This window comes from Oncorhynchus clarkii, unplaced genomic scaffold (assembly GCF_045791955.1).
Source record: "Oncorhynchus clarkii lewisi isolate Uvic-CL-2024 unplaced genomic scaffold, UVic_Ocla_1.0 unplaced_contig_9947_pilon_pilon, whole genome shotgun sequence".
NCBI lineage: Eukaryota > Metazoa > Chordata > Actinopteri > Salmoniformes > Salmonidae > Oncorhynchus > Oncorhynchus clarkii.
In genome coordinates, this window is record NW_027261050.1 from 1 (window position 1) to 103907 (window position 103907).

At 43.8% G+C, this 103907-nt stretch overlaps 3 protein-coding genes across 4 annotated transcripts; 1 reads left to right on the forward strand and 2 right to left on the reverse strand.

The window, feature by feature from the left end:
• Positions 1 to 51242: 51242 nt before the first annotated feature.
• LOC139403945 (large ribosomal subunit protein eL30) lies at positions 51243 to 57948 on the reverse strand. Its single transcript, XM_071147153.1, has 5 exons — positions 57869 to 57948; positions 57706 to 57754; positions 55325 to 55470; positions 51852 to 51982; positions 51243 to 51339 (listed from the first exon to the last, which is right to left on the reverse strand). The coding sequence occupies exons 2-5, from the start codon at positions 57724 to 57726 to the stop codon at positions 51287 to 51289; spliced, it is 351 nt and encodes a 116-aa protein (XP_071003254.1). The 5' UTR covers positions 57727 to 57754; positions 57869 to 57948; the 3' UTR covers positions 51243 to 51286.
• Positions 57949 to 58992: 1044 nt separating this feature from the next.
• On the forward strand, positions 58993 to 87875 carry LOC139403944 (uncharacterized). The gene is made up of 4 exons (XM_071147151.1): positions 58993 to 59258; positions 79677 to 79943; positions 87607 to 87643; positions 87744 to 87875. Exons 1-4 carry the CDS (start codon positions 59165 to 59167, stop codon positions 87748 to 87750), a joined length of 405 nt encoding a protein of 134 aa, XP_071003252.1. The 5' UTR covers positions 58993 to 59164; the 3' UTR covers positions 87751 to 87875.
• A 300-nt stretch (positions 87876 to 88175) lies between these two features.
• LOC139403943 (2-iminobutanoate/2-iminopropanoate deaminase-like) lies at positions 88176 to 102251 on the reverse strand. Of its 2 annotated transcripts, XR_011633801.1 has the most exons (7): positions 102100 to 102251; positions 97772 to 97877; positions 97457 to 97511; positions 97239 to 97307; positions 92927 to 92982; positions 89055 to 89810; positions 88176 to 89004 (listed from the first exon to the last, which is right to left on the reverse strand). XR_011633801.1 is itself a non-coding variant. In XM_071147150.1 (6 exons), exons 1-6 carry the CDS (start codon positions 102162 to 102164, stop codon positions 89754 to 89756), a joined length of 408 nt encoding a protein of 135 aa, XP_071003251.1. In that variant the 5' UTR covers positions 102165 to 102251; the 3' UTR covers positions 88418 to 89753. The 2 variants fall into 2 exon arrangements, 1 of the variants encoding a protein (XP_071003251.1); XM_071147150.1 differs by having other exon boundaries at positions 88418 to 89810.
• Between the last annotated feature and the right edge of the window lie 1656 nt (positions 102252 to 103907).

A 103907-nucleotide genomic window follows, 5' to 3' on the forward strand; every position in this document is an offset into this window, starting at 1 on the left:
TTTTGTGGGTAAAACTACCCTGATCTGACTGCACGTCACCGACTACCCTGATCTGACGGCACGTCACCGACTAACCTGACTGTACGTCACTGACTACCCTGATCTGACTCCACGTCACCGACTACCCTGATCTGACTCCACGTCACCGACTACCCTGACGGCACGTCACCGACTACCCTGATCTGACTACACGTCACCGACTAACCTGACTCCACGTCACCGACTACCCTGACTGTACGTCACCGACTACCCTGACGGCACGTCACCGACTACCCTGACGGCACGTCACCGACTACCCTGACGGCACGTCACCGACTACCCTGACTCCACGTCACCGACTACCCTGACTGTACGTCACCGACTACCCTGACTAGGTCACCGACTACCCTGACGGCACTTCACCGACTACCCTGATCACACTGTACGTAACCGACTACCCTGACGGCACGTCACCGACTATCCTGACTGTACGTCACCGACTACCCTGACTGTACGTTACCGACTACCCTGACTACACGTCACCGACTACCCTGACTGTACGTCACCGACTACCCTGACTGTACGTCACCGACTACCCTGATCTGACTACACGTCACCGACTACCCTGACGGCACGTCACCGACTACCCTGACGGTACGTCACCGACTACCCTGATCTGACTGCACGTCACCGACTACCCTGACTGCACGTCACCGACTACTCTGACTGCACGTCACCGACTACCCTGACTGCACGTCACCGACTACCCTGACGGCACGTCACCGACTACCCTGACGGCACGTCACCGACTACCCTGACTGCACGTCACCGACTACCCTGACTGCACGTCACCGACTACCCTGACGGCACGTCACCGACTACCCTGACGGCACGTCACCGACTACCCTGACTGCACGTCACCGACTACCCTGACTGCACGTCACCGACTACCCTGACTGCACGGTACCGACTACCCTGACTGCACGTCACCGACTACCCTGACTGTACGTCACCGACTACCCTGACGGCACGTCACCGACTACCCTGACGGCACGTCACCGACTACCCTGACGGCACTTCACCGACTACCCTGACGGCACTTCACCGACTACCCTGACTGCACGTCACCGACTACCCTGATCTGACTGCACGTCACTGACTAACCTGACTGCCGTCAGGGTAGTCGGTGACGTGCCGTCAGGGTAGTCGGTGACGTGGAGTCAGATCAGGGTAGTCGGTGACGTGCCGTTAGGGTAGTCGGTGACGTGGAGTCAGATCAGGGTAGTCGGTGACGTGCCGTCAGGGTAGTCGGTGACGTGCCGTCAGATCAGGGTAGTCGGTGATGTACAGTCAGGTTAGTCGGTGACGTGTAGTCAGATCAGGGTAGTCGGTGACGTGCCGTCAGGGTAGTCGGTGACGTGGAGTCAGATCAGGGTAGTCGGTGACGTGCCGTCAGGGTAGTCGGTGACGTGCCGTCAGATCAGGGTAGTCGGTGACGTGCAGTCAGATCGGGTAGTTTTACCCACAAAAGGGCATTATTACAGACAGAAATACTGCTAAGAACCCCCCCCCCCCCAGACAATACCGCAGGTGAAGAAGCCGGATGTGGAGGTCCTGGACTGGCTTAGTTACATGTGGTCTGCAGTTGTGAGGCCGGTTGGACGTACTGTAAAACAATCTAAAATGATGTTGGAGGCGGCTTAAGGTAGAGAAATTAACATTAAATTATCTGGCAAAAGCTCTGGTGGACATTCCTGTAGTCAGCATGCCAATTGCACACTCCCTCAAAACACAAGACATCTGTGGCATTGATCGGGTTGTTTAATCATCTTCTTGATATGTCACACCTGTCAAGTGGATGGATTATCTTGGCAAAGGAGAAATGCTCACTGTAAACACATTTGTGCTCAAAATCTGTGAGAATTACGTTTTTTGCGTGTTTCGAAAATTTCTACAATCTTTTATTTCAGCTCATGAAACATGGAACAAACACTTTACATGTTGCATGGCCCCATGTCACAAGGATCTTTATTTACACAATTCTTGGAAGCTGAAAATGGCCCTGTTCTTCCATATCCTGCATACTCACCAGACGTCACCCATTGAGCATGTTTGGGATGCTCTAGATCAATGTGTGTGACAGCATGTTCCAGTTCCTGCCAATATCCAACAACTTCACACAGCCATTGGAGAGGAGTGGGACAACATTCCACAGGCCACAATCAACAGCCTGTTGTCATTTTGTTTACTGTAAAATAGCATTGTATCTGGTCAAACACAATTTTTTCCAAAAGCTTACTAAGGTTGGTAACAGGCTCACTGCCCTACTAAAACACATTCAGGCTCACTGCCCTACTAAAACACATTCAGACTCACTACCCTGCTAAAACATATTCAGACTCACTACCCTACTAAAACACATTCTGACTCACTACCCTACTAAAACACATTCTGACTCACTACTCTACTAAAACACATTCTGACTCACTACCCTACTAAAACACATTCAGACTCACTACCCTGCTAAAACATATTCTGACTCACTACCCTGCTAAAACATATTCTGACTCACTACCCTACTAAAACACATTGACTGTCTGCAAGCTCAAACTCTGGACCATAGCGGCTAGTTGACACTAGTTGACACTCTGGTTCACTAGCAGTTAGCTACAGTGATTATTGATCATGTCTGGCCTAACCAGTCCTCCCTGGTTCACTAGCTGTTAGCTACAGTGATTATTGATCATGGCTGGCCTACCCAGTCCTCCCTGGTTCACTAGCTGTTAGCTACAATGATTATTGATCATGGCTGGCCTACCCAGTCCTCCCTGGTTCACTAGCAGTTAGCTACAGTGATTATTGATCATGGCTGGCCTACCCAGTCCTCCCTGGTTCACTAGCAGTTAGCTACAGTGATTATTGATCATGGTTGGCCTACCCAGTCCTCCCTGGTTCACTAGCAGTTAGCTACAGTGATTATTGATCATGGCTGGCCTACCCAGTCCTCCCTGGTTCACTAGCAGTTAGCTACAGTGATTATTGATCATGGCTGGCCTACCCAGTCCTCCCTGGTTCACTAGCAGTTAGCTACAGTGATTATTGATCATGGCTGGCCTACCCAGTCCTCCCTGGTTCACTAGCAGTTAGCTACAGTGATTATTGATCATGTCTGGCCTAACCAGTCCTCCCTGGTTCACTAGCTGTTAGCTACAGTGATTATTGATCATGGCTGGCCTACCCAGTCCTCCCTGGTTCACTAGCTGTTAGCTACAATGATTATTGATCATGGCTGGCCTACCCAGTCCTCCCTGGTTCACTAGCAGTTAGCTACAGTGATTATTGATCATGGCTGGCCTACCCAGTCCTCCCTGGTTCACTAGCAGTTAGCTACAGTGATTATTGATCATGGTTGGCCTACCCAGTCCTCCCTGGTTCACTAGCAGTTAGCTACAGTGATTATTGATCATGGCTGGCCTACCCAGTCCTCCCTGGTTCACTAGCAGTTAGCTACAGTGATTATTGATCATGGCTGGCCTACCCAGTCCTCCCTGGTTCACTAGCAGTTAGCTACAGTGATTATTGATCATGGCTGGCCTACCCAGTCCTCCCTGGTTCACTAGCAGTTAGCTACAGTGATTATTGATCATGGCTGGCCTACCCAGTCCTCCCTGGTTCACTAGCAGTTAGCTACAGTGATTATTGATCATGGCTGGCCTACCCAGTCCTCCCTGGTTCACTAGCTGTTAGCTACAGTGATTATTGATCATGGCTGGCCTACCCAGTCCTCCCTGGTTCACTAGCTGTTAGCTACAATGATTATTGATCATGGCTGGCCTACCCAGTCCTCCCTGGTTCACTAGCAGTTAGCTACAGTGATTATTGATCATGGCTGGCCTACCCAGTCCTCCCTGGTTCACTAGCAGTTAGCTACAGTGATTATTGATCATGGCTGGCCTACCCAGTCCTCCCTGGTTCACTAGCAGTTAGCTACAGTGATTATTGATCATGGCTGGCCTACCCAGTCCTCCCTGGTTCACTAGCTGTTAGCTACAGTGATTATTGATCATGGCTGGCCTACCCAGTCCACTCTGACCTATACTTAAGTCAATAAGTCCAGTCCACTCTACCGAGAGTTAACCATCCATACTATTCACTAGAAGTGCCCATCCGTTAGATGGGTTTGAGAATGTCAACTGAATTTCAAAGCCTTTGTGTTTTTCTGGATGTTCTCTGGTAACAGTCTATTGGTTTATTTCTTCCAGGGTTGTGGAGTGGTGTTAATGGGAGGATGAAGACTGAACTCAACACATTACCCTCTTCTGTACTGGGACTGAACACTACAGGGGATTAACACTGATCACTGAGGACATGAAAACTGATGTCAGGGACTGTAGAATGGATGCTCTCTCTCGCCCTCCATCTCTCCACTCCTCCAGAGCCCATCCTCCCCCCTCCCTCTCTCCTCTCCTCCAGAGCCCATCTCCCATCCTGCCCCCTCCCTCTCTCCACTCCTCCAGAGCCCATCTCCCATCCTCCCCCCTCCCTCTCTCCACTCCTCCAGAGCCCATCTCCCATCCTGCCCCCTCCCTCTCTCCACTCCTCCAGAGCCCATCTCCCATCCTGCCCCCTCCCTCTCTCCACTCCTCCAGAGCCCATCTCCCATCCTCCCCTTCCCTCTCTCCACTCCTCCAGGGCCCATCCTCCCCCTCCCTCTCTCCACTCCTCCAGAGCCCATCCTCCCCCTCCCTCTCTCCACTCCTCCAGAGCCCATCCTCCCACTCCCTCTCTCCACTCCTCCAGGGCCCATCCTCCCCTCCCTCTCTCCACTCCTCCAGGGCCCATCCTCCCCCTCCCTCTCTCCACTCCTCCAGGGCCCATCCTCCCCCTCCCTCTCTCCACTCCTCCAGGGCCCATCCTCCCCCTCCCTCTCTCCACTCCTCCAGGGCCCATCCTCCCCCTCCCTCTCTCCACTCCTCCAGGGCCCATCCTCCCCTCCCTCTCTCCACTCCTCCAGGGCCCATCCTCCCCCTCCCTCTCTCCACTCCTCCAGAGCCCATCTCCCATCCTCCCCCTCCCTCTCTCCACTCCTCCAGAGCCCATCCTCCCCCTCCCTCTCTCCACTCCTCCAGAGCCCATCCTCCCCCTCCCTCTCTCCACTCCTCCAGAGCCCATCCTCCCCCTCCCTCTCTCCACTCCTCCAGGGCCCATCCTCCCCCTCCCTCTCTCCACTCCTCCAGGGCCCATCCTCCCCCTCCCTCTCTCCACTCCTCCAGGGCCCATCCTCCCCCCTCCCTCTCTCCACTCCTCCAGGGCCCATCTCCCATCCTGCCCCTGAGCTGCAGTGGGAACGCCACTCTCCTCCTGTCGATGATGATGGTCTTGATTCAGTAAGAGCCAATCAATTCTTCTATTTCTTTAGGAAATTAGTTTCTTCATTTAGAGTTAATGTAGCCACTGTATGCTAGGTTTTCTGCCTTCACTGGGTGGATTAGATATGTAACATGGTACTTTGTCTCTGCTCTGTTTCCAGACGGTATTACAGCATCGGACCCCAGTTCAGAGTGGAACGCCCCAGCAGAGCTGTGGGGGAACTATGAGGGACCCCCGGTGTCAGACGACGACAAAGAGAAGGATGACTCTGCTGGGGGGGTTGCCAAAAAGAAGGTGGTACAGGCCAGGTAACAGACATGTGGTGGTACAGGCCAGGTAACAGACATGTGAGGAAGGTGGGGGTGGTACAGGCCAGGTAACAGGCCAGGTAACAGACATGTTGGGGTGGTACAGGCCAGGTAACAGACATGTGAGGAAGGTGGGGGTGGTACAGGCCAGGTAACAGACATGTGGTGGTACAGGCCAGGTAACCGACATGTGGTGGTACAGGCCAGGTAACAGACATGTGAGGAAGGTGGGGGTTGGTACAGGCCAGGTAACAGACATGTGGTGGTACAGGCCAGGTAACAGACATGTGAGGACGGTGGGGGTTGGTACAGGCCAGGTAACAGACATGTGGTGGTACAGGCCAGGTAACAGACATGTGGTGGTACATGCCAGGTAACAGACACGTGAGGAAGGTGGGGGTGGTACAGGCCAGGTAACAGGGAGGGTCTGAGTATATGGAGTGTCTAATATGGAGGGTCTGAGTATATGGAGGGTCTAATATGGAGGGTCTGAGTATATTGAGGGTCTGTGTATATGGAGGGTCTGAGTATATGGAGGGTCGAGTATATTGAAGGTCTAAGATGGAAGGTCTGAGTATATTGATGGTTTAATATTGAATGTCTGAGTACATGGAAGGTCTAGTATGGAGGGTCTAATATGGAGGGTCTGGAGGGTCTGAGTATATTGATGGTTTAATATGGAATGTCTGAGTATATGGAGAGTCTAATATGGAGGGTCTGAGTATATGTCAGGTCTGAGTGTTTGGAGGGTCTAATATGGAGAGTCTGAGTATATGCAGGGTCTAATTTGAAGGGTCTGAGGGTCTGGATATATGGAGGGCCTGAGTATATTGAGGGTCTAAGATGGAGGGTCTGAGTATATAGATGGTCTAATATGGAGGGTCTGAGTACATGGAGGATCTAATATGGAGGGTCTGAGTATATGGAGGGTCTGAGTATATAGAGGGTCTAATTTGGAGGGTCTGAATATATAGATGGTCTAATATGGAGGATCTAATATGGAGGGTCTGAGTATATGGAGGGTATAATATGGAGGGTCTGACTATGTGAAGGGTCTAATATGGAGGGTCTAATTTGGAGGGTCTGAGTATATGGAGGGTATAATATGGAGGGTCTGATTATATAGAGGGTCTAATTTTTATTTTTATTTTACCTTTATTTAACCAGGCAAGTCAGTTAAGAACAAATTCTTATTTTCAATGACGGCCTGGGAACAGTGGGTTAACTGCCTGTTCAGGGGCAGAACGACAGATTTGTACCTTGTCAGCTCGGGGGTTTGAACTCGCAACCTTCCGGTTACTAGTCCAACGCTCTAACCACTAGGCTACCCTGCCGCCCCAGGGAGGGTCTGAGTATGTGAAGGGTCTAATATGGAGGGTCTGAGTATATGGAGGGTCTGCGTATATCGAGGGTCTAGTATGAGTATGTTGAGGGCCTAATATGAATGGTCAGTATATTGATGGCCTAATATGGAATGTCTGAGTGTATGGAGAGTCTAATATGGAGGGTCTGAGTATATGGAGGGTCTAATATGGAGGTTCTGAGTATATGGAGGGTCTAATATGGAGGGTATGAGTTTTTTGAGGGTCTGAGTATATGGAGGGTCTAAGATGGAGGGTCTGAGTATATTGATGGTCTGATGTGGAATGTCTGAGTATATGGAGGGTCTGAGTATATGGAGGGTCTGAGTATATTGAGGGTCTAGTATGGAGGGTCTGAGTATATGTAGGGCCTGAGTATATTGAGGGTCTAATATGGAGGGTCTAATGTGGAGGGTCTGAATATATGTCAGGTCTGAGTATATGGTGGGACTGATATGGAGGGTCTAAAATGGAGGGTCTGAGTATATGGAGTTATGGAGTGTATAATATGAAGGATCTGAGTATATGGAGGGTCTAATATGGAGGGTCTTAGTATATTTAGGGTCTAATATGGACAGTCTTAGTATATTGATGGTCTGATATGGAATGTCTGAGTATATGGAGGGTCTAATATGGAGGGTCTGAGTATATGGAGGGTCTAATATGGAGGGTCTTAGTATATTTAGGGTCTAATATGGACAGTCTTAGTATGTTGATGGTCTAATATGGAGGGTCTGAGTATATGGAAGGTCTAATATGGAGGTTCTGAGTTTATGGAGGGTCTTAGTATATGGAGGGTCTGAGTATATGGAGGGTCTAGTATGGAGAGTCTAATATGGAGGGTCTGAGTATATTGAGGGTCTAATATGGAGGGCCTGAGTATATGGAGGGTCTAATATGGAGGGTCTGAGTATATGTCAGGTCTGAGTATATTGAGGGTCTAATATGGAGTGTCTGAGTATATGTCAGGTCTGAGTATATGGAGGGTCTAATATGGAGGGTCTGAGTATATTGAGGGTCTAATTTGGAGGGCCTGAGTACATGGAGGGTTTAATAGGGATGGTCTGAGTATATTGAGGGTCTGAGTATATGGAGGGTCTAAGATGGAGGGTCTGGGTATATGGAGGGTCTAATATGGAGGGTCTTAGTATATTTAGGGTCTAATATGGACAGTTTTAGTATATGGAGAGTCTAGTATGGAGGGTCTGAGTATATGGAGGGCCTGAGTATATTGAGGGTCTAATATGGAGGGTCTAATATGGATGGTCTAATGTGGAGGGTCTGAGTATATGTCAGGTCTGAGTATATGGTGGGACTAATATGGAGGGTCTAAAATGGAGGGTCTGAGTATATGGAGTTATAATATGGAGGGTATAATATGGAGGATCTGAGTATATGTCACGTCTGAGTATATGGTGGGTCTAATACGGAGGGTCTGAGTATATGGAGGGTCTAATATGGAGGGTCTTAGTATATTTAGGGTCTGAGTGTTTGGAGGGTCTAATATGGAGAGTCTGAGTATATGCAGGGTCTAATTTGAAGGGTCTGAGGGTCTGGATATATGGAGGGCCTGAGTATATTGAGGGTCTAAGATGGAGGGTCTGAGTATATAGATGGTCTAATATGGAGGGTCTGAGTACATGGAGGATCTAATATGGAGGGTCTGAGTATATGGAGGGTCTGAGTATATAGAGGGTCTAATTTGGAGGGTCTGAATATATAGATGGTCTAATATGGAGGATCTAATATGGAGGGTCTGAGTATATGGAGGGTATAATATGGAGGGTCTGACTATGTGAAGGGTCTAATATGGAGGGTCTAATTTGGAGGGTCTGAGTATATGGAGGGTATAATATGGAGGGTCTGATTATATAGAGGGTCTAATATGGAGGGTCTGAGTATGTGAAGGGTCTAATATGGAGGGTCTGAGTATATGGAGGGTCTGCGTATATCGAGGGTCTAGTATGAGTATGTTGAGGGCCTAATATGAATGGTCAGTATATTGATGGCCTAATATGGAATGTCTGAGTGTATGGAGAGTCTAATATGGAGGGTCTGAGTATATGGAGGGTCTAATATGGAGGTTCTGAGTATATGGAGGGTCTAATATGGAGGGTATGAGTTTTTTGAGGGTCTGAGTATATGGAGGGTCTAAGATGGAGGGTCTGAGTATATTGATGGTCTGATGTGGAATGTCTGAGTATATGGAGGGTCTGAGTATATGGAGGGTCTGAGTATATTGAGGGTCTAGTATGGAGGGTCTGAGTATATGTAGGGCCTGAGTATATTGAGGGTCTAATATGGAGGGTCTAATATGGATGGTCTAATGTGGAGGGTCTGAATATATGTCAGGTCTGAGTATATGGTGGGACTGATATGGAGGGTCTAAAATGGAGGGTCTGAGTATATGGAGTTATGGAGTGTATAATATGAAGGATCTGAGTATATGGAGGGTCTAATATGGAGGGTCTTAGTATATTTAGGGTCTAATATGGACAGTCTTAGTATATTGATGGTCTGATATGGAATGTCTGAGTATATGGAGGGTCTAATATGGAGGGTCTGAGTATATGGAGGGTCTAATATGGAGGGTCTTAGTATATTTAGGGTCTAATATGGACAGTCTTAGTATGTTGATGGTCTAATATGGAGGGTCTGAGTATATGGAAGGTCTAATATGGAGGTTCTGAGTTTATGGAGGGTCTTAGTATATGGAGGGTCTGAGTATATGGAGGGTCTAGTATGGAGAGTCTAATATGGAGGGTCTGAGTATATTGAGGGTCTAATATGGAGGGCCTGAGTATATGGAGGGTCTAATATGGAGGGTCTGAGTATATGTCAGGTCTGAGTATATTGAGGGTCTAATATGGAGTGTCTGAGTATATGTCAGGTCTGAGTATATGGAGGGTCTAATATGGAGGGTCTGAGTATATTGAGGGTCTAATTTGGAGGGCCTGAGTACATGGAGGGTTTAATAGGGATGGTCTGAGTATATTGAGGGTCTGAGTATATGGAGGGTCTAAGATGGAGGGTCTGGGTATATGGAGGGTCTAATATGGAGGGTCTTAGTATATTTAGGGTCTAATATGGACAGTTTTAGTATATGGAGAGTCTAGTATGGAGGGTCTGAGTATATGGAGGGCCTGAGTATATTGAGGGTCTAATATGGAGGGTCTAATATGGATGGTCTAATGTGGAGGGTCTGAGTATATGTCAGGTCTGAGTATATGGTGGGACTAATATGGAGGGTCTAAAATGGAGGGTCTGAGTATATGGAGTTATAATATGGAGGGTATAATATGGAGGATCTGAGTATATGTCACGTCTGAGTATATGGTGGGTCTAATACGGAGGGTCTGAGTATATGGAGGGTCTAATATGGAGGGTCTTAGTATATTTAGGGTCTAATATGGACAGTTTTAGTATATGGAGGGTCTAGTATGGAGGGCCTGAGTATATGGAGGGCCTGAGTATATTGAGGGTCTAATATGGAGGGTCTAATATGGATGGTCTAATGTGGAGGGTCTGAGTATATGTCAGGTCTGAGTATATGGTGGGACTGATATGGAGGGTCTAAAATGGAGGGTCTGAGTATATGGAGTTATAATATGGAGGGTATAATATGGAGGATCTGAGTATATTTCACGTCTGAATATATGGTGGGTCTAATACGGAGGGTCTGAGTATATGGAAGGTCTAATATGGAGGGTCTTAGTATATTTAGGGTCTAATGTGGACAATCTTAGTATATTGATTGTCTGATATGGAATGTCTGAGTAAATGTATATGGAGGGTCTAATATGGAGGGTCTGAATATATTGAGGATCTTATATGGAGTGTCTGAGTATATTGAGGGTCTAATATGGAGAACTTGGGTATATGGAGGGTCTAATATGGAGGGTCTCAGTTTATTGAGCGTCTGAGTATATGGAGGGTCTGAGTATATGGAGGGTCTAAGATGGAGGATCTGAGTATATTGAGTGTCAAGTATGGAGGGTCTGAGTATATGGAGGGTCTCATTTGGAGGGTCTGAGTATATTGTGGGTCTAATATGGAGGTTCTGAGTATATTGATGGTCTGATATGGAATGTCTGAGTATATGGAGGGTCTAATATGGAGGGTCTGAGTATATTGAGGGTCTAATATGGAGGGCCTGAGTACATGGAGGGTTTAATAGGGATGGTCTGAGTATATGGAGGGTCTGAGTATATGGAGGGTCTAAGATGGAGGGTCTGAGTATATTGAGTGTCTAGTATGGAGGGTCTGAGTATATGGATGGTCTAATATGGAGGGTCTAATATGGAGGATTTGAGTTTATGGAGGGTCTGAGTATATGGAGGGTCTAATTTGGAGGGTCTGAGTATATTGTGGGTCTAAAATGGAGGGTCTGAGTGTATGGAGGGGCTAATATGGAGGTTCTGAGTTTATGGAGGGTCTGAGTATATGGAGGGTCTAATATGGAGGTTCTGAGTATATGGAGGGTCTAATATGGACGGTATGAGTTTATTGAGGGTCTGAGGATATGGAGGGTCTAAGATGGAGGGTCTGAATATATGTCAGGGCTTAGTATATTTAGGGTCTAATATGGACAGTGTTAGTATATTGAGGGTCTAGTATGGAGGGTCTGAGTATATAGAGGGCCTGAGTATATTGAGGGTCTAATATGGAGGGTCTAATATGGATGGTCTAATGTGGAGGGTCTGAATATATGTCAGGTCTGAGTATATGGTGGGACTGATATGGAGGGTCTAAAATGGAGGGTCTGAGTATATAGGAGTTATAATATGGAGGATATAATATGGAGGATCTGAGTATATGTCAGGTCTGAGTATATGGTGGGTCTAATACGGAGGGTCTGGGTATATGGTGGGTCTAATATGGAGGGTCTTAGTATATTTAGGGTCTAGTATGGACAGTCTTAGTATATTGATGGTCTGATATGGAATGTCTGAGTATATGGAGGGTCTAATATGGAGGGTCTGAGTATATTGAGGTGTCTAATATGGAGGGTCTGAGTATATGTCAGGTCTGAGTATATGGTGGGTCTAATATGGAGGGTCTGAGTATTTGGAGGGTCTAATATGGAGGGTCGTAGCATATTTAGGGTCTAGTATGGACAGTCTTAGTATATTGATGGTCTGATATGGAATGTCTGAGTATATGGAGGGTCTAATATGGAGGGTCTAATGTGGAGGGTCTGAATATATTTCAGGTCTGAGTATATGGTGGGACTGATATGGAGGGTCTAAAATGGAGGGTCTGAGTATATGGAGTTATAATATGGAGGATCTGAGTATATGTCAGGTCTGAGTATATGGTGGGTCTAATACGGAGGGTCTGGGTATATGGAGGGTCTAATATGGAGGGTCTTAGTATATTTAGGGTCTTATATGAACAGTTTTAGTATATTGATGGTCTGATATGGAATGTCTGAGTATATGGAGGGTCTAATATGGAGGGTCTGAGTATATGGTGGGTCTAATATGGAGGGTTTGAGTATATGGAGGGTCTTAGCATATTTAGGGTCTAGTATGGACAGTCTTAGTATATTGATGGTCTGATATGGAATGTCTGAGTATATGGAGGGTCTAATATGGAGGATCTGAGTATATTGAGTGTCTAGTATGGAGGGTCTGAGTATATGGAGGGTCTAATATGGAGGGTCTGAGTTTATGGAGGGTCTGAGTATATGGAGGGTCTAATTTGGAGGGTCTGAGTATATGGAGGGTCTAAGATGGAGGATCTGAGTATATTGAGTGTCTAGTATGGAGGGTCTGAGTATATGGAGGGTGTAAGATGGAGGATCTGAGTATATTGAGTGTCTAGTATGGAGGGTCTGAGTATATGGAGGGTCTAATATGGAGGGTCTAATATGGAGGGTCTGAGTTTATGGAGGGTCTGAGTATATGGAGGGTCTAATTTGGAAGGTCTGAGTATATTGTGGGTCTAAAATGGAGGGTCTAATATGGAGGGTCTTAGTATATTTAGGGTCTTATATGAACAGTTTTAGTATATTGATGGTCTGATATGGAATGTCTGAGTATATGGAGGGTCTAATATGGAGGGCCTGAGTACATGGAGGGTTTAATAGGGATGGTCTGAGTATATTGAGGGTCTGAATATATTGAGGGTGAGTATATTGAGGGTCTAATATGGAGGGTCTAATATGGAGGGTCTAAGTATATATAGGGTCTGAGTACATGGAGGGTCTGAGTATATTGAGGGTCTGAGTATATTGAGGGTCTGAGTACATGGAGGGTCCAATATGGAGGGTCTAATATTGAGGGTCTAAGTATATATAGGGTCTGAGTACATGGAGGGTCTAATATGGAGGGGTCTGAGTATATAGAAGGTCTAATTTGGAGGGTCTTATATGGAGGGTCTGAGTATATGGAGGGTCTAATATGGAGGGTCTGAATATATTGAGGATCTAATATGGAGTGTCTGAGTATATTGAGGGTCTAATATGGAGAACCTGGGTATATGGAGGGTCTAATATGGAGGGTCTCAGTTTATTGAGCGTCTGAGTATATTGGGGGTCTGAGTATATGGAGGGTCTGAGTATATGGAGGGTCTAAGATGGAGGATCTGAGTATATTGAGTGTCTAGTATGGAGGGTCTGAGTATATGGAGGGTCTAATATGGAGGGTCTAATATGGAGGGTCTGAGTTTATGGAGGGTCTGAGTATATGGAGGGTCTAATTTGGAGGGTCTGAGTATATTGTGGGTCTAAAATGGAGGGTCATAGTATATGGAGGGTCTAATATGGAGGGTCTGAGTATATTGAGGGTCTGAGTATATGGAGGGTGTAAGATGGAGGATCTGAGTATATTGAGTGTCTAGTATGGAGGGTCTGAGTATATGGAGGGTCTAATATGGAGGGTCTAAAATGGAGGGTCTGAGTTTATGGAGGGTCTGAGTATATGGAGGGTCTAATTTGGAGGGTCTGAGTATATTGTGGGTCTAAAATGGAGGGTCTGAGTATATGGAGGGTCTAATATGGAGGGTCTGAGTATATTGAGGGTCTGAGTATATGGAGGGTGTAAGATGGAGGGTCTGAGTATATTGAGGATCTAGTATGGAGGGTCTGAGTATATGGAGTGTCTAATATGGAGGGTCTAATATGGAGGTTCTGGGTTTATGGAGGGTCTGAGTATATGGAGGGTCTGAGTATATGGAGGGTCTAAAATGGAGGGTCTTAGTATATTTAGGGTATTATATGAACAGTTTTAGTATATTGATGGTCTGATATGGAATGTCTGAGTATATGGAGGGTCTAATATGGAGGGTCTTAGTATATTTAGGGTCTTATATGAACAGTTTTAGTATATTGATGGTCTGATATGGAATGTCTGAGTATATGGAGGGTCTAATATGGAGGGTCTGAGTATATGGTGGGTCTAATATGGAGGGTTTGAGTATATGGAGGGTCTTAGTATATTTAGGGTCTAATATGGACAGTCTTAGTATATTGATGGTCTGATATGGAATGTCTGAGTATATGGAGGGTCTAATATGGAGGATCTGAGTATATTGAGTGTCTAGTATGGAGGGTCTGAGTATATGGAGGGTCTAATATGGAGGGTCTGAGTTTATGGAGGGTCTGAGTATATGGAGGGTCTAATTTGGAGGGTCTGAGTATATGGAGGGTCTAAGATGGAGGATCTGAGTATATTGAGTGTCTAGTATGGAGGGTCTGAGTATATGGAGGGTCTAATATGGAGGGTCTAATATGGAGGGTCTGAGTTTATGGAGGGTCTGAGTATATGGAGGGTCTAATTTGGAGGGTCTGAGTATATTGTGGGTCTAAAATGGAGGATCTGAGTATATGGAGGGTCTAATATGGAGGGTCTGAGTATATGGAGGGTGTAAGATGGAGGATCTGAGTATATTGAGTGTCTAGTATGGAGGGTCTGAGTATATGGAGGGTCTAATATGGAGGGTCTGAGTATATTGTGGGTCTAAAATGGAGGGTCTAATATGGAGGGTCTTAGTATATTTAGGGTCTTATATGAACAGTTTTAGTATATTGATGGTCTGATATGGAATGTCTGAGTATATGGAGGGTCTAATATGGAGGGCCTGAGTACATGGAGGGTTTAATAGGGATGGTCTGAGTATATTGAGGGTCTGAATATATTGAGGGTGAGTATATTGAGGGTCTAATATGGAGGGTCTAATATGGAGGGTCTAAGTATATATAGGGTCTGAGTACATGGAGGGTCTGAGTATATTGAGGGTCTGAGTATATTGAGGGTCTGAGTACATGGAGGGTCCAATATGGAGGGTCTAATATTGAGGGTCTAAGTATATATAGGGTCTGAGTACATGGAGGGTCTAATATGGAGGGGTCTGAGTATATAGAAGGTCTAATTTGGAGGGTCTAATATGGAGGGTCTGAGTATATGGAGGGTCTAATATGGAGGGTCTGAATATATTGAGGATCTAATATGGAGTGTCTGAGTATATTGAGGGTCTAATATGGAGAACCTGGGTATATGGAGGGTCTAATATGGAGGGTCTCAGTTTATTGAGCGTCTGAGTATATTGGGGGTCTGAGTATATGGAGGGTCTGAGTATATGGAGGGTCTAAGATGGAGGATCTGAGTATATTGAGTGTCTAGTATGGAGGGTCTGAGTATATGGAGGGTCTAATATGGAGGGTCTAATATGGAGGGTCTGAGTTTATGGAGGGTCTGAGTATATGGAGGGTCTAATATGGAGGGTCTGAGTATATTGAGGGTCTGAGTATATGGAGGGTGTAAGATGGAGGATCTGAGTATATTGAGTGTCTAGTATGGAGGGTCTAATATGGAGGGTCTAATATGGAGGGTCTGAGTATATGGAGGGTCTAATTTGGAGGGTCTGAGTATATTGTGGGTCTAAAATGGAGGGTCTGAGTATATGGAGGGTCTAATATGGAGGGTCTGAGTATATTGAGGGTCTGAGTATATGGAGGGTGTAAGATGGAGGGTCTGAGTATATTGAGGATCTAGTATGGAGGGTCTGAGTATATGGAGTGTCTAATATGGAGTGTCTAATATGGAGGTTCTGGGTTTATGGAGGGTCTGAGTATATGGAGGGTCTGAGTATATGGAGGGTCTAATATGGAGGGTCTTAGTATATTTAGGGTATTATATGAACAGTTTTAGTATATTGATGGTCTGATATGGAATGTCTGAGTATATAGAGGGTCTAATATGGAGGGTCTGAGTATATGGTGGGTCTAATATGGAGGGTTTGAGTATATGGAGGGTCTTAGTATATTTAGGGTATAATATGGACAGTCTTAGTATATTGATTGTCTGATATGGAATGTCTGAGTATATGGAGGGTCTAATATGGAGGATCTGAGTATATTGAGTGTCTAGTATGGAGGGTCTGAGTATATGGAGGGTCTAATATGGAGGGTCTGAGTTTATGGAGGGTCTGAGTTTATGGAGGGTCTGAGTATATAGAAGGTCTAATATGGAAGGTCTAACATGGAGGTTCTGAGTTTAGGGTTAGTTCTGAGTCTTAGTTTATGGAGGGTCTGATATATGGAGCGTCTAGTATGGAGGGTCAAATATGGAGGTTCTGGGTTTATGGAGGGTCTGAGTATATGGAGGGTCTGAGTGTATGGAGGGTCTGAGTATATGGATTGTCTAAGATGGAGGATCAGAGTATATTGAGTGTCTAATATGGAGGGTCTGAGTATATGGAGGGTCTAATATGGAGGGTCTGAGTTATGGAGGGTCTGAGTATATGGAGGGTCTAATTTGGAGGGTCTGAGTATATTGTGGGTCTAAAATGGAGGGTCTGAGTATATGGAGGGTCTAATATGGAGGGTCTATTATGGAGGTTCTGAGTTTATGGAGGGTCTGAGTATATGGAGGGTCTAAGATGGAGGGTCTTAGTATATTGAGGGTCTAATATGGAGGGCCTGAGTACATGGAGGGTTTAATAGGGATGATCTGAGTATATTGAGGGTCTCAGTATATGGAGGGTCTAAGATGGAGGGTCTGAGTATATGGAGGGCCTGAGTATATTGAGGGTCTAATTTGGAGAGTCTAATATGGATGGTCTAATGTGGAGGGTCTGAATATATGTCAGGTCTGAGTATATGGTGGGACTGATATGGAGGGTCTAAATGGAGGGTCTGAGTATATGGTGGGTCTAAAATGGAGGGTCTTAGTATATTTAGGGTCTTATATGAACAGTTTTAGTATATTGATGGTCTGATATGGAATGTCTGAGTCTATGGAGGGTCTAATATGGAGGGTCTGAGTATATGGTGGGTCTAATATGGAGGGTTTGAGTATATGGAGGGTCTTAGTATATTTAGGGTCTAATATGGACAGTCTTAGTATATTGATGGTCTGATATGGAATGTCTGAGTATATGGAGGGTCTAATATGGAAGGTCTAACATGGAGGTTCTGAGTTTAGGGTTAGTTCTGAGTCTTAGTATATGGAGGGTCTGATATATGTCACGTCTGAGTAAATGGAGGGTCTAATATGGAGGGCCTGAGTACATGGAGGGTTTAATAGGGATGGTCTGAGTATATTGAGGGTCTGAATATATTGAGGGTGAGTATATTGAGGGTCTAATATGGAGGGTCTAATATGGAGGGTCTAAGTATATATAGGGTCTGAGTACATGGAGGGTCTGAGTATATTGAGGGTCTGAGTATATTGAGGGTCTGAGTACATGGAGGGTCTAATATTGAGGGTCTAAGTATATATAGGGTCTGAGTACATGGAGGGTCTAATATGGAGGGTCTAATATGGAGGGGTCTGAGTATATAGAAGGTCTAATATGGAGGGTCTGAGTATATGGAGGGTCTAATATGGAGGGTCTGAATATATTGAGGATCTAATATGGAGTGTCTGAGTATATTGAGGGTCTAATATGGAGAACCTGGGTATATGGAGGGTCTAATATGGAGGGTCTCAGTTTATTGAGCGTCTGAGTATATTGGGGGTCTGAGTATATGGAGGGTCTGAGTATATGGAGGGTCTAAGATGGAGGATCTGAGTATATTGAGTGTCTAGTATGGAGGGTCTGAGTATATGGAGGGTCTAATATGGAGGGTCTAATATGGAGGGTCTGAGTTTATGGAGGGTCTGAGTATATGGAGGGTCTAATTTGGAGGGTCTGAGTATATTGTGGGTCTAAAATGGAGGGTCTGAGTATATGGAGGGTCTAATATGGAGGGTCTGAGTATATTGAGGGTCTGAGTATATGGAGGGTGTAAGATGGAGGGTCTGAGTATATTGAGGATCTAGTATGGAGGGTCTGAGTATATGGAGTGTCTAATATGGAGGGTCTAATATGGAGGTTCTGGGTTTATGGAGGGTCTGAGTATATGGAGGGTCTGAGTATATGGAGGGTCTAATATGGAGGGTCTTAGTATATTTAGGGTATTATATGAACAGTTTTAGTATATTGATGGTCTGATATGGAATGTCTGAGTATATGGAGGGTCTAATATGGAGGGTCTGAGTATATGGTGGGTCTAATATGGAGGGTTTGAGTATATGGAGGGTCTTAGTATATTTAGGGTATAATATGGACAGTCTTAGTATATTGATGGTCTGATATGGAATGTCTGAGTATATGGAGGGTCTAATATGGGGGGTCTGAGTATATAGAAGGTCTAATATGGAAGGTCTAACATGGAGGTTCTGAGTTTAGGGTTAGTTCTGAGTCTTAGTATATGGAGGGTCTGATATATGGAGCGTCTAGTATGGAGGGTCAAATATGGAGGGTCTGAGTATATTGATGGTCTAATATGGAATGTCTGAGTATATGGAGAGTCTAATATGGAGGGTCTGAGTATATGTCACGTCTGAGTAAATGGAGGGTCTAATATGGAGGGCCTGAGTGCATGGAGGGTTTAATAGGGATGGTCTGAGTATATTGAGGGTCTGAATATATTGAGGGTGAGTATATTGAGGGTCTAATATGGAGGGTCTAATATGGAGGGTCTAAGTATATATAGGGTCTGAGTACATGGAGGGTCTGAGTATATTGAGGGTCTGAGTATATTGAGGGTCTGAGTACATGGAGGGTCCAATATGGAGGGTCTAATATTGAGGGTCTAAGTATATATAGGGTCTGAGTACATGGAGGGTCTAATATGGAGGGTCTAATATGGAGGGGTCTGAGTAAATAGAAGGTCTAATTTGGAGGGTCTAATATGGAGGGTCTGAGTATATGGAGGGTCTAATATGGAGGGTCTGAATATATTGAGGATCTAATATGGAGTGTCTGAGTATATTGAGGGTCTAATATGGAGAACCTGGGTATATGGAGGGTCTAATATGGAGGGTCTCAGTTTATTGAGCGTCTGAGTATATTGGGGGTCTGAGTATATGGAGGGTCTGAGTATATGGAGGGTCTGAGTATATTGAGTGTCTAGTATGGAGGGTCTGAGTATATGGAGGGTCTAATATGGAGGGTCTAATATGGAGGGTCTGAGTTTATGGAGGGTCTGAGTATATGGAGGGTCTAATTTGGAGGGTCTGAGTATATTGTGGGTCTAAAATGGAGGGTCTGAGTATATGGAGGGTCTAATATGGAGGGTCTAATATGGAGATTCTGAGTTTATGGAGGGTCTGAGTATATGGAAGGTCTAATATGGAGAGTATAAGTTTATTGAGGGTCTGAGTATATGGAGGGTCTAAGATGGAGGGTCTGAGTATATTGATGGTCTGATATGGAATGTCTGAGTATATGGAGGGTCTAATATGAAGGGTCTGAATATATTGAGGGTCTAATATTGAGGGCCTGAGTACATGGAGGGTTTAATAGGGATGATCTGAGTATATGGAGGGTCTAATATGGAGGGTCTAATATGGAGGTTCTGGGTTTATGGAGGGTCTGAGTATATGGAGGGTCTGAGTGTATGGAGGGTCTGAGTATATGGATTGTCTAAGATGGAGGATTAGAGTATATTGAGTGTCTAGTATGGAGGGTCTGAGTATATGGAGGGTCTAATATGGAGGGTCTGAGTTTATGGAGGGTCTGAGTATATGGAGGGTCTAATTTGGAGGGTCTGAGTATATTGTGGGTCTAAAATGGAGGGTCTGATTATATGGAGGGTCTAATATGGAGGGTATAATATGGAGGTTCTGAGTTTATGGAGTGTCTGAGTGTATGGAGGGTCTAATATGGAGGGTATGAGTTTATTGAGGGTCTGAGTATATGGAGGGTCTAATATGGAGGGCCTGAGTACATGGAGGGTTTAATAGGGATGATCTGAGTATATTGAGGGTCTCAGTATATGGAGGGTCTAAGATGGAGGGTCTGAGTATATGGAGGGCCTGAGTATATTGAGGGTCTAATTTGGAGAGTCTAATATGGATGGTCTAATGTGGAGGGTCTGAATATATGTCAGGTCTGAGTATATGGTGGGACTGATATGGAGGGTCTAAATGGAGGATCTGAGTATATGGAGTTATAATATGGAGGGTATAATATGGAGGATCTGAGTATATGTCAGGTCTGAGTATATGGTGGGTCTAATACGGAGGGTCTGAGTATATGGAGGGTCTAATATGGAGGGTGTTAGTATTTTGAGGGTCTAGTATGGTGGGTCTGAGTATATGGAGGGTCTAATATGTAGGGTCTGAGTATATGGAGGGTATAATATGGAGGGTCTTATTATATAGAGGGTCTAATATGGAGGGTCTGAGTATATGGAGGGTCTTATATGGAGGGTCTGAGTATATGGAGGGTCTGAGTATGTGGATGGTCTAATATGGAGGGTGTGAGTATATGGAGGGTCTAAGTATATAGAGAGTCTAATATGGAGGGTCTGAGTATACTGAGGGTCTAATATGGAAGGTCTGAATATATTGAGGGTCTAATATGGAGGGTCTGAGTATATTGAGGGTCTAGTATGGAGGGTCTGAGTATATGGAGGGTCTGATTATATAGAGGGTCTAATATGGAGGGTCTGAGTATATTGAGGATCTGAGTATATGGAGGGTCTGAGTATATAGAGGGTCTAATATGGAGGGTCTGAGTATATGGAGGGTCTAATATGGAGGGTCTTAGTATATTTAGGGTCTAATATGGACAGTCTTAGTATGTTGATGGTCTAATATGGAGGGTCTGAGTATATGGAAGGTCTAATATGGAGGTTCTGAGTTTATGGAGGGTCTTAGTATATGGAGGGTCTGAGTATATGGAGGGTCTAGTATGGAGAGTCTAATATGGAGGGTCTGAGTATATTGAGGGTCTAATATGGAGGGCCTGAGTATATGGAGGGTCTAATATGGAGGGTCTGAGTATATGTCAGGTCTGAGTATATTGAGGGTCTAATATGGAGTGTCTGAGTATATGTCAGGTCTGAGTATATGGAGGGTCTAATATGGAGGGTCTGAGTATATTGAGGGTCTAATTTGGAGGGCCTGAGTACATGGAGGGTTTAATAGGGATGGTCTGAGTATATTGAGGGTCTGAGTATATGGAGGGTCTAAGATGGAGGGTCTGGGTATATGGAGGGTCTAATATGGAGGGTCTTAGTATATTTAGGGTCTAATATGGACAGTTTTAGTATATGGAGAGTCTAGTATGGAGGGTCTGAGTATATGGAGGGCCTGAGTATATTGAGGGTCTAATATGGAGGGTCTAATATGGATGGTCTAATGTGGAGGGTCTGAGTATATGTCAGGTCTGAGTATATGGTGGGACTAATATGGAGGGTCTAAAATGGAGGGTCTGAGTATATGGAGTTATAATATGGAGGGTATAATATGGAGGATCTGAGTATATGTCACGTCTGAGTATATGGTGGGTCTAATACGGAGGGTCTGAGTATATGGAGGGTCTAATATGGAGGGTCTTAGTATATTTAGGGTCTAATATGGACAGTTTTAGTATATGGAGGGTCTAGTATGGAGGGTCTGAGTATATGGAGGGCCTGAGTATATTGAGGGTCTAATATGGAGGGTCTAATATGGATGGTCTAATGTGGAGGGTCTGAGTATATGTCAGGTCTGAGTATATGGTGGGACTGATATGGAGGGTCTAAAATGGAGGGTCTGAGTATATGGAGTTATAATATGGAGGGTATAATATGGAGGATCTGAGTATATTTCACGTCTGAATATATGGTGGGTCTAATACGGAGGGTCTGAGTATATGGAAGGTCTAATATGGAGGGTCTTAGTATATTTAGGGTCTAATGTGGACAATCTTAGTATATTGATTGTCTGATATGGAATGTCTGAGTAAATGTATATGGAGGGTCTAATATGGAGGGTCTGAATATATTGAGGATCTTATATGGAGTGTCTGAGTATATTGAGGGTCTAATATGGAGAACTTGGGTATATGGAGGGTCTAATATGGAGGGTCTCAGTTTATTGAGCGTCTGAGTATATGGAGGGTCTGAGTATATGGAGGGTCTAAGATGGAGGATCTGAGTATATTGAGTGTCAAGTATGGAGGGTCTGAGTATATGGAGGGTCTAATTTGGAGGGTCTGAGTATATTGTGGGTCTAATATGGAGGTTCTGAGTATATTGATGGTCTGATATGGAATGTCTGAGTATATGGAGGGTCTAATATGGAGGGTCTGAGTATATTGAGGGTCTAATATGGAGGGCCTGAGTACATGGAGGGTTTAATAGGGATGGTCTGAGTATATGGAGGGTCTGAGTATATGGAGGGTCTAAGATGGAGGGTCTGAGTATATTGAGTGTCTAGTATGGAGGGTCTGAGTATATGGATGGTCTAATATGGAGGGTCTAATATGGAGGATTTGAGTTTATGGAGGGTCTGAGTATATGGAGGGTCTAATTTGGAGGGTCTGAGTATATTGTGGGTCTAAAATGGAGGGTCTGAGTGTATGGAGGGGCTAATATGGAGGTTCTGAGTTTATGGAGGGTCTGAGTATATGGAGGGTCTAATATGGAGGTTCTGAGTATATGGAGGGTCTAATATGGACGGTATGAGTTTATTGAGGGTCTGAGGATATGGAGGGTCTAAGATGGAGGGTCTGAATATATGTCAGGTCTTAGTATATTTAGGGTCTAATATGGACAGTGTTAGTATATTGAGGGTCTAGTATGGAGGGTCTGAGTATATAGAGGGCCTGAGTATATTGAGGGTCTAATATGGAGGGTCTAATATGGATGGTCTAATGTGGAGGGTCTGAATATATGTCAGGTCTGAGTATATGGTGGGACTGATATGGAGGGTCTAAAATGGAGGGTCTGAGTATATAGGAGTTATAATATGGAGGATATAATATGGAGGATCTGAGTATATGTCAGGTCTGAGTATATGGTGGGTCTAATACGGAGGGTCTGGGTATATGGTGGGTCTAATATGGAGGGTCTTAGTATATTTAGGGTCTAGTATGGACAGTCTTAGTATATTGATGGTCTGATATGGAATGTCTGAGTATATGGAGGGTCTAATATGGAGGGTCTGAGTATATTGAGGTGTCTAATATGGAGGGTCTGAGTATATGTCAGGTCTGAGTATATGGTGGGTCTAATATGGAGGGTCTGAGTATTTGGAGGGTCTAATATGGAGGGTCGTAGCATATTTAGGGTCTAGTATGGACAGTCTTAGTATATTGATGGTCTGATATGGAATGTCTGAGTATATGGAGGGTCTAATATGGAGGGTCTAATGTGGAGGGTCTGAATATATTTCAGGTCTGAGTATATGGTGGGACTGATATGGAGGGTCTAAAATGGAGGGTCTGAGTATATGGAGTTATAATATGGAGGATCTGAGTATATGTCAGGTCTGAGTATATGGTGGGTCTAATACGGAGGGTCTGGGTATATGGAGGGTCTAATATGGAGGGTCTTAGTATATTTAGGGTCTTATATGAACAGTTTTAGTATATTGATGGTCTGATATGGAATGTCTGAGTATATGGAGGGTCTAATATGGAGGGTCTGAGTATATGGTGGGTCTAATATGGAGGGTTTGAGTATATGGAGGGTCTTAGTATATTTAGGGTCTAATATGGACAGTCTTAGTATATTGATGGTCTGACATGGAATGTCTGAGTATATGGAGGGTCTAATATGGAGGATCTGAGTACATTGAGTGTCTGAGTATATGGAGGGTCTGAGTATATGGAGGGTCTAATATGGAGGGTCTGAGTTTATGGAGGGTCTGAGTATATGGAGGGTCTAATTTGGAGGGTCTGAGTATATGGAGGGTCTAAGATGGAGGATCTGAGTATATTGAGTGTCTAGTATGGAGGGTCTGAGTATATGGAGGGTCTAATATGGAGGGTCTATGAGTATATGGAGGGTCTAATTTGGAAGGTCTGAGTATATTGTGGGTCTAAAATGGAGGGTCTAATATGGAGGGTCTTAGTATATTTAGGGTCTTATATGAACAGTTTTAGTATATTGATGGTCTGATATGGAATGTCTGAGTATATGGAGGGTCTAATATGGAGGGCCTGAGTACATGGAGGGTTTAATAGGGATGGTCTGAGTATATTGAGGGTCTGAATATATTGAGGGTGAGTATATTGAGGGTCTAATATGGAGGGTCTAATATGGAGGGTCTAAGTATATATAGGGTCTGAGTACATGGAGGGTCTGAGTATATTGAGGGTCTGAGTATATTGAGGGTCTGAGTACATGGAGGGTCCAATATGGAGGGTCTAATATTGAGGGTCTAAGTATATATAGGGTCTGAGTACATGGAGGGTCTAATATGGAGGGGTCTGAGTATATAGAAGGTCTAATTTGGAGGGTCTAATATGGAGGGTCTGAGTATATGGAGGGTCTAATATGGAGGGTCTGAATATATTGAGGATCTAATATGGAGTGTCTGAGTATATTGAAGGTCTAATATGGAGAACCTGGGTATATGGAGGGTCTAATATGGAGGGTCTCAGTTTATTGAGCGTATGAGTATATTGGGGGTCTGAGTATATGGAGGGTCTGAGTATATGGAGGGTCTAAGATGGAGGATCTGAGTATATTGAGTGTCTAGTATGGAGGGTCTGAGTATATGGAGGGTCTAATATGGAGGGTCTAATATGGAGGGTCTGAGTTTATGGAGGGTCTGAGTATATGGAGGGTCTAATTTGGAGGGTCTGAGTATTGTGTGGGTCTAAAATGGAGGGTCTGAGTATATGGAGGGTCTAATATGGAGGGTCTGAGTATATTGAGGGTCTGAGTATATGGAGGGTGTAAGATGGAGGATCTGAGTATATTGAGTGTCTAGTATGGACGGTCTGAGTATATGGAGGGTCTAATATGGAGGGTCTAATATGGAGGGTCTGAGTATATGGAGGGTCTAATTTGGAGGGTCTGAGTATATTGTGGGTCTAAAATGGAGGGTCTGAGTATATGGAGGGTCTAATATGGAGGGTCTGAGTATATTGAGGGTCTGAGTATATGGAGGGTGTAAGATGGAGGGTCTGAGTATATTGAGGATCTAGTATGGAGGGTCTGAGTATATGGAGTGTCTAATATGGAGGGTCTAATATGGAGGTTCTGGGTTTATGGAGGGTCTGAGTATATGGAGGGTCTGAGTATATGGAGGGTCTAATATGGAGGGTCTTAGTATATTTAGGGTATTATATGAACAGTTTTAGTATATTGATGGTCTGATATGGAATGTCTGAGTATATGGAGGGTCTAATATGGAGGGTCTTAGTATATTTAGGGTCTTATATGAACAGTTTTAGTATATTGATGGTCTGATATGGAATGTCTGAGTATATGGATGGTCTAATATGGAGGGTCTGAGTATATGGTGGGTCTAATATGGAGGGTTTGAGTATATGGAGGGTCTTAGTATATTTAGGGTCTAATATGGACAGTCTTAGTATATTGATGGTCTGATATGGAATGTCTGAGTATATGGAGGGTCTAATATGGAGGATCTGAGTATATTGAGTGTCTAGTATGGAGGGTCTGAGTATATGGAGGGTCTAATATGGAGGGTCTAATATGGAGGGTCTGAGTTTATGGAGGGTCTGAGTATATGGAGGGTCTAATTTGGAAGGTCTGAGTATATTGTGGGTCTAAAATGGAGGGTCTAATATGGAGGGTCTTAGTATATTTAGGGTCTTATATGAACAGTTTTAGTATATTGATGGTCTGATATGGAATGTCTGAGTATATGGAGGGTCTAATATGGAGGGCCTGAGTACATGGAGGGTTTAATAGGGATGGTCTGAGTATATTGAGGGTCTGAATATATTGAGGGTGAGTATATTGAGGGTCTAATATGGAGGGTCTAATATGGAGGGTCTAAGTATATATAGGGTCTGAGTACATGGAGGGTCTGAGTATATTGAGGGTCTGAGTATATTGAGGGTCTGAGTACATGGAGGGTCCAATATGGAGGGTCTAATATTGAGGGTCTAAGTATATATAGGGTCTGAGTACATGGAGGGTCTAATATGGAGGGGTCTGAGTATATAGAAGGTCTAATTTGGAGGGTCTAATATGGAGGGTCTGAGTATATGGAGGGTCTAATATGGAGGGTCTGAATATATTGAGGATCTAATATGGAGTGTCTGAGTATATTGAGGGTCTAATATGGAGAACCTGGGTATATGGAGGGTCTAATATGGAGGGTCTCAGTTTATTGAGCGTCTGAGTATATTGGGGGTCTGAGTATATGGAGGGTCTGAGTATATGGAGGGTCTAAGATGGAGGATCTGAGTATATTGAGTGTCTAGTATGGAGGGTCTGAGTATATGGAGGGTCTAATATGGAGGGTCTAATATGGAGGGTCTGAGTTTATGGAGGGTCTGAGTATATGGAGGGTCTAATTTGGAGGGTCTGAGTATATTGTGGGTCTAAAATGGAGGGTCTGAGTATATGGAGGGTCTAATATGGAGGGTCTGAGTATATTGAGGGTCTGAGTATATGGAGGGTGTAAGATGGAGGGTCTGAGTATATTGAGGATCTAGTATGGAGGGTCTGAGTATATGGAGTGTCTAATATGGAGGGTCTAATATGGAGGTTCTGGGTTTATGGAGGGTCTGAGTATATGGAGGGTCTGAGTATATGGAGGGTCTAATATGGAGGGTCTTAGTATATTTAGGGTCTTATATGAACAGTTTTAGTATATTGATGGTCTGATATGGAATGTCTGAGTATATGGAGGGTCTAATATGGAGGGTCTGAGTATATGGAGGGTCTAAGATGGAGGATCTGAGTATATTGAGTGTCTAGTATGGAGGGTCTGAGTATATGGAGGGTCTAATATGGAGGGTCTAATATGGAGGGTCTGAGTTTATGGAGGGTCTGAGTATATGGAGGGTCTAATATGGAGGGTCTGAGTATATTGAGGGTCTGAGTATATGGAGGGTCTAATTTGGAGGGTCTGAGTATATGGAGGGTCTAAGATGGAGGATCTGAGTATATTGAGTGTCTAGTTTGGAGGGTCTGAGTATATGGAGGGTCTAATATGGAGGGTCTAATATGGAGGGTCTGAGTTTATGGAGGGTCTGAGTATATGGAGGGTCTAATTTGGAGGGTCTGAGTATATTGTGGGTCTAAAATGGAGGGTCTGAGTATATGGAGGGTCTAATATGGAGGGTCTGAGTATATTGAGGGTCTGAGTATATGGAGGGTGTAAGATGGAGGGTCTGAGTATATTGAGGATCTAGTATGGAGGGTCTGAGTATATGGAGTGTCTAATATGGAGGGTCTAATATGGAGGTTCTGGGTTTATGGAGGGTCTGAGTATATGGAGGGTCTGAGTATATGGAGGGTCAAATATGTAGGGTCTAATATGGAGGGTCTGAGTTTATGGAGGGTCTGAGTATATGGAGGGTCTAATATGGAGGGTCTGAGTATATTGAGGGTCTGAGTATATGGAGGGTGTAAGATGGAGGATCTGAGTATATTGAGTGTCTAGTATGGAGGGTCTGAGTATATGGAGGGTCTAATATGGAGGGTCTAATATGGAGGGTCTGAGTTTATGGAGGGTCTGAGTATATGGAGGGTCTAATTTGGAGGGTCTGAGTATATTGTGGGTCTAAAATGGAGGGTCTGAGTATATGGAGGGTCTAATATGGAGGGTCTGAGTATATTGAGGGTCTGAGTATATGGAGGGTGTAAGATGGAGGGTCTGAGTATATTGAGGATCTAGTATGGAGGGTCTGAGTATATGGAGTGTCTAATATGGAGGGTCTAATATGGAGGTTCTGGGTTTATGGAGGGTCTGAGTATATGGAGGGTCTGAGTATATGGAGGGTCTAATATGGAGGGTCTTAGTATATTTAGGGTATTATATGAACAGTTTTAGTATATTGATGGTCTGATATGGAATGTCTGAGTATATGGAGGGTCTAATATGGAGGGTCTGAGTATATGGTGGGTCTAATATGGAGGGTTTGAGTATATGGAGGGTCTTAGTATATTTAGGGTATAATATGGACAGTCTTAGTATATTGATGGTCTGATATGGAATGTCTGAGTATATGGAGGGTCTAATATGGGGGGTCTGAGTATATAGAAGGTCTAATATGGAAGGTCTAACATGGAGGTTCTGAGTTTAGGGTTAGTTCTGAGTCTTAGTATATGGAGGGTCTGATATATGGAGCGTCTAGTATGGAGGGTCAAATATGGAGGGTCTGAGTATATTGATGGTCTAATATGGAATGTCTGAGTATATGGAGAGTCTAATATGGAGGGTCTAATATGGAGGTTCTGGGTTTATGGAGGGTCTGAGTATATGGAGGGTCTGAGTATATGGAGGGTCAAATATGTAGGGTCTAATATGGAGGGTCTGAGTTTATGGAGGGTCTGAGTATATGGAGGGTCTAATATGGAGGGTCTGAGTATATTGAGGGTCTGAGTATATGGAGGGTGTAAGATGGAGGGTCTGAGTATATTGAGGATCTAGTATGGAGGGTCTGAGTATATGGAGTGTCTAATATGGAGGGTCTAATATGGAGGTTCTGGGTTTATGGAGGGTCTGAGTATATGGAGGGTCTGAGTATATGGAGGGTCAAATATTAAGGGTCTAATATGGAGGGTCTGAGTTTATGGAGGGTCTGAGTATATGGAGGGTCTAATATGGAGGGTCTGAGTATATTGAGGGTCTGAGTATATGGAGGGTGTAAGATGGAGGATCTGAGTATATTGAGTGTCTAGTATGGAGGGTCTGAGTATATGGAGGGTCTAATATGGAGGGTCTAATATGGAGGGTCTGAGTTTATGGAGGGTCTGAGTATATGGAGGGTCTAATTTGGAGGGTCTGAGTATATTGTGGGTCTAAAATGGAGGGTCTGAGTATATGGAGGGTCTAATATGGAGGGTCTGAGTATATTGAGGGTCTGAGTATATGGAGGGTGTAAGATGGAGGGTCTGAGTATATTGAGGATCTAGTATGGAGGGTCTGAGTATATGGAGTGTCTAATATGGAGGGTCTAATATGGAGGTTCTGGGTTTATGGAGGGTCTGAGTATATGGAGGGTCTGAGTATATGGAGGGTCTAATATGGAGGGTCTTAGTATATTTAGGGTATTATATGAACAGTTTTAGTATATTGATGGTCTGATATGGAATGTCTGAGTATATGGAGGGTCTAATATGGAGGGTCTGAGTATATGGTGGGTCTAATATGGAGGGTTTGAGTATATGGAGGGTCTTAGTATATTTAGGGTATAATATGGACAGTCTTAGTATATTGATGGTCTGATATGGAATGTCTGAGTATATGGAGGGTCTAATATGGGGGGTCTGAGTATATAGAAGGTCTAATATGGAAGGTCTAACATGGAGGTTCTGAGTTTAGGGTTAGTTCTGAGTCTTAGTATATGGAGGGTCTGATATATGGAGCGTCTAGTATGGAGGGTCAAATATGGAGGGTCTGAGTATATTGATGGTCTAATATGGAATGTCTGAGTATATGGAGAGTCTAATATGGAGGGTCTAATATGGAGGTTCTGGGTTTATGGAGGGTCTGAGTATATGGAGGGTCTGAGTATATGGAGGGTCAAATATGTAGGGTCTAATATGGAGGGTCTGAGTTTATGGAGGGTCTGAGTATATGGAGGGTCTAATATGGAGGGTCTGAGTATATTGAGGGTCTGAGTATATGGAGGGTGTAAGATGGAGGATCTGAGTATATTGAGTGTCTAGTATGGAGGGTCTGAGTATATGGAGGGTCTAATATGGAGGGTCTAATATGGAGGGTCTGAGTTTATGGAGGGTCTGAGTATATGGAGGGTCTAATTTGGAGGGTCTGAGTATATTGTGGGTCTAAAATGGAGGGTCTGAGTATATGGAGGGTCTAATATGGAGGGTCTGAGTATATTGAGGGTCTGAGTATATGGAGGGTGTAAGATGGAGGGTCTGAGTATATTGAGGATCTAGTATGGAGGGTCTGAGTATATGGAGTGTCTAATATGGAGGGTCTAATATGGAGGTTCTGGGTTTATGGAGGGTCTGAGTATATGGAGGGTCTGAGTATATGGAGGGTCTAATATGGAGGGTCTTAGTATATTTAGGGTATTATATGAACAGTTTTAGTATATTGATGGTCTGATATGGAATGTCTGAGTATATGGAGGGTCTAATATGGAGGGTCTGAGTATATGGTGGGTCTAATATGGAGGGTTTGAGTATATGGAGGGTCTTAGTATATTTAGGGTATAATATGGACAGTCTTAGTATATTGATGGTCTGATATGGAATGTCTGAGTATATGGAGGGTCTAATATGGGGGGTCTGAGTATATAGAAGGTCTAATATGGAAGGTCTAACATGGAGGTTCTGAGTTTAGGGTTAGTTCTGAGTCTTAGTATATGGAGGGTCTGATATATGGAGCGTCTAGTATGGAGGGTCAAATATGGAGGGTCTGAGTATATTGATGGTCTAATATGGAATGTCTGAGTATATGGAGAGTCTAATATGGAGGGTCTGAGTATATGTCATGTCTGAGTAAATGGAGGGTCTAATATGGAGGGCCTGAGTGCATGGAGGGTTTAATAGGGATGGTCTGAGTATATTGAGGGTCTGAATATATTGAGGGTGAGTATATTGAGGGTCTAATATGGAGGGTCTAAGTATATATAGGGTCTGAGTACATGGAGGGTCTGAGTATATTGAGGGTCTGAGTATATTGAGGGTCTGAGTACATGGAGGGTCCAATATGGAGGGTCTAATATTGAGGGTCTAAGTATATATAGGGTCTGAGTACATGGAGGGTCTAATATGGAGGGGTCTGAGTATATAGAAGGTCTAATTTGGAGGGTCTAATATGGAGGGTCTGAGTATATGGAGGGTCTAATATGGAGGGTCTGAATATATTGAGGATCTAATATGGAGTGTCTGAGTATATTGAGGGTCTAATATGGAGAACCTGGGTATATGGAGGGTCTAATATGGAGGGTCTCAGTTTATTGAGCGTCTGAGTATATTGGGGGTCTGAGTATATGGAGGGTCTGAGTATATGGAGGGTCTGAGTATATTGAGTGTCTAGTATGGAGGGTCTGAGTATATGGAGTGTCTAATATGGAGGGTCTAATATGGAGGTTCTGGGTTTATGGAGGGTCTGAGTATATGGAGGGTCTGAATATATGGAAGGTCTGAGTATATCGAGGGTCTAAGATGGAGGATCAGAGTATATTAAGTGTCTAGTATGGAGGGTCTGAGTATATGGAGGGTCTAAGATGGAGGGTCTAATATGGAGGGTCTGAGTTTATGGAGGGTCTGAGTATATGGAGGGTCTAATTTGGAGGGTCTGAGTATATTGTGGGTCTAAAATGGAGGGTCTGAGTATATGGAGGGTCTAATATGGAGGGTCTAATATGGAGAATCTGAGTTTATGGAGGGTCTGAGTATATGGAAGGTCTAATATGGAGAGTATAAGTTTATTGAGGGTCTGAGTATATGGAGGGTCTAAGATGGAGGGTCTGAGTATATTGATGGTCTGATATGGAATGTCTGAGTATATGGAGGGTCTAATATGAAGGGTCTGAATATATTGAGGGTCTAATATGGAGGGCCTGAGTACATGGAGGGTTTAATAGGGATGATCTGAGTATATTGAGGGTCTCAGTATATGGAGGGTCTAATATGGAGGGTCTAATATGGAGGTTCTGGGTTTATGGAGGGTCTGAGTATATGGAGGGTCTGAGTGTATGGAGGGTCTGAGTATATGGATTGTCTAAGATGGAGGATTAGAGTATATTGAGTGTCTAGTATGGAGGGTCTGAGTATATAGAGGGTCTAATATGGAGGGTCTGAGTATATAGAGGGTCTAATATGGAGGGTCTGAGTATATTGATGGTCTAATATGGAATGTCTGTGTATATTGAGGGTCTAATATGGAGGGTCTGAGTATATGAAGGGTCTAGTATGGAGGGTCTGAGTATATGGAGTGTCCAATATAAAGGGTCTAAGTATATGGATGGTCTGAATATATGGAAGGTATAATATGGAGGGTCTGATTATATAGAGGGTCTAATATGGAGGGTCTGAGTATATAGATTGTCTAATATGGAGGTTCTGAGTATATTGAGGGTCTCATATGGAGGGTCTGATTATATTGACGGTCTAATGTGGAGGGTGTGAGTATGTATGTCATCATGTATAGTGTAGTATGTCATCATGTGTAGTATGTCATCATGTGTAGTATGTCATCATGTATAGTGTAGTATGTCATGTATAGTTTAGTATGTCATCATGTGTAGTATTTCATCATGTGTAGTATGTCATCATGTATAGTGTAGTATTTCATCATGTGTAGTATGTCATCATGTATAGTGTAGTATGTCATCATGTGTAGTATGTCACCATGTATAGTGTAGTATGTCATCATGTGTAGTGTAGTATTTCATCATGTGTAGTATATCATCATGTGTAGTATGTCACCATGTATAGTGTAGTATGTCACCATGTATAGTGTAGTATGTCATCATGTATAGTGTAGTATGTCATCATGTATAGTGTAGTATGTCATCATGTGTAGTATGTCATCATGTGTAGTGTAGTATGTCATCATGTGTAGTATGTCATCATGTATAGTGTAGTATGTCATCATGTATTGTGTAGTATGTCATCATGTATAGTATGTCATCATGTATAGTGTAGTATGTCATCATGTGTAGTATGTCACCATGGATAGTGTAGTATGTCATCATGTATAGTGTAGTATGTCACCATGTGTAGTGTAGTATGTCATCATGTGTAGTATGTCATCATGTATAGTGTAGTATGTCACCATGTATAGTGTAGTATGTCATCATGTATAGTGTAGTATGTCATCATGTGTAGTATGTCATAATGTGTAGTGTAGTATGTCATCATGTGTAGTATGTCATCATGTATAGTGTAGTATGTCATCATGTATAGTGTAGTATGTCATCATGTACAGTGTAGTATGTCATCATGTATAGTGTAGTATGTCATCATGTGTAGTATGTCATCATGTATAGTGTAGTATGTCATCATGTATAGTGTAGTATGTCATCATGTATAGTGTAGTATGTCATCATGTGTAGTGTAGTATGTCATCATGTGTAGTATGTCATCATGTATAGTGTAGTATGTCATCATGTATAATGCAGTATGTCAGCATGTATAGTGTAGTATGTCATCATGTGTAGTGTAGTATGTCATCATGTGTAGTGTAGTATGTCATCATATGTAGAATGTCATCATGTATAGTGTAGTATGTCATCATGTATAGTGTAGTATGTCACCATGTATAATGTAGTATGTCATCATGTGTAGTATGTCATCATGTGTAGTGTAGTATGTCATCATGTGTAGTGTAGTATGTCATCATGTGTAGTATGTCATCATGTATAGTGTAGTATGTCATCATGTATAGTGTAGTATGTCATCATGTATAGTGTAGTATGTCATCATGTGTAGTATGTCATCATGTATAGTGTAGTATGTCATCATGTGTAGTGTAGTACAGTGCCTTGCGAAAGTATTCGGCCCCCTATAACTTTGCGACCTTTTGCCACATTTCAGGCTTCAAACATAAAGATATAAAACTATTTTTTTTTGTGTAGAATCAACAACAAGTGGGACACAATCATGAAGTGGAACGACATTTATTGGATATTTCAAACTTTTTTAACAAATCAAAAACTGAAAAATTGGGCGTGCAAAATTATTCAGCCCCTTTACTTTCAGTGCAGCAAACTCTCTACAGAAGTTCAGTGAGGATCTCTTAATGATCCAATGTTGACCTAAATGACTAATGATGATAAATACAATCCACCTGTGTGTAATCAAGTCTCCGTATAAATGCACCTGCACTGTGATAGTCTCAGAGGTCCGTTAAAAGCGCAGAGAGCATCATGAAGAACAAGGAACACAACAGGCAGGTCCGAGATACTGTTGTGAAGAAGTTTAAAGCCGGATTTGGATACAAAAAGATTTCCCAAGCTTTAAACATCCCAAGGAGCACTGTGCAAGCGATAATATTAAAATGGAAGGAGTATCAGACCACTGCAAATCTACCAAGACCTGGCCGTCCCTCTAAACTTTCAGCTCATACAAGGAGAAGACTGATCAGAGATGCAGCCAAGAGGCCCATGATCACTCTGGATGAACTGCAGAGATCTACAGCTGAGGTGGGAGACTCTGTCCATAGGACAACAATCAGTCGTATATTGCATAAATCTGGCCTTTATGGAAGAGTGGCAAGAAGAAAGCCATTTCTTAAAGATATCCATAAAAAGTGTTGTTTAAAGTTTGCCACAAGCCACCTGGGAGACACACCAAACATGTGGAAGAAGGTGCTCTGGTCAGATGAAACCAAAATTGAACTTTTTGGCAACAATGCAAAACGTTATGTTTGGCGTAAAAGCAACACAGCTCATCACCCTGAACACACCATCCCCACTGTCAAACATGGTGGTGGCAGCATCATGGTTTGGGCCTGCTTTTCTTCAGCAGGGACAGGGAAGATGGTTAAAATTGATGGGAAGATGGATGGAGCCAAATACAGGACCATTCTGGAAGAACCTGATGGAGTCTGCAAAAGACCTGAGACTGGGACGGAGATTTGTCTTCCAACAAGACAATGATCCAAAACATAAAGCAAAATCTACAATGGAATGGTTCAAAAATAAACATATCCAGGTGTTAGAATGGCTGAGTTTATGGAGGGTCTGAGTATATGGAGGGTCTAATTTGGAGGGTCTGAGTATATTGTGGGTCTAAAATGGAGGGTCTGATTATATGGAGGGTCTAATATGGAGGGTATAATATGGAGGTTCTGAGTTTATGGAGTGTCTGAGTATATGGAGGGTCTAATATGGAGGGTATGAGTTTATTGAGGGTCTGAGTATATGGAGGGTCTAATATGGAGGGCCTGAGTACATGGAGGGTTTAATAGGGATGATCTGAGTATATTGAGGGTCTCAGTATATGGAGGGTCTAAGATGGAGGGTCTGAGTATATGGAGGGCCTGAGTATATTGAGGGTCTAATTTGGAGAGTCTAATATGGATGGTCTAATGTGGAGGGTCTGAATATATGTCAGGTCTGAGTATATGGTGGGACTGATATGGAGGGTCTAAATGGAGGATCTGAGTATATGGAGTTATAATATGGAGGGTATAATATGGAGGATCTGAGTATATGTCAGGTCTGAGTATATGGTGGGTCTAATACGGAGGGTCTGAGTATATGGAGGGTCTAATATGGAGGGTGTTAGTATTTTGAGGGTCTAGTATGGTGGGTCTGAGTATATGGAGGGTCTAATATGTAGGGTCTGAGTATATGGAGGGTATAATATGGAGGGTCTTATTATATAGAGGGTCTAATATGGAGGGTCTGAGTATATGGAGGGTCTTATATGGAGGGTCTGAGTATATGGAGGGTCTGAGTATGTGGATGGTCTAATATGGAGGGTGTGAGTATATGGAGGGTCTAAGTATATAGAGAGTCTAATATGGAGGGTCTGAGTATACTGAGGGTCTAATATGGAAGGTCTGAATATATTGAGGGTCTAATATGGAGGGTCTGAGTATATTGAGGGTCTAGTATGGAGGGTCTGAGTATATGGAGGGTCTGATTATATAGAGGGTCTAATATGGAGGGTCTGAGTATATTGAGGATCTGAGTATATGGAGGGTCTGAGTATATAGAGGGTCTAATATGGAGGGTCTGAGTATATGGAGGGTCTGATTATATAGAGGGTCTAATATGGAGGGTCTGAGTATATTGAGGGTCTAATATGGAGGGTCTGAGTATATGGAGGGTCTAATATGGAGTGTCTGATTATATTGCGGGTCTGAGTATATAGATGGTCTAATTTCGAGGGTCTGAGTATATTGAGAGTCTAATATGGAGGGTCTAATATGGAGGGTATAAGTATATATAGGGTCTGAGTATATGGAGGGTCTGATATGGAGGGTCTGAGTATATGGAGGGTCCAATATAAAGGGTCTAAGTATATTGATGGTCTGAATATATGGAGGGTATAATATGGAGGGTCTGATTATATAGAGGGTCTAATATGGAGGGTCTGAGTATATAGAGGGTCTAATATGGAGGGTCTGAGTATATTGATGGTCTAATATGGAATGTCTGTGTATATTGAGGGTCTAATATGGAGGGTCTGAGTATATGAAGGGTCTAGTATGGAGGGTCTGAGTATATGGAGTGTCCAATATAAAGGGTCTAAGTATATGGATGGTCTGAATATATGGAGGGTATAATATGGAGGGTCTGATTATATAGAGGGTCTAATATGGAGGGTCTGAGTATATAGATTGTCTAATATGGAGGTTCTGAGTATATTGAGGGTCTTATATGGAGGGTCTGATTATATTGACGGTCTAATGTGGAGGGTGTGAGTATGTATGTCATCATGTATAGTGTAGTATGTCATCATGTGTAGTATGTCATCATGTGTAGTATGTCATCATGTATAGTGTAGTATGTCATGTATAGTTTAGTATGTCATCATGTGTAGTATTTCATCATGTGTAGTATGTCATCATGTATAGTGTAGTATGTCATCATGTGTAGTATGTCATCATGTATAGTGTAGTATGTCATCATGTGTAGTATGTCACCATGTATAGTGTAGTATGTCATCATGTGTAGTGTAGTATTTCATCATGTGTAGTATATCATCATGTGTAGTATGTCACCATGTATAGTGTAGTATGTCACCATGTATAGTGTAGTATGTCATCATGTATAGTGTAGTATGTCATCATGTATAGTGTAGTATGTCATCATGTGTAGTATGTCATCATGTGTAGTGTAGTATGTCATCATGTGTAGTATGTCATCATGTATAGTGTAGTATGTCATCATGTATTGTGTAGTATGTCATCATGTATAGTATGTCATCATGTATAGTGTAGTATGTCATCATGTGTAGTATGTCACCATGGATAGTGTAGTATGTCATCATGTATAGTGTAGTATGTCACCATGTGTAGTGTAGTATGTCATCATGTGTAGTATGTCATCATGTATAGTGTAGTATGCCACCATGTATAGTGTAGTATGTCATCATGTATAGTGTAGTATGTCATCATGTGTAGTATGTCATAATGTGTAGTGTAGTATGTCATCATGTGTAGTATGTCATCATGTATAGTGTAGTATGTCATCATGTGTAGTATGTCATCATGTATAGTGTAGTATGTCATCATGTATAGTGTAGTATGTCATCATGTACAGTGTAGTATGTCATCATGTATAGTGTAGTATGTCATCATGTGTAGTATGTCATCATGTATAGTGTAGTATGTCATCATGTATAGTGTAGTATGTCATCATGTATAGTGTAGTATGTCATCATGTGTAGTGTAGTATGTCATCATGTGTAGTATGTCATCATGTGTAGTGTAGTATGTCATCATGTGTAGTGTAGTATGTCATCATATGTAGAATGTCATCATGTATAGTGTAGTATGTCATCATGTATAGTGTAGTATGTCACCATGTATAATGTAGTATGTCATCATGTGTAGTATGTCATCATGTGTAGTGTAGTATGTCATCATGTGTAGTATGTCATCATGTGTAGTGTAGTATGTCATCATGTGTAGTATGTCATCATGTATAGTGTAGTATGTCATCATGTATAGTGTAGTATGTCATCATGTATAGTGTAGTATGTCATCATGTGTAGTATGTCATCATGTATAGTGTAGTATGTCATCATGTGTAGTGTAGTACAGTGCCTTGCGAAAGTATTCGGCCCCCTATAACTTTGCGACCTTTTGCCACATTTCAGGCTTCAAACATAAAGATATAAAACTATTTTTTTTTGTGTAGAATCAACAACAAGTGGGACACAATCATGAAGTGGAACGACATTTATTGGATATTTCAAACTTTTTTAACAAATCAAAAACTGAAAAATTGGGCGTGCAAAATTGTTCAGCCCCTTTACTTTCAGTGCAGCAAACTCTCTACAGAAGTTCAGTGAGGATCTCTTAATGATCCAATGTTGACCTAAATGACTAATGATGATAAATACAATCCACCTGTGTGTAATCAAGTCTCCGTATAAATGCACCTGCACTGTGATAGTCTCAGAGGTCCGTTAAAAGCGCAGAGAGCATCATGAAGAACAAGGAACACAACAGGCAGGTCCGAGATACTGTTGTGAAGAAGTTTAAAGCCGGATTTGGATACAAAAAGATTTCCCAAGCTTTAAACATCCCAAGGAGCACTGTGCAAGCGATAATATTAAAATGGAAGGAGTATCAGACCACTGCAAATCTACCAAGACCTGGCCGTCCCTCTAAACTTTCAGCTCATACAAGGAGAAGACTGATCAGAGATGCAGCCAAGAGGCCCATGATCACTCTGGATGAACTGCAGAGATCTACAGCTGAGGTGGGAGACTCTGTCCATAGGACAACAATCAGTCGTATATTGCACAAATCTGGCCTTTATGGAAGAGTGGCAAGAAGAAAGCCATTTCTTAAAGATATCCATAAAAAGTGTTGTTTAAAGTTTGCCACAAGCCACCTGGGAGACACACCAAACATGTGGAAGAAGGTGCTCTGGTCAGATGAAACCAAAATTGAACTTTTTGGCAACAATGCAAAACGTTATGTTTGGCGTAAAAGCAACACAGCTCATCACCCTGAACACACCATCCCCACTGTCAAACATGGTGGTGGCAGCATCATGGTTTGGGCCTGCTTTTCTTCAGCAGGGACAGGGAAGATGGTTAAAATTGATGGGAAGATGGATGGAGCCAAATACAGGACCATTCTGGAAGAACCTGATGGAGTCTGCAAAAGACCTGAGACTGGGACGGAGATTTGTCTTCCAACAAGACAATGATCCAAAACATAAAGCAAAATCTACAATGGAATGGTTCAAAAATAAACATATCCAGGTGTTAGAATGGCTGAGTTTATGGAGGGTCTGAGTATATGGAGGGTCTAATTTGGAGGGTCTGAGTATATTGTGGGTCTAAAATGGAGGGTCTGATTATATGGAGGGTCTAATATGGAGGGTATAATATGGAGGTTCTGAGTTTATGGAGTGTCTGAGTATATGGAGGGTCTAATATGGAGGGTATGAGTTTATTGAGGGTCTGAGTATATGGAGGGTCTAATATGGAGGGCCTGAGTACATGGAGGGTTTAATAGGGATGATCTGAGTATATTGAGGGTCTCAGTATATGGAGGGTCTAAGATGGAGGGTCTGAGTATATGGAGGGCCTGAGTATATTGAGGGTCTAATTTGGAGAGTCTAATATGGATGGTCTAATGTGGAGGGTCTGAATATATGTCAGGTCTGAGTATATGGTGGGACTGATATGGAGGGTCTAAATGGAGGATCTGAGTATATGGAGTTATAATATGGAGGGTATAATATGGAGGATCTGAGTATATGTCAGGTCTGAGTATATGGTGGGTCTAATACGGAGGGTCTGAGTATATGGAGGGTCTAATATGGAGGGTGTTAGTATTTTGAGGGTCTAGTATGGTGGGTCTGAGTATATGGAGGGTCTAATATGTAGGGTCTGAGTATATGGAGGGTATAATATGGAGGGTCTTATTATATAGAGGGTCTAATATGGAGGGTCTGAGTATATGGAGGGTCTTATATGGAGGGTCTGAGTATATGGAGGGTCTGAGTATGTGGATGGTCTAATATGGAGGGTGTGAGTATATGGAGGGTCTAAGTATATAGAGAGTCTAATATGGAGGGTCTGAGTATACTGAGGGTCTAATATGGAAGGTCTGAATATATTGAGGGTCTAATATGGAGGGTCTGAGTATATTGAGGGTCTAGTATGGAGGGTCTGAGTATATGGAGGGTCTGATTATATAGAGGGTCTAATATGGAGGGTCTGAGTATATTGAGGATCTGAGTATATGGAGGGTCTGAGTATATAGAGGGTCTAATATGGAGGGTCTGAGTATATGGAGGGTCTGATTATATAGAGGGTCTAATATGGAGGGTCTGAGTATATTGAGGGTCTAATATGGAGGGTCTGAGTATATGGAGGGTCTAATATGGAGTGTCTGATTATATTGCGGGTCTGAGTATATAGATGGTCTAATTTCGAGGGTCTGAGTATATTGAGAGTCTAATATGGAGGGTCTAATATGGAGGGTATAAGTATATATAGAGTCTGAGTATATGGAGGGTCTGATATGGAGGGTCTGAGTATATGGAGGGTCCAATATAAAGGGTCTAAGTATATTGATGGTCTGAATATATGGAGGGTATAATATGGAGGGTCTGATTATATAGAGGGTCTAATATGGAGGGTCTGAGTACATAGAGGGTCTAATATGGAGGGTCTGAGTATATTGATGGTCTAATATGGAATGTCTGTGTATATTGAGGGTCTAATATGGAGGGTCTGAGTATATGAAGGGTCTAGTATGGAGGGTCTGAGTATAGTCTGAGTGTAGTATGTCATCATATGTAGTGTAGTATGTCACCATTACGCTCCATTACACCATCAAATAAAATTAAATGTTATTAAATGTTATTGGCCGCATACACATGTTTAGCAGGGTTAGCTCCAACAGTGTTGGAGGCCATTGCTTGTGGTCATCCTGTCTGGGTTGGCGCCCCCCCTTGGGTTGTGCCATGGCGGAGATCTTTGTGGGCTATACTCAGCCTTGTCTCAGGATGGTAAGTTGGTGGTTGAATATATCCCTCTAGTGGTGTGGGGGCTGTGCTTTGGCAAACTGGGTGGGGTTATATCCTTCCTGTTTGGACCTGTCCGGGGGTGTCCTCGGATGGGGCCACAGTGTCTCCTGACCCCTCCTGTCTCAGCCTCCAGTATTTATGCTGCAGTAGTTTATGTGTCGGGGGGCTAGGGTCAGTTCGTTATATCTGGAGTACTTCTCCTGTCCTATTCGGTGTCCTGTGTGAATCTAAGTGTGCGTTCTCTAATTCTCTCCTTCTCTCTTTCCTTCTCTCTCTCGGAGGACCTGAGCCCTAGGACCATGCCCAAGGACTACCTGACATGATGACTCCTTGCTGTCCCCAGTCCACCTGGCCGTGCTGCTGCTCCAGTTTCAACTGTTCTGCCCTATTATTATTCGACCATGCTGGTCATTTATGAACATTTGAACATCTTGGCCATGTTCTGTTATAATCTCCACCCGGCACAGCCAGAAGAGGACTGGCCACCCCACATAGCCTGGTTCCTCTCTAGGTTTCTTCCTAGGTTTTGGCCTTTCTAGGGAGTTTTTCCTAGCCACCGTGCTTCTACACCTGCATTGCTTGCTGTTTGGGGTTTAGGCTGTACAGCACTTTGAGATATCAGCTGATGTACGAAGGGCTATATAAATACATTTGATTTGATTTGTTCCTAGCTCCAACAGTGTTCCTAGCTCCAACAGTGTTCCTAGCTCCAACCGTGCAATAATTTCTAACAATTCACAAAAATACACATAAATCTAAAGTAAAATAATGGAATTAAGAAATATATAAATATTAGGATAAGCAATGTCCTCCCTCCCTCCTCCTACCTCCCTCTCCTCCTGTCTGTAAAGTCCGGAGTAAACCACCCCTACCTTGTAACAATGGTTGAGAGTTTTTGAAGAACGAGTACTGGAGGCAATGTGTTGATAGAACTTCGGCAGTGCAACAGTAACTGAATGCCTTAATGCCGGTCTGCCTGCTTTATATAGCAAGCCATGGCCATGTGACTCACTGTCTGTAGGAGCATCCAGTTTGGTGTACCTAATAAACTGGCCACTGAGTGCATATTAGTTTAGAATAGTGTGGCTACAGCAGTACACCACAATGTATCTAATCAGGCTGTGTGTCTCTGTGTTGAAGGTTCTACTGCTGCCCTATGAAGAGGTTGTTGCCATCCGTCCCAAGGAGGCCCCCCCTCAGTGTGTGGAAGCATGAGGAGAGGGAGAGAGACTCTGCCCTGGACCTCCTCCCTCCTTCCCCTCGTCCTCCCTTCCCTCCCCCTCCTCCTACATCCCTCCCCCTCCTCCTACATCCCTCCCCCTCCTCCCACATCCCTCCCCCTCCTCCCACATCCCTCCCCTCCTCCTACATCCCTCTCCCCTCCTCCTAAATCCTTCTCTCTCCTCCTCCCTATCCTTCCTCTCCTCCTCTCCTCCCTTTTTCCTCCCTTGCTCTCTCTCCTCCTCCCTACCCCCTCCCTCTCCTCTCTTCCTCCGCCCTCTCTTCTCTCTCTCTATCCTCCTCCCTCCCTTTCTCTCCTCCTCCCTACCCTCCCTCTCCTTCTTTCTCCCTTTCTCTCCTCCTCCCTCCCTCCCTCCCTCTCCTTCTCCCTCCCTCCCTCCCTCCCTCTCCTTCTCCCTCCCTTCCTCTCCTTCTCCCTCCCTCCCTCTCCTTCTCCCTCTCTCTCATCCCTCTCCTCCCTTCCTCCTCCTTCCTCCTCTCTCCTTCCTTCCTCCCTTCCTCCTCCCTCTTCTCCCTCTCCTCCCTCCCTCCCTCCCTCTCCTCCTTTCTCCCTTTCTCTCCTCCTCCCTCCCTCTCTCCTTTCTCCCTCTCTCCTTTCTCCCTTCCTCCTTCTCCCTCCCTTCCTCTCCTCCTTTATCCCTTCCTCCCCCCCCATCTCTCCTCCCTTTCCTCCTTTCCTTTCCCTCCCTTCCTCCTCCCTCTCCCTCCTCTTTCTCCTCCCTCTCCCCCTCCCTCTCCTCTCTCTCCCCCTCCCTCTCGTCTCTCTCTCCCTCCCTCTCCTCCCTTCTCCTCCCTCATCTCTCTCCTCTCTCTCCTCCCTCCTATCTCTCCTCCCTCTCCCTCCTCCCCCTCCTCCCTTCCTCTCCTCCTGTCTGTAAAATACTATTCTGTTCCATCTGGCCCTAAACCTTTCCATTATTCTATTGGTCTCAAAGACTTGTAATGTTCTGAAGTACTTGTCTTGGTTTGTATGTATTGTGTTGTAGTTTCAAACTGAAATGTGAAGTTCATTTCCGATGGAGCCAACATATGCAGTGTTTGCCATGAAGGTAGTCTCCACCAGCGCAGAAACATTGCCTTTAAATTTCAATCACGCTGTAACGCTGAACTAGAACCCTGAGTTATACGTTTAAACCATGTGGGGTTTTTTACATGACGGTATGATCTCATCTTTGTAGCTGAGCTAACCTGAGCTAGCTAGACTGAGGGAGATGTTTATCTAACAGGGTTGGGCTCAACCCAGGCAGTCAATTCAGGAAGTAAACTGACCGCCATCTAATTAATTTTTTTTAAGGTATTGCATTTTTTAATTGACCCCAACCCTGTTATCTCAGCATGATATGCGGCTATATACTAATAAAACCCTGTGATATTATGATTTTATTTGTTTAGCACATGCAGTAATATAATCTTTTAAAATTTTAAAATTATACTTTTCCTGTGATAGTCACAATGGAGAAGTTACCCTTGATAGAGTAGCACATAAAATCTATAAAATAATATCATTGGTTAAAGTAAGAACATATGTCCCTCTTTGCCTCAGGGTTCAGGCGATGTAGAATAACCACCGTAATATAAAGACAAGCCAGATTCATCCCTTTTACATGTTGGTCATGTAGCTCTTATCCAGGGAGACTTAAGTCCTCTCCAGTTTCATGTAGCTCTTATCCAGGGACACTTTAGTCATCTCCAGTTTCATGTAGCTCTTATCCAGGGAGACTTAAGTCATCTCCAGTTTCATGTAGCTCTTATCCAGGGAGACTTTAGTCATCTCCAGTTTCATGTAGCTCTTATCCAGGGAGACTTTAGTCATCTCCAGTTTCATGTAGCTCTTATCCAGGGAGACTTAAGTCATCTCCAGTTTCATGTAGCTCTTATCCAGGGAGACTTAAGTCATCTCCAGTTTCATGTAGCTCTTATCCAGGGAGACTTTAGTCATCTCCAGTTTCATGTAGCTCTTATCCAGGGAGACTTTAGTCATCTCCAGTTTCATGTAGCTCTTATCCAGGGAGACTTAAGTCATCTCCAGTTTCATGTAGCTCTTATCCAGGGAGACTTAAGTCATCTCCAGTTTCATGTAGCTCTTATCCAGGGAGACTTAAGTCATCTCCAGTTTCATGTAGCTCTTATCCAGGGAGACTTTAGTCATCTCCAGTTTCATGTAGCTCTTATCCAGGGAGACTTAGTCATCTCCAGTTTCATGTAGCTCTTATCCAGGGAGACTTTAGTCATCTCCAGTTTCATGTAGCTCTTATCCAGGGAGACTTAAGTCATCTCCAGTTTCATGTAGCTCTTATCCAGGGAGACTTAAGTCATCTCCAGTTTCATGTAGCTCTTATCCAGGGAGACTTAGTCATCTCCAGTTTCATGTAGCTCTTATCCAGGGAGACTTTAGTCATCTCCAGTTTCATGTAGCTCTTATCCAGGGAGACTTTAGTCATCTCCAGTTTCATGTAGCTCTTATCCAGGGAGACTTTAGTCATCTCCAGTTTCATGTAGCTCTTATCCAGGGAGACTTAGTCATCTCCAGTTTCATGTAGCCCTTATCCAGGGAGACTTAGTCAGACCTATCGCATTATCATGTAGCTTTGGCTTACAATAGATTTCTTATTTTTCCCAATAAAAAAAGCTCTGTGACACTCATTCCTTTGTCTTTACAGTAGAGTATCAGGACAATACTGCTGTAGTTAGAGACGTAGAATTACTGCTAGACATTCCACCCCATACACGTGTGAATTATGACCACTGCTTTTGCAAAACATGAACGGCTAATGAAAGATGTAGACACATTGCCCTTTAAAAAAATAATCCATGTGAGATATCTTTTTTATTAGAATCTAGGATGCACCGTGTCTGTGGTTACCTGTGTGTTAGTGATGAACCGTGTCTGTGGTTACCTGTGTGTTAGTGATGCACCGTGCCTGTGGTTACCTGTGTGTTAGTGATGCACCGTGTCTGTGGTTACCTGTGTGTTAGCGATGCACCGTGTCTGTGGTTACCTGTGTGTTAGCGATGCACCGTGTCTGTGGTTACCTGTGTGTTAGCGATGCACCGTGTCTGTGGTTACCTGTGTGTTAGTGATGCACCGTGTCTGTGGTTACCTGTGTGTTAGCGATGCACCGTGTCTGTGGTTACCTGTGTGTTAGCGATGCACCGTGTCTGTGGTTACCTGTGTGTTAGTAATGAACCGTGTCTGTGGTTACCTGTGTGTTAGTGATGAACCGTGTCTGTGGTTACCTGTGTGTTAGTGATGCACCGTGTCTGTGGTTACCTGTGTGTTAGTGATGAACCGTGTCTGTGGTTACCTGTGTGTTAGTGATGCACCGTGCCTGTGGTTACCTGTGTGTTAGTGATGAACCGTGTCTGTGGTTACCTGTGTGTTAGTGATGCACCGTGCCTGTGGTTACCTGTGTGTTAGTGATGAACCGTGTCTGTGGTTACCTGTGTGTTAGTGATGCACCGTGTCTGTGGTTACCTGTGTGTTAGTGATGCACCGTGTCTGTGGTTACCTGTGTGTTAGTGATGCACCGTGTCTGTGGTTACCTGTGTGTTAGTGATGAACCGTGTCTGTGGTTACCTGTGTGTTAGTGATGAACCGTGTCTGTGGTTACCTGTGTGTTAGTGATGAACCGTGTCTGTGGTTACCTGTGTGTTAGTGATGAACCGTGTCTGTGGTTACCTGTGTGTTAGTGATGCACCGTGCCTGTGGTTACCTGTGTGTTAGTGATGAACCGTGTCTGTGGTTACCTGTGTGTTAGTGATGAACCGTGTCTGTGGTTACCTGTGTGTTAGTGATGAACCGTGTCTGTGGTTACCTGTGTGTTAGTGATGAACCGTGTCTGTGGTTACCTGTGTGTTAGTGATGAACCGTGTCTGTGGTTACCTGTGTGTTAGTGATGAACCGTGTCTGTGGTTACCTGTGTGTTAGTGATGAACCGTGTCTGTGGTTACCTGTGTGTTAGTGATGAACCGTGTCTGTGGTTACCTGTGTGTTAGTGATGCACCGTGCCTGTGGTTACCTGTGTGTTAGTGATGCACCGTGTCTGTGGTTACCTGTGTGTAGGCGATGCACCGTGTCTGTGGTTACCTGTGTGTTAGTGATGAACCGTGTCTGTGGTTACCTGTGTGTTAGTGATGAACCGTGTCTGTGGTTACCTGTGTGTTAGTGATGAACCGTGTCTGTGGTTACCTGTGTGTTAGTGATGAACCGTGCCTGTGGTTACCTGTGTGTTAGTGATGAACCGTGTCTGTGGTTACCTGTGTGTTAGTGATGAACCGTGTCTGTGGTTACCTGTGTGTTAGTGATGAACCGTGTCTGTGGTTACCTGTGTGTTAGTGATGCACCGTGCCTGTGGTTACCTGTGTGTTAGTGATGCACCGTGTCTGTGGTTACCTGTGTGTAGGCGATGCACCGTGTCTGTGGTTACCTGTGTGTTAGTGATGCACCGTGTCTGTGGTTACCTGTGTGTTAGCGATGCACCGTGTCTGTGGTTACCTGTGTGTAGGCGATGCACCGTGTCTGTGGTTACCTGTGTGTTAGTGATGCACCGTGTCTGTGGTTACCTGTGTGTTAGCGATGCACCGTGTCTGTGGTTACCTGTGTGTAGGCGATGCACCGTGTCTGTGAGCGATGCACCGTGTCTGTGGTTACCTGTGTGTTAGCGATGCACCGTGTCTGTGGTTACCTGTGTGTTAGCGATGCACCGTGTCTGTGGTTACCTGTGTGTTAGTGATGCACTGTGTCTGTGGTTATCTGTGTGTTTAGTCCCCCTCACCGTTCCTATGGTTACCTGTGTGTTAGTGATGCACCGTGTCTGTGGTTACCTGCGTGTTAGTCCCCCTCACCGTGTCTGTGGTTACCTGTGTCTAAGTGATGCACCGTGTCTGTGGTTACGTGTGTGTTAGTGATGAACCGTGTCTGTGGTTACCTGTGTGTTAGTCCCCCTCACCGTGTCTGTGGTTACCTGTGTGTTAGCGATGCACCGTGTCTGTGGTTACCTGTGTGTTTGCGATGCACCGTGTCTGTGGTTACCTGTGTGTTAGTGATGCACCGTGTCTGTGGTTACCTGTATGTTAGTGATGCACCGTGTCTGTGGTTACGTGTGTGTTAGTCCCCCTCACTGTTTCTATGGTTACCTGTGTGTTAGTGATGCACCGTGCCTGTGGTTACCTGTGTGTTAGTGACGCACCATGTCTGTGGTTACCTGTATGTTAGTGATGCACCGTGTCTGTGGTTACCTGTGTGTTAGTCCCCCTCAATGGTTCTATGGTTACCTGTGTGTTAGTGATGCACCGTGTCTGTGGTTACCTGTGTGTTAGTCCCCCTCACTGTTTCTATGGTTACCTGTCTGTTACTGATGCACCGTGTCTGTGGTTACCTGTGTGTTAGTCCCCCTCACTGTTTCTATGGTTACCTGTGTGTTAGTGATGAACCGTGTCTGTGGTTACCTGTGTGTTAGTGATGAACCGTGTCTGTGGTTACCTGTGTGTTAGTGATGAACCGTGTCTGTGGTTACCTGTGTGTTAGTGATGAACCGTGCCTGTGGTTACCTGTGTGTTAGTGATGAACCGTGTCTGTGGTTACCTGTGTGTTAGTGATGAACCGTGTCTGTGGTTACCTGTGTGTTAGTGATGAACCGTGTCTGTGGTTACCTGTGTGTTAGTGATGCACCGTGCCTGTGGTTACCTGTGTGTTAGTGATGCACCGTGTCTGTGGTTACCTGTGTGTAGGCGATGCACCGTGTCTGTGGTTACCTGTGTGTTAGTGATGAACCGTGTCTGTGGTTACCTGTGTGTTAGTGATGAACCGTGTCTGTGGTTACCTGTGTGTTAGTGATGAACCGTGTCTGTGGTTACCTGTGTGTTAGTGATGAACCGTGTCTGTGGTTACCTGTGTGTTAGTGATGAACCGTGCCTGTGGTTACCTGTGTGTTAGTGATGAACCGTGTCTGTGGTTACCTGTGTGTTAGTGATGAACCGTGTCTGTGGTTACCTGTGTGTTAGTGATGAACCGTGTCTGTGGTTACCTGTGTGTTAGTGATGAACCGTGTCTGTGGTTACCTGTGTGTTAGTGATGAACCGTGTCTGTGGTTACCTGTGTGTTAGTGATGAACCGTGTCTGTGGTTACCTGTGTGTTAGTGATGCACCGTGCCTGTGGTTACCTGTGTGTTAGTGATGCACCGTGTCTGTGGTTACCTGTGTGTAGGCGATGCACCGTGTCTGTGGTTACCTGTGTGTTAGCGATGCACCGTGTCTGTGGTTACCTGTGTGTAGGCGATGCACCGTGTCTGTGGTTACCTGTGTGTTAGTGATGCACCGTGTCTGTGGTTACCTGTGTGTTAGCGATGCACCGTGTCTGTGGTTACCTGTGTGTAGGCGATGCACCGTGTCTGTGGTTACCTGTGTGTTAGCGATGCACCGTGTCTGTGGTTACCTGTGTGTTAGCGATGCACCGTGTCTGTGGTTACCTGTGTGTTAGTGATGCACTGTGTCTGTGGTTATCTGTGTGTTTAGTCCCCCTCACCGTTCCTATGGTTACCTGTGTGTTAGTGATGAACCGTGTCTGTGGTTACCTGTGTGTTAGTCCCCCTCACCGTGTCTGTGGTTACCTGTGTGTTAGCGATGCACCGTGTCTGTGGTTACCTGTGTGTTTGCGATGCACCGTGTCTGTGGTTACCTGTGTGTTAGTGATGCACCGTGTCTGTGGTTACCTGTATGTTAGTGATGCACCGTGTCTGTGGTTACGTGTGTGTTAGTCCCCCTCACTGTTTCTATGGTTACCTGTGTGTTAGTGATGCACCGTGCCTGTGGTTACCTGTGTGTTAGTGATGCACCATGTCTGTGGTTACCTGTATGTTAGTGATGCACCGTGTCTGTGGTTACCTGTGTGTTAGTCCCCCTCACTGTTTCTATGGTTACCTGTCTGTTACTGATGCACCGTGTCTGTGGTTACCTGTGTGTTAGTCCCCCTCACTGTTTCTATGGTTACCTGTGTGTTACTGATGCACCGTGTCTGTGGTTACCTGTGTGTTAGCGATGCACCTGTCTGTGGTTACCTGTGTGTTAGCGATGCACCGTGTCTGTGGTTACCTGTGTGTTAGTCCCCCTCACTGTTTCTATGGTTACCTGTGTGTTAGTGATGCACCGTGCCTGTGGTTACCTGTGTGTTAGTGATGCACCATGTCTGTGGTTACCTGTATGTTAGTGATGCACCGTGTCTGTGGTTACCTGTGTGTTAGTCCCCCTCAATGGTTCTATGGTTACCTGTGTGTTAGTGATGCACCGTGTCTGTGGTTACCTGTGTGTTAGTCCCCCTCACTGTTTCTATGGTTACCTGTCTGTTACTGATGCACCGTGTCTGTGGTTACCTGTGTGTTAGTCCCCCTCACTGTTTCTATGGTTACCTGTGTGTTACTGATGCACCGTGTCTGTGGTTACCTGTGTGTTAGCGATGCACCGTGTCTGTGGTTACCTGTGTGTTAGCGATGCACCGTGTCTGTGGTTACCTGTGTGTTAGTCCCCCTCACCGTTTCTATGGTTACCTGTGTGTTAGTGATGCACCGTGTCTGTGGTTACCTGTGTGTTAGTCCCCCTCACTGTTTCTATGGTTACCTGTGTGTTAGTGATGCACCGTGTCTGTGGTTACCTGTGTTAGTGATGCACCGTGTCTTTGGTTACCTGTGTGTTAGCGATGCACCGTGTCTGTGGTTACCTGTGTGTTAGTCCCCCTCACCGTTTCTATGGTTACCTGTGTGTTAGCAATGCACCGTGTCTGTGGTCACCTGTGTGTTAGGTAACCATAGAAACGGTGAGGCGGACTAACACACAGGTAACCACAGACACGGTGCATCGCTAACACAAGTAACCATAGAAACGGTGAGGCGGACTAACACACAGGTAACCATAGAAACGGAGAGGCGGACAGTATGTTAGTCTCCCTGGTTTTTAATGTGATATTAAAACTAAGGAACTGGTGAGAGAAACGTTTTAGATTAATATTGTATGGCTGTGGGATAATGTGACGCAGGTCTTCTGCATTATAACCTGCATCCCTTGGCACCCTATTCCTTATATAGTGCACTACTTTAAGACCGTGTCACGAGTCTATCCTTGTGGCATTGCATGTTAGGAGACCCATGATCCGCTCGTGAGATCTTAATAGCATATAAAAAAAAAAATCACAAGTGTAACAGTTGTTAAAGTACTATGTGAATTTCACCAGGTTCATATATCAATATGTTGTGTTGATTTGTTATGCATGCCTGCATCCTGGGAGAAGGGGTGTGTACTTACGTTTTGCCCGGCGTGCTCGTGCTCAAATCATTTTGATGCACTGAGAGAGGTAGGCACGCTTTTTCTGTCTTCAGAAAAGTTTGATTCTTTTAAGTACAAAGTCATACACACAATGTTTTGTTCATGAATAATGTATATTTAGAGGTTACTCATAAGTGGATGGTATTGTTAAGATGCACTTGTAATTGTACTTTTTAGGATGATATCAATATTCTGAATTCAACATGTGGTTAATAGCTAGCTAAGGTATTAGCAGGCTATTGTATGTGTGAACGATGGCTAGCTCCTCGAATGATCCCAGTCCCTCCTATTGTGCATCTGTTGTAGAAAGAGGCGACGATTCTCAGAACAGATGTGGCTCTACAAATGTTTTATTTCCTTTTGGATGCAGAGAGTCAGTTCTGGTTGATTAAAACTACCTGATCTCCAAAGTCCACGTTTATGGTCTCTATCAACCCCACACAACGCAGAGTTACAGCACCGGCTACACAAGCACATCTCATTTGAATCTACCAGCCTCAAGGCTTACGTAGATTAGAGAAATGACACGGCCTACAACATAGAATAGAAGTAGCTAAATGTTTATCATGTGCACACTAAGAGAAAGACAGACCAAAGAAAAACCATAGAAAACAGTTTATTTTTTAACATTGAGTGTGAAATGTCTACTTCTCCCCCTGCGGCTGGTCTGGCATACTCCTGATGATGTCAGAATCACCTGGTAATAGAAACACACTGTTTAGCATACAAGAGATACTTAAAAACCAACCAAGCTTTAGTTTGACAGTGTAAAAGTCACTTCATTAACTTCAGAGGAACTAAGTCATTGACACCAATGAAGCAACTGGCTAAAGCCCAGTCAGTTCAGGTAAATGGTTCATGAGGTGTTTATCTAGTGACGTGCTGGGCACATCATCAGAGCCACCAGGTGCAAAAATTTACAAACGGGCAAATTTGTGAGCATCGGTGAAACTTAAAAATAACTACACCTACCAATTCACAAAATTATTAACTCAAACATGCAATTTAGTAGTAGAGCGGTTCGTTTAGTCTTCATTCATACATTTTTATAATTCTCTGCAAAGATGTTCATGTCATCTTTGAAAACAATGCTAAATGAATGAAAGAATAAACAGTATCAAATTGCTCACTGCTAAAGGATTGTCTGCAGACCATCCATCAACAGAATGGGCGTGGTAAACAGGACATGCAGTCTGATTGGACACTCACCGGGGTCGATGATAGCCAGTGTGCACACCCTGAAGTACTTTCCACAGGCCGTGCCCAGCTCGATGTTGTTCCCACTGTAGTGATGGACGCCAGTCTTGGCCAACATGGCATAGTACTCCACTTCAGACTTCCTGAGGAAGGACAAATACATTTTAGCCAAGTATGACCGCAGGAAATGCAGGCAGCAAAATTCTGAACAAACAATACAAGTTTATATACGTTACCATTCAATGAAACATTATCCCTTCTGCGTGTATGGGGGAAAGCAACACGAGGACAAGCTACACTAATGAAACATTATCCCTTCTGCGTGTATGGGGGAAAGCAACACGAGGACAAGCTACACTGCAATGAAACATTATCCCTTCTGCGTGTATGGGGGAAAGCAACACGAGGACAAGCTACACTAATGAAACATTATCCCTTCTGCGTGTATGGGGGAAAGCAACACGAGGACAAGCTACACTAATGAAACATTATCCCTTCTGCGTGTATGGGGGAAAGCAACAAAAGGACAAGCTACACTAATGAAACATTATCCCTTCTGCGTGTATGGGGGAAAGCAACACGAGGACAAGCTACACTAATGAAACATTATCCCTTCTGCGTGTATGGGGGAAAGCAACACGAGGACAAGCTACACTGCAATGAAACATTATCCCTTCTGCGTGTATGGGGGAAAGCAACACGAGGACAAGCTACACTAATGAAACATTATCCCTTCTGCGTGTATGGGGGAAAGCAACACGAGGACAAGCTACACTAATGAAACATTATCCCTTCTGCGTGTATGGGGGAAAGCAACACGAGGACAAGCTACACTGCAATGAAACATTATCCCTTCTGCGTGTATGGGGGAAAGCAACACGAGGACAAGCTACACTAATGAAACATTATCCCTTCTGCGTGTATGGGGAAAAGCAACACGAGGACAAGCTACACTAATGAAACATTATCCCTTCTGCGTGTATGGGGAAAAGCAACACGAGGACAAGCTACACTAATGAAACATTATCCCTTCTGCGTGTATGGGGGAAAGCAACACGAGGACAAGCTACACCAATGAAACATTATCCCTTCAGTCTAATGCTGTAGTTGTCTAGGTTGTTTTCTCAAGGTGTCTGATTGCTGAACGACCAACTGCAGGTGCAGCAAGTAAAGTCAGCCCTCATTTGAATGTTCCTCCTGTTCTTACACACCTGCAAGCAGACCAATACAGGTGTGCCTTTGTAGGAGGAGTACATAAAACAAAACAAAAATTAACCTATCCATAAGAACGCACAAGCAACGCCTAGGAACTATTCCTAGGATTACACCAGGGTTGGATAGGTTACTTTCTAAATTAATAATTTAAATTAACTCAGTGATGTAATCTGATTACCGTCAACCATCAAACACATCTGTGTGTCATCATAGTGGTCTCTAATTGGTGGTCATCATTTGGTGTGTCATCATAGTGGTCTCTGATTGGTGGTAATCTGGTGTGTCATTATAGTGGTCTGTGATTGGTGGTAATCTAGTGTGTGATTATAGTGGTCTGTGATTGGTGGTCATCTGGTGTGTCATTATAGTGGTCTGTGATTGGTGGTAATCTAGTGTGTGTCATAGTGGTCTGTGATTGGTGGTCATCTGGTGTTTCATTATAGTGGTCTGTGATTGGTGGTCATCTGGTGTGTCATCATGGTGGTATTCATTAGGTGTGTCATAGTGGTCTCTGATTGGTGGTCATCATTTGGCGTGTCATCAGTGACATGGAAAAAGTGAAGGGGTCTGAATACTTTATGAATGCACAATTTAACGAAAATATCCTACTGGGCAGACGCCAATTCCACATTGGTTCAACTTAACTTGATGGAAACAACGCCGGCTTTCTGAATTTAAAAGTAATCCAAGAGGTTATATACACTGAACAAAAATAAGCGCAACATGCAACAATTTTTACAATTTTACTGAATTACAATTCAAAAGGAAAATCAGTCAAGCGAAATAAATTCATTAGGCCTTCAGCTATGGATTTCACATGACTGGGAAAACAGATATGCATCTGTTGGTCACAGGTGACGAGCTGAAAACCAGAATCTGGTGTGACCACCATCTGCCTTGTACACGTCAATCCAAACGTGCTCAATGGGTGACATGTCTGGTGAGTATGCAGGCCATGGAAGAACTGACATTTCAGCTTCCAGGAATTGTGTACAGACCCTTGTGACATGGTGCTGTGCATTATCAAGCTTGAAACACAAGGTGATGGTGGCGACAATGGGCCTCAGGATTTCGTCATGCATCTCTGTGCATTCAAATTGCAATTCTGTTTGGCGTCCATAGCTTATGCCGGCCCATACCATAACCCCACCATGGGACACTGTTCACAACATTGACATCAGCAAACCGCTCGCCCACAACGCCATACACGTGGTCTGCGGAGGCCTGTTGGATGTACTGCCAAATTCTCTAAAACATTGGAGGTGGCCTATGGTAGAGAAAGGAACATTCAATTCTCTGGCAACAGCTCTGGTGGACATTCCAGCAATCAGCATTCCAATTGCAAGCTACCTCAACTTGAGACATCTGTGGCATTGAGTGCACATTTGAGTGGCCTTTTATTGTCCCCAGCACAAGGCGCACCTTTGTAATGATCATGCAGTTTAATCAGCTTCCTGGTATGCCACACCTGTCAGGTGGATAGATTATCTTGGCAAAGGAGAAATGCTCACTAACAGTGACGTAGACAAATTTGTACACAACATTTTTAGAGAAATAATATTTTTGTGGATATGGAACATTTCTGGGATCTTTTATTTCATCTCATGAAACCAAAACTGTACATGTTGCTGGTAACATATGGGATTACAGTTAGTTTTTTGTAATCAGATTACAGGAATCCCATTAAGGAAGAAGTCCACCATGCCTAGTCCAATAAAGGACTGAAGGAGCCTAACATTACTCCTTACTCCCTAACCCTAACCTTACCTGTTCTGTTTAAAGGGACAATTGGCTCTGGAAGCCAAAACAGCCAAATACTCCATCCAAACGTGAATCAATTCTCAACAGCGATACGGTTATAGAAACATGAATCCCCCTACTTTCATATCAAATCGAAACACACACTTAATGTAAACTGTTTTAACTTGCTTTAACAGTTGCAGCCGACAGGATGTTTCAGTGACCCAGGTGTTTTCGGAGACGCAGACAGCAAATTAGCACAGGTATTGCAATGGAAAGTGTTAACTCTAGGAACCAAATGTAGAGAGACATACATGAATGTCCAATAATAACTTGATTTCATTGCAGAACATTTTCTGTTTGGAGTAAACGTTTTCCATTGCAAAACGTTTTGCAACAGAATTCAACTAATGAATAAACCCAAGGCTAGCAAGGTATAAACTTTAGCTCACCATGTTAGGTGTGAAAGGGGCATTAGTGATAATGTCCTTAACTTTAGCTAATACTAAATAAATGTAGGCCTTAGTTACCTGAGGGCAGGTGTGTTGTTGGCCAGGATGACCAGCTTGGCTTTTCCCTGGCGGATCATCTTCTGGGACTGCTTGTATCCCAGAACATATTTACCGCTCTTCATCACCAGCTGGAGACGGGAGTTGATGGACTCCAGGGACTTTTTCTGCCATCAAAGTAACAATTATGTTTTGTGAGAAACATTGATGAACTATGAACGTAGCTCATATGCATTGAGCCAAACATGATATATGGTATTCTAATTGGGATACATGCGATTTGAGTACATATAACTAGGGCTGGCACAATTACCATACCACCATGTAACCGACGGTTATAGATGAAGACCGTCATTGTAATACAATAACTATCGTAACCATTTAAAAAATATACATTTGTTTTTCTTCAAATTAACTGTTGAGTCTGTGGTAACATGGACAGTTGCTGAAACTAGCAAACAAGTCTCCGGGCTGCCTAGACAATGCTCCCCACAATGCAGCAACACAGAGAAATAGAGTAAATAGAACAGGCTTGGAACCTCTATTTACCAGGTTCCAAGCCTGTTCTATTCATTCTATTTACCAGTCATATTACCAGGGTTACAGGTTCTATTCATTCTATTTACCAGGGTTAGAGGTTCCAAGCCTGTTCTATTCATTCTATTTACCAGGGTTAGAGGTTCCAAGCCTGTTCTATTCATTCTATTTACCAGGGTTAGAGGTTCCAAGCCTGTTCTATTCATTCTATTTACCAGGGTTAGAGGTTCTATTCATTCTATTTACCAGTCATATTACCAGGGTTACAGGTTCTATTCATTCTATTTACCAGTCATATTACCAGGGTTACAGGTTCCAAGCCTGTTCTATTCACCAGTCATATTACCAGGGTTACAGTGGCCAATGACTGGTAACCTCATGTGTACACTCGCAATGGCCGCCTGGTATTGTGATGCAATCATTTAAATGGTAATGTAGAAAGTTCATTCAAATTATGATAACTGATGTGGCTCATGCAACGGAATGTATTTTGTTGTAATAGTTGAGTTGAATCAAATCACAGCACATAGATGGGTACACTTCCTGCTTGCCCCTACGGGTCCACTCGCAATGGCCACCAGTTCACCCATTATATCATCAGTGTTAACATGAACAATATCGACTTGTCTGTAAAAACGCGTAACCTGCACCGGTACGCAGATGATACTGTTGTTCCATTGCTCCCGCGGTTGACCAAGCTCAACATGAACTACGGTCTGCCTTCTTTTGTATTACAGAAATCGCTGACCTTAAATTAGTATTGACTGCAGGTAAAACTAACTAGATGGGGTCTCTAGAGTGCATACAACTGATGATTTAAGCTGATGGTGTTCATATTGCTCATGTGCCGGTTTACAAATATCTGGGCATCGGGAAAGATGAAAGGCTAGCAGTCCTTTAAAAAGCATATTGACGAGTTAAGAAGCTGAGAATAAATATGGGCTTCTATAGAAATAGGTGCTGCCTCTAGTTAAATAGTAGAAGGCAGATTATGAAGGTCGACATGACCATCGGTCCTAGACTATGGCGACATGTATATGAACGCAGCTGTCACTTCATTAAAGCCGTTAGATGCTGTTTAACATAGCACACTGCACATTGTTATGGGGGACAATTTTAGTATTCATCACAGCATTCACTACCAGAAAGTTAATACATTGCTGTGTCTCCATTTATAAAGTCATTTTACATAAAGTCCCACTGTATCTAACATCTTTACTAAACTTGAGACGTTGAGTCACCACAGCCGGTCTTAGACAACTGCCAACTCCGGAAATTCCTTTCGTCTCTACGGACTAAACTAATTGGCCTGAATTTCTTGCACCTTATTTGTGTAACAATTTTCTAAAATGTTCTTACATTTTGATGTTTTGTTGCTTCTTGGGTAATTCAGAAAGTCGATTGAGGACCTTATTACCGATGAATGGGGTGGGGGTGGGGGGTTAGTGGCCAATTACTGCCATCCTAAAGGCCATGACAGTCACAACACTATCTAGTTAATTGATCAGATATAATAGTTCAGATGACAGTGCTGTTAGGGTTTCTTCATTAGCCAACCATACGGTCAAAATGCCCCTAGTACAACCATTCAACTTGCTGTCTGGCTAACGCTATATTAGCCTGTTAGCTGGCAAGCCGGTGACGGTTAATATAACATCTGGATTCTGTCAATTGTTAACAACTAAAGCTAGACATCTTCAGGAACTACAACATTGTATGTTTGGCCAAGTTCCAAACATATGTATGGGCGACATTGACAGTTTCTAAAAACGTGTAAACACATGTGTTGCACTAAGCCCAGACAGCGCCATGATTCCTCCTGAAGTACATGAGACCACACATGCGTTCACTACAGCTCGACTCACCGTCTTCTTGGCGGCCACCATAGCTGCGATTTACTCCGTTATGGCCAACCTGAAACAAAAAATATGAGATTGGACAATTTCACGTTAGTAATCAACCGGGTGATGTCCACCAACATTGCCTAAATATATAAATGTTAAAGATGAAACAAAGAGGTGAACTTACAAGTCTGTTGCTCCAATATGGCCTCGGAAAGAAAGGAAGTCCCAGCGTGCTTTGCGGCAGGTTGGCGTGGTCCTGCGCTGATTCGCTGATCTCAGCGGATTGGTCAGTTAAAGCAGGGTGCTCCACTTGAGGTGATTTCTATATCAGATCATTCTTCAGCCCGACGACCTTATCACGAGAAAGCAAAGGCCAAAACACTACAGCTTTCATAATGGCAAGTGTGATTTTTACCAACCAGAGGACAAACACAAAACGGACCTACATTTAGAGGCTGTTTTTAATGCATTGAATCATCCACACATACACAACCCCGGAGCCCCACGGGGTGACGCTGTTGTCTCTATTCTGTATAATAACTTTAGGATTTGAACAAAAATATTTGATGTTATGGAACTTGATAAAGTATTATTTTAACACCGAAACATTCAGAAGTCAAATATTTCTTTAAAATGTCACACATTTACTTTACTATATGCATCCTAATTGGTTGAATAAACAGCCCATCCATTCATATTTTCCACCCTTTAACAATAAATAATACACCACATAAGAACTGACGTTCTTCACATTCCTATGAGAATAATGTAAATAACATAAATACAAAGTACCAAGCAAAAAGGCAGTAACTCCTCGGAGCGTGAAACTGAGAAAAATGGCTTTTATTTACCTTGGGTTCATAGTAACTTTATACAGTTACTGCTAACATGACCCCTATTTTCTCCAAAACACAATACAATAGAGGCAGGATACTTGTCCACATTATTAAGCATGTATTTAACTTAGCAAAAATTACATGAACACATTTTCGACCAAATTTGAAATTACTGCTTTTTTGCTTGGTAGGGCAGGATGGCTTTCCAGCTATAGTGACGTGACCAATTATTAGAGTGCAATGCTCACGCACGCTAGACAACGTTCCTTCTCTGATCGCATGCACTGAATAATGTAGGTGTCTGTTCTCTGCTGGGTACTGAAACACACCGCAAGCAGACTGTAGCCCAGTATCGACACTATGCAGGCATCACACTGGTGGTAACCTGCTGCTGCCACAACAAGCCGTTGCCCGGTGTATTTAAAACGAGGCATGCGCAAATATGCAATTGTGGAGACCAGTGAAATGACTATATAGCACGGTTCCCCAGCTGGCGTCCCGCTGCTGACTCTAGTTGATGATCCCTGCTGTATAGCCTTCAGTCCTGCTGATTTGAATAGTATCAAGCCCGCGATCAGAGCAACAGACGGCTCTTTGGGGATCTCATTTTCATCCACTTCAGTCCTCTATGTGAGACAAGCAGGATGGGCTGTTCCACGAGTACCCAGACAACAGCGCAGGACACCACCAGACAGCCCAGCTCTAAACCAGAGGAAAGCAATGGAACCAGCACTACAGGTAAGTTCAAATACTAGAATGTCATTATATTATTGATACAACATCCTTGTATTGTTGACACATTATTTTGATGACATAAAAATGTGTCACACAATTTTGTCGCAATTTTTGTTGTTATTTTATACAGTGCCTCCTTGACTTGTTCCACATTTTGTTGTGTTACATTCTGAATTTAAAACGGATTCAATTGAGATTTTGTGTCACTGGCCTACACACAATACCCAATAATGTCAAAGTGGCATTATGTTTTTAGAGTTTCAACCCCTTTGTTATGGCAAGCCTAAATAAGATCTGGAGTAAACACTTGCTTCACATAATACAAGTCACATAATACGTTGTATGGACTCACTCTGAGTGCAGTAGTAGTGTTTAGTATGATTTTATGAAAACTACCTAATGTCTGTACCCAACACATATAAATGATCTGTAAGGTCCCTCAGTCGAGCAGTGATTAAAAAATACCTGTTAAATAAACAGACATTGAATATCCCTTTCAGCATAATGAAGTTATTCATTACACTTTGGATGGTGTATCAATACACCCAGTCACTACAAAGATACAGGCGTCCTTCCTAACTCAGTTGCTGGAGAGGAAGGAAACTGCTCTGGGATTTTACAATGGGGCCAATGGTGACTTTAAAACAGTTACAGAGTTTAACGGCTGTGATAGGAGAAAACTGAGGATCAAATCAAATTGTATTGTTCACATACACATGGTTAGCAGATGTTAATGCGAGTGTAGCGAAATGCTTGTGCTTCTAGTTCCGAAAGTGCAGCGATAATTAACAAGTAATCTAACAATTCCACAACAACTACCTAATACATACACATCTAAGTAAAGGAATGGAATAAGAATATATACATATAAATATATGGATGAGCAAATACAAAGCAGGGTGTGCAAGATGCAATAGATGGTATAAAATACAGTTCATACATATGAGATGAGTAATGCAAGATACAGTTGAAGTTGGAAGTTTCTATACACTTAGGTTGGAGTCATTAAAACTATTTTTTTAACCACTCCACAAATTTATTGTTCACAAACTATAGTTTTGGTAAGTTGGTTAGGACATCTACTTTGTGCATGACACAAGTCATTTTTTTCAACAATTGTTTAAAGACAGATTATTTCACTTATAATTTACTATATCACAATTCCAGTGGGTCAGAAGTTTACATACACTAAGTTGACTATGCCTTTAAACAGCTTGGAAAATTCCAGAAAATAATGTAATTGCTTTAGAAGCTTCTGATAGGCTAATTGACATAATTTGAGTCAATTGGAGGTGTACCTGTGGATGTATTTCAAGGCCTACCTTCAAACTCAGTGCCAATCGCTTGCCATCATGGGAAAATCGAAAGAAATCAGCCAAGACCTCAGAACAAAAATTGTAGACCTCCACAAGTCTGGTTTATCCTTGGAAGCAATTTCCAAACGCCTGAAGATACCACGGTCATCTGTACAAACAATAGTACGCAAGTATAAACACCATGGGACCACGCAGCCATCATACCGCTCAGGAAAGAGACGTGTTCTGTCTCCTAGAGATGAACGTACTTTGGTGCGAAAGGTGCAAATCAATCCCAGAACAACAGCAAAGGACCTTGTGAAGATGCTAGAGGAAGCAGGTACAAAAGTATCTATAGCCACAGTAAAACAAGTCCTATATCGACATAATCTGATAAGCCGCTCAGCAAGGAAGAAGCCACTGCTCCAAAACCACCATAAAAAAGCCAGACTGTGGTTTGCAACTGCACATGGGGATAGAGATTGTACTTTTGGAGAAATGTCCTCTGGTCTGATGAAACAGTAATAGAACTGTTTGGCCATAATGACCATCATTATGTGTGGGGAAAAAGGGGGAGGCTTGCAAGCCGAAGAACACCATCCCAACCGTAAAGCACTGGGGTGGCAGCATCATGTTGTGGGGTGCTTTGCTGCAGGAGGGACTGGTGCACTTCACAAAATAGATGGCTTCACGAATAAGGAAAATTAGGTGGCTATATTGAAGCAACATCTCAAGACATCAGAAGTTAAAGCTTAGTCGCAAATGGGTCTTCCGAATGGACAATGACCCCAAGCATACTTCCAAAGTTGTGGCAAATGGCTTAAGGACAACAAAGTCAAGTTATTGGAGTGGCCATCACAAAGCCCTGACCTCAATCCTATAGACAATATGTGGGCAGAACTGAAAAAGCGTGTGCGGGCAAGGAGGCCTACAAACCTGACTCAGTTACACCAGCTCTGTCAGGAGGAATGGGCCAAAATTCACCCAACTTATTGTGGGAAGCTTGTGGAAGGCTATCCGAAACGTTTGACCCATGTTAAACAATTTAACGGCAATGCTAACAAATACAATCAATTAGTATGTAAACTTATGACCCACTGGGAATGTGATGAAAGAAATCAAATCTGAAATGAATCATTCTCGCTACTATTATTCTGACATTTCACATTCTTACAATAAAGTGGCGATCCTAACTGACCTAAGCCAAGGAATATTTACTAGGATTAAATGTCAGGATTTGTGAAAAACTGTTTAAATGTACTTGGCTAAGGTGTATGTAAACTTCCGACTTCAACTGTATGTAAACATTATTAAAGTGGCATTGTTTAAAGTGACTAGTGATCCATTTATTAAAATGGCCAATGATTTCAAGTCTGTATGTAGACAGCAGCGTTTCTGTGTTAGTGACGACTATTTAACCGTTTGATGGCCTTCAGATAGAAGCTGTTATTCAGTCTCGCTGTCCCAGCTTTGATGCACCTTTATTGACCTCGCCTTCTAGATGATAGCAGGGATGAACAGGCAGTGGCTCGGGTGGTTGTTGTTCTTGATGATCTTTTTGGCCTTCCTGTGACATCGGGTGCTGTAAATGTTCTAGAGGACAAGTACTGTGCCCCCGGTGTTGTGTTGTGCAGACCGCACCACCCTCTGGAGAGCCCTGCGGTTGTGGGCGGTGCAGTTGCCATACCAGGCAATGATACAGCCTGACAGGATACTCTCAATTGTGCATCTGTAAAAGTTCGTGAGCGTTTTAGATGACAAGACACATTTCTTCAGCCTCCTGAGGTTGAAGAGGCGCTGTTGTGCCTTCTTCTCCACTCTGTCTGCGTGGGTGGACCCTTTCAGTTTGTCCGTGATGTGTACGCCGAGGAACTTAAAACTTTCCACCTTCTCCACTGCTGTCCCGTCGATATGGATGGGGGGGGTGCTCCCTCTGCTGTTTCCTGAAGTTCACGATAATCTCCTTTCTTTTGTTGACGTTGAGTGGGGAGGTTGTTTTGCTGACACAACACTCCGAGTGCCCTCGCCTCCTCCTCCTCTTGACGTTGTTGGTAATCAAGCCCACTTGTGGGGCCCCAGTGTTGAGGATCATCGAAGTGGAGATGTTGTTTCCTACCTTCACCACCTGGGGGTGGCCCGTCAGGAAGTCCAGGACCCAATTGCACAGGGCAGGGTTGAGACCCAGGGCCTCTAGCTTAATGATGAGCTTGTGTGAGTGTACTATGGTGTTGAAGGCTGAGCTGTAGTCAAAGAACAGCATTCTTACATAGGTATTCCTCTTGTCCAGATGGGATAGGGCAGTGTGATTGCGATTTATCGTCTGTGGATCTATTGAGGCGGTATTGAAATTGAAGTGGGTCTAGGGTGACAGGTAAGGGGGAAGTGATATGATCCTTGACTAGTCTCTCAAAGCACTTCATGATGACAGAAGTGAGTGCTACTAGTCATTTAGCTCAGTTACCTTTGCCTTCTTAGGTACAGGAACAATGGTGGCCATCTTGAAGCATGTGGGGACAGCAGACTGGGATAGGGAGAGATTGAATATGTCCATAAACAGACCAGCCAGCTGGTTTGCTCAGGCTCTGAAGACGCGGCTTGGGATGCCGTCTGGACCGGCAGCCTTGCGAGGGTTAACATGTTTAAATGTCTTACTGACGTGGCCACGAAGAAGGAGAGCTCACAGTTCTTGGAAGTGGGCCACGTCAGTGGAACTGTATTATCCTCAAAGTGGGCAAAGAAGGTGTTCAGTTTGTCTGGAAGCAAGACGTCGGTGTCCGTGACGTGGCTGGTTTTCTTTTTGTTGTCCGTGATTGTCTATAGACCCTTCCACATATGTCTCGTGTCTGTGCCTTTGAATTGCGACTCCACTTTGTCTCTATACTGACATTTCACTTGTTTGATTGCCTTGCGGAGGGAATAACTACACTGTTTGTATTCAGCCATAATCCCAGTCACCTTTCCATGGTTAAATGCAGTGGTTCGCACTTTCAGTTTTGCCCTGAATGCCGCCATCTATTCACGGTTTCTGGTTAGGGTAGGTTTTAATAGTCACAGTGGATACAACATCTCCTATACACTTCCTTATAAATTCACTCCTCGAGTCAGCGTATAGGTCGATGTTGTTCTCTGAGGCTGTCCGGAACATTTTCCAGTCCGTGTGATCAAAACAATCTTGAAGCGTGGCTTTCGATTGGTCAGACCAGCATTGAATAGTCCTTTACCATGGAAGTGATTGCACCACTCTACAAGGCAGCAATTGTGAGTGTACCCATGAGTTTACCAATTGCCTGAGTTAGAGGTTCCAAGCCCATTCTATTAATTGTTTTCTACAACGCCTTGCTTGTTTCAACAAGGAGCAACAAAGTTGAATCACTTTGTTGAGTCCATGTTATCGCAGAAACAGACTCAACCATACGAATGACCGCCCGTCCCATCTTCAGTCAGCTGTTCGTTCCCAAAATAGTTATGACGGTTATTTTATTTCCATGTACTTCTCAACACTGGTACATCCTGTTTGATTTTCTGCCTATAGGAAGGGAGGAGCAAAATGGAGTCGTGGTCAGATTTGCCAATAGGACGGCGGGGGAGGGCCTTGTATGCATCGTGTAAGTTAGAGTAGCAGTGATCCTAATTCAATTGATTGGACATGATATGGAAGGGCGTTGGTCAGGGAGATGACCAAGAATGCAATGGTCACTCTGACAGAGCTCCAGAGTTCCTCTGTGCAGATGGGAGAACCGTCCAAAAGGACAACCATCTCTGCAGCTCCACCAATCAGGCTTTTATGGTAGAGTGGCCAGACGTAAGCCACTCCTCAGTAAAATGCACGACAGCCCGAAGTGAGTTTGCCAAAAGGCACCTAAAGACTCTCAGACTATGAAAAACAAGATTATCACTGTTATCATTTCTCTGAATATCTATGATAGTAAATAGCTATTCTATTAATAAGATGTGTAATAGGATTTTCCAGGTGAAAAAAAATGAAAGCATTTGCAAATATCTGTTTTTATTACAATTTGTAACAGAGAGATTCTACATAGAAGCAGAGAAATGTCTAGCTGTCCTCTTGGAGACATGCCCTTAATATCCTAATCAGACAGCACCAAGTGTTCCGTAAACACCAGTCTGAGAGTCTTGCAGGATGTCTAAACCAAAAGGCAGTGACTTTGTCAGCTGCTACAGAATCACACAGTGTTCAACATAATGTCATCAATACAATACAACAGTTAATAATCAGCATGTCCTCAGTCCTTGTACATCCAGTCTGGTGTCAATCACTATCAACAGATATGAGAACAATCCATATCATTAAAATCTAATTTATTTATATAGCCCTTCTTACATCAGCTGATATATCAAAGTGCTGTACAGAAACCCAGCCTAAAACCCCAAACAGCAAGCAATGTAGGTGTAGAAGCACGGTGGCTAGGAAAAACTCCCTAGAAAGGCCAAAACCTAGGATAAAACCTAGAGAGGGACCAGCCAGTCCTCTTCTGGCTGCCGGGTGGAGATTATAACAGAACATGGCCAAGATGTTCAAATGTTCATAAATGACCAGCATGGTCAAATAACAGTAATCACAGTGAACAGGTCAGGGTTCCATAGCCGCAGGCAGAACAGTTTAAACTGGAGCTGCAGCACGGCCAGGTGGACTGGGGACAGCAAGGAGTCATCATGTCAGGTAGTCCTGAGGCATGGTCCTAGGGCGCAGGTCCTCCGAGAGAAAGAATGAAAGAGAGAAAGAGAGAATTAGAGAGAGCATACTTAAATTCACACAGGACACCGGATAAGACAGGAGAAATACTCCAGATATAACAAACTGACCCTAGCCCCCCGACACAAACTACTGCAGCATAAATACTGGAGGCTGAGACAGGAGAAGTACCCCAGATATAACAGACTGACCCTAGCCCCCCGACACAAACTACTGCAGCATAAATACTGGAGGCTGAGACAGGAGAAGTACCCCAGATATAACAGACTGACCCTAGCCCCCCGACACAAACTACTGCAGCATAAATACTGGAGGCTGGGACAGGAGAAGTACCCCAGATATAACAGACTGACCCTAGCCCCCCGACACAAACTACTGCAGCATAAATACTGGAGGCTGGGACAGGAGAAGTACCCCAGATATAACAGACTGACCCTAGCCCCCCGACACAAACTACTGCAGCATAAATACTGGAGGCTGAGACAGGAGAAGTACCCCAGATATAACAGACTGACCCTAGCCCCCAGACACATACTATTGCAGCTACTGCAGCTATAAATCTAGTGACCATCAACCCCAGAACATGTATTACAGACACTCCAAATACGCTAAACATTGTGTTGCTATAAACGTAATGTTCCCACTGCTGTAAATGATCCATATCCACTGTTTGGCATTCATAGAAATGTTCTAATCTCTTTCTCTGGGTCAGATGAACATGTGGCAGCAGGGACATTTCCTTAGTTTTGCATATGGCTCCTTTAACCTAACTCCTCTCAGGCAGAACAAGGACATTGTCAACTTGCACAAACTACAGAGTGAAAGAATAGTTTTGCTTTAGTTTTTGAGGTGCCACACAGAACACCTTGGGCTTGTTTCTGCTTTCATGCCAATGGAACTGTTTTGGTCCCACACCCTCCTGAATGGTTATTTTGTCTCCGTACATGGCATCGCTCTGAGTAAATGTCATCCCACTCAAACTGGCCTTTCTCTTCCCCACCATCTGCATTTTTTGATCTAAGGTTTGAGTATTGATTTCAAACCGAATCAAAGTTTATTTGTCACATGCAACAGGTAGACCTTACAGTGAAATGCTGAATACAACAGGTGTAGTAGACCTTACAGTGAAATGCTGAATACAACAGGTGTAGTAGACCTTACAGTGAAATGCTGAATACAACAGGTGTAGTAGACCTTACAGTGAAATGCTGAATACAACAGGTGTAGTGGACCTTACAGTGAAATGCTGAAGTGAAATGCTGAATACAACAGGTGTAGTAGACCTTACAGTGAAATGCTGAATACAACAGGTGTAGTAGACCTTACAGTGAAATGCTGAATACAACAGGTGTAGTAGACCTCACAGTGAAATGCTGAATACAACAGGTATAGTAGACCTTACAGTGAAATGCTGAATACAATAGGTGTAGTAGACCTTACAGTGAAATGCTGAATACAACAGGTGTAGTAGACCTTACAGTGAAATGCTGAATACAACAGGTGTAGTAGACCTTACAGTGAAATGCTGAATACAACAGGTGTAGTAGACCTTACAGTGAAATGCTGAATACAACAGGTGTAGTAGACCTTACAGTGAAATGCTGAATACAACAGGTGTAGTAGACCTTACAGTGAAATGCTGAATACAACAGGTGTAGTAGACCTTACAGTGAAATGCTGAATACAACAGGTATAGTAGACCTTACAGTGAAATGCTGAATACAACAGGTGTAGTAGACCTTACAGTGAAATGCTGAATACAACAGGTGTAGTAGACCTTACAGTGAAATGCTTCCTTACAGGCTCTAACCAACAGTGCAAAAAAGGTATAAGGTGAACAATAGGTAAGTAAAGAAATAAAAACAACAGTAAAAAGACAGGCTATATACAGTAGGGAGGCTATATACAGTACAGAGGCTATATACAGTAGAGAGGCTATATACAGTACAGAGGCTATATACAGTAGAGAGGCTATATACAGTAGAGAGGCTATATACAGTACAGAGGCTATATACAGTAGAGAGGCTATATACAGTAGAGAGGCTATATACAGTAGAGGCTATATACAGTAGAGAGGCTATGTACAGTAGAAGGGCTATATACAGTAGAGAGGCTATATACAGTAGAGAGGCTATATACAGTAGAGAGGCTATATACAGTACAAAGGCTATATACAGTACAGAGGCTATATACAGTAGAGAGGCTATATACAGTAGAGAGGCTATATACAGTAGGGAGGCTATATACAGTAGAGAGGCTATGTACAGTAGAGGGGCTATATACAGTAGAGGGGCTATATACAGTAGAGGCTATATACAGTAGAGAGGCTATATACAGTACAAAGGCTATATACAGTACAAAGGCTATATACAGTACAGAGGCTATATACAGTAGGGAGGCTATATACAGTAGGGAGGCTATATACAGTAGGGAGGCTATATACTGTAGGGAGGCTATATACTGTAGGGAGGCTATATACAGTAGGGAGGCTATATACAGTAGAGAGGCTATATACAGTAGAGGCTATATACAGTAGGGAGGCTATATACAGTAGAGAGGCTATATACAGTAGAGAGGCTATACACAGTAGGGAGGCTATATATACAGTAGAGAGGCTATAAACAGTAGCGAGGCTATAAAAGTAGCGAGGCTACATACAGACACTGGTTAGTCAGGTTGATTGACGTAGTATGTACATGTAGATATGGTTAAAGTGACTATGCATATATGATGAACAGAGAGTAGCAGTAGTGTAAAAGAGGGGGTTGGTTTCTGAGGGATGTTAGTGTGAAGTTGTGCATTCAATGCAAATGTTTGTTCATGAATGCAAATGGTTTGTAAAAGTTGTGTAGGTCTAGTATAAATGTAGATACTCCTGCAAGTAGAAGAATGTATTCTCAGCAAAAAAAGTAACGTCCCTTTTTCAGAACCCTTTCTTTCAAAGATAATTCGTAAAAATTCAAATAACTTCACTGATCTTCATTGTAAAGGGTTTAAACACTGTTTCCCGTGCTTGTTCAATGAACCATAAACAATTAATGAACATGCACCTGTGGAACGGTCATTAAGACACTAACAGCTTACAGACTGTAGGCAATTATGGTCACAGTTATGAAAACTTAGGACACTAAAGAGGCTTTTCTACTGACTCTGAAAAACACCAAAATAAAGATGCCCAGGGTCCCTGCTCATCTGCGTGAACGTGCCTTAGGCATGCTGCACAGAGGCATGAGGACTGCAGATGTGGCCAGGGCAATAAATTGCAATGTCCGTACTGTGAGACTCATAAAACAGCGCTACAGGGAGACAGGACGGACAGCTGATCGTCCTCGCAGTGGCAGACCACGTGTAACACCTGCACAGGATCGGTACATCCGAACACCACACCGGCGGGACAGGTATAGAATGGCAACAACAACTGCCCGAGTTACACCAGGAACGCACAATCCCTCCATCAGTGCTCAGACTGTCCGTAATAGGCTGAGAGAGGCTGGACTGAGGGCTTGTAGGCCTGTTGTAAGGCAGGTCCTCGCAAGACACCAGACAGGAATGTTAGTGTTCTGCCATGGCCAGCGAAGAGCCCGGATCGCAATCCCATTGAGCACGTCTGGGACCTGTTGGATCGGAGGGTGAGGGCTAGGGCCATTCCCCCCCAGAAATGTCTGGGAACTTGCAGGTGCCTTGGTGGAAGAGTGGGGTAACATCTCACAGCAAGAACTGGCAAATCTGTTGTTGTCCATGAGGAGGAGATGCACTGCAGTACTTAATGCAGCTGGTGGCCACACCAGATACCGACTGTTACTTTTGATTTTGACCCCCCCTTTGTTCAGGGACACATAATTCAATTTCTGTTAGTCACATGTCTGTGGAACTTGTTCAGTTTATGTCTCAGTTGTTGAATCTTGTTATGTTCATACAAATATTTACACATGTTAAGTTTGCTGAAAATAAACGCAGTTGACAGTGAGAGGATGTTTCTTTTTCTTTTTTTTCTCTTAGTTTAGATACTCCTGCTAGTAGTTTCATGTAGATACTCCTGCTAGTAGTTTCATGTAGATACTCCTGCTAGTAGTTTCATGTAGATACTCCTGCTAATTGATTCATGTAGATACTCCTGCTAGTAGATTCATGTAGATACTCCTGCTAATAGATTCATGTAGATACTCCTGCTAGTAGTTTCATGTAGATACTCCTGCTAATTGATTCATGTAGATACTCCTGCTAGTAGATTCATGTAGATACTCCTGCTAGTAGATTCATGTAGATACTCCTGCTAGTAGATTCATGTAGACCTCCAAAAGTCTGGTTCATCCTTGGAAGCAATTTCCAAACGACTGCTATGCCCGGTCTCATATCCCTTAGTCTTGGCCTCCAGGCTTCACATCCCTGTACACACATTCCTGTTCTAGGAACCATGGGCTGTGGTGGGTGAGGAAGTTAATCTGTGTTAGCGTGAGGTCTGTGTTTCATATGATCATTAACTGGGTATTTTTCGCCTTTCTTCCTGTGGTTAAAATGGTGTGTTAGACCAACTTGATTTAGACAGTGCTGATACTGCAGTTTGGATAATGCCCAACATACACATGCATGCCTCATCTTTCTCAGGGACATGTGAGACACAAACAACAACACAGTTACACATGGGATAAACAAACAAATAGTCAATTACATGGGATAAAAAAAACGTATAGTCAATTACACAATAGAAAAATCTATATACGGTGTGTGCAAATGTAGTAAGATTAGGGAGGTAAGGCAATAAATAGGCCGTGGAGGCAAAGTAATTACAATTTAGGATTAACACTGGAGTGATAGATGTGCAAGTAGAGATACTGGTGTGCAAATGAGCAAAAAAAATACAAAATAACCATATGGGGATGAGGTAGTTGGGTTGGCTATTTACAGATTGGCTGTGTACAGGTCCAGTGATCGGTAAGCTGCTCTGACAGCTGATGCTTATAGCTAGTGAGGGAGATATAAGTGATTTTCGCATTTCGTTCTAGTCATTGGCAGCAGAGAACTGGAAGGAAAGGTGGCCAAATAGGCGTTGACTTTGGGGATGACCAGTGAACTATACCTGATGGAGCGTGTGCTACGGGTGGGTGTTGCTATGGTGACCAGTGAGCTGAGATAAAGCGAGGCGAGGCTACAACTAGCGAAGACTTATAGATGACCTGGAGCCAGTGGGTTTGGCGATGAATATGTAGCGAGCGCCAGCAAACGAGAGCATACAGGTCGCAGTGTTGGGTAGTATATGGGGATTTGGTGACAAAACGGATGGCGCTGTGATAGACTACATCCAGTTTGCTGAGTAGAGTGTTGTAGGCTATTTTGTAAATGGCATCGGCAAAGTCAAGGATCGGTAGGATAGTCAGTTTTACGAGGGTATGTTTGGCAGCATGAGTGAAGGAGGCTTTGTTGTGAAATAGGAAGCCGATTCTAGATTTAATTTTGGATTGGAGATGCTTAATGTGAATCTGGAAGGAGAGTTTACAGTCTAACCAGACACCCAGGTATTTGTAGTTGTCCATATATTCTAAGTCAGAACTGCCCAGAGTAGTGATGCTAGACGGGCAGGCGGGTGCGGGCAGCAGACGGTTGATAAGCATGTATTTGGTTTTACTAGCATTTAAAAGCAGTTGGAGGCCACAGAAGGAGTGTTTTATGGCATTGATGCTCGTTTGGAGGTTAGTTAACACAGTGTCCAAAGAAGGGCCAGATGTATACAGAACGGTGTCATCTGCGTAGAGCTGGATCAGAGAATCACCAGCAGCAAGAGCGACATCATTGATATACAGATAAAATAGTCTGCCCGAGAATTTAACCCTGTGGCACCTGGACAACAGGCCCTCAGATTTGACACACTGAACTCTATCTGAGAAGTAGTTGGTGAACCAGGCAAGGCAGTCATTTGAGAAACCAAGGCTATTGAGTCTGCCGATAAGAATGCGGTGATTGACAGAGTCGAATGCCTTGGCCCGGTCAATGAATACGGCTGCACAGTACTGTCTTTCATCGATGGCGGTTATGATATTGTTTAGGACCTTGCGCGTGGCTGAGGTGCATCCATGACCAGCTCTGAAACCAGATTGCATAGTGGAGAAGGTATGGTGGGATTCAAAATGGTCGGTGATCTGTTTAACTTGGCTTTCGAAGATTTTAGAAAGGCAGGGCAGGATGGATAGACAGTTGAAGTCGGAAGTTTACATACACCTAGGCCAAATACATTTAAACTCAGTTCTTCACAATTCCTGACATTTAATCCTAGTAAAAATTCCCTGTTTTAGGCCAGTTAGGATCATCACTTTATTTTAAGAATGTGAAATGTCAGAATAATAGTAGAGAGAATGATTTATTTCAGCTTTTCTTTCTTTCATCACATTCCCAGTGGGTCATAAGTTTACATACACTCAATTAGTATTTGTTAGCATTGCCTTTAAAATGTTTAACTTGGATCAAACGTTTCAGGTAGCCTTCCACCAGCTTCCCACAATAAGTTGGGTGAATTTTGACCCATTCCTCCTGACAGAGCTGGTGTAACTGAGTCAGGTTTGTAGGCCTCCTTGCTCACACACACTTTTTCAGTTTTGCCCACAATTTTTCTATGAGATTGAGGTCAGGGCTTTGTGATGACCACTCCAATACCTTGACTTTGTTGTCCTTAAGCCATTTTGCCACAAATTTGGAAGTATGCTTGGGGTCATTGTCCATTTGGAAGACCCATTTGCGACCAAGCTTTAACTGATGTCTTGAGATGTTACTTCAATATATCCACCTAATGACGCCATCTATTTTGTGAAGTGCACCAGTCCCTCCTGCAGAAAAGCACCCCACAGCATGATGCTGCCACCCCCATACTTCACGGTTAGGATGGGGTTCTTCAGCTTGCAAGCATCCCCCTTTTCCTCCAAACATAACGATGGTCATTATGGCCAAACAGTCATATTTTTGTTTCATCAGACCAGAGGACATTTCTCCAGAAAGTACGATCTTTGTCCCCATGTGCAGTTGCAAACCATAGTCTGGCTTTTTTATGTCGGTTTTGAGGCAGTGGCTTCTTCCTTGCTGGGCGGCCTTTCAGGTTATGACGATATAGAACTCGTTTTGCTGTGGATATAGATACTTTGTACCTGTTTCCTCCAGCATCTTCACAGGGTCCTTTGCTGTTGTTCTGGGATTTTTTATTTAACCGTTATTTAACCAGGCTCATTGAGATTAAAATCTCTTTTTCAAGAGCGCCCTGGCCAAGATAGGCAGCACCAAGTCATTACAAAAACATTACAGACAGACAACATGAAAAACTAAAAGTAATCTAGTAAAAACCATTGAATCCACAAGCGTATAAAACAGCAAATTAAAAACATTGACAGGTCAGGGAATCAGCCTCAAAATCCTTCATCAGTGATTTAAAAACATCAATCAGGACAAGTTCTTCCAGTTTAAAAGTATTTTGTAAGGTGTTCCAAGACGATGGTGCAGAAGACATAAAAGCCCTTTTACCAAATTCAGTTCGGACATTTGGAACAGTTAGCAGGATAAAGTCCAGCGAACGAAGAGAGTACCCACCACATTTATGAACAATAAAAATGCTCAAATAAAATGGTAGTAAACCCAAAATGGCTTTATTGATAAAAGTATAGCAGTGCCTGAGCCTACGAGTGATTAGAGAATGCCAGCCAACCCTGGTATATAAAGGGCAGTGGTGCGTAAGGGTTTTGCAGTTTAAAATACATCTCAATGCTCCATGGTAAAGGGTGTCAATTGATCTCAAACACTGAGCGGAAGCATTCATATATAAAATATCCCCATAGTCCTTCTGGCTTCAAAAGAAAAACAGGCCTTATTCCTAAATTAAAATCCCAATTTCAGCTCAAATTTTTTTGTAAATTGTTGAATATGCAATTTAAAAGAGAGGCCGTCATCAATTAAAATTCCAAGTTATTTATATGAGGTAACAGTCTCAATCTCCTTGCCCTGACAGGTAGTAATAGGTGAAAGGTTCAGAGGTCTATTTCTTGCATTAGAAAACACCATTAGTTTAGTTTTGTCAGTATTGAGGATAAGCTTCAATTGACACAAGGTATGTTGAACAGTATAAAAAGCAGTTTGCAAGTTCTGGAAAGCTTTTGTAAGAGACGAGGCACAACAGTAAATAACAGTATCAGCATAAAAATGAATTGTGATACAGTGAATTATAAGTGAAATAATCTGTCTGTAAACAATTATTGTAAAAATTACTTGTGTCATGCAAAGTAGATGTCCTAACTGGCCAAAAATATGGTTGAAAAACACATTTTAATGACTCCAACCTAAGTGTATGTGAATGTCCGACTTCAGCTGTAGGTCTATAATAGTTTGGGTCTAGATTGTCTCGCCATTTGAAGAGGGGGATGACCATGGCAGCTTTCCAATCTTTGGAGATCTCAGACGATACGAAGAGAGGTTAAACATCTTGGCCATGTTCTGTTATAATCTCCACCCGGCACAGCCAGAAGAGGACTGGCCATCCCACATATGCTCTCTCTAATTCTCTCTTTCTTTCTCTCTCTCGGAGGACCTGAGCCCTAGGACCATGCCCCAGGAATACCTGACATGATGACTCCTTGCTGTCCCCAGTCCACCTGACTGTGCTGCTGCTCCAGTTTCAACTATTCTGCCTTATTATTATTCGACCATGCTGGTCATCTATGAACATTTGAACATCTTGACCATGTTTTGTTATAATCTCCACCCGGCACAGCCAGAAGAGGACTGGCCACCCCACATAGCCTGGTTCCTCTCTAGGTTTCTTCCTAGGTTTTGGCCTTTCTAGGGAGTTTTTCCTAGCCACCGTGCTTCTACACCTGCATTGCTTGCTGTTTGGGGTTTTAGGCTGGGTTTCTGTACAGCACTTTGAGATATCAGCTGATGTACGAAGGGCTATATAAATAAATTTGATTTGATTTGATATTTAGAGGGCAAGTTGGTCAGGATGATATCTATGAGGGTGCCCATGGTTACGGATTTAGGGTTGTACCTGGTAGGTTCCTTGATAATTTGTGTGAGATTGAGGGCATCTAGCTTAGATTGTAGGATGGCCGGGGTGTTAAGCATATCCCAGTTTAGGTCACCTAACAGTACGAACTCTGAGGATAGATGGGGGGCAATCAGTTCACATTTGGTGTCCAGGGCACAGCTGGGGGCTGAGGGGGGTCTATAACAAGCGGCAACAGTGAGAATTATTTCTGGAAAGGTGGATATTTAAAAGTAGAAGCACAAATTGTTTGTGCACAGACTTGGAATGAATGACAGAACTCTGCAGGCTATCTCTGCAGTTCTATCTTGTCGGAAAATGTTATAGTTGGGGATGGACATTTCAGGAGTTTTGGTGGCCTTCCTAAGGCTCGGCTAGGACATCAGAGTTGGTCGAGTGTGCTAAAGCAATGAATAAAACAAACTTAGGGAGGATGCTTCTGATGTTGACATGCATGAAACCAAGGCTTATACGGTTACGGAAGTCAACAAATGAGAGCGCCTGGGTAATAGGTGTAGTACTGGGGGCTACAGGGCCTGGGTTAACCTCTACATCACCAGAGGAACAGAGGAGGAGTAGGATACAGGTACGGCTAAAGGATATAAGAACTGGTCGTCTAGTGCGTTGGGGACAGAGAATAAAAGAAGCAGATTTCTGGGCGTGGTAGAATAGATTCAAGGCATAATGTACAGACAAGGGTATGGTAGGATGTGAGTACAGTGGAGGTAAACCTAGGCATTGAATGACGATGAGAGAGGTTGCGTCTCTGGAGGCACCAGATATGCCAGGTGAGGTCTCTGCATGTGTGGAGGGTGCGAAAAAAGAGCTATCTAAGGCATTTAGGGCGGGGCTTGGGGCTCTATAGTGAAAAAAAAAACAATAATAGCTAACCTATACAGCAGTAGACAAGGCATATTGACATTAGGGAGAGGCATGTGTAGCCGAGTGATCATAGGGTCTAATGAGCAGCAATATGTGAGTCAGTGAGCCATTCGGTAGTCGCTACTACGCTAGGCGAGCTGGAGATACAGCAATTCAGAAAGCTAGCGGGCCGGGGCCAGCAGATGGGTCTTTTGTGATGTCGCAACGGGAAAAAGCCTGTTGAAACCACCCCGGACGATTACGTCGGCAGACCAGTCGTGATGGATCGGTGGGGCTCCGTGTCGGCAATAAGGGGTCCAGGCCAATTGGCAAAAGAGGTATTGTAGCCCAAGAATTAGCGAGCTGCGATGATCCGGTATAATGATCCAGAGCTTGCGGTAGGAATCCAGAGATGTGGTAGAGAAAAAGCTGTCCGATATGCTCCGGGTTGATATCGCGCTGTGCAGACTGGCAGGTATTAACCGAGCTGAGGCTGGTTGGTGTCCGAGTTAACGGTGAAGACCGCTAGCGGTGGCTAACTGACTACTAGCTAGTAGCTAGTTAGCTGGCTAGCTTCTGATGGGGGTTCCGGATCTAGTATAAAAAATATCAGATCCACACCACATTGGGTGAGGCGAGTTGCAGGAGAGTATATTCAGTCCGTAGATGGAAAGTGAGATTAAAATATATACGAAATATATATGGAAAAAAACTAGGAAAACGATTATTTTCACGGGACAAGACAAAACACACTTCCGACTGCTACGCCATCTTGGATAATAGGATACGAGTTAGGGTTAGACTTTGATATCATTACAGTCCAAGGGAACAAAGTCATTGTAATATCATAATGATACATTATGATAACATTGTAATAGCATTGTAATAACATTGTAATAGCAGAATTGTAATCATATTGTGATAACATTGTAATAACATAGTAACTATGCTAACATTGATAACCTAATAATAACATTGTGATATTATAATAGCATTTAATAACCTCATAGTAACATTGTGATAACATTAAAATAACATTGTGATACCCTTATAATAATATTGAAATAATATGATAACGTTGTGATTACCTTATAATAACATTGCAATAACATAATAACATTGAATATAACCTTATCATAACCTTGTCATAACCTTAGCTGTCCCTGTGTCTTGTCAAGGAGTAGGGTAAAGTTGCCCCTAGATGCTGATCTTGAGTCAGTTTAGCATTTTCTCAACTAATGGTTAAAGGTGCAATATACAAGATTTTTTGTTGTTGAATTTTTGCATTGTCATTTCAGAAATGTCTAAGACACTGCATCTCAGTGCTAGAGGCGTCACTACAGACCCTGGTTCAGCGGTCTAAGGCACTGCATCTCAGTGCTAGAGGCGTCACTAGAGACCCTGGTTCAGCGGTCTAAGGTACTGCATCTCAGTGCTAGAGGCGTCACTACAGACCCTGGTTCAGCGGTCTAAGGCACTGCATCTCAGTGCTAGAGGCGTCACTAGAGACCCTGGTTCAGCGGTCTAAGGTACTGCATCTCAGTGCTAGAGGCGTCACTACAGACCCTGGTTCAGAGGTCTAAGACACTGCATCTCAGTGCTAGAGGCGTCACTACAGACCCTGGTTCAGCGGTCTAAGGCACTGCATCTCAGTGCTAGAGGCGTCACTACAGACCCTGGTTCAGAGGTCTAAGACACTGCATCTCAGTGCTAGAGGCGTCACTACAGACCCTGGTTCAGCGGTCTAAGGCACTGCATCTCAGTGCTAGAGGCGTCACTACAGACACTGGTTCAGAGGTCTAAGACACTGCATCTCAGTGTTAGAGGGGTCACTACAGACCCTGGTTCAGCGGTCTAAGACACTGCATCTCAGTGTTAAAGGCGTCACTACAGACCCTGGTTCAGAGGTCTAAGACACTGCATCTCAGTGTTAGAGGGGTCACTACAGACCCTGGTTCAGCGGTCTAAGACACTGCATCTCAGTGTTAAAGGCGTCACTACAGACCCTGGTTCAGAGGTCTAAGACACTGCATCTCAGTGTTAGAGGGGTCACTACAGACCCTGGTTCAGCGGTCTAAGACACTGCATCTCAGTGTTAAAGGCGTCTCTACAGACCCTGGTTCAGAGGTCTAAGACATCTCAGTGCTAGAGGCGTCACTACAGACACTGGTTCAGAGGTCTAAGACACTGCATCTCAGTGTTAGAGGGGTCACTACAGACCCTGGTTCAGCGGTCTAAGACACTGCATCTCAGTGTTAAAGGCGTCACTACAGACCCTGGTTCAGAGGTCTAAGACACTGCAGTGCTAGAGGCGTCACTACAGACACTGGTTCAGAGGTCTAAGACACTGCCTCTCAGTGCTAGAGGCGTCACTACAGACCCTGGTTCAGAGGTCTAAGACACTGCATCTCGGTGCTAGAGGCGTCACTACAGACACTGGTTCAGCGGTCTAAGACACTGCATCTCAGTGCTAGAGGCGTCACTACAGACCCTGGTTCAGAGGTCTAAGACACTGCATCTCAGTGTTAGAGGGGTCACTACAGACCCTGGTTCAGCGGTCTAAGACACTGCATCTCAGTGTTAAAGGCGTCTCTACAGACCCTGGTTCAGAGGTCTAAGACATCTCAGTGCTAGAGGCGTCACTACAGACACTGGTTCAGAGGTCTAAGACACTGCATCTCAGTGTTAGAGGGGTCACTACAGACCCTGGTTCAGCGGTCTAAGACACTGCATCTCAGTGTTAAAGGCGTCTCTACAGACCCTGGTTCAGAGGTCTAAGACATCTCAGTGCTAGAGGCGTCACTACAGACACTGGTTCAGAGGTCTAAGACACTGCCTCTCAGTGCTAGAGGCGTCACTACAGACCCTGGTTCAGAGGTCTAAGACACTGCATCTCGGTGCTAGAGGCGTCACTACAGACACTGGTTCAGCGGTCTAAGACACTGCATCTCAGTGCTAGAGGCGTCACTACAGACCCTGGTTCAGCGTTCTAAGGCACTGTATCTCAGTGCTAGAAGCATCACTACAGACACCCTGGTTCAAATCCAGGCTGTGTCACAACCGGCCGTGACCAGGAGTCCCAGAGCACAATTGGCCCAGTGTCGTCCGGTGTAGGCCGTCATTGTAAATATAAATGTTTCTTAACTGACTTGCCTAATTTTTTATTTGTCTGTTATCTGAGAACACGTTCTCATTTACAGCAACGACCTGGGGAATAGTTACAGGGATGAATGAGCCGATTGTAAACTGGGGATTAATAGGTGACCTTGATGGTTTGAGGGCCAGATTGGGAATTCAGCCAGGACACCAGGGTTAACACCCCTACTCTTACAATAAGTGCCATGGGATCTTTAATGACCTCAGAGAGTCAGGACACCCGTTTAACGTCCCATCCGAAAGATGGCACCCTACACAGGGCAGTGTCCCTAATCTCTGCCCTGGGGCATTGGGATATATTTTTAGACCAGAGGAAAGAGTGCCTACTACTGGCCCTCCAACACCACTTCCTGCAGCATCTGGTCTCCCTTCCAGGGACCGACCAGGACCAACCCTGCTTAGCTTCAGAAGCAAGCCAGCAGTGGTATGCAGGGTGGTATTCTGGGTGGTATGCTGGCTGGTATGCTGGCTGGTATGCAGGGTGGTATGCTGGGTGGTATGCAGGGTGGTATGCAGGGTGGTATGCAGGGTGGTATGCTGGGTGGTATGCTGGGTGGTATGCAGGGTGGTATGCTGCTGGCCTAATTAAATAAAGGTTAAATAGAAAAAATTGCATGTCAATATCAGACTGGGTAGAATTTAAGTTTGAGGTCTCCCGCTATCTGCATAATATCTCATTGATATGTTAATTCAACCAACCAATAGGAATACATGAACATGAAATACATATTTCTACAGTGTCAAGTGGAAACATAACCAACCGTGTTACACTAGCTGGGCTGTTGACTGAGAAAGAGCTGTGATTGTTTGGTGTTGCTATGAGGTGACGCATTGTTTGCCAGTTTCACGGCTACTTAATCATGACCTGAAGCCATGTCCTAGTCAGCACGTTATAGACACCATTCAGACCCTATGACACTGTTCTAACACTGCTGGTTGCTATATAATTATATAATTGCCTACTTCTCACAGTAAGGTAGAGGGGAGTGACCGTTATTGTCTATTGTTGTAACCGTTGAGCTTGTCTATCAAACATTGAATATTTCAATTGATGTAGATTACTGTAAAGTACTTTGTGGGGGCAGGGTAGCCTAGGGGTTAAGGCATTGGACTAGGAACCGTAGCTAGGAATCCCCCAGCTGACAAAGTACAAATCTGTCTTTCTGCCCCTGAACAAAGCAGTTAACACGCTGTTCCTAGGCCGTCATTGAAATTAAGAATTTGTCCTGAATTGACATGCCTAGTTAAATAAAGGTAAAATTTAAAAACTTTGTGTTCTTGTTGAGGGCTACATAAATCACATTTTATTGATAAAAGTATTGCTTGATTGACCAATCCTTGAGCTCCCAGCATGTGGCTGATGTTCTGTGTTCCACTGCCAGGGGCGGCTAATGAGAACGGTAAGGTTGCGGAGGACAGTGAGACCATCCCAGATCACACAGTGACCGTAGCAGCCACAGGAGGGGAGGCCCAGTCTGCTCCGGCTGCAGCCCAAGCCGAGGCTCCTGCAGACACCACAGACCCAGCCCCTGCAGCGGAGACCCCTGCCCAGAGTGAGACCCAGCCTGCAGCCGATGCTCCTGCAGCAGCCACTTCCCCCGAGCAGCCAGCCAGCTCTCCAGAGCCTCCCCCTGCAACCCAGGACCCAGGTACGTACTGTAGGCACAGACAGACAGTCAGAGGCTGTGTTTACACAGGCAGCCCAATTGTCATATTTTTCCACTAATTGGTATTTTGATCAACCTGATCAGCTCTTTTGCCAATAATTGGGCAAAATATCAGAATTGGACTTCTTCTGTAAACGCAGCCAAAGTGGCCTGTTCAAAACCAACATGATCATGTTCCTCTATTTCCAATGCAAATCACACCTTTCTGCTGGCCTCATATCTGCTCACGGCACACAGGAGGCCTGTTTCAGGATGGACATGGATCAGTTGTGAATGCGTGACAGTTTTGATAAGGATGTAATACCTGTTTGTTCAAGCAGCTGTAAAAACACATTAGGATAGTTTCACCAGACACAGATAAAGCCTAGTCCTTTACAACAAAAAAACACATGATCTCAGTTGAAGTAGCTTTTTAGTCAGAGACTTTAGGCTTTAACCTGTCTGACTGGAAATACGTCCCTTACAGTATTAATCCAACAACAAGGTGTAATGACCCTCTCTATTGTCCCATTGACAAGACCAAGTACACAATGTTAATGTACTGCCAATGATCAACAGTAACCTGATAAGTGTTCCACTTAGCCTACTGTAATCCTCAGTGACCCCCTGAACACAGCTAGCTAGGAGCCCAGGTGAATATTCATCTATGTAGACTTTTCCCCTGTTCGGCTGTCTCATTACCCTGACTGTTACCAGGGTTATGGATAGGTCTGTTACCACGGTTATGGATAGGTCTGTTACCAGGGTTATGGATAGGTCTGTTGCCAGGGTTAGGGATAGGTCTGTTGCCAGGGTTAGGGATAGGTCTGTTGCCAGGGTTAGGGATAGGTCTGTTGCCAGGGTTATGGATAGGTCTGTTACCACGGTTATGGATAGGTCTGTTACCAGGGTTATGGATAGATCTGTTACCAGGGTTATGGATAGGTCTGTTACCACGGTTATGGATAGGTCTGTTATCAGGGTTATGGATAGGTCTGTTACCAGGGTTAGGGATAGGTCTGTTATCAGGGTTATGGATAGGTCTGTTATCAGGGTTATGGATAGGTCTGTTGCCAGGGTTAAGGATAGGTCTGTTGCCAGGGTTAGGGATAGGTCTGTTGCCAGGGTTATGGATAGATCTGTTACCAGGGTTATGGATACATCTGTTACCAGGGTTAGGGATAGGTCTGTTACCACGGTTATGGATACATCTGTTACCAGGGTTAGGGATAGGTCTGTTACCAGGGTTATGGATACATCTGTTACCAGGGTTATGGATAGGTCTGTTACCACGGTTATGGATACATCTGTTACCAGGGTTATGGATAGATCTGTTACCAGGGTTATGGATACATCTGTTACCAGGGTTATGGATAGGTCTGTTACCAGGGTTATGGATAGGTCTGTTACCAGGGTTAGGGATAGGTCTGTTACCACGGTTATGGATACATCTGTTACCAGGGTTATGGATAGATCTGTTACCAGGGTTATGGATACATCTGTTACCAGGGTTATGGATAGGTCTGTTACCACGGTTATGGATAGGTCTGTTACCAGGGTTATGGATAGGTCTGTTGCCAGGGTTATGGATAGATCTGTTACCAGGGTTATGGATACATCTGTTACCAGGGTTATGGATAGGTCTGTTACCAGGGTTATGGATAGGTCTGTTACCAGGGTTAGGGATAGGTCTGTTACCACGGTTATGGATACATCTGTTACCAGGGTTATGGATAGATCTGTTACCAGGGTTATGGATACATCTGTTACCAGGGTTATGGATAGGTCTGTTACCAGGGTTATGGATACATATTTTACCAGGGTTATGGATAGATCTGTTACCAGGGTTATGGATACATCTGTTGCCAGGGTTATGGATAGGTCTGTTACCACGGTTATGGATACATCTGTTACCAGGGTTATGGATAGATCTGTTACCAGGGTTATGGATACATCTGTTACCAGGGTGATGGATAGGTCTGTTACCACGGTTATGGATAGGTCTGTTACCAGGGTTAAGGATAGGTCTGTTGCCAGGGTTAGGGATAGGTCTGTTGCCAGGGTTATGGATAGGTCTGTTACCAGGGTTAGGGATAGGTCTGTTGCCAGGGTTAGGGATAGGTCTGTTGCCAGGGTTAGGGATAGGTCTGTTGCCAGGGTTATGGATAGGTCTGTTGCCAGGGTTAGGGATAGGTCTGTTACCAGGGTTAGGGATAGGTCTGTTGCCAGGGTTATGGATAGGTCTGTTACCAGGGTTAGGGATAGGTCTGTTACCAGGGTTAGGGATAGGTCTGTTGCCAGGGTTAGGGATAGGTCTGTTACCAGGGTTAGGGATAGGTCTGTTGCCAGGGGTATGGATAGGTCTGTTGCCAGGGTTAGGGATAGGTCTGTTACCAGGGTTAAGGATAGGTCTTTGATCAGGGTTAGGGATAGGTCTGTTACCAGGGTTAAGGATAGGTCTTTGATCAGGGTTAGGGGAAAGGATTGTTACCAAGGTTACTAACATGATCCCTCACTGACCCTGGATGTTCCATGGTTATGGAAGTCATTACTAACATGATCCCTCACTGACCCTAGAGGTTCCATGGTGATGGAAGTCATTACTAACATGATCCCTCACTGACCCTGGATGTTCCATGGTGATGGAAGTCATTACTAACATGATCCCTCACTGACCCTAGAGGTTCCATGGTGATGGAAGTCATTACTAACATGATCCCTCACTGACCCTGGATGTTCCATGGTGATGGAAGTCATTACTAACATGATCCCTCACTGACCCTAGAGGTTCCATGGTTATGGAAGTCATTACTAACATGATCCCTCACTGACCCTAGAGGTTCCATGGTTATGGAAGTCATTACTAACATGATCCCTCACTGACCCTAGAGGTTCCATGGTGATGGAAGTCATTACTAACATGATCCCTCACTGACCCTAGAGGTTCCATGGTGATGGAAGTCATTACTAACATGATCCCTCACTGACCCTAGAGGTTCCATGGTTATGGAAGTCATTACTAACATGATCCCTCACTGACCCTAGAGGTTCCATGGTGATGGAAGTCATTACTAATCTTGTCAATTTACTTAGTGAGTCCCAATGCAAATGACTGACAAGTCACATGTACTGCGCATTTCGATAGTGTATTTGTCTAATGCAAAGTACCAATAATATGACTGATAAAGGAAAAGGCTGTAGTTGGATAGAACCAGTGGGTCTGTATATAGTTGAATAGAACCAGTGGGTCTGTATATAGTTGAATAGAACCAGTGGGCCAGTATATAGTTGAATAGAACCAGTGGGCCAGTATATAGTTGAATAGAACCAGTGGGCCAGTATATAGTTGAATAGAACCAGTGGGTCTGTATATAGTTGAATAGAACCAGTGGGTCTGTATATAGTTGAATAGAACCAGTGGGCCAGTATATAGTTGAATAGAACCAGTGGGCCAGTATATAGTTGAATAGAACCAGTGGGCCAGTATATAGTTGAATAGAACCAGTGGGTCTGTATATAGTTGAATAGAACCAGTGGGTCTGTATATAGTTGGATAGAACCAGTGGGTCTGTATATAGTTGGATAGAACCAGTGGGTCTGTATATAGTTGAATAGAACCAGTGGGTCTGTATATAGTTGGATAGAACCAGTGGGTCTGTATATAGTTGAATAGAACCAGTGGGTCTGTATATAGTTGAATAGAACCAGTGGGTCTGTATATAGTTGAATAGAACCAGTGGGCCAGTATATAGTTGAATAGAACCAGTGGGCCAGTATATAGTTGAATAGAACCAGTGGGCCAGTATATAGTTGAATAGAACCAGTGGGCCAGTATATAGTTGAATAGAACCAGTGGGCCAGTATATAGTTAAATAGAACCAGTGGGTCTGTATATAGTTGAATAGAACCAGTGGGTCTGTATATAGTTGGATAGAACCAGTGGGTCTGTATATAGTTGAATAGAACCAGTGGGTCTGTATATAGTTGAATAGAACCAGTGGGTCTGTATATAGTTGAATAGAACCAGTGGGCCAGTATATAGTTGAATAGAACCAGTGGGCCAGTATATAGTTGAATAGAACCAGTGGGCCAGTATATAGTTGAATAGAACCAGTGGGCCAGTATATAGTTGAATAGAACCAGTGGGCCAGTATATAGTTAAATAGAACCAGTGGGTCTGTATATAGTTGAATAGAACCAGTGGGCCAGTATATAGTTGAATAGAACCAGTGGGCCAGTATATAGTTGAATAGAACCAGTGGGCCAGTATATAGTTGAATAGAACCAGTGGGTCTGTATATAGTTGAATAGAACCAGTGGGTCTGTATATAGTTGAATAGAACCAGTGGGCCAGTATATAGTTGAATAGAACCAGTGGGCCAGTATATAGTTGAATAGAACCAGTGGGCCAGTATATAGTTGAATAGAACCAGTGGGTCTGTATATAGTTGAATAGAACCAGTGGGTCTGTATATAGTTGAATAGAACCAGTGGGTCTGTATATAGTTGGATAGAACCAGTGGGTCTGTATATAGTTGAATAGAACCAGTGGGTCTGTATATAGTTGAATAGAACCAGTGGGTCTGTATATAGTTGGATAGAACCAGTGGGTCTGTATATAGTTGAATAGAACCAGTGGGTCTGTATATAGTTGAATAGAACCAGTGGGTCTGTATATAGTTGAATAGAACCAGTGGGCCAGTATATAGTTGAATAGAACCAGTGGGCCAGTATATAGTTGAATAGAACCAGTGGGCCAGTATATAGTTGAATTGAACCAGTGGGCCAGTATATAGTTGAATAGAACCAGTGGGCCAGTATATAGTTAAATAGAACCAGTGGGCCAGTATATAGTTGAATAGAACCAGTGGGTCTGTATATAGTTGAATAGAACCAGTGGGTCTGTATATAGTTGAATAGAACCAGTGGGTCTGTATATAGTTGAATAGAACCAGTGGGCCAGTATATAGTTGAATAGAACCAGTGGGTCTGTATATAGTTGAATAGAACCAGTGGGCCAGTATATAGTTGAATAGAACCAGTGGGTCTGTATATAGTTGAATAGAACCAGTGGGCCAGTATATAGTTGAATAGAACCAGTGGGTCTGTATATAGTTGAATAGAACCAGTGGGTCTGTATATAGTTGAATAGAACCAGTGGGCCAGTATATAGTTGAATAGAACCAGTGGGTCTGTATATAGTTGAATAGAACCAGTGGGTCTGTATATAGTTGAATAGAACCAGTGGGCCAGTATATAGTTGAATATAACCAGTGGGCCAGTATATAGTTAAATAGAACCAGTGGGCCAGTATATAGTTGAATAGAACCAGTGGGTCTGTATATAGTTGAATAGAACCAGTGGGTCTGTATATAGTTGAATAGAACCAGTGGGCCAGTATACAGTTGAATAGAACCAGTGGGCCAGTATATAGTTGAATAGAACCAGTGGGCCAGTATATAGTTGAATAGAACCAGTGGGCCAGTATATAGTTGAATAGAACCAGTGGGCCAGTATACAGTTGAATAGAACCAGTGGGCCAGTATATAGTTGAATAGAACCAGTGGGCCAGTATGTAGTTGAATAGAACCAGTGGGCCAGCAGACCTTATATAGTTGAATAGAACTCGTGGTTTTTCTTTATTTTGACTATTTTCTACATTGTAGAATAATAGTGAAGACATCAAAACTATGAAATAACACATATGGAATCATGTAGTAACCAAAAAGGTGTTAAACAAATCAAAATATATTTTATATTTGAGATTCTTCAAAATAGCCACCCTATGCCTTGATGACAGCATTTCACACTCTTGGCATTCTCTCAACCAGCTTCACCTGGAATGTTTTTCCAACAGTCTTGAAGGTGTTCCCACATATGCAGAGCACTTGTTGGCTGCTTTCTTTCACTCTGCAGTCCAACCCATCCCAAACCATCTCAATTGGAAATAAATTCCACAAATTAACTTTTATCAAAGCACACCCGTTAATTGAAATGCATTCCAGGTGACTACCTCGTGAAGTTTGTTTATCCCAGGTGTAACTCTTTATCCCATGTGTTGTTTTTGTCGCACTGCTATGCTTTATCTTGGCCAGGTCGCAGTTGTAAATGAGAACTTGTTCTCAACTGGCCTACCTGGTTAAATAAGGTGACATTTTAAAAAAGCTGGTTGAGAAAATGCCAAGAGTGTGCAAAGCTGTCATCAAGGCAAAGGGTGGCTACTTTGAAGAATCTCAAATATAAAATATGTTTTGATTTGTTTAACACCTTTTTGGTTACTACATGATTCCATATGTGTTATTTCATAGTTTTGATATCTTCACTGTTATTCTACAATGTAGAAAATAGTAAAAATAAAGAAAAACCCTTGAATCAGTAGGTGTGTCCAAATTATGTATATAGTTGAATTGAACCAGTGGTTCAGTATAGAATCACAGAAAGACACAGAGAGGGACACACAGAGAGGGACACACAGAGACACACAGGGACACAGAGAGACACACAGGGACACACACAGAGACATACACAGGGACACACACAGACACATACACAGGGACACACAGAGACACACAGGGACACGAGAGAGAGACACAGAGAGGGACACAGAGAGACACAGAGAGACACACAGGGACACAGAGAGAGACACACAGAGACACACAGGGACACGAGAGAGAGACACAGAGAGGGACACAGAGAGACACAGAGAGACACACAGGGACACAGAGAGAGACACACAGAGAGGGACACACCAAGAGAGAGACACACAGAGAGAGAGAGAGAGAGAGAGAGAGAGAGAGAGAGAGAGAGAGAGAGAGAGAGAGAGAGAGAGAGAGAGAGAGAGAGAGAGAGAGAGAGAGAGAGAGAGAGAGAGAGAGAGAGAGAGAGAGAGAGAGAGAGAGAGAGAGAGAGAGAGAGAGAGAGAGAGAGAGAGAGAGAGAGAGAGAGAGAGAGAGAGAGAGAGAGAGAGAGAGAGAGAGAGAGGGACACACAGATATACACAGAGAGCGACACACAGAGAAACAGAGACACAGAAAGCAGGGCAGCCTCTCTGAGGTGCTGAATGATTCACGGCCTGCCAAACCAAACCTAGGGAGCCCTGGTCAGAAGTAGTGCCATACCAAACCTAGGGAGCCCTGGTCAGAAGTAGTGCCAAACCAAACCTAGGGAGCCCTGGTCAGAAGTAGTGCCAAACCAAACCTAGGAAGCCCTGGTTAGAAGTAGTGCCAAACAAAACCTAGGGAGCCCTGGTTAGAAGTAGTGCCAAACCAAACCTAGGGAGCCCTGGTCAGAAGTAGTGCCAAACCAAACCTAGGGAGCCCTGGTCAGAAGTAGTGCCATACCAAACCTAGGGAGCCCTGGTCAGAAGTAGTGCCAAACCAAACCTAGGGAGCCCTGGTCAGAAGTAGTGCCATACCAAACCTAGGGAGCCCTGGTCAGAAGTAGTGCCATACCAAACCTAGGGAGCCCTGGTCAGAAGTAGTGCACTACAAATAAGGTGCCCTACACTGACTTCAAACAGCAGAAAAGGGACATTGCAGCATTTGTAGTTCAGGATGTATTTCAGGATTACCCTTCCAGGCCTCTTAACACTTTTTTCACAATACATAACGATTAGTGAATGTAGGTTGATGACTGTTTTGTGTTTGTTCTTGCTCCTGAAAAGCAGCTGAGGTCACAGCAGAGGCCGATACAACTGCAACGAGGTGAGAAGGGTTATTTACATGAAATACAAAGTGAACTTGTTGCTTCATATTTCTTGAATGTCCACCCATTCTAATATGATTTCCCTCGCTTGCATTTTAGCCCCTAGTCAGGGAAAAGAAGCCGGTCTTCCCATTGTTGTGGATGAAGAATCTGCATGAATGTCCTAATTTGAAAGCGAGAGAGGATGACAATATATACACACCACTTGCCTGTTGCCAAGCTGCAGACCAGCTGATCTCTGTGACCAGGATCAATCGGTCATCACTGTGCCTTTTTCCTCTGTAAATACTCTACTTCCTGTGCATTTAGTTGTATTATTAGCATTGTTTATAAAACATTCATTAGATAATTGCTTCAAAGTAACTTATAAATGCTTATTAATATTTGCTTGAATCTAAAATCTACATTTCTGGTGACTAGAGTTCGTATTACAACCTTGTAACGATGTGGGATCAAGTATGAGGGAAATCAAGTATGTGGGATCAAGTATGTCGGATTAGGCGACCAACACTAATTTGTCAGAATTATTCATTCAGGAACAACTTGAATCCATTTACTCACACATATTTGAGAAATGAAGCCAACAACTATTAGACATTTACACGATGTTTTTACAGCTGGCTTGGATTGTACAACCCATATTATGACCATGTTATGACCATGTTATAAGGGTATATATAATATGACCATGTTATTAAGCTCTATGGCCATGTTATTAAGCTCTATGGCCATGTTATAACGGTTTGAATAAAACAGTTACTGAACTCAAGACATTTACTGACGTTTTTTAAATGACAAGTTGCTTGTTTCAGCAGCATCCTTTGCATGAGGAAAAGTACTTATGTCAGACAGTATCTCATCCACACTGTTAGATTACATCATAGAGACGATGGAGCAGAGCCCATGAAGAGAAAAAGGTAGCAGAAAAGGTAGCAGAAAAAGGGACAGTAAATCTCTGTATTTTCTTGTAGTTGCAAGTCACATTTTGGTGCGTTTGACAGTTGACAAAATAGAGAAATAAACCGACTAAAAACCAAGATCGGTAAGGCCTGTATATGGCTTTGGGTAAGGCCTGTGTATGGCTTTGGGTAAGGCCTGTGTATGGCTTTGGGTAAGGCCTGTGTATATGGCTTTGGGTAAGGCCTGTGTATGGCTTTGGGTAAGGCTTGTATATGGCTTTGGGTAAGGCTTGTGTATGGCTTTGGGTAAGGCCTGTATATGGCTTTGGGTAAGGCCTGTGTATATGGCTTTGGGTAAGGCCTGTGTATATGGCTTTGGGTAAGGCCTGTGTATATGGCTTTGGGTAAGGCCTGTGTATATGGCTTTGGGTAAGGCCTGTGTATATGGCTTTGGGTAAGGCCTGTGTAAATGGCTTTGGTTATGGCCTGTGTAAATGGTTTTGGGTTTGGCCTGTATATGGCTTTGGGTAAGGCCTGTATATGGCTTTGGGTAAGGCCTGTGTATATGGCTTTGGGTAAGGCCTGTGTATATGGCTTTGGGTAAGGCCTGTGTATATGGCTTTGGGTAAGGCCTGTGTATATGGCTTTGGGTAAGGCCTGTGTATATGGCTTTGGGTAAGGCCTGTGTATATGGCTTTGGGTAAGGCCTGTGTATATGGCTTTGGGTAAGGCCTGTGTATATGGCTTTGGGTAAGGCCTGTGTATATGGCTTTGGGTAAGGCCTGTGTATATGGCTTTGGGTAAGGCCTGTGTATATGGCTTTGGGTAAGGCCTGTGTATATGGCTTTGGGTAAGGCCTGTGTATATGGCTTTGGGTAAGGCCTGTGTATATGGCTTTGGGTAAGGCCTGTGTATGGATTTTTGCTTTTCGTTTACATGGAACTTTTCTGGGATCTTTTATTTCAGCTCATGAAACATGGGACCAACATTTTAGATGTTGCATTTATATTTTTGTTCAGTGTACAAACAGGAACATGTTATGACATTATATATCCTCTTCAAGGCCTTAGAATGTCTGAGCAGTGTAGTCTAAGTCTAAGAGTGGTTTGGGTTCATTTAATTAATATTTAAACTAGGACTATTTCAAGGTTGTTAAACGTTCACTTCCAGGTTAGTTAGTTTACAGCTTGTTGATGCTCTGGCCGGTTAGTCAGGACTCAGAGATGGGTCCCAGAACAGCCACAGCCTCGATCTCCACCAGACCACCCTGCAGACAGAGAGACGAAGAGAGACGGAGAGAGACGGAGAGAGAGAGAGAGAGAGAGAGAGAGAGAGAGAGAGAGATTAGAATCACCATTTGGAAGAGTACTACATCTTTAATATCAAGTAGATACATAATAAGTAGAGCTGTGTGGATATGGAGCTGACTCTGGTGAGGGTTAGAGCTGTGTGGATATGGAGCTGACTCTGGTAAGGGTTAGAGCTGTGTGGATATGGAGCTGACTCTGGTGAGGATTAGAGCTGTGTGGTTATGGAGCTGTGTGGATATGGAGCTGACTCTGGTGAGGGTTAGAGCTGTGTGGATATGGAGCTGACTCTGGTGAGGGTTAGAGCTGTGTGGTTATGGAGCTGTGTGGATATGGAGCTGACTCTGGTGAGGGTTAGAGCTGTGTGGATATGGTGCTGACTCTGGGGAGGGTTAGAGCTGTATGGATATGGAGCTGTGTGGATATGGAGCTGACTCTGGGGAGGGTTAGAGCTGTGTGGATATGGAGCTGACTCTGGGGAGGGTTAGAGCTGTGTGGATATGGAGCTGACTCTGGGGAGGGTTAGAGCTGTGTGGTTATGGAGCTGTGTGGATATGGAGCTGACTCTGGGGAGGGTTAGAGCTGTGTGGATATGGAGCTGACTCTGGTGAGGGTTAGAGCTGTGTGGATATGGAGCTGACTCTGGTGAGGGTTAGAGCTGTGTGGTTATGGAGCTGTGTGGATATGGAGCTGACTCTGGGGAGGGTTAGAGCTGTGTGGATATGGAGCTGACTCTGGGGAGGGTTAGAGCTGTGTGGATATGGAGCTGACTCTGGGGAGGGTTAGAGCTGTGTGGATATGGAGCTGACTCTGGTGAGGGTTAGAGCTGTGTGGATATGGAGCTGACTCTGGGGAGGGTTAGAGCTGTGTGGTTATGGAGCTGACTCTGGTGAGGGTTAGAGCTGTGTGGATATGGAGCTGACTCTGGTGAGGGTTAGAGCTGTGTGGATATGGAGCTGTGTGGATATGGAGCTGACTCTGGTGAGGGTTAGAGCTGTGTGGATATGGAGCTGACTCTGGGGAGGGTTAGAGCTGTGTGGTTATGGAGCTGACTCTGGTGAGGGTTAGAGCTGTGTGGATATGGAGCTGACTCTGGTGAGTGTTAGAGCTGTGTGGATATGGAGCTGACTCTGGGGAGGGTTAGAGCTGTGTGGATATGGAGCTGACTCTGGGGAGGGTTAGAGCTGTGTGGTTATGGAGCTGTGTGGATATGGAGCTGACTCTGGTGAGGGTTAGAGCTGTGTGGTTATGGAGCTGACTCTGGTGAGGGTTAGAGCTGTGTGGTTATGGAGCTGTCTCTGGGGAGGGTTAGAGCTGTGTGGTTATGGAGCTGTGTGGATATGGAGCTGACTCTGGGGAGGGTTAGAGCTGTGTGGATATGGAGCTGACTCTGGTGAGGGTTAGAGCTGTGTGGATATGGAGCTGACTCTGGTGAGGGTTAGAGCTGTGTGGTTATGGAGCTGTGTGGATATGGAGCTGACTCTGGGGAGGGTTCGAGCTGTGTGGATATGGAGCTGACTCTGGGGAGGGTTAGAGCTGTGTGGATATGGAGCTGACTCTGGGGAGGGTTAGAGCTGTGTGGATATGGAGCTGACTCTGGTGAGGGTTAGAGCTGTGTGGATATGGAGCTGACTCTGGGGAGGGTTAGAGCTGTGTGGTTATGGAGCTGACTCTGGTGAGGGTTAGAGCTGTGTGGATATGGAGCTGACTCTGGTGAGGGTTAGAGCTGTGTGGATATGGAGCTGTGTGGATATGGAGCTGACTCTGGTGAGGGTTAGAGCTGTGTGGATATGGAGCTGACTCTGGGGAGGGTTAGAGCTGTGTGGTTATGGAGCTGACTCTGGTGAGGGTTAGAGCTGTGTGGATATGGAGCTGACTCTGGTGAGTGTTAGAGCTGTGTGGATATGGAGCTGACTCTGGGGAGGGTTAGAGCTGTGTGGATATGGAGCTGACTCTGGGGAGGGTTAGAGCTGTGTGGTTATGGAGCTGTGTGGATATGGAGCTGACTCTGGTGAGGGTTAGAGCTGTGTGGTTATGGAGCTGACTCTGGTGAGGGTTAGAGCTGTGTGGTTATGGAGCTGTCTCTGGGGAGGGTTAGAGCTGTGTGGTTATGGAGCTGTGTGGATATGGAGCTGACTCTGGGGAGGGTTAGAGCTGTGTGGATATGGAGCTGACTCTGGGGAGGGTTAGAGCTGTGTGGATATGGAGCTGACTCTGGGGAGGGTTAGAGCTGTGTGGATATGGAGCTGACTCTGGTGAGGGTTAGAGCTGTGTGGATATGGAGCTGACTCTGGGGAGGGTTAGAGCTGTGTGGTTATGGAGCTGACTCTGGTGAGGGTTAGAGCTGTGTGGATATGGAGCTGACTCTGGTGAGGGTTAGAGCTGTGTGGATATGGAGCTGTGTGGATATGGAGCTGACTCTGGTGAGGGTTAGAGCTGTGTGGATATGGAGCTGACTCTGGGGAGGGTTAGAGCTGTGTGGTTATGGAGCTGACTCTGGTGAGGGTTAGAGCTGTGTGGATATGGAGCTGACTCTGGTGAGTGTTAGAGCTGTGTGGATATGGAGCTGACTCTGGGGAGGGTTAGAGCTGTGTGGATATGGAGCTGACTCTGGGGAGGGTTAGAGCTGTGTGGTTATGGAGCTGTGTGGATATGGAGCTGACTCTGGTGAGGGTTAGAGCTGTGTGGTTATGGAGCTGACTCTGGTGAGGGTTAGAGCTGTGTGGTTATGGAGCTGTCTCTGGGGAGGGTTAGAGCTGTGTGGTTATGGAGCTGTGTGGATATGGAGCTGACTCTGGTGAGGGTTAGAGCTGTGTGGATATGGAGCTGACTCTGGTGAGGGTTAGAGCTGTGTGGATATGGAGCTGACTCTGGGGAGGGTTTAGAGCTGTGTGGTTATGGAGCTGTGTGGATATGGAGCTGACTCTGGGGAGGGTTAGAGCTGTGTGGATATGGAGCTGACTCTGGGGAGGGTTAGAGCTGTGTGGATATGGAGCTGACTTTGGGGAGGGTTAGAGCTGTGTGGATATGGAGCTGACTCTGGGGAGGGTTAGAGCTGTGTGGTTACACTGCTTACTCTGGGGAGGGCAACAACCTGGTAGGCAGCTCTGGCAGGGAAGTTTTTGCTGAAAACTGAAGAAAAAAAAGTATATTGTACATACAATTTCCCCAAATCATACTGAATTAAAGTAGGCCTAATTCCAAAAATATGTATACTGAAATTACGTTTGCAAAGAAACAGGAAGTTCTAGACTCTGAATGACAGGGAGTAGCAACAAATATACTCCTGACTGAAAACCTGACTGAAAACCTGGCTGAACGCTGGTCTAGACTCTGAATGACAGGGAGTAGCAACAAATATACACCTGGCTGAACGCTGGTCTAGACTCTGAATGACAGGGAGTAGCAATAAATATACACCTGGCTGAACACTGGTCTAGACTCTGAATGACAGGGAGTAGCAATAAATATACACCTGGCTGAACACTGGTCTAGACTCTGAATGACAGGGAGTAGCAACAAATATACACCTGGCTGAACGCTGGTCTAGACTCTGAATGACAGGGAGTAGCAACAAATATACACCTGGCTGAACGCTGGTCTAGACTCTGAATGACAGGGAGTAGCAACAAATATACACCTGGCTGAACGCTGGTCTAGACTCTGAATGACAGGGAGTAACAATAAATATACACCTGGCTGAACGCTGGTCTAGACTCTGAATGACAGGGAGTAGCAATAAATATACACCTGGCTGAACGCTGGTCTAGACTCTGAATGACAGGGAGTAACAATAAATATACACCTGGCTGAACGCTGGTCTAGACTCTGAATGACAGGGAGTAGCAATAAATATACACCTGGCTGAACGCTGGTCTAGACTCTGAATGACAGGGAGTAGCAACAAATATACACCTGGCTGAACGCTGGTCTAGACTCTGAATGACAGGGAGTAACAATAAATATACACCTGGCTGAACGCTGGTCTAGACTCTGAATGACAGGGAGTAACAATAAATATACACCTGGCTGAACACTGGTCTAGACTCTGAATGACAGGGAGTAGCAATAAATATACACCTGGCTGAACGCTGGTCTAGACTCTGAATGACAGGGAGTAGCAATAAATATACACCTGGCTGAACGCTGGTCTAGACTCTGAATGACAGGGAGTAGCAACAAATATACACCTGGCTGAACGCTGGTCTAGACTCTGAATGACAGGGAGTAACAATAAATATACACCTGGCTGAACGCTGGTCTAGACTCTGAATGACAGGGAGTAGCAATAAATATACACCTGGCTGAACACTGGTCTAGACTCTGAATGACAGGGAGTAGCAATAAATATACACCTGGCTGAACGCTGGTCTAGACTCTGAATGACAGGGAGTAGCAACAAATATACACCTGGCTGAACGCTGGTCTAGACTCTGAATGACAGGGAGTAGCAACAAATATACACCTGGCTGAACGCTGGTCTAGACTCTGAATGACAGGGAGTAACAATAAATATACACCTGGCTGAACGCTGGTCTAGACTCTGAATGACAGGGAGTAGCAATAAATATACACCTGGCTGAACGCTGGTCTAGACTCTGAATGACAGGGAGTAACAATAAATATACACCTGGCTGAACGCTGGTCTAGACTCTGAATGACAGGGAGTAGCAATAAATATACACCTGGCTGAACGCTGGTCTAGACTCTGAATGACAGGGAGTAGCAACAAATATACACCTGGCTGAACGCTGGTCTAGACTCTGAATGACAGGGAGTAACAATAAATATACACCTGGCTGAACGCTGGTCTAGACTCTGAATGACAGGGAGTAACAATAAATATACACCTGGCTGAACACTGGTCTAGACTCTGAATGACAGGGAGTAGCAATAAATATACACCTGGCTGAACGCTGGTCTAGACTCTGAATGACAGGGAGTAGCAATAAATATACACCTGGCTGAACGCTGGTCTAGACTCTGAATGACAGGGAGTAGCAACAAATATACACCTGGCTGAACGCTGGTCTAGACTCTGAATGACAGGGAGTAACAATAAATATACACCTGGCTGAACGCTGGTCTAGACTCTGAATGACAGGGAGTAGCAATAAATATACACCTGGCTGAACACTGGTCTAGACTCTGAATGACAGGGAGTAGCAATAAATATACACCTGGCTGAACGCTGGTCTAGACTCTGAATGACAGGGAGTAACAACAAATATACACCTGCCTGAACGCTGGTCTAGACTCTGAATGACAGGGAGTAGCAACAAATATACACCTGGCTGAACGCTGGTCTAGACTCTGAATGACAGGGAGTAGCAATAAATATACACCTGGCTGAACGCTGGTCTAGACTCTGAATGACAGGGAGTAGCAATAAATATACACCTGGCTGAACGCTGGTCTAGACTCTGAATGACAGGGAGTAACAATAAATATACACCTGGCTGAACACTGGTCTAGACTCTGAATGACAGGGAGTAGCAATAAATATACACCTGGCTGAACGCTGGTCTAGACTCTGAATGACAGGGAGTAACAATAAATATACACCTGGCTGAACACTGGTCTAGACTCTGAATGACAGGGAGTAGCAATAAATATACACCTGGCTGAACGCTGGTCTAGACTCTGAATGACAGGGAGTAGCAATAAATATACACCTGGCTGAACGCTGGTCTAGACTCTGAATGACAGGGAGTAGCAATAAATATACACCTGGCTGAACGCTGGTCTAGACTCTGAATGACAGGGAGTAACAATAAATATACACCTGGCTGAACGCTGGTCTAGACTCTGAATGACAGGGAGTAACAATAAATATACACCTGGCTGAACGCTGGTCTAGACTCTGAATGACAGGGAGTAACAATAAATATACACCTGGCTGAACGCTGGTCTAGACTCTGAATGACAGGGAGTAACAATAAATATACACCTGGCTGAACACTGGTCTAGACTCTGAATTACAAATTAACACAAATATACACCTGGCTGAAAAACTGACTGAATGCTGGTCTAAGATTCTGTCTCTTTTTACCCCACTGCTTGAGAGTACTCTTGGTAGTATTCACACTAAACTAAGGTAATGATCATATATTAGACCTAGTACTGTGAACTTCATGGCTGATTACTGTCGTATTGGCTGTCTGGAACCGTATGGCTACAGGCTACAGACAGGACCCAGGGAGAGGGTTGGGTTTCACAGAGCTTCCTTGTATCCTCTTACACTCCGAGTCTGACACACACCAGGGTTCAGTTCCACTGTGTATCGTGATGGGACACACACCAGGGTTCAGTTCCACTGTGTATCGTGATGGGACACACACCAGGGTTCAGTTCCACTGTGTATCGTGATGGGACACACATCAGGGTTCAGTTCCACTGTGTATCATGATGGGACACACACCAGGGTTCAGTTCCACTGTGTATCGTGATGGGACACACACCAGGGTTCAGTTCCACTGTGTATCGTGATGGGACACACACCAGGGTTCAGTTCCACTGTGTATCGTGATGGGACACACACCAGGGTCAGTTCCACTGTGTATCATGATGGGACACACACCAGGGTTCAGTTCCACTGTGTATCATGATGGGACACACACCAGGGTTCAGTTCCACTGTGTATCATGATGGGACACACACCAGGGTTCAGTTCCACTGTGTATCGTGATGGGACACACACCAGGGTTCAGTTCCACTGTGTATCGTGATGGGACACACACCAGGGTTCAGTCCCACTGTGCATCGTGATGGGACACACACCAGGGTTCAGTCCCACTGTGCATCGTGATGGGACACACACCAGGGTTCAGTCCCACTGTGTATCGTGATAATACCCATAGAGCTGGGGTCCCATTGTGAGTCCTTTGGACAAGGAACTATGGGAAACCTAACTTAGCACGGCAAAGACAGACAAGAGTTTAATTATAAAGGGTACAGCTATGCATCAACTTGAACTACAGCAATGGATGGCCCATATGTAACTGATTACCACACGTTGTACATGCAGGACACGTTGGAATATTTAGCTGTTGTCCTTTCAGACATATGTGAATGTGCTACTGAAGAATGCTGGGTCTAAATTCAGAATTCAATATTAGGCAGTTGGCACACCGAACAAGTGGCCAACAGATCCTGAGAGAAGTGCTGTTATTCAGGGAAGAGGGCGCCATCGTGTGGACAGTTGTGGACATGCAGGACAGTCTGAAGAGGTGGATAAACTCAAACGTTCGATGCGGACGATAATCTCAATTGATTTCCTTGTGTGTTTTCAGCAGGAGGCGAGAGGACGTGAAGAAACACATAAATATAATTGAGATTATCCCATAATTTGACCCTTAGCCCCTCACATTGTCAGGTCAAGCACTTACATGTCTTATAAACATCGTTGACGTTGACAAAGTCATTAATGTCTGCCAACAGCACGGTTGTCTTGACGACTGGAAGATACAAAAGTAAGGAAGTCTGTCAGATACACATTTCAGATCTCAGGTGGTATTAATCTAATCCTTTTTTGTCTTTTACAGTTAATAAACATACATTAATTATTGTTGATCTGATGATATATATTAAAAAGAGGGAGGCTTACCATTGTCATAACCACATCCAGCTGCTTTCAGGATCTCTCCCATATTGACCAGAGCCTGGGGGGGTGGCGGGCAGCATGATATAAGAATTCCTGACTAACATGATAAGTATATAATAGTGATAAGTATATAATAGTACTATCTTTTTTTACCTCTCCCCTCCACCACCATCTCTCTACCCTCCTCCACCATCTCTCACCTGTCTGACCTGACCTCCCCTCCCTCCATCTCTCACCTGTCTGGCCTGAGCCTGTACCCCTCCCTCCACCATCTCTCACCTGTCTGACCTGACCCCCCGTCCCTCCACCATCTCTCACCTGTCTGGCCTGAGCCTGTACCCCTCCCTCCACCAGCTTCCCTGAGGCCACGTCTAGCCCCAGCTGGCCGGAGATGTACATGGTCCGATCCACCACCACCGCCTGGCTGGAGCACAAACAATTGGACATAAGTCACTCTACTAGGAAGTCCACTATGTGCAACTCAACCTGTGCTAAAGTGCTAAAAAAAATAGCCCACGTTAACATATGTAACTTAAGAAACAAGGTTCATGAAATCAATAATTTGCTAGTGTCATGACATGGCCCTCTTTGGGTATAGCGAGTGCCTTCCCTCTCTCTCCCTCCTACACCCAGGTTCTGTTATCTCAGGTCGTAAATTCCTGGAGGAGACTCTCTCCCTCATCCGGTATAGAGAGAGGGTTCACAGTAGAACAAAGGAACTTCTTCTATCTCACAGAACTTGAGAACTGAACAATATCCATGTTTTGGAGAATGTGTAAACGGTCGGTGGAGAATCCAGCTACGACCGGTCCATTTTGTTTAGTGTTTGTGACCTCATGAGAGACAATACAGCCACATTACCATCTCTGTTTTTAAAAGAGAGCCTCCGTTATGAGATTTGCATCTAATTATTGTATAAAATGAAACTATTTGTGTTTTAATTTTACTTTTATTTTACTAGGCAGTTAAGAACAAATACTAGTCAGTTAAGAACAAATTCTTATTTTCAATGACAGCCTAGGAACAGTGGGTTAACTGCCTGTTCAGGGGCAGAACGACAGATTTGTACCTTGTCAGCTCGGGGATTCGAACTTGCAACCAAGACTTACTAGTCCAACGCTCTAACCACTAGGCTACTCTGCCGCCCCAGTAATTATGTCATGTGATTTTAAACTGTTTAAGGGAAGAGAATCCAATTCCCTTTGGAGTTTAACTAAGTCATTGAGCCATGACTAAATTGAACTCTATTCCACAACTCTCTACTCCTATAACCTCTCTACTTCTATAACCTCTACTCCTATAACCACTCTACTCCTATAACCTCTCTACTTCTATAACCACAACTCTCTACTCCTATAACCTCTCTATTCTCTACTTCTATAACCACTCTACTCCTATAACCTCTAATCCTATAACCCTCTACTTCTATAACCACAACTCTCTACTCCTATAACCTCTCTATTCTCTACTTCTATAACCACTCTACTCCTATAACCTCTAATCCTATAACCCTCTACTCTCTACTCCTATAACCTCTACTCCTATAACCCTCTACTCTTTACTCCTATAACCCTCTATTCTCTACTTCTATAACCTCTCTACTCTCTACTTCTATTACCTCTACACCTATAGCCACTCTACTCCTATAACCCCTCTACTCCTATAACCCCTCTACTCCTATAACCTCTCTACTCTCTACTTCTATTACCTCTACTCCTATAACCTCTCTACTCCTATAACCTCTCTACTCCTATAACCTCTCTACTCCTATAACCTCTACTCTATACTCCTATAACCCTCTATTCTCTACTTCTATAACCTCTCTACTCCTATAACCTCTCTACTTCTATTACCTCTACTCCTATAACCACTCTACTCCTATAACCACTCTACTCCTATAACCCCTCTACTCCTATAACCCCTCTACTCCTATAACCCTCTATTCTCTACTTCTATAACCTCTCTACTCCTATAACCTCTCTAATCCTATAACCCTCTACTCTCTACTCCTATAACCACTCTACTCCTATAACCCTCTACTCCTATAACCCTCTACTCTTTACTCCTATAACCCTCTATTCTCTACTTCTATAACCTCTACTCCTATAACCTCTCTACTCCTATAACCTATCTAATCCTATAACCCTCTACTCTCTACTCCTATAACCCCTCTACTCCTATAATCTCTCTACTCTCTACTTCTATTACCTCTACTCCTATAACCCCTCTACTCCTATAACCCCTCTACTCCTATAACCCTCTACTCTCTACTCCTATAACCACTCTACTCCTATAACCTCTACTCCTATAACCCTCTATTCTCTACTTCTATAACCTCTCTACTCCTATAACCTCTCTACTCCTATAACCTATCTAATCCTATAACCCTCTACTCTCTACTCCTATAACCCCTCTACTCCTATAATCTCTCTACTCTCTACTTCTATTACCTCTACTCCTATAACCTCTCTACTCCTATAACCTCTCTACTCCTATAACCTCTCTACTCCTATAACCTCTACTCTTTACTCCTATAACCCTCTATTCTCTACTTCTATAACCTCTCTACTCCTATAACCTCTCTACTTCTATTACCTCTACTCCTATAACCCCTCTACTCCTATAACCCCTCTACTCCTATAACCCCTCTACTCCTATAACCCCTCTACTCCTATAACCCTCTATTCTCTACTTCTATAACCTCTCTACTCCTATAACCTCTATACTCTCTACTTCTATTACCTCTACTCCTATAACCCCTCTACTCCTATAACCCTCTATTCTCTACTTCTATAACCTCTCTACTCCTATAACCTCTCTACTTCTATTACCTCTACTCCTATAACCCCTCTACTCCTATAACCCCTCTACTCCTATAACCCCTCTACTCCTATAACCCCTCTACTCCTATAACCCTCTATTCTCTACTTCTATAACCTCTCTACTCCTATAACCTCTATACTCTCTACTTCTATTACCTCTACTCCTATAAACACTCTACTCCTATAACCGCTCTACTCTTTACTCCTATAACCCTCTATTCTCTACTTCTATAACCTCTCTACTCCTATAACGTCTCTACTTCTATTACCTCTACTCCTATAACCACTCTACTCCTATAACCTCTCTACTCTTTACTCCTATAACCCTCTATTCTCTACTTCTATAACCTCTCTACTCCTATAACCTCTCTACTCTTTACTCATATAACCCTATATTCTCTACTTCTATAACCTCTCTACTCCTATAACCCCTCTACTCCTATAACCCCTCTACTCTCTAATCCTGTAATCTCTCTACTCTCGACAACCTCTCGTCTCTATAACCTCTAGTCCCAGCCAGCCAAGATAGTATAGAGGCAGCCAGCCAGCCAAGATAGTATAGAGGCAGCCAGCCAAGACAGTATAGAGGCAGCCAGCCAAGACAGTATGGAGCCAGCCAGCCAAGACAGTATAGAGGCAGCCAGCCAAGACAGTATAGAGGCAGCCAGCCAAGACAGTAGAGGCAGCCAGCCAAGACAGTATAGAGGCAGCCAGCCAAGACAGTATAGAGCCAGCCAGCCAAGACACTCTACTCCTATAAATTCTCTACTCCTATAACCTCTCTACTCCTATAACCTCTCTACAACCTCTCCACTCCTATAACCACTACTCTCTACTCCCGTAACCACTCCACTCCCGTAACCACTCCACTGCCGTAACCACTCCACTCCTATATCCTCTCCACTCCTATATCCTCTCCAATCCTATAACCTCTACTCCTATAACCTCTATATAACTTCTCCTTTAGCCTGTTGTTAGGTCAACACCAAGTCACCAAATAACACATCGAACATGTTATTGTATTTCCTTTGAAGTATTATGGCTGCCCTGCATAGTTTCTGTAACAGACAACCTTAACCATTAGTTAGTAAAAAGAGGATCAAGATCCACCCCACTATCTCTGATCATGGTAACAAACTCCTCCCCCTCCTCCTTTTATTGGCTCCTGACCACAGTTGCCAACTTTTAGCTAGCCTTTTAGTAAACAACTTTTAACTAGCCTTTTAGTAAACAACTTTTACACTAGCCTTTTAGTAAACAACTTTTAACTAGCCTTTTAGTAAACAACTTTTAACTAGCCTTTTAGTAAACAACTTTTAACTAGCCTTTTAGTAAACAACTTTTAACTAGCCTTTTAGTAAACAACTTTTAGCTAGCCTTTTAGTAAACAACTTTTACACTAGCCTTTTAGTAAACAACTTTTACACTAGCCTTTTAGTAAACAACTTTTAGCTAGCCTTTTAGGTAACAACTTTTACACTAGCTTTTAGTAACCTTAACTAGCTTTTAGGTAACAACTTTTTGCTATTTTCTTATTCTCTTATGCTGTCATGATTATGTAATTTGTTGTGTAATTGTGAAATGCAGCACTCCTATGCAAAACAACCTTGGGCTCAATGGGACTCCCTGTTAAAATGAAGGTTCAAAACATAACATTGTTTCTAAGCTACTTTATATAGTCATATCAGGTGTTTGATCTACTTATTCATGAGTTTATGAAACACAGTCCATAGCGATGTAGATAAGCCATGCACTAAGTTGCATTCTAAAGATTCACCACAAAACACATTGATGAATTATTAGTAAAATATATGTGAGGCCTACCTGTAAATCCCCTGTCTTATAGGTGCTTTAGGAGTATAAGGAAATAGTTTCTGAACAGCAGCCATCGTGTCCAGAGTAAACTACAGTCACAGACCTCAGCTTGGGACAAAGTGAAGTGAACCGCTGTTCAGGAAAACCTTTGTCTCGACAAACACTGCTGGGGCAAAGTATCTGCTGTGGCTGGCATCACGCTAGCGGTGCTACAAGCTAGGGGCGGAAGAGGCCATTTCCCTTTATACAAGGTCAAGTGCTTTGGCTGGTGGAAAAGTGCAAGAGAAATCCAAATCACTAGTGCAGGATGACTTCTATGAGTGTCCATGTGCAAGTGTACGGATTGGAGACTGGGATAACTCCCTGCCTTATTGGGGCTTTTGGGTGGTCTCAAAACTTGAGACATCTGTGGCATTGTGCTGTGACAAAACAGCACATTTTAGTGGCAAAAAAATCCCCAGCACAAGGTGCACCTGTGTAATGATCGTGCTGTTAAATCATCTTCTTGATATGCCACACCTGTCAGGTGGATGGATTATCTTGGCAAAGGAGAAATGCTCACTAACAGGGATGTAAACACATTTGTGTATACCATTTTAGAGAAATAAGATTTTTGTGCGTATAGAACATTTCTGCGATTTTTTATTTAAACTTATGAAACATGGAACCAAAACTTTACATGTTGTGTTTATATTTTTGTTCAGCTTAGTTCCTATTGGGAGAAAACAGTCTGTCCATTCAGGTCACATCACCTCCATTAGGTTTTCAGATCTAGTTCCTAGAAAAGGAGTGGGTCCACTCAGATCATATGAATTCATTGCTCTTTCGTTCTCATTAAGACAGGCTTTGGTCGTGGACAAAGCGCCACAGCTTTCCGTAACTGGGTTATATAGAGTATTACATCCTGATAATATCAAACAAACACCACGGGGTTCCCGTCGATCCCGTCCTCTACCGTCCCCCAGGCTGGTTGCCTCTACCATAGTGGAGTGTTCCAACAGCTATTTCCCTGGAGCATTGTGGTAAGACTATTTTCCTTTCCATTTCATCCACCAACTAGCTGTAAAAACTATATTTTTTGCTATTAAAAATATATATTCACAGCAATTTAGATGGTACAATGATGTTCTCACATAAACAGGAATAGAGGAAAGAGTGTAGAACTGTGGTAACCAGGAAAGAGTGTAGAACTGTGGTAACCAGGAAAGAGTGTAGAACTGTGGTAACCAGGAAAGAGTGTAGAACTGTGGTAACCAGGAAAGAGTGTAGAACTGTGGTAACCAGGAAATAGTGTAGAACTGTAGTAACCAGGAAAGAGTGTAGAACTGTAGTAACCAGGAAAGAGTGTAGAACTATAGTAACCAGGAAAGAGTGTAGAACTGTAGTAACCAGGAAAGAGTGTAGAACTGTAGTAACCAGGAAAGAGTGTAGAACTGTAGTAACCAGGAAAGAGTGATTGGGCGCTTTACCCAATCTGCCATTGTTGGTTGTGCTCGAGGAGATGACCACGCCTCTTAGTGACGCCGATGGGAGACGGGGAGGGTGCAGTTTTCCCATCTTGACAACAGAAGCCAGTCTGGCTGTTGTTGTCAATCAAACATTGTTTTGGTTGTGTAAAACACCATCATTCCACTATTACTGCAGATATATTCTGGACATTATCTGAAATTACAATGCAGAAAGTCTACAAGTAACTTTAATATTATTTTCCATAACTGCTGGTAATTTCCCCAAGAGCCTGATAACAGTAGCAGAGCTAGGAGAAACCCAGCTAGTATTTATAAAGGGGAGAAACGTCTTTAGGAAAATTATACTTT

What these genes read in the sequence shown, in the direction of transcription:
- LOC139403943 (XM_071147150.1), bottom strand. Translation starts at nt 102,164, where the DNA reads ATGGCTGCTGTTCAGAAACTATTTCCTTATACTCCTAAAGCACCTATA. An exon ending in TGGATGTGGTTATGACAATG is followed by an intron (nt 97,308 to 97,456) that starts GTAAGCCTCCCT and finishes TGTATCTTCCAG; the next exon opens with TCGTCAAGACAACCGTGCTG. An exon ending in CAACGATGTTTATAAGACAT is followed by an intron (nt 92,983 to 97,238) that starts GTAAGTGCTTGA and finishes TTTTTTCTTCAG; the next exon opens with TTTTCAGCAAAAACTTCCCT.
- LOC139403944 (XM_071147151.1), top strand. Translation starts at nt 59,165, where the DNA reads ATGGGCTGTTCCACGAGTACCCAGACAACAGCGCAGGACACCACCAGA. An exon ending in CAATGGAACCAGCACTACAG is followed by an intron (nt 59,259 to 79,676) that starts GTAAGTTCAAAT and finishes TTCCACTGCCAG; the next exon opens with GGGCGGCTAATGAGAACGGT. An exon ending in CCCTGCAACCCAGGACCCAG is followed by an intron (nt 79,944 to 87,606) that starts GTACGTACTGTA and finishes CCTGAAAAGCAG; the next exon opens with CTGAGGTCACAGCAGAGGCC.
- LOC139403945 (XM_071147153.1), bottom strand. Translation starts at nt 57,726, where the DNA reads ATGGTGGCCGCCAAGAAGACG. An exon ending in TGGTGGCCGCCAAGAAGACG is followed by an intron (nt 55,471 to 57,705) that starts GTGAGTCGAGCT and finishes CTTTGATGGCAG; the next exon opens with AAAAAGTCCCTGGAGTCCAT. An exon ending in ACTGGCTATCATCGACCCCG is followed by an intron (nt 51,340 to 51,851) that starts GTGAGTGTCCAA and finishes TTCTATTACCAG; the next exon opens with GTGATTCTGACATCATCAGG.